This window comes from Brassica napus, chromosome C7, assembly GCF_020379485.1.
Source record: "Brassica napus cultivar Da-Ae chromosome C7, Da-Ae, whole genome shotgun sequence".
Taxonomy (NCBI): domain Eukaryota; kingdom Viridiplantae; phylum Streptophyta; class Magnoliopsida; order Brassicales; family Brassicaceae; genus Brassica; species Brassica napus.
Window position 1 is genome coordinate 40,015,697 of NC_063450.1, and position 119,164 is coordinate 40,134,860.

Consider the following 119,164-nt stretch of genomic DNA (forward strand, 5'->3'; position numbering starts at 1 on the left):
TGTAGAGTTTGGGTTTATGGTTTAAGATTTAGGGTTTAGATTTTAGGATTGGGGTTTATGGTTTAGTGTTTTGGATTTAGGGTTTATGGTTTTAGAGTTTAGGCTTTTAGAATTTAAAATTTTGCAGATAGCGCTAATTAATGTCGGTGCTGTTTTTTTTTCAGCTATTTAATTTTTTATTTTTATTGCCTTTTTAAACTATTCATACATGACATTTTGGTTGGTTATGAAGAATGTGGTTAACTATTTAGTAATTAAATAGGGGTGAACCTAAGTATTGTTCTTTTCATTAGACAATAAACTTACAATATTTAGTAATTAAATAGGGAGAAGCTACAAAACAAAATAGTAATATATGATTTATTCTTGGGTTCACTCCTTAGGGTGAACCTCTAGGTTCACCAACCAATAGGATTACGTTATTTCAAATTTGATATCTTTTATAAAAGGAAACAAAATATTTTAAAGTTATATTATGTTTTTAAAATAAAAAGATAATGAAATAAAAAATAAAAAATAGTTGTAATTACAAAAAAAATATTTTAACGTCGTCAGAAAAAACTAAACCCTAAATTCTAATCCCTAAACCCTAAATCCGAAACCCTAAACCCTTGGATAAGTCATAAACTCTAAATCAAAAACACTAAACACTAAAACACTCAAGGGTTTAGGATTTTAGTGTTTAGTGTTTTTGATTTAGAGTTTATGACTTATCCAAGGGTTTAGAGTTTACCCGAGGGTTTAAGGTTTCGGATTTAGGGTTTAGGGATTAGGATTTAGTGTTTAGTGTTTTGTTGAAGATGTTAAAAATATTTTTTTTAAAATTTTTTTTTTGTAACTACTATTATTTTTTATCTTTTTATTTTAAAAACATAATATAACTTGACAATATTTTGTTTTCTTTTTTAAAAGATATCGAATTTGAAATAATGAAATCCTATTGGTTGATGAACCCAAAAAGAACTCATAATATATAGGGAAATCATTGTAAGAGTGAAATGGTTTGACAATCATATTTATGTGTAAATATATGTAAATGAAAATCAGGATAATATTTACAAAACTTCGAAATACATACATATTTCTTTTGTAATTTTGCTCCTTAATATTTTATGTATTTACTATTTTGTAGTTACATACATTCCATTTTATTATATATTTTTACTAGGGGTGTCAATATGGGTAAACCAACCCAACCCAATCCAAACCCAAATGGATTGAGCAGTTTATGGATCATGAGTTAATCCAACCCATTAACTAAATGGATTGGGTTAAATCATAACCCATTTAAATTAATGAGTTAGTGGTTTTATTGGGTTGACCCATTAACAATAGTATTAATAAACATAATTTACAAATATTTACTATGTCACAATAAGATTACCATCAACTTACTAACATTTAATAATTAAAAATGCTAATCAAAAATTAGCAAATTATAAAATTTTCTTTTCTCAAGTTATATAATATAACTCGTCAAAATATTTGAAATAACAGAAAATCAAATGTCTAGCAAGAAAAACAAGATTGCCTCTCTAGTCTTCACCATTACACATTAGCAAGAACTCTCGTCGTTTGATAATAGAACACAAACAAAAGTCTCTAATTCCAATCGAGCCACTTCATCGCTTCCTTCACTTCTCTAATGCCCATTGTTTTCACCTGAAACACAAAATCAATCATTTGAGTGCAAACTCATATCTTAAAATCTCTTAGAAGAAATACAACATTCAAAGAACCAATTTAGAGATAAAGAATATTCTGCTTGATGAAACACTCACTGTAACAATCACTGGCTACACTATTCCTTTACCATCCAAGGTGTAAAACACTTTACATAACAAGAACCCAAAAAGAAACTCGTTTCAAAAAGGGATTTTCACAAGTGGTTTTCTTGTTGAATTATATTGAGGACACAATAGCCGGACACAATAGCCATTACCAAAGAAAGAATCATAGTATCGCAATAAAACCAACGAGAATGACACATTCAAGACTCATGCATATCAAATTTCTCAGAAATAAGCAGAGTCAAAGAAAATAGTCAATATTTACTTTGAGAATAATCAAAGAACTTACTCCTTTGGTGGACATGTGATCATGTCTTCCACATCATTTGGACTCGGTCTAATAACAACCGTCTCACCTTCAACAAAGACAACAGATGGAGAAGAACATAAACTGTTATTCCATGAACTCCCAATAGAGAAAAAGCATTTTCCAATAAGAAAATATCAAACCAGAACCTATATCATACGCATGATCAAAGAAACCATCTTAAGCCATGAGAGTCGAAACTCAAGTACAATCCATAAGATAGAAACCCTCTTGACTAATGAGTTTGTCGATAGATTCAAACCCATAAAAATTCACTTCAGTTAATCCCAAATCATCAAAATCAGTGACCCATAAAGCCAAATTGAAGAAAAATAGAGTTCGACTCACAAAGAAGATGAGTTGCTGTGTTGTGATTGATAACCCAAAATCAATGACCCAAAAGGTGTGAATCGATGTCGTGATCGATGATGAAGGTCTAGCGAGATCGAAAAAGAGAGATCAAGTTTCGTGAGATAAGAAAAAAGGGAGAGAAAGACGAAGAGAAACAACGTGTGTGAAAAAATTGGTTTGGATTGGATAACCCATAAACCCATTTTGATCTAAACCAATATTAATCCAACTCACTAAACCCACTAACCCATAAAAACCATTAATCCATTAAGATCCAAATTATTAACTCATTAGAACCATGGGTTGGTTTGGTTTGGATCAATCCATTAAACACAACCCATTTTGACACCCCTAATTTTCACGATTCCATCGTTGCATAATAATAATAGCAAACAGCGACGATAAGATATTGAAGATTGAAGATGCATGGTGTCTGATGCTTGGGAACGGAGCATGTTCTCAAATCTTGGTCGTTTTTCAATAATTATAGCTCTCACCTCTTTCGAGATATTCTTCCCGCTAAATACAGTCTTGTTACAAAGTATAAATCTTCTTTTCAAACAATAAAATTTGAACTTCAAATTACGCTGGAATTGTAGTTATATTAGTTTTAAACTAAACTAGATCTTAACTCATGCGACCGCACGGGTATTTAATTTTACATTTTATTTTTTGTTTGTACATAATTTTATATTTGTAAATGTAGTTGTATAAAATCGAGTAATTTTTATGCGTTTTAACGTAAAATGTATTACCAATATTGAGTATAAATCCAACATTTATATAATTAGATCCATGTCAAATATATATAGCGAACAAATTTTTAAATTGAAAATAATGGAAAATAGACAATTTTGAGTTAGTATGCTATTTTTAAATGGTACATTAGTATAACATTTGTAAGAAAATAAAATGATTGTTAAATTTCTATCAAATTTGGAACGTATAAAAACTAAGATTTAAATCTGTAAGAAAATAAAATGAAAATGAAAATGTTATGTAATTGATAAAAATTTATAAATAAGCTTAAGTTTGTATTAAAGGTGATATTGGTTAGCGAGAATATATGAAATAGTTTGATAGTAGATATTTATGATCTAAATTTCGTATGAAAGTGTCAATTATGGATATATTTTCTACGTTAATGTTTTAAAAAATTTAAGTTGTTTGATCCGAAAGTCAAGGGGAAAGTAAAGGGAAATGAATAATTGTGGTAACTAATTATGTGATTCAGTAACAAATAAGAAAATTATTGTTTTTGTGTGTTTTAGTTTCCAAATCTTATTGTTATAATAAATATTCCTCATTAATTATACAAATTTATATAGAAATATAATAGGATCTAATATCGCAATTAAGTAAGTGTCATTTTTTGGTTAGATTTTATACATTAATTTTTGAAATTTAAACATGACTGATCCTTAAGTTAACATTATGATTTTGGAAAAATCGTGTATACTGATTATCATTAAATTTTATAGTTGTTAATATTATATATATATAATATATATATATATATATATATATATATGATACATGGATTTGTATTGTTTGTATGAATTAATACAAAACTAAAAGTATAAATATTGTAGATTTGATGTATATTTGAGATTTTGTTTATTTATAAAGGATAGAAAATCGATTTGTATAAGCTAAGAGGTGAGAAATGGAACCTTACGTGATTCATTAAGATGTGTGTATTAATTGAGGAATTGAGGAATAATAGGTATTGATTGTTGAATATAATAATGGAGCCGTGGAATTTTAATGTTGTAAAGTTTTTTTAATTAAAAATAGATTAATTTAACAAATGCATTAATTAAACCGTAAAAGACAAAATATCCTAAAATATAGGTTTAGTTAATATCTTAGTGGCATGGAAGTGTAAATAACTTGCAAAACTAAGGGGTAATTTAAATTTGTATTCCTCTTTTAATATATTAGAAGGCTGCTGAAGAATAATGAAGGCTTTTGTCATTTTAATTCAAACCAGAAATATTTATTAAAAATAACAATATGATCTCAATTTTTTCTAGTATTTATAATATCGTTTTCAATCTATAATGATTTAAAATATTTCATAAAATTAATATAAATTCATATAAAATAGTTTTTATTATAACTACCCGTCCGTAGGGCGGGCCAGCCCTAGTTTCTCATATTTAAATGTTCTTTTAGTTTGGAAAATCATTATAAAAATTATAAGGAGTCCTTATAATTTCCAGTATATAAATATAGTACATAAAATCTCTAAAACAAAACATATTCCTTAAAAGAAGTCCTAACAAAACATCTACATTATTAAAAGAGAAGTACCCATTTGAAAATGTTCTTATTTCATTAATTAAACTCTCTTTTTTTTTCCTTGTTTTTTTCAGTTGCATTTATGAAATATCCTAAAACGAATAAAACTGCATAATTTATTACTTGTTTTTTTTCAGTTACCTTAATGAAATATCCTTAAATAAATTTGGACATAATGTCATTTAATCAACCAAAAAAACTCATGAGTTATCGTTACGTGCATAATTTTAATAATTGAGATTTTTAAAAACATGCATCATTAAAATGTTATCTAAAACATGCAACACTAATACATAACATGCATCAATAAAACTAGAATTTGACTCACACAATTGTACGTATATTATTTTCAGTTGATTAAATTTAAAAATAATTATTTATTCAAAAAATATTTAAGAATGACTATGTTTTTAAAAATTATATGATATTATTTGCTCATAACTCATTTGTCATTTGATAAATTGTTAGCAAGAAAATTTAAGCCTAATATAACTCAGTTGTCATTTGCTAAATTTATGGTTTTTATTAATATTTTTTATTATTTAATTATAATATTTTCATTTTATATTTGAAAGATAAATGAATTTTCTTTCAAACAATATTTTTTTAAATGTATTTTTAAAAAAAAAATCAAAAAATTGTTATTAATTGAATATTTATTTTTGACATAATTTGAGTTTTCGTTTACATCAAAACTTATCATATTTTAGGATAATTTTAATTTAAAATGTAATTTTCAAATTTTTCAAACAAATTCTAAAAATATTTTTTAAATATTTTGTTATAATTGTTAAAACAATATTGAGTTGCATTTCAAATAAAAAGGTAAAGATATTAAAAATATTCTAATTAAAATATGTAAAATTTAATATAGTTTTAAGGAAATAGTCAAAATAAAAAAAAATTACACATAAAATAATCATGATTTTTGTTAACTGGGCGGATCATTATTTATACGATATCGCACACGAAAGAAAAATTTCTGTTTTTAAAATTATCTAATTAATTCTATACTCATTTTTTTTATTTTTTATATGATATCACACAATTCGTAAAAAAATAGATAGTTTAAGATGCAAAAAAAAATATTTACTTAATGAATATAATATGAACGAATATTACAAATACATCATTTAATAAAATAAATAATTAAAAACTGAAAATTCATTAAAAGAGAAGTACCCATTTGAAAATGTTCTTACTTCATTAATTAAACTCCTTTTTTTTGTGTTTTTCAGTTGCATTTATGAAATATCATAAAACGAATAAAACTGCCTAATTTATTACTTGTCTTTTCAGTTACATTAATGAAATATGCTTAAATGAATTTAAACTTCCTATTTTATTGTTTGTCTTTTTCAGTTACCTTAATGAAATATCCTTAAATAAATTTGGACGTAATGTCATTTAATCAACCAAAAAAACTCATGAGTTATCCTTACGTGCATAATTTTAATAATTGAGATTTTTAAAAACATGCATCATTAAAATGTTACCTAAAACATCCAACACTAATATATAACATGCATCAATAAAACTAAAATTTGACTCACATAATTGTACTAATATTATTTTCAGTTGATTAAATTTAAAAATAATTATTTATTCAAAAAATATTTAAGAATGACTATGTTTTTAAAAATTATATGATATTATTCTCTCATAACTCATTTGTCATTTGATAAATTGTTAGCATAATATAACTTAGTTGTCATTTGCTAAATTTATGGTTTTTATTTATATTTTTTATTATTTAATTATAATATTTTCATTTTATATTTGAAAGATAAATGAATTTTCTTTCAAACAATATTTTTTGAAATGTATTTTTTAAAAAATAATCAATTAAAATTGTTATTATCATTGAATATCATTATTTTTGACATAATTTGAGTTTTCGTTTACATCAAAACTTATCATATTTTAGGATAATTTTAATTTAAAATGTAATTTTCATATTTTTCAAACAAATTCTAAAAATATTTTTAAAATATTTTGTTATAATTGTTAATAAAATATTGAGTTGCATTTCAAATAAAAAGGTAAAGATATTAAAAATATTCTAATTAAAATATGTAAAATTTAATATAGTTTTAAGGAAATGGTCAAAATAAAAAAAAATTACACATAAAATAATCATGATTTTTGTTAACTGGGCGGATCATTATTTATATGATATCGCACACGAAAGAAAAATTTATGTTTTTAAAATTATCTAATTAACTCTATACTCATTTTTTATATTTTTTATATGATATCACACCATTCGTAAAAAAATAGATAGTTTAAGATGCAAAAAAAAATATTTACTTAATGAATATAATATAAACGAATATTACAAATACATCATTTAATAAAATAAATAATTAAAAACTGAAAATTCATATCCGCGCGGATCAGGGTCTAGTATTCCTTAAAAGAAGTCCTTATAATTTCCAGTTTCCAGTTTTGAACTACGATACTATTTTTATTAGACTAGGTTAAATTTAAAAGAGCTAGTTAAGTAGGTTTTATTATATGGCGTTTGGAAGATGCATGCATCCATTATAGACCAACGGCCTAACCATGTGTTTTGGTATTGAAATTATAACATAGCAATGGGAGTTGTCTTCCTCCGGGATTCTCTCTACTTTGGCAGGTGAATAAAACTCACAGTTTGTACATCAAAATATAGTCTAGTAGGTTTGCAATATTGGTGAGGGCATGGTCTTGATAGCGTAATTTACATAGTAACTAGTCATGAATCCATGATTAGTTTGAGCTTGATCTTAAACCTAGTGGTTATAAGAAGTATAAAAATAATAGTTCCAAATCATATCACCCCGCCCAATCGCTAAAGGTTCATTCATTCATTTTCTTTGGCTCTTTTGTTTCCATTTATTGGCTTGAATGTTGTTGATCTCAGTTTAATCAGGGCAAGTGTAATAACGACCGGGTTTTACACGGTGATGTGGGGCAAAGCCAAGGAAGTGTCCATGGTCGAAGATGACAAGAACAACAAGGCGGATCCGATCGAAACTGGCACTGATTGTCCATCATCAGGTCCAGAAAAGGCTCCATTCTTGGAAAGTTACAAGAATGATGAGCATGTCTAAACTATCATCAATCAGTCAAGATAGCTCTATAATATATGTCTGAAAATTTCATATGTGAATGTCTTTTAAATTTATTAGACGAGACAAATGTGATCTTTAATTTTAGAAATTAAGTTTCTTCTAATCACAATTTTATAGATCTGAAGTATGTATCTTAACTTAATTAAGCTGCACAATAATGATTATGACATCCATGATAATTGGAACTTAGTCAAATCCCATAAACTTGAAGGTCTTATTTTCCTAATAAAATAGTTTTAAGTTTGAGAAGTACAAGATAATAACATTGGTCAAACACCTCACAAACAGAGTTTCAGATTCAGACAGATCTTCAAAGTACCAAAAGGAAGAGAATCATACAAAGATGGCTGGGAGATTCTGTCAGAGAGACGGCTGGATCATGACGGCGATGGTGGCGGTTGTGGTCTCCGACGTCGGAATGAATACTCTGTTCAAAGCGGCGAGCTCAAAGGGAATGAGCTCATACGTCTTCCTCGTATATTCTTATGGAATCGGAGCTCTTCTTCTCCTTCCTTCTCCTTTCCTCGCCCACAGGTCAAGATCTCTACCACCTTTAAAGTTCTCAGTACTCTGTAAAATGGGACTTCTTGGTCTACTTGGGTAAGAACTCTTCTTCTATGCCTTCATCTTCATTTCTCGATCAAGATTTTGTGTGTTTTTATTACTAATTGAAGATGATGATTGGTGACGTCACTCTTCTTTGGAATGAGAGAAGATGTGTGTATTTGATGTTAGGTTACACAGGAATCAAATATAGCTCTCCTACTTTGGCTTCAGCTATGAGTAATCTTACTCCTGCTTTCACCTTCATCTTCGCTCTTCTCTTCGGGTACTTTATCTTTCTGCAAACCCTAATAGTACCAAATTCGATTTTGACTATTTTCAGTTCTTATCCGGCTATCTAATCTACTTAACCGAATCCAATTAACTTACCAGACCAGCCTACATAATGCATACAAAATTCGGATTCAGGTAGGTTTAAGATTCGGTTAGGCATATTGGTTCAACACGTTCTTTATTTAGTGGGCTCAGAACATCTCCAAACAAAAATTTCGTTTTAGAGCTGGCAAAACTCTAAATTTGGAGTTTCAAACGGTTTTTTTCCAAAATCAAAACTTCAAAATTATTTGTATTTTACACTATAGTTATTATAATTGTAATGTGTACATATATAAAAATATTAAAGTAATATTAATTAATAAAATATTACACTAAATATATAAAATTATAAGTAGAAATAAACAGTTAAATATTAAACTACAAGAAAAATACCACATTATTCCCTAAAATTATTTCGTAATGCTACATCTTCGGTTACATAAAAATTTGTTTGGACAGTATTTTAGAGATTTTGAAGATTCTGGAGAAATTTTACTAGACTATTAGTGTTGTTGTAATATTTCAATTTGTGTAATAATTATTTGTTCATATATTATTTAAAAAAGTTTTTATAGTTAAATTTTTTTTGTAATATTCTTGTTGTCTAATTCTAGTTTTAAAATATTATAAATTTTATTTTAAAATTTTTATTTAATTTTACATGTAAAATTTGAATTTATAAAAATAAATTTAAAACATTTATGATATATATATATATGGTAATTTTAAGGATTAAAACTATAAATGAGAAAATACTTAAGAAGATGTGTAGTTAGTTATTAGGATCAAAATGCATATAAAATTTGAAGTTTTGAGTGGTGAAACTTCAACTCCTCAAAACTCTAAATTTGAAGTTTTGAAGTTTTTTCCGGAGAGAGAAAAAACTCTATATTTCAAGTCATAGAGTTTCTTTTGGAGATGCACTTAGTAAAATTCGGTTCATCGTTATATTAAGTTATTAAAACATTCAAAATGTAAATGTATTTTCTCTTAATAAACAGTATATATAACTATGATTAAATATATGACTATATATAACTATGATTAAATATATGACTATATATAACTTTGTATTTCTTCATCTTTTCAATGAAAGTGTTAAAAAAACAATGATTAAATCTATTTTAATATATATATACAAGCAGTACCGGCCGATGGCATGTCTACAAGGTGCTTTGGCACATGGTCCAAATTTTCTAAAAGATATTTAGTTTGAGTTTAAGGTATTTATTTATATCTTGGTTTAGTTATATTTTTTAATACGTTTTGTAACATTGTTATTCGCAGTAAAAAATCTTTGGATGACTTTTTTTTTGTTTGTATTATAAGAATGGAGAAGGTATCTATAAAGAAAAATAGCAGCTTCGCCAAAGTGGTGGGCACACTAGTTTCTATAGTAGGTGCACTTGTAGTCACTCTCTACCATGGCCCAATCATCTTCGCCGCATCTCAGCCGTCCGTTTATCTTCCTCAGCCTCTCTCGCCGCCTCCATCCCCACCGTCAAATTCTAATTGGGTCACCGGCGGATGTCTCCTAGCCCTTGAATACACTCTCATCGCCATCTCGTACATCATACAGGTGCATATAGAATAAACATCTATTATATTATAACTTAAGCTAACGTTAACTTTTTCATTACATTTTTGGTGGTTGTAGACACATATTATGAGGGAATATCCATCGGAGTTTGCCTTGGCACTTTCCCACAATATTTGCGTTTCAGTCTCTTGTGCGTCTGTTAGTCTTTTCGTAGAGAAAAACAATCCAAGCGCGTGGATTATGAGATCGAGTATAATGTTGATATGCATCGTTGCAACGGTCAGAACACGTTTCCATAGTTTTAATCGATTCGCAAAATTAAATGTTTACTAATTAGCTTATAAGCTTTTGATTTCTTGAAATGTTATATTTAGGGGATGGTAAACTCTACGGGCTATGTTGTGGAGTCGTGGACGGTGCGACATAAGGGACCATTGTTCCTAGCAATGTTCAGGCCGTTAGCTATATTAACAGCGGTTGTATTAGGCGCGATTTTTCTAGGCGACTCCCTCTATCTGGGAAGGTGAAATTTTTTGAAAAGATGGATGATCTAATTAGTATTATTTTATCTCCTATATTCACTTTCAGTTCTTAAAATTGTGTGTTGGCAGTGTGATTGGTGGAACATTGATATCGATAGGTTTTTACACTGTTATGTGGGGAAAAGCAAAGGAAGAGAAGTCCGATATCGATACCCATCATGCTGCTTCATCGTCACATTCCAAGAGAGTTCCACTTTTGATGAATTACGCGGCTGAGAAGCAAGTGTAGTAACATCTCTTGTTTGTTCAGCAACAGTTTCATTTTCAGGGTTTCGGGTGTCTATAATTCATGTATTCAGATGGTCCTGAGTCCGGAACAATCTACTGGCGGAACCAGGACCAACTGTAAAGCAATTAGGATCATGGGGTTGGTTTATATATATAAAACGCAAGCGACATTAAGTAGAATTGCAAGTATCTAATTGTTTTTAGTTCAACCAGTAGAAATGTCTCTAGATTTCAAAGGAAACTACGTTGGTTTTTTCATCATACTGTACAACACTTGAAAACAGAAAAGGAAAAACAGAATTTCAGGATGCGCAAGTGACTAGGGCCAATGAATCAATTATCTAATAAATACTTGCGCTTAACTCTCACGCTTCGACTCAAGTTATTCGCATGCGTTTGTATTAAAATTAGGATAACATTCATATAAATTGTGGCTATGATCCATAGTGTTAAGAAATCGGTAGGCGCTAAGTGGGCGATGACTCAACGCCTAGCAACTAGAACGACTAAGCGGAAGCCTATATTATTAGCTAGACGGCTTATGCATTTATAAATTATAATAATATATTAAATATATGTGATATTTTATATTAAATATCATTAATTCACAATTGATAAAATTTATATTGCATTATCTTCATAAGATTCTACATTATAATATATTATTTATTATAATTTATGAATAATAAACTATATACTATTTATTATTATAATATTGTAATTGATTTGGTGGTTTATAAGGCCTATCGCCTAAGCGCCGTCTAGAAAGATTTTCTTAAACACTATTATTTCCCTTACAATGATCGATTCATAATACCTTCTGGTATGGACAATTTTTGAAGTGGGATCATTACAAGAAAAAGGATCATTACAAAACCAAAACGTTGTTTTTACCTAATATGCGTGTAGAAAAACAAGAATATTATCTTCTTCTTTTTTTTTGAGGGAAAACTAAGAAAAAAGACCCGTCTGATATTGTTCAAAACGACGATCGGAGCCTTATATGTACTTTGATAGGGAAAATGACCTATTCACCTATGAACTAATTGTTCCCGACTTTTTTACACACGAACTTTTAAACTATGCAAAAAACCACATGAAAATACGAAAATGGCTTATTCCCCTATGAACTAGTTTTTTCTGGCTTTTCCACATACAAACTTTTAAATCATGCCAAAAAACATGAACAACTCTATTTTTAGAATTACATAAACAAACTATCTATTTTAAACTAATTCTCCTAAAATTGTAACGGTGTAATTTAAACGTTAACTTGGTTTATGACATGTGGAAAACCGGTTTAATTTGGGTTGATAAAAAAATACTATGAAATTTTTTACTCTTCATCATCAGTTGGGGGATACTGCGCCGATTTTATAGTTCTTTGTGGCAATACATGGAGATTGTTAGCTAGTAGTTGCTGTTTTTCTTTCTTTATGCATCATGTAAAACGTTTTATTCTTCTGCAGAATAATAAATTTTATCTCGAATTGATGACGAATAGTAAAACTATTTCCGAAAAAGAAGAACAGTTGACAAAAAAAAAAGAAGAAGGATAAAACTACATAGTATTTATCAATCCAAATTAAACCGCCTCTCCACCTGTCGCAAACCTAGTTAACATTTAAATAACACTATTTCCGGTTTTAGGGGAATTAGTTTAAAAATAGTTTATGTATGTTATTCAACAAATAGAGTTGTTCATATGTTTTTTGGCATGATTTAAAAGTTCGTGTGTGAAAAACCAGGAAAAAACTAATTCATATGGGAATAAACCACTTTTCCGTTGTTCATGTGGTTTTTTGCATGGTTTAAAAATTCGTGTGTGAATAAGCCGGGAACAATTAGTTTATAGAGGAATAGACCATTTTCCCTACTTTGATAAGTCTGAAAATCTTTGGGTTGTTTTAGTGACACTGCTTTTGATTTTAGAAGTTCTTCACTGCAACTACTTCGGTTTGCCCATAAACATCAGCTTTATTTCTCAAATTGTATACAAATATTCAAAAGCAACTTATAGTGAATTAGTTTATGTGAGATTTTTTCATGTTTTAAGAAGCCAACTAAATAAAAACGGACAATGCTATTTTGTTGAAATTTTCACAACAATTATATTTAAATTTAAAATGTACAATGCAATCTTGTAGGTTTGGGAGATGAGTTTTTCTTCAACTTACCTTGAATATGGAATAAATGTTTTAGACTCCCGTATTCGTTGTCCTTCCAAATACACACTTCAGGAAATAATATTTAATGTCAACAAACCGACGCCCTGGACCACCAAACTTTATTTCATTTTCTTATTCATGGCATATAAAGAAAAAAAACAACAAAGGGATAATAAATGACAGACTCCCATTCAACAAGACCAACATTTCCAACAATGGCGGGAGCCGTAAGTCTCTGGCGGAGAGAGGCAACGTTCTTGACGGCAATGCTTGCGTCCGAAACCGGTATTGTTGGACTGAATATACTGTTCAAAGCAGCGACTTCAAAGGGGCTCAACTCTTACTCTTTCCTCGGCTATTCTTATCTTCTTGCTTCTCTTCTCCTTTCTCCTTCTCATCTCTTCTCCAACAGGTTTCTAATCACTTTAAATCTTTTGACCATTGGTAACCATTTAATATTGAATGTTTTTTAAAACAGGTCAAGATCACTTCCTCCACTAAGTTTCTCAATACTCAGTAAGATAGGACTTCTTGGACTAGTAGGGTAAATCCAACTATACAATTATTCTTCTGATTTTGAATGTATAACTATCTTCCACTTCTAATATAAAGGTTTGTTTTGCTTATCTTGACTGTTTGTTAAAAGTAATAATACCCAAACAAAAAAAGAACAGATCAACGTATGTGATCACAAGCTACATAGGCGTTAAATACAGCAACCCAACCCTAGCTTCCGCTATTAGCAACATCACTCCTGCTGTTACCTTCATCCTCGCCGTTATCTTCAGGTTATTTTTTTCCACTAATCATTGAGTTTAGCAGTCGATTTCTGGTTATTTTTTATATAAAAAGTACACATCTTTCATCAGTCTTGTTAATGAGTCCAAGTTGGTTTAGGTTCTTAAAGTCAGATCGTGCTGGTTAGCTTACTTCAGTATTAATATACTTCCCTAACCAAGTTTTCCAAGTTAGTTAATTCCTTGTGCCAACTATCAAGCTAACCCCTACCACTATCTCAGCTACAAATGTAAAATCTATTTCTATTTCGTTACTATTGTATTATGCATTTTGTTTATTGATGATTAAATTATTTTTAGTCAGGCACTAGTTTTTGGTCAACGAACTTTTGTAAAATTTTAACAGAGAATGCGTATTATTTGGGTGTGTTAAAGGAATAATTAGTGTATAAGTATATTCTTTCGGTAAATGATAAGATAATTTTATATATCACTGTCTCACGCACAATTACAATCACAGTTTGTGAATAACACACTACTAAGGCTGGTACCTAATGAGACTGCTGTTTTTGCATTATTTGACAAGATGCATATTTATCAGTCTATTTGGCTGCCAGATTTTTCTTTTTGTCTTTTTTTTTTTGCATTTTGACAAAAAAATGCTATATGGTTTCAAATTTATTGGAATAAAACGTAACATAGTCATTTTTAATTTGTGAAAAAGAATGGAGAAAGTAAGACTCAAAGAAAGGAGCAGTGTAGCTAAAGTGATGGGGACAATATTATCATTAGTAGGCGCACTTGTGGTGGTTCTCTATCACGGCCCACGCCTCTTCATTGTATCATCAGCGCCTAATCTAAACTTCCACCAGCTTTCTCCATCACTATCATCTTCAAACTCTGATTGGATCATTGGTGGATGTCTTCTCACCATTAGAGACATCTTCGTTTCTGTTTCTTTCGTACTACAGGTAGGTATCATTTTCGATTCTCATACATAATAGTTTTTTTTTGGGTTTCTGGTCAATCATGACCGGTCCAATGGAAATAGTGGTCTGAATCAAGAAAACAATTTATGACACTTTTCATTGTTAGTTCTAAAAAATCTCTAAAATTTCTAAACAACCACTCAGTTTTGAAATACAAAAATTAGATAGTCATCAATTATATAACAACTAGTATAAAAATTGTGGCCTTCCAGGAAAAAACATGGTGGTCCTAATCTTTTGATTTGTCCGCTTGTGTTCTGGACCCGGCATGTGAGTAAATATTCGTCTAGATGGTTTTGGTGTAAAAATTTAATTATACTGATTTACAACTTTATGTGCAAATTATAAGAAAAAGAGGAAAATTTTGTATACTAGTCTTGATTACCGGTAACTCCTTAACAAGAAATGCATACTTAAACATATCTAGTCATTTGCCCAAAAAAAAACATATATAGTCAAGAGAACTATGAAACCTATATCAACTAATTAATGATCGGTTTCTCCTTTGAAAAATAAGTTGATATCTTATTTGTACACTGATTTTGGGCAGGCACATATAATGTCTGAATATCCAGCAGCATTTACAGTATCATTTTTCTATACTCTGTTCGTTTCAATCATCACCTCCTTGACTGGACTCGTAGTCGAGAGGAACAATCCAAGCGTTTGGATCATTCGATTTGATATTACTTTGATATGCATTCTAGCTATGGTACGTACGTTCTATATTGAGTTTTAAAAGTTAAAACCAAACTTCCTCCGTTTTGATCTTAAAATTGAGTTTGTAAAACATGTCAGGGAATATTCACTCCAGTATACTACGTGATTCGTTCATGGACAGTGCGTTACAAAGGACCTCTTTACTTGGCCATATTTAAGCCATTGTCGATTTTAATAGCGGTGATTATGAGCGCCACTTTTCTCGGAGATTCTCTATATCTCGGATGGTTTATGCACAAATAGTATCAATTCACTTATTTGTAATTTAAAAGTCTAATCGTTTCTATTTTTTCGCTTATGTGTGCAGTTTGATCGGAGGAGTTTTGATAACGATAGGGTTTTACGCTGTGATGTGGGGGAAAGCAAACGAAGAGAAGACTCGGTTATTGTTACTTGCAGAAAAAGAGAATAGCCATCTTCTGTTGAACCACAACGACGACCAAATTTAATTTAGAACCAAAGAGAAATAAACTACATACTTTTGAATGTGTTAATTCGTAGTATTATTTATTGCTTTATTGGATCTGGACATTATATTAGTATATTACTTGTATATACTAATATTGTTAAAATTAGTAAAAATATTGTTCTACAGCAAACTTCTTAAAATGTGGTGTTTAGCTGTTGTCGAGTAGTGGACGGTTTCACATAGATAGCTATTAAAATTAGTAGAAGTTACATACGCAATAACTGATGGTCGAATAACAAAAAGTGAAAAGACATTTCACAGTGCAAATAACTATTTGTAAAGAAGAGCCTAGCCAAAGCTCAGTTCTAACAAGATGAAGTCAACGCAAGGTCATGTGTTTAGGGCTGATATCGTCTCATATGTTTTTTTTAATATAGATAGAGTTTTATTTTGTGAGAATGTAATTTTTGGCTGCTTCTTTGAGCAGCAAAAGAAGAGAAGACTCAACTAATGTTGTCTCTTTCAGAGGAAGCTCATTTTCTAATAAAAACAAAGACGACGACCAAATTTAAGTTTCAAAGAAATTTGGCTGCAAGTAGGAGAATTTAATTATTTATATTATTCTAAAGTTATGTGTTTGTTGATTGTGTATATATTGATCTAAACTATAAAGAGATCTACATCGAATACACTAATTTGGTAACAACATAATTTACAAGTAACTTGTATATGAATGTGTATTTGTAATGTCTTGGCCGCAACTATCCGTGAGCATCCACGTTTTCTTTCGGCATGTGGATTCCATTCTCGTCCCACACGTATTCTGGAAGGCTCCGAATATGTTTTTTTTCTTCTGAAAAAAGGTTTTCTATTAAAATGCAAGTAACCATTACAACCATGACAAAATGGCTCCAAATATGTTACGAACACAGATCTTAACATTAAGATGAAGATGAATATGAGAACATGACTTTTCAATGCCATTAGCAAACAATCTTGCAACTCCACCAACAAAAAATAAAGGAACTAATGTTTCACACGCGCACATAAAACGGACATGAGCCATTTTAGTTATTAATTAAATAAACTTATAGTGACAATGCATGAAAGTGTGTTTTAGTTTTGTATCGTGTCTTGAAATGTTTATGATGTTATGTTGGAGTTGTATTGTGTGATGTGGCTGTTTCTAAGCGTGCTTTGATATTATTATTTTTTTTTTTGAATAAATATTAAATTTTATTTATCCAAAACTTTTGTACATCAGATGTCTAAACACTGTGATTGAAATAAAAACAAAGGCATTATTCTACTATTTAATACTCAAACTCTCGATCCAAACCATATACTCATCCCTTTATCCATCTTCTGATCTCCTTGCCTCCTAATAGTAGAAAACCTATTTCTCACAATTTTGTCAATATTCTTCAAAACCAGCATGTATGGGAGCTCCTTGTCACCATGTTTCCTGCGATTTCTTTCTCTCCATATCGCATGACCAGCTGCTTGAAAAATGTACCTTAACAAAAACCTCTTGTTTCTGTCCAATCTATGATCCAACATAAGCACATTTATCTCCTCCCAATCTTCTGTGTATTTAGACTGAAGCAAACCTCTTGTCAAACTTTGCCAAATCCTACTCGAGTAAGAGCATAGATAAAACAAATGATTCCTCGACTCCATTTGTTGCTTGCAAAGAACACACAGAGGATCAATATTTGGGTTCCATTTCAAAATTCGATCACATGTGGACAACCTATCTCTCATTGCTGTCCATGTGTGAAATGAATATTTAGGTGTGGCATGCTTAAACCATACCCCTTTGCTCCAAACTTGATCCGCATACACTTTCCTTATCTCCAGCCAAGTATTTTTTGATGAAAAGGTTGGTTTGTATTTCCCATTCTTACTCCTCCAAAGGCCAATATCTTCTATTTGATGGTTCTCATGCTTCAACTTCTCTATCTCATCCTCCACTTTATTAAATATCTCAATGCGGTGTTGTCTTCTTCTATGCCTATGCATAGCTTCTGTAACTGTTGAATTCGCTGGAACTCCCATCTCTATGAATCCCCTTGTGCCTAGCAGATCCAATAATCGCCCCTTTGAACACCACAAATCATACCAAAAGGAAGTAAACTCTCCATTCTTAACCTCAACACAATGAAACCTTTTTTGCAACCTCTCTCATTTTGAGGATTTTCTTCCACATCCAAGATTCCATTATTGTGTTATCCCTTAAAGCCCAAAGAGACCCTTTGCGCATCAGATAGCTTTGAATCCATTGCACCCAAAGCGTGGTCTGCCCTGATAGAATTCTCCAGACTAACTTGAGACAGGATACATCATTCACTTCAGTTAACGGTCTTAATCCCAATCCTCCTTCTGACTTCATCTTACAAACCTCAGACCACCCCACTTTAGACTTGTTTGTTTTCATTTCAGGACCAGACCAAAGGAAGGCTGCACACATTTTTTCTACCTCACGAAGGCATTTCTTTGGCATTCTAAACGCTGCTAGCCAGAAGTTTGTCAAACTCATAATCACCGAGTTGATTAGTTGCAAACGGCCTGCAAACGATAAAAATCGCCCATTCCAGTTACACATCTTTATCCTGACACTCTCCAACAAAGGCATGTAATCTGAAACCATCATTTTCCTGGTAAGAAGAGGCAAGCCTAGGTATCTTACTGGGAGCTGTCCAACTGCAAAAGGAAAATTCGCAAGAATGGCTTGTTGAGTCTCCTGTGAGATGCCAGCCATGTATAGTGTTGATTTCTCTAGGCTGATTTTTAAACCCGAAAGTCTGGCAAATTCCTCAAACACCAGAAGTGTACTTTCCACCGACCTCTTCTGCCCATCTGAGAATACCATTATATCATCTGCAAAGCAGAGATGCGTCAAGGACACATTCTTACATCTTGGATGATAACCGATCCTTCTTTCGGAAGATGATTTGTCCAACAACTTGGATAGTACATTCATACATATCACGAATAGAGAAGGCGACAGAGCACAACCCTGCCTCAAACCTCGAGTACTGTTGAAGTAACCAGCCAGTTCCCCATTCACCTGTATAGAGAAAGAAGCTGTCGACACACAGAGTCTGATCCAATGTATATATTTTGCAGGGAAACCAAAAGCTTCCAGGGTTGTTAGGAGAAAAGGCCACTGCACAGAATCGAAGGCCTTGGAGATATCAATCTTCATTGCACTTCTGGATGATATCTCAGATTTGTGATAATCTTTGACTAACTCAGTAGCTAACAGAAGGTTTTCCATCAGCAACCTATCTTTAACAAATGCAGACTGGTTATTTGATATAAACTGTGGCAGAATTCCCTTGAGGCGATTTGCAAGCAGTTTAGATATCACTTTGTAAAGTACAATACAGCATGAGATTGGCCTATAATCTTTCATCTCCTTAGCATTCTCCTTCTTAGGTATAAGTGTTAGGATAGTGGAGTTGATACCTTTCGGGAGAAAACTTTTAAGAAAGAATGATTGCACAGCAACGACTACATCTTCTCCAATGATAGGCCAAGCCGCTTTAAAAAACTCTGGTGTGTAGCCATCTGGTCCAGGCGATTTGTTCGATGGCATTTTAAACACCACTGCTTTAATCTCTTCTGCTGTGACCTCACTGATCAGTCACTCTTGGTCTCCTTCAGTACAACGAAACTGTAGCAAACTCTGTAGGTATTCAACTGAAAGAGCCTCATAATCCACAGGTTTATGGGTTAAGAAATCAGTAAAAAACCTCTCTGCTTCTTTCTTTATATCATCTTCAGTCGTGGCTATACTTCCATTCGGACATATCACCTCTCTGATTGCATTTCTTACTTCTCTTATCTTAGCCGCATTGTGGAAATGTCTATTATTTCCATCCCCCACTTCCAACCAATGTAGCTTAGATGTTTGTTTATAGAACTCTTCTTCTAAGTCAGCAAGCTTTTGCCATCTCTCCAACACTTCACTCTCCTCTTTGATAGCCTCAGAAGATGGACACATTAAGGTTTCTGTATGCTTCTCACACAAATGCTTATATGCCTCCTTTGTTTTTTTTGGTAACTGCCTCAGCTTCTCTTTACTTAGAATTCTCAAAGTCGGCTTAAGACCCTTTAATTTTTTTCCCAACCGATACATAGCCGAAGTTGAATGGAATAATTTCTCTGTTTCCCTCCAATACCTCTCCACTGTTGGTTGGAAATCTTCCATTGTTGCTATGGCATTCGTGAACTTAAAAGGTTTTCGCTTCTTCTGTACTTCCATTTCTAGATGAAACCTACATCTGAGATGATCAGAACACCCTTCTGATTCAAATACACTATAGGCATTTCGCAGCCCATGCAGAGCAGCATCATTCATCAACATTCTGTCTAACTTTTTGCATATTAGCCCCTCATCCCTTTTATTGCACCAAGTATAAGTAGGACCATGAAAACTCATATCGGTGAGAGTGCAATAACTTACGGTGTCCTGAAATTCTCTCATTCCTGCGGTGATGATTGGATTATTATCATACCCTGAATGCTCATTTCCTTGTAAAATCTCATTAAAATCACCAAAAATTAGCCATTGTTTACCTCTAAACATTGCTGAGTCTTTGTGATTCCTCAAATCTTCCCATAACGTTCTTCTCTCCTCCTTAGTGTTCAGTGCATATATAAAAGAACACAGTACTTCCTCTACTCTCCCCTCCAACTTAACTGAACATGTAATCATTTGGCTACTTTTAAAGACTGGAGTCATCCTCACTGACGGCCCCCAAAGCACCCATATTCTTCCAAGATGATTGTACTCGTAATTAGCCATAAATGACCAGTTTTGAAACGCTGAATTTAAAATCTTTCCTGCTTTACCTTTTTTTACTCTTGTTTCTATAAGACTTCCAAACTGCAATGACTGACTTCTCAACCACTCACGGACTACTGAATGTTTAGTTGGTTTATTAAAGCCGCGGGTGTTCCAGAAGAACCCTGTCATTGTGCTTTGCGATATTTCTTCTTTTTATTCTGATCACCAGGGCCATCACCCCTAGCTCTCTGAACAGTCACACTTGAAGAACCCTAAGGAACGAACACTCAACCGTATCTGATGATATGAACTCGATCTGAAGAGATAGAGAACTGATGGATTGTTTAGTGACACAAAGGGATGCGGAAGTCCCAATGATACTACTAGAACTCTCAATGGCCGCTTGATTTGACACACAAGTCCGGCTCAAAGAAAGGGGATTCACTTGGAGATAGCCTCACCAAGAGAACAAGAATGTTCTAATCAAAGAACAAAGAAAGAACACTCAAAAATGAATAATGAAAATCGATTATTTCATCTCAAAGATGTGTTCTCGTACTTATACAACTTGTAGTCAAAGATAATAAGTAGAATGTATGAAAAAGAGACATAGAAAATAGATAGAAGACCAGATCTAGTCAAAGCACAGAAAATAATGTTGACTGGTCGATTTGAACTCTTCGGCTACTCTTGTCCAGGTTCGGTGTAACTGATAGCACGTCCCGCGGTGAGAAGAAGTACACGGCCGGTTCGTTCTTCATGTACGGACGGGTGACTTTCATGGACTGTTCCGGGCCAAAAGGTGGCTAAGTCTTCGGACAACCTCAAGAGTCTTGCCTTAGAGAGATTTGGCTGATCAAAGTTCATGAACTGATCGAAGTGTCGGATCAGTTCATCAGAACGATCGCCAGTTCGGCCAAGACGGCTTAAGAGAGAGAGACCATGGTCGGATTTGGATTCCACTCGAACAACTTCACTTCTGGCTTGACCAATGGACTTAGCATGACGAACAGGACAAGAAAGGCGAACTTCAGTGCGGTTGATTTGACCATCTGGTTGTGGGTTATGCTGAAGCTCCAATCCGGACGAGTGCGGGTCAAGACGATACACGGCCCGAGCGGTATGTTCGGCCCGATCGATGGATTGAACCTCAGTTGCATTGTTCCGGACGTTCTGATCCTCGTTCTGATTTGATTCCGTGGACTGATCCTCGGACTGGGGCACATCAACACTCAAGAATTTGTGCTTACTTTTCGAACCCCTCGGCAAATATTGTCTTGTGTTTATTATATCTTCTTCATTCTTATACATTGATTCCTTCATTTCCAAATCCTTGTCATCTTTCATATCTTCATCTTCTACTTTATTTTCTTCCTCCGTATCATCTTTAGTCTCAGGTATTTCACCTTCTTCCTCGTCCGTACTTAGAACCGAGAACCTCGATTTAGATAGTATAGATACTTGTTCAAATTCTAGTTGTTTGCTCTTTATTGGTGTGCGACTCACTTTCCCTGGAGAGATTTCCATCCAAACTTTTTCCTTATCAATCCCTGCTGTCTTTGTATTATCTTTCCCACAACTTCCTTTCTCCCTTTCAACTGAGCCAGCCAACTTGTCAACCTGCTTTCCTGCAACTCCAATAACCTTTTCTTTTTCTGATCCCATGACTGAATCCACAGCACCAGCCACTAGACCAACTTCAGAACCAGATACCGAACCCACAACTGAGTCTGCCACTAAACCATCCACCTCACCATTAACTAGACCAACCACTGACCCAAATACTGAACCAGCCACTGAATCTGCCACATAACCATCCACTGAGCTTACCACTGAACCCACTACCAAACCATCCACTGGAACATCTCTTCCCTCTGAACTGACCGTTTTGACAACTTCCACTGAGCCTTTAACTGAATCAATACCTCTGCTAGTTTTCACCAACTCTTCTTCTTCCATAGTCTCATCAGCTATCTTCTTTCCTCTACACACTCTTGCTAAATGACCCCATTTCCCACAATATGTGCATTTATTTGGGAGCCACGGGTATGAATACTCCACCAGAGTGTCCTTCCCTTGAAAATTGAAGTTCATCGATTTAGGCACCTCCTTGGATAAATCCACCTTCACAAATATTTTTGCCACTTTCAGATTCTCGCACTGCTCTGTCTCTGGATGTAGCCGAACTGGTATTCCCACTGGACTTGATACAAAACTGAGACCCTTCCACGAATACATCTCCATTGGCACATTCTTCAGATGGACCCATAGCGGAATAGAGTGTGTTTCTTGTTTGATATCCTCTGTCAACGGTGACCACTTCGCCATGACTACCGGTATCTCTACAATATTCCACATCGCCCTTCTCAAGATTCTGTTTCGAATAATAGGATTGCTCACCTTGAACTTCATAGTTGTTGAATTAATAACATGAACATCAATCATCTGCGACTTGTCGCTCAATGCCCATATTTTGTTGACTATCGCGTGAACTTTCGCGATGTGTGAAGCCTTATCTAGAAATCTCCCAATGATAAAATCTTCCCATAGAGGAGAGGCATCCGTGAATACTTCCTCCGGTACAATCACAGATCCGATCCCATCCATCATCTGAATCTCTATATCGTACTTCTTTAAGACCTTCTTCCCTTGAACATTAACCCACGATCGCGGTTTCAATCGTTCCAAACCTCCTTGATCCCTCTCTTCGCGATCCTCCATGTTTGACCCCTTGTTACCTCGATCATCCTCCGGAAGATCTCGATCCCCCATCGGAGACCTTGATCTAGAACCAGCAGAGATCTCCGTGAAGTTACCCTCGAAACCTAAGTCGCCTTCAAAATCGCCCAAATAGTGTCACTTCGAAATGGTGCGTTTCAACTAAAAGTTACTTGTATTGTGTGGAAGTTACTATTTTGCTGGTTTCGTTTGTTGTGTTTTGTTCAAGTAAGTTATTGAGTTTTGCGTACTACTGGAGAGCTTTTACATATAGGGATTGGGAGCTTACCTGATCTGGCTATATGTGTCAGGCAATAAACAAAAGACCCTTTATTGGTTAATATAATTGCTTCCGAAACTTTTGTTGTTTGCAGGTCAAAGACCTATAAATAAGGCATCAAACACAGGGAACAAGAACAAAGAGAGATTGCTTAGTTACATAACCCATCATTTGTTCTTGGTTACTATCACAAGAACAAATATGATCAGAATCAACATGATAGTCTCATCACTACAAGAAAACATATAATTAACTCATCATTACTACATGTTCCGGTCAACAATTGGAAAGATCATAGATTATTGCTAGTTGAATTTCCTTTCATTTCTTGATTAAATTATTATTTTTGTTTGCTAAACAATATATGTTAAAAACATGTAACTATAAGAAAATATATATGTAAAAACATGTAATTGTAAGAGCATCATTAACCCAAAAACTCAATTTGAATTTCTTAATGATTTTTAAGTATTAAATATTACTTAAGAGACCTAGTCAAGAGACACCAACATTTTTTTGCTTCAATAAGAGTCTCTTATTTAGGAATTCTTAAAAAAAATGTTTTATGTAACAAAAGAACAAAAAAATGTTTGGTGTAAGAGATCAAACCATTGGCTAGATCGATAGACTCGACATGTTCCTGCAACTCATCCAACATTCCTGTCCAAATAAATTATTCAAAAATGGATCAGACCACTGCTTTTGGATAATGGAATAATCAGACGTTGGAACAGACTAAAAGAACCTTCAAGATCGCTTGTTGTGACTCCTTGAGAATCCAAGAGGTGTTCAGGCATTTTCATGATTTGAGATATTTGTTTCATACGAGAAATTGAATCGATCGTATGTCCTTGCATTGCTTCCATGAACCATTGTCGATCTTCCTCACTAACAATAACAAATAATCATAGCAAACAAGTACACATCTGATTCAAAGATTAAGCATCTAAATGCTATTCATTAACAGAAAACAGAGCATTTCAATCATATAATTACCCATAGTAAGAAGCTTTGATCAGAGATAACAAGCTTTGATCTTAATTACAGTGAAAACAGAGCTCACGGACCTAAAAGGGCGGGAAGGGGAAGCACCATCGGAATGAGGCATCCTTTTCAGGCACCTTCTCGGCTTCTCTCTCTCTCTCTCTGGAATTTTGTTTTGCAAAACAAAGCTTGTTCCTGTTGGATAGAAGCAGTATTAGACATTATACTTAGAGATTGTACATAGGAAAAGAAGTTAAAACGGTAGAAATCCAAAACTATAACAATTAGTAGAGAATATATATCTTGAACTAATCTCAATGATTAGAGAGAAGGTTCTTTCTCACATCTCAACTCCGGTTCAAAGCAAGACCCCTGAGAAACTAATAACATCAATGGAGGCATTTCTGGAGAATAATATTATCTATTTACACATGGCCAAAGGCAGCTTTTCTATTCAATCTAACTTAGACAAAACCTTCTTAAACCCAGAAAAAACATCTAACAGTTCTATTGCCAAACAGACAGAGTCTATGTAAGAGGTAGGCCATTACAAAGACATAAACTGCAACCACTCAAAGCTGATTTCCCCAAGAAATAATATGAAAAATCAAAACTTTATCGATCAAAAAGAAAACTAAAAGAAAACTCAAATTCTTTGTTTTTCCCCAACCAATCCCAATACTTTCAATCTATTCCGTCTTCAAATACAACTGGATCAAATCAAATTATATGAACCAATAATAATAATAATAAAAACATGTGAGACACAAGCATATCATAGAACAAATGCAACTTTGGAAAAAAGTCACAAGCTTTATAACAATATCAATACCTCAAATCCGAGATCAATTGTTGAGGGAGAGAGAGCAGAACGAAGAGAGAGAAAGTAAAACAGAGCTCACGGACCTCAAAGGGCGGGAAGGGGGAAGCACCATCGGAAGAGCCCGACCGGAGCCACCAAGGGAGACAGACTTTGTCATCGTCGTTGCACGTCGAGGAGAGGATTCGAGAGAGAAGCCGAGAAGGTCGAAACACCAAACCTCTCCTCCACCCACTCATGTTTCGACAGCTGTCCCATAAGAGATGTCCCTTGCGGAGCCTGATTAAGATACGTGTCTTCCATGTTTTCTATTTTTCATTTTCCTTTTAATCAGAATTAGCCTAAGAGACATGCATAAGATACTGCGTTAACGTGCTCTAAAAAAATACATGAGCATGTATTTGAGTACTGTTGGTAGAAGTAACATGGTCCACTAGTCAAAGTTTAAAGAAATTTTTACAATATAGAGACATTTTCTCACATTCAAATTAACCTACAAGACATTTATCACTTGAGACACACTTTCTTTTGTCAAAAAGAATCTTATGACCCTAAAATAAAGAGAATCTCTCTCCTCTTCTTATTTCATTTTATTATTTTTCTTATTCTACTTAATGTTTTTATTTACTTTATCTCAGTTCTAAAATATATTAAACAAAAATAATTGTCATAATAAACTATATATAAAATTCTCAATCTTTTAAGATCAATTTTCATATATTTATTATATATATATGAATGTGTAAACAAAACTAAATGTGGACGTGGACACTAAAGCGCGGATAACAGAATTATAAATTAGTTGTAGAGATGGACATCTGAACAAAATTATAAACTAGTTGTGGACATGGACAATATTCTTTCGATTTCATCAATAAGCTCGGGATCTAAATTAAACTCTAATCAAATTTACATCAATCCACATCATAACAAAGCGCAAATTCCTTAGATCGGAAATCTCTGACATGCAAGATCCATTACTCTCAGAAGGTAAACGCTTCTTCGATTTTTCTCTCCGCTCATACTCACAATATCATCTCTTTCTCATCTTGATTGAAGTTTAATTGCATATAATTTATCAAAGAAGCCAAGTGCTTGTGTTGGAGATAAAAGAGTTTGTGTCCAAGTTTATGGTATAATTTTAGTAACATGAGTCCATGTCCACGTATTGTTGTATAGTTTTATGGAATCAAAACAAAGAGTTTGTCCACGTTATCTACTATAAACACATTAACATCACATGTCCACACATTACTCATCACTCATCCACAAATCACCTGTCCACAAATGACCCAACCACACATCACTCGTCTACAAATCACTCGTCCACAAATCAGTCATCCACAAGTGTTGTTTCCATTGAGGGCAAAATTGTCCACAATCTGTCGCTGACTCACAACAAAGTGTGTCACATGTAAGAAGAGTCTCTAGGTGTAATAGAAAGTCAAAAAGTGTCCCTTAATGTAATCAACTCAAGTTTAAAAGCTTAATGTAATCAACTCAAGTTTAAAAGCTTTTCCGATAGATTTGGAGTTTAATTTCTAGATGATACAATTTCTTAAAGATTATAAGATACAATTTATATGAGATTTCAAAGTAACGCAGGCAGAACTTTGTTTTGGTCGTATCTTGAAGGAAATCACGTTTATCGAAAATGTCACATACGCAAAACTGTTCACAAACATTATGTATACAGTGTAGAAAGAGTTGATTACACTAAGATTGTTATAAATCATATTGTGGATGTCCATAACCGGCGGTCCGGTCCATGACCGGCCCAATACCTAGAGGGAGAGAGGCGGCCATAGGAGAGAGAGAGAGAGGCGGCTTAGACTTAGAGAGAAGGGGAAACCCTAGTTTTCTTTTCTTTGTATTTGTACACTTTCCATATTTATGTCTTTCCCTTTATCTTTTTGTAATTCTCATATATAAGGGCACCATATGTTATGATTAATGATAAGAACTTACAGATTCTAATCCTTAAGGTTACAACATGTTATCAGCACGATAGCCTCTAGCCCTAAGCCCCACGAAATATTTTTCAAATCAGCCGAAAATCATCAAACCCTAAACGAAAAGGAATCTGCCTCGGAACTTCAAAGAGACCGTTCTCCCAAACCGTGAGGACCCAGAAAACGATCAAGATATCAAATCGAAGCTCTTGCCGAAACGAATCAGTTAGTGCAAACAGCTTGTCGATCTGACCACCGAAGCGCCCTCACGTACAGATACAGTGCCTGCCGATTTGCTTTGGAAACCAAATCCGATTCCAACAAAGATTTTCTAACCGAACTCAACTCCTGTGCAAGTCTAATATCAACAAGGAGTTCAGGCTGAGAGGAGTTGCTGCCCGTGTGATCTAACTCTCTTTTCCATTCAGATCAAAAGGAGTTCATAGCTCGTTCGCGACAGACGATCAAGGCGTTCCCAATTAGACGTTCGCGACCCGATAGAAGCGACTCGATCCATTCCAGCTCGCGTCTCCGATCAGCCTCAATCCGTTCGTGCTTCCGTTCGCGACAACATCAACTCGCGACTCGATCAGCACGTTGGACAGCTCGCGTTCCGTTCCCGATCAGCTCGCGGTTCATCTCATTGGTGGTTCAGTTCAACAATCATCTAAGGTTAAAGGTAATTCAAAACCTAAGAACCTATAATCGAATTTGGATTGTTTGATAAAGAATGAAACACTAAAATCCTAATCTTTATGAATCAAAAACATAGGGTAATAGATCAAAACCCTAATGAGTAAATCGAAGCTCAAAAGTTCGATACCCCAAACCCTAAATCGAGATTGATCTATTAATCTATTAAAATCGAAATCCTTAATGGTTTTGAATCTCAAATCAAACTCCTTTGATTTAAGATCAAAATCAAAACCCTAAACCCTAATTTGAAAATCATTTTGATTGTTTGAATTTGAATCTGAATTGATTGTTTTGATCACCTAGAACTGTTGCTAAGATTGTTTAATCTCGAATTTGATATTGAATTGATTGAAACCTTATTTTGATAGTTTTAATTAAAATCACTTGATCATATCATATCTTGGTCGTGCGGCTTGTTGCATCATTCATACATAAACTGATCACATTGATTGATTGCAATTACACTTAGAACTTTATGCTAGGGTGGTATTGAATTGAAATCAAATAGTCGTATGATTGATCTTTGACTTGGCCGTGTGATTGATGTTTGTGCATTGCCATATTGATTGCATCATATGAACTGATAGAAACCATCTATGCTAGGATTGTAATTACACAATGAACTGAATGCATTAAAACGAATTGTTTGAATCCTTGGCGGTGCGGCTTGTTTCCTGTTTTGGCCGTGAGGCTTGTTTCTTGGTCGTAAGGCTTATTGCTTTGTTTGAACATTGAAATTAATCCTAAAGATCTAAAATTATCAATCTATGACTTCAGATGTCGAAAATCAAAAACTTAGATTTTGCTGCCCTAAATCTCTCTGGAGATAATTACCTTCAATGGTCGCTTGATGCTAAGATCATCCTTAAATCCAAGGGACTCGGTGAGTGTATTACCAAGGAAAATAATGCCAATGAGAAAGATCGATACAGAGCCATCTTGATCATCCGCCATCATCTAATTGAGAGTCTCAAAGATCAGTATATGACCATTGAGAATCCTTTATATCTTTGGAATGAATTGAAATCGAGATATGATCACCAGAGAACGGTGATCTTACCAAAGGCTCGGTTTGATTGGAAGAATCTCAGAATCCAGGACTTTAAGTCTGTGGACGAGTATAACTCGACACTGTTTAAGATTGTTTCAAAATTGAAACTGTGTGGTGAAAGTATTATGGATCAGGATATGCTTGAGAAAACCTTTTCCACTTTCCAGACAAGCAATGTGCTGTTACAACAACAGTACCGTGAGAAAGGTTTCACGACCTAAGCTAATCTTATTTCTTGTCTCGTGCTCGCTGAGCAGAACAATGAATTATTGATGAGAAACAGTGAAATGAGACCTCCTGGCTCAGCCCCACCACCTGAAGCACACGCCACCGAGGAAAACAAAGAATCCCATCACGTCCAAGGAAACGGCCATCATGGCCGTGGTCGAGGAAATAGGAACGGACATGGCCGTGGTCGAAGCTCCTTTGGCCGCGGGTGAGGGAATCAACATGGTCGAGACCATGGTCGTGACCGTGGCTCATTTGGACGAGGTCATGGTCGCGGCCGTGACTCTTTATTTAAACCTCAACACTCGACCACTTCAAGCAAATCAATGTGCCATAGATGTGGTATGGGCAATCATTGGGCTAAGACTTGTAGGACTCCCAAGCATCTAATTGATCTCTATCAAGAGAGTTTGAAAGGGAAGAATCATAAAGCCCATATGACTTATCAAGATGATGAAAATGATTTCAATCATGATAAAGACGATCTTATGGATTATGAAACTTCAGATTGTCTAAAAGACTGAAAAATGATTTCGACATTTGTAATATAAATTATGTGTTCTTTGCTTTGGTGTTTTTTCATTTCTATGTTGTCATTTCTTTGAACTTGTTTAAAACTTAAAATCTGATCATAAAATTACTCCTTGGCCGAAATCTATAAGAATCCTAGAACCATTCGGATTTGGCCTGGCCGAAACTTATGTTTGGCCTAATGAACAATGTAAAGCTTGACCAAATGTAAAGCTTGGCCTAGCTTAAATCTTGATCAAATGCAAAGTTTGAATTCTCTTGGCCAACCTTAAATGACCTTGACCGAAGGCAAAAGCTTGGTCAAAGACAAACATTAACCGTTTTCCTTGGCCACAAAGGTGAAACCTTGGCCAAATAGGAAATCCTTTGGCCAAATTGAAATTTCTATTGGCCAAATATGAAATCTAGTCAAACTAATAAAATCATTTTGGCCGAATTTAAAACCCTATTAATCTATTCAGACTTAATTTATTTCTGGCTATTTGTTGCACACCTTGATTTATTTAATGCATGATGTTTTCAAAATTACTGTCTAAGGGAAAAAAAATTGATATTAAATTACCAAAGTTTGGGATTCAATACGAGAAAAATGAACATTAAGTGTTATTATCTCGAGGGGGAGAATCAGATAATCCCAAAATCCCTAAATAAGTTAAGCATCCACGACAACAATAGCCCAAATAGAACTCGGCCAAAATCAAATCTGAAAAATGAAATTGCACACCATAAAAATTATATGGAGATTAATGATTGGCAAACCGGTATGCCATTTCGGTTAAGTATGCGACATTCTATTGAATGGTTTAAGATATGATGCCCCTTTGAATAAGGGAATTGATAATAAGAGTATTCACCATGATATTTCAAAAATAAGCAAGGAATTTCGTGGGCTTGATCACCCACAGATGGACTGATCATATATGACGACATATGGTTGTACATATCCTTGTCAAAATCTGCAATAAGTTTGCAAGAGTAATTGGTGATACCGGTGGATTTATGAATCCTTATAAGTTGCAGCAAAATTTGTTCGCATAATGCGAAAGAACAAATAGAGACTTTCCCATAAATTTGATAAAGGGTCATGAATTAATGTTCCCATATAGAGAACTTAAATAAGTTGCTCCACCACAAAGTTATAAGATTGGATCTGAAATTGAATTAAGTGTATACGTTGGATATAAATCTCCATAAGAATACATAAGGCCACGGGTGATATGATTAAGGCTAAGCCATGGATTAGATAAACATAAGGCCACGGGTGATATGATTAAGGCTAAGCCATGGATTAGATAAATCTGTATATCCAACATCAGGGAGACAAATAATAAGCTGGTAAACGATTTCGAGAATGAATAATGATCCTCAAATATGAATATAGAATAAGAGTCCAAATAATGAATTATTCTCAGAACTTGAACAAGTCAATTGCCAGACATGTTTGATGACCCAAACTGAAATATACCAGCGGGTTATGCTCTAATAAAATTGATATTGGACTTAGTTAAGATAAGACGGTTTCATATATGTATTACTCGAAAATAAGAAGAGCATAAAATTGAAATGGCAGATCTGAAATTAAGGTTGTCCAAAGGAAACCTTAGACAAGACCATGAACAAAGATCACGTACCTAAAAATAATATGATCTAAATTCATTATGTCATGTCTAGATTATAAATGGAACCGGTAAAATAATATCGACGTCGATGATGATATAATATTTGAATACAAAAGCGCTTGACAAAAGCAAGGATCATGAAACCAACGTCTATCATAGAGTGCACTCAGAGAAATTGATTAAGCAAATTGATAATGCTATAAGACGTGGTATATGAAATCTCTTAAGAGAAGAGATGTAGTCAAACTAGTTGGACATAAATAAGTTTTTGGTGAGAATACATAATAAGAATGGCGAAATTGCATAAGGTTCCCACAAAGACCTGAAATCAATTATAAAGGAGACATACTCCTTTGTGGTGGATGCAACGACATTCTGATTCCTTATAAGTCTGGCAAATAAAATACATACCTATACGGTCCACTGGATAACAAAATTTATGTAAAAGTTCCAGAGGGTATCGAACTACCGAACATCAAGTTCTCGAGAACAATATTGAATATCCTAGGAACCTCTGGAGAAATTTCCCAAAGATAGAACACATCAAGAAAGAATTCGAATTCAACATGAAAGGTTTTGGGAAAACAAGATTATATATTGGATTATACATTGAGCACCTTGAAAAGAAAATCCTTATGCATCAGATGACATACATAACGTGCTCAAGAAGTTTGATATGGACTAAGTTTATGAATTGAAAAGTCCCATATTTATAAGGTCCCTCAATTTAAAAAAAAAAAAGATAATTTCGGCCCTAATGAAGAAAATGAGGAGATCATTGGTCCCGAAATGCCATGTCTAAGTGCCATAAAGTTTTGACGGATTTGGCGATCCATACAAGGCTAGATAAATAATTTGTCGTAATCTATTAGCTAGATGTAGCTCATGATCGACCCAAAGGCACTGGAACGAGATTAAACATGTTCTTCGTTACCTGTAAGGAACGAAAGACTTGAGTCTATTTTATACTAACCATAACAAAGATGGTTTAGTTGGCTTTGCTGATGCATGTTATTTATCAGATCCACACAATGCTCGATCACAGACAGGCTATGTCCTTACACATGGAGGTACGGCCATATCATGGCGTTCCATGAATCAGACGATCGCGGCCACATATTCGAACCATTCGGAAATATTGGCCATACATGAGGCCAGCCGCGAGTGTGTCTGGTTGAGGTCGATGACCCAACATGTCCGATCAAATTGTGGGATGACCGAGTGCGAGAAGCCGACATGTTCACCAAATCACTTCATACCTGCACGTTCAGGAAGTTCACGCATCAGATTGTGATGCGTAGACTGAAAGATCTTCAGTGATGTTCAGAACAGGGGGAGTATACGTGTTTTACTCTTTTTCCTTCACCATAGTTTTGTCCTACTGGGTTTTCCTGGTAAGGTTTTAATGAGGCAACATCTAAAGCGTATTACCATCCCTGTATGGTTATGACATCAAGGTGGGAGTGTTATAAATCATATTGTGGATGTCCATAACCGGCCCGGTCCATGACCGGCCCAATACCTAGAGAGAGAGAGGCGGCTGCAGGAGAGAGAGAGAGAGAGAGAGGCGGCTTAGACTTAGAGAGAAGGAGAAACCCTAATTTCTTTTTCCTTGTATTTGTACACTTTCCATATTTATGTCTTTCCTTTTATCTCTTTGTAATTCCCATATATAAGGGTACCATATGTTATGATTAATGATAAGAACTTACAGATTATAATCCTTAAGTTTACAACAAAGAGACACTTTTTGACTTTCTATTACATCTAGAGACACTTTTTACATGTGACACAATTTGTTGTGGAGAGCAACAGATTGTGGACAATTTTGCCCTTAATGGAAATGACACTTGTGGATGGGTGATTTGTGGACGAATGATGCGTAGTTGGGTGATTTGTGGATGTGTGATGTGTGGATGAGTGATGTTAATGTGTTTATAATAGATAACGTGGACAAACTCTCTGTTTTGATTCCATAAAACTATACAACAATACGTGGACATGGATTCATGTTACTAAAATTATACCGTAAAACGTGGACAAGGACTCTATTATATTCAATACAAACATTTGGCTTCTTCAGCTCAATTGATAAATTATCTGCAATTAAACTTCAATCAAAATGAGAAAGAAATGATATTGTGAGTATGAGCGGAGAGAAAAATCGAAGAAGCGTTTACCTTTTGTCGGAGAGTAATAGATCTTGCATGTTATAGATTTCTGATCTAAGGAATTTGCGCTTTGTCATGATGTGGAAGAATGTAATTTTGATTAGAGTTTAATTTAGATTCTGAGCTGATGAATGGAATTGAAAGAATATTGTTCATATCCACAACTAGTTTATAATTATGTTAAGATGTTCATGTCCACAATTAATTTATAATTCTGTTATCCACGTTTTGGTGTCCACGTCCATATTTTGTTTACACATTAATGTATATAATATATATGAACATGGATCTTAAAAAATAGAGAATTTTATATATAGTTTATTATGACAATTAAATGAAATAATAAGAGAATAGAGATTCTCTTTAGTTTAAGGTTATACGAGTATTTTTGACAAAAAAAAGGTATGTCTCAAAGTGATAAGTGTATTTTAGTGTAATTTGAATGTGAGAAATTGTATGTAGAAAAAAGTATTTTGAGTACAGTTTAGATATTGTTATTTACTCCTCGAATATTTATTTTGTTTTACATTAGATCTCTAACTAATTTCTGAATAATTCAGGTACTCATGACCTTCCTTCCTTCCCCTTTGAGAAAACAATCTTCTTCCTCATTCGATCCAGACCAATTAAAAGCTTTCCCCTTTCCCCCTTCGTCTTCTCGCTGTCAAGCTTCCACCTTTCTCCACCACTCTCACTCTCCCAAATCTCAATCGCTCTCTCTCCGATCAAAAACCCTCTCTCAGATCTAATGTCAGAAGGGTACGCGATCGAGCTCTACTTCGACCCAGCGCTGGAGAACCAAGTCCTCAAAGCCTGGAACGTCTTCGCCCGCCGCCAAATCAGCACCAAGCTCATCACCACCGAGTCCCGCCCCCACCTCACCCTCCTCTCCACCTCCTTCCTCGACTCCTCCAAGCTCGAGCCCATCCTCAAAGCCTTCGCGTCCAAGCAAGAGCCTCTCCCTCTCTCCTTCTCCTCCATCGGGAGCTTCTCCGGCGACAACAACGCCCTCTTCCTCTCCCCCACGCCCTCCCTCTCCCTCCTCCAGCTCCAGGCTCAGCTAATCGACGCTGTGAGGAAAGAAGGTTTCGAGATCGGCGAGGAGTATCGTCAGGACTCGTGGGTCCCGTTCTGTCCCGTGGCGGTCGATGTGCCTCGGGCTCGTATGGCTGAGGCTTTCTCGGTGTTGAGGGACTTGAAGATGCCCGTGAGTGGGTATGCGATGGATGTTGGGGTCGTTGAGTTCTCTCCTGTTCGTGAAGTCTTCTCTTTTGCTCTTGGTAACAACTTGGAGTAGTCTTGATTGTTCTCAGTTTGTGTCTTAATGTTGGTTTTTTTAGCTTATTGGGTTTATGTAATTTGATGGAACAGTACAGAAAGCTATGTACTTTGCTTAAGAACTTAGCTGTTTTGTGTCTGTTTCAGTATTGTGTTGGATCAGGTTTTATATAAAAGATTTGATCTTTCTTGTTCTGCAGAGCTTCTCCATATGCTTGAAATGTTCTCTGCAGATTAGAGTTAAAACTCGGATTATTTATTAATCTGAGCGAGCGATTATGCTTTTGTGTTTGTTGCACCAATATGGTTTGCTCGAAGCTGTTTCTCTGTTCCATGTCTTGCAGGATTCAACTGCTTATCAGCGTGAATCATTACTTTATGCAGAAGATCTGGGGCAAGTATGTATATGAGGTAAATGAAAGTGATGGGTGTTGTATTGAGGCAATGTTCAATAACTTGCTAAGTGGTGGTGGTTGGAGGCCTTATAGAAGTTTATTGTTTAAACGGTAGACCAATTTTTCGAATGTCTAGACCGATTTCAAGAAAAAACACATGTCTACAAAAATTGTTTAGATTCGATTTGCCGACTAGGCAGATCTTTAGAATACTGGTATTGAGTATTGTATAAACTCTATGTAACAACAGAGATATCTAAAAGCAGAAGCAAAAAAAAAAAAAAAAAATCTGATGGTACTTATTCATAAGGAAATGTGAAAGAATGTTTTAACTTTTTGTTTGTTTATCCATGAATGATCATCTTAACTGTCTAAGTATCGCCATTAGAAAGTCGTTCCACGCATCAATAGGCCCAGGCAAGCACCAGTGGACGCAATCATTGTAACCTTTCATCCATTTGTTACCCCAGTGACTATTCGGATGGCCGTCTGGTCTCATCAGCATAACCCTAGTCACATCCAAAACACCAAACTTCTTCTTCCCCTTGTGGTCGCCTTTCGTTATAACTTCAAGCTGTTCAATCTGAGATGTCCTGATCTTCATCTCGTTGCTCTGCAGATCTATCTGGTTAACACCAAAAGGGCTCGTCCTCCTGCACGATCCTCCTGTATCCCAAGTACCATTCTCGAAATGGGCAGGTGAAATGGTCCTCATGATGGTTTCTAAATCACTCTTGCAGTTCTGGCACTCGTTGATGTGCTTAAAGACCGATGAGTAAACAAGCTTAAACCCTTGGTCAGGACTAAGCTGTGTCATGTTTGGTTCGTTACAGTAGATGCAACCTAGGGTTTCATCTCCTCGGTGTATGAATATTGGTCTGAAGAACCAGTGAGCAGCCGAGACAATAGCAATGTCTGTATTTGGCAGACCCTTGAACCATCCTTCATCCATCTTGCTAATATCTATATCAAACAATCCAGTTCCGGTCTTGTTACCGTCTACTCTCTCATGTTCCTCCACAAGAAACTTAGTCCAAGAGGTAGAGAGTGTGAAATCATGGTTAGGAAAGTACCATATCCTGTTTTTGTCTTCTCCATCTTTGTAGATATCCTTAGGGGTTTCTTCCTGCGCAAGTAAACACTATTATTCAATTTTCTTGTAAACAAAGCAAGATACATCTCCTTAGAAAAAGATTTAAAGTTCACCATTGACAACAAGCAAAGAAGAGATTCCATGTGGTTTCTTGCTACAGAATCACCAATAAAACTCATCTTCTTGCCTCTAACCATATTGAGAAACTCCTTGGGATTAAACCTAGGAAGGTCGCAGCCATCAGGTTTCCATCTCCAAAACAAGAAATCTCTGTCTAATCTCCCATGTTTAATGCAGTTCTTGGAGTCAGGAAGCGTAGAACAGCTTGAGTTTGTGTACAGAGATCCTCTTTTGTCTGGAACCCAATGTCCCTTGAACAAATCACATTTAGGATCTAACCAAACCACAACAACAACAAAAGATAACACAAATCAATAAAATTTTAAATTAAAAAAAAAACAAATCTACAAAATTCTGAGACTTTATCAAAAGAACAAACAAAAAGTGAATCATTACAAAGCTGAGAGGTTTCAGACAAAAGCAAAACACATGAACTAGTTCAACATAAAATCATACACGTTTGTAAGGGTACAAATAATCTACAATCCTCATATTAATCAACATAAAACCATATATATACGTATATATATACTATATACAAGATTTTTGTTTGAAAATGTTTTATATTCTCATTGTTATACCTTACCGATTTGAGGGTGCAGGGTGAGAAAGTTTTGATCCGAGATGAAAGGATTCTGATGGAAGACAAAGAAGCCTGTGAAGAAGATAGTTATACAAAGAGAAGACAAGACGAATGGTGATAATCTTGCCATGTTTGTTACAATCCATCTCTCTGTTTTGTCTGAACTTTCTCGGAAAATGGATGATGATTTCATCGTTGCATGTCGATCATCCCAAGAATCATACCCACGCATATGTAAATCTATTTATATACACGAACACACGAAGAGATTATTCCTTTATTCTGTGTTTTCTTGAACTTTAGTTTTTGGTTGTAAAAATGAAAATTTTAGAAAGATGAAAGGAAGGAGAAAAAAAGGTTAATAATGGTGATTTATGGATGAATTTGTGTGACTACTTTTTTTAAAGATTATTTTCTTTTTATATAGTTTTGACTGCTTTTTCAATGATGATGTAACTGCAGCCGTCAGATGAAGAGACGTGGCCTTCGACGAGGTGGTGTTGGTTTGCATGTGGATTTTTTTATATACGTTAAAGCATATTTCACGGCGTAATCTCTTGTTTCCTCTTTGTAGAAAATCTGTTGCCACTTTTTGTATAATTCTTTACTTATTTTGTAACGCGTATCATTCTTCTCCTTTTTGGCCATATCCCAACTTTTTGATTGATATAAAATAGATTTCTGAATTTTAAGAACAAATTTTCAACACAAATGTTATCATTAGTACTCGGCAGAAATTTATAAAATACTGAGAGGTGGATTTCGCAAAAAAACAAAAAAAAAAAACTCTTTTCATTTAATAAAAATAGTATATGTACAGTTGAAATGATCAGCTTTCACTTACCATTGATAAATTTCTTTTGATCAAACATATAAAAATAACAAACACAATAGAAAAAAGTTTGTAGGAAATGCTCAAAATTATATTTTAATTAATTTAATATAGCTATTGTTGGTTGTAAGTCTTTCATGAATGACAAATTCTTGCCATGTAAAATACTTATGAATAACTGAACTTAGCAAAAGTGAAATTCTAGAAAATCTAAAGTAACATTGAAAAGTTGAAATAGTTATACAATCAATAAAACATTTGATTTAATATATTCAAGTTAAGAAACTTGGATTTTCAATATCCTGGACAATATTTTGCATATCAGCATCGAAATCTAAAATTTAAATTCACCATTTAAAATTTGACGTATAATCTAGCTAATATTACCATCTTATATATTATAAAGAAGAGTTCTTTCACTCCTCCATGGCGCCACATGTGCGTCCACGTCAGAAATTCGTTGCATGAGAAGACAACACGTGTCCAGTCGGTTCATTCACATCTTTCGTCAATGGATTCCGACATGGTGGAGATCGCTCCTCCTGCGTTTGCTTGGTGTTCGACAATTCTATAAGTCCACAAAGGTTGAATCTTTGTATCCTTTTGTGTAGTAAATAAACCGAAAACTAATATATAAACTGAACCAAACCAAATTAAATATGGTTCCAATGTGGTAGTTGATTTTTATAAAACCGAAATACAGAAAAACAAAAAATAAAATCGAACCAAATCAGGATTGAACATGTCTAATTGTTGTGATTTTTAAAATTATGAGAGCTTTCATTGATTCGGAACAACATACACAATTTGGCTTCGATTGTAGCTGCCAAAAGTTGTGGTTGGAAACAAATCGCTTATATGGCTACCAATTAGTAAGATGACTATGGTAGAATTGGTTATTAAGAACGGTTAGAGAATGTGGAAGAAATAAGCATTTGGTTCTGATTTTAGACTGTATATTCATGAAGAGAGTACATGAGATAACTGTGTTTCAAAAAAAAAAAGAGTACATGAGAACTAATTTACATTAGTATAAAAACAAATTCTATGACGAAAGGCTTTTAGATGATAGTATACAAATTGTTAGTTCGAGATAAGAGCCGATGATGGGAATCTCAATAATTTTGAAGGATAATTCATCTAACAAATGCAGCGATACGTATACATTTTAGATTAAAAAAAAAACTATTTTCGTTTTTAAAAGTTATTTTGGTTATAATACAAAATTTTTTTTAAAAAAAATTAAATGTGTCGTATCCATAATTCCATATCATGTTTGCTAACTGCAATACTGTTCTTCGATGTATACGTTATGCATATCACATTGATAAGAAGAAAGTTGTACAATGGAACGAAACTCTATAAACTAATAATGTTGAGATTTTAAAATTTTATTAATTTATAAAAATATTAATTTACAAAAAATTTCTTATTTAGATTTTTTATTTTAATATATATTTATTATAAGATAAGAAAAATATTTGATTTTACTATATAGACATTCATTGTTATTTTTCAAAATTTAACATTTATATTAATTTTATTATATTATATTATTTGGTCTGAATAATATATATTGCATAGAATTTAAATGTTGTTTTAGATATAATATTACTAAATCTCATCAAAAAAATATTAAGTGTTAAGAAAAAATAAAAAATAATTTTATTGTGAATATAAAACAAACAGTATAATAATAAACTCTTACTTATATAAAATATGAATACATATAAATTATTAATTTATAATTATAATGGGACCATATACTTACATAGAATTTTCTAAAAAAATATTATCTTATTATTTTATCGATTTATATCAAATTTTTAATCTGTCCAAGTTAGGACCGACGAAATTTATTGATTTATAGAGATTATTAATTTATCGAGTATTAATTTATAGAGGTTCTACTGTATTTTGAATCAGGTTCGCACATGACAAGCTCAAATTCACAAATCTAATCAAATGCTAGGTATTCAACTTTGGATCGTCATTCGTCAAGAACTTTCATCATCTCTCTCATAATTTATACATGAATGTTTAAGCAACTCTAGCCTTTTAGGTAGAGTTTTATTCCAAATTATGTTCATTAAAGAGATCATCAAAACTGTTAGTACAAGTAAAGATTGAATTTTAGAAGCCGAAGAAAAACAATTCCTGGAAGTGATTATGTATCAGTCGTGAAATATTACATGACTTAGTAGAAGAAATGCTACAGAAAAAGAAACTGTATACTTGACTTGAAGACTGGAGTTGGAGGCCTAAAGATAGATTAGAATTGGAGGTTAAGCAAGGAAAGATTTACATCGTAGAGGACAAAATCACTGAGAAATAATTTGTAGAAATTTTGAAAATATTCCATAAGAAAGATATGAGAATATTTCTTTTTTTGAGAAATTGGATAGGGGAACCATGAAATCCACTAGTATAAGTAGGTAATGAGGTGCTTTATATTTGGCACCACCTTAAAAGATCAAGCATAAGAATTTTAGGGTTCAATATATGTGAACACAAAACATAAGGCTAAGGGACTATGAGGAGTTCTTGGGTTATGTATACATCCTTGAACGTGTTTGGATAGTGTTTTTGTTTAAGTGATACTTGTAAGTACAATTGAAAATGGAACTATCAATAAACTTTTTCTTTGTAAGAGAAAACTTCTTCGTTATATGTTGTAGTACTTTATGTCATATATATAATACATAGTACCACAATTTACTCCATCAGACCATCATTGCACTTTAATAATCTTGTATTGTAACCAAGTCCATGTAGATTGTAGACAACTTTTTTTTTTTTTATGAACCACTTGGTTGCAATTGAAACAGAGTTACTTGATAAGGACTTTATTTAAATCATAATTCAAATCAATGTAGTATTTAAGAGTCAATCCAATTCTAAGTGGTTTCAATACAAAGAGAATACATGTTCATATTTAAGCTAAGTGCATTCAATGTAATGAAGTGATTAGATTTAACTAACAAGACTCTAAGACAATAAATTAACAAACTTTCAAGCAATAGGATAAAGGAGGAATCATTGGTTTAGAAATTTGATTTCAAATGACTAAGATCCAATCTAAAATGGCAAAGTATCAATCAACATATTTCTTTAAGTCTAGACAACAATCCTAAACAAGTTCTTTGTCAAGATAAATGTTTATTTACTCTTATTGATTAAACATCAAATGCCTTTGGTTTATGTCAATCAAGCAATCATTAAGAACATGTCATTTAACTATCTAGGCTTCCCTAGCATCAAATCTCTTTGGTAGGGTAAGCAAAGAGCAAGTTGAGTTGGCTCAGACATTTCATCGAACACCTTCCGGATAATGAAATGTCTAGAGTTCTAATCTAAAGATGTCAAATCTAGATTAGCATTAAGATCACTTAATCAAGCAAAAAAACATATTATTCTAACTCTAAACACTCTAGATCATCACTTAATCATCCTAACCCATGAATCCAAAGATGACTACTCACTCATATTATCATGGTAGACACTAAATCATTAGTTGATCTAAGTCTAAACATGATTAATGATGAAAGCAATCAAGTAAACACAAAAGATAATGACCAAGATTAGATCTTTCACCCCAAAAGTGGTTTTTGATTAGATAGAAAACAAGATAAGTCCAAATTTTGGTCTAAAAAATATTTATAGAAGCCTAAAAAACGAGCTGGACCAATCCAACAAACCTAGGTTGGCCCATAAAAACTTAGGTCTTTTCGTCTGTAGTGACCTGATAAAGTCGCTACAGGTGGTCCCTATGCTCATAGCGACTTGTCTTGCCCGCTAGGACACTTGGGTGCTTCAGAAGTCTTGATCCCATAGCGACCATTTAATGTCGCTATGGGTGGCCGCTGTAGAAGGCGCTCCAATAGCGACTCATGAAGGCTGCTACGTAATGCCGCTATGGTACTTGGCCGTTTCAGGCTTCCGTCTCGTAGCGACTACACCATGCCGCTACGCCTGGGCGCTGTGATTCGCGCTTCATATATAGCGACCACCTGAAGTCACTACGGTCTGGCCTCTATGATACTTAGCCCAAAAATCTGTCTACGCCTCATTTTGACTCCAAAGTTTTCCAATCACCTCCAAATCTACTAAATAGCTTCTCCAACACCTGATGTATGTGGACTAATGCATGATAATTCAATCTAGACATACCTAAATACTAGTCTAAATGATTAATATACATACCAAATGATTGCTTAGAACTATGAAAAATAGAAGATATCATTACTCCTCAAAGGGAGCGTTTACAGAAGAAAGCAAACCTGACTTAGTTACAAAATCAGGGAGCGTTTACAAAAGAAAGAAAACCTGACTTAGTTACAAAATCAGCGGTTACATTGCCCAAACGAGGGATAAAAGAGAATGAGATAATTTCGAACCTACAGCTCCAGTGGCGAATTCAAGAAATTTTTTATGAGGGGTCAATTATTATATAATAAAAGTGTCAGTAGGGGAATTTGAAACCGGATCTGTTGGTTTTGAAACCGGATCTGTTGGTTCACAGATAATCTTTTCAACCAAATGGCCACTCTCGTCTAAGATGTAAAGCTAACAAATTTTATTTATAACATATTTGTGGTGTTAAGTGACACCATAATCCTCAACGTTCAGTCAAACAATAAGCTATGAAGTTCAGCTGTTGACAAAGAGAAGTTGAGGGTTTAACAATAGATTTTGAATCAGAGAAAAGTATCAGTTGAGAGAAATCGTTAGTGACTGCAGACAATTCTTGTTGTGTGTTTGTAAGCATAAAAATATAAAAATGAACTCAATCAGTTTTTTCCTTTCTTGTATATTTCCTTTTCATAAAATCTGCGAATGAATAGTCATTAGTTACGTACAAACCATAAGACAATCCTTAAAAATACCAAAACACAATACTAAACTCTTTGATCAATTAGTACAGGTTCAAGGGGTTGGATGTTTTATTCTTGTTGAGAAGGATATATTTTTCTAAAGAAAATTAATTTAACATAGTTTGAACTTCGTCCTACAGAGATATACGGATCTTTTGAGTCCAAAATTTTATAGTCATTTAAAAAGAATAGTATAAATTATGAGAATATATTTTGGTTCTTCTTATACTCTACTGATGGAGGGGGAGGGGGATCCAGTGGCAATTCCCACTTATTCTTGGAGATCAGGACCCATTAACAGTAAGTATTGATTTTACACCACCTTGAACCACTCTTAATTTGGATGGACTGATGAGACAGACAAACGTTTATAAGGTTTGCCTCATAATTCAACTACTTCTGAGCTTAAATATACGTATTCTGCAACAATCTATTTTGAACTATTGATCAGCTATTGGTTTCAATTCAGTGGCAATTCCCACTCATTCTTGGAGATCAGGACCCATTAACAGTAAGTATTGATTTTACACCACCTTGAACCACTCTTAATTTGGATGGACTGATGAGACAGACAAACGTTTATAAGGTTTGCCTCATAATTCAACTACTTCTGAGCTTAAATATACGTATTCTGCAACAATCTATTTTGAACTATTGATCAGCTATTGGTTTCAATTCAGTAATTTACCGAGTCCATTTTTTATCAAAAAAAAAAAAAAATTTACCGAGTCCATTCTCTAATTAGTCGGACGGTACAAACTTTTAATACCAATAAAAAGGAAGCTTACATACACTCTGCATATATATCATCTACAAAGAAGCTCACATTCTCTTATTTTTTGTAATTGAATATTTGACCTTTTTCCTTTTGAACATAATAACTTTGGAGGTCCTATATTTTAATTAGGACATGGTTATATTAATGTGACAATGTCATTGGGAACAATATAACAACTTAGCAGGTTGCGAGTTATGGTTGCAATACAAAAAAACTGCCACGTTCGCTATTTGTTTGTGTTGTGGTATTGTTTCTAACTACTTGAAAATTACGTCGTGGAAAATCTTAGAATTCCTTTGACATATCCCATATGAATATATATATATGCCCTTTTAAAAAAATTAAGTTTTACCAATGATCAGAAGTTAAAAATTATTTGCTAGTAGATGATCGTTAATACACTAACCCTTCTTTAATTTAACAAGGAATTTACTGAACAAATATATATAATTGATAAAGTAGGTGATTATATTGCAAATTTAACCATAAATGCAGATCCAATTATTATGATATATATGGGTTCGTAGCTAAATTATGAGAACCCTGGAGATTTTATTATGAAATCTCAGGTCCAATTATCAGAATCAAAGAAAGAAAATAACTCAATTAATAAATGATTTGAAATCTATTTTAATGTATGCACATTATTATACAATCATGGCCAGAGAGGTCACGCCACATGTGTATAGTACAATTTCACATGTGACAATGCCAATTGAAATTTACATAAACTTAAAACATTAGCTTAAGAGTTGAAGACATGTCCCATGTTCACTTTGGCTTATCTCTTCAATATCTCCTTGATTTTGATTTTGCAATTGCTTGGTTGCTAGGAGACACTCGCAGACAGCCACATGAACTCCCAATGACCCATATGTTCCTTTAGGGTCCAGATAAAGATTAGGAGTAATAAAAACCCACATTCCTCTTTCTACATGTACAAGTCAATTCTGTTTGTGCTGGTTTTATTTACTTTGTAAGTGTGACAAAAATAACCACAAGAGACTGTGTTAACGCCTACAAAGATAAAACAAGAAACGAGTTTATATATAATATATCCATAGGAGACTATTTAAACGTTCATCGAGTTATTTGCGTGTTTTTCTAAAAAAATATATCACGCAAAAGATTAGTTTTCTCAACATATCAATTATATATATACAAGTTTTGAAGATTTATTTAGCGTGTGGGGGGGTATATTCTTGATTTACTTCAACTCTCAATGAATACTAAAAGGGACATACTGGCTCCGAGTTCATTTGACTACTTTGTTCGAAAACTTTTATTGATATCAATAAGTTTCGTACGTTTTCAGGAAATTGAGATCTGGTGATGCCTGAGAGTCCAGGGATAGAGATCATTATATGTTTTGAGACTTTCCATATATATACGAAAACAAATAGCTAAAAGACTTATTTGATTCCGAAGCAGTTAAAATATTGTCTGATTGATGAAATTGACCAATAAAGATAAATAAGATTCTCTTTCTTACGATGGGAACTAAGAAGATCGTCCTGAAAACGGATGCGACGGGAAGAAGTGGCATTTGTAAGTGTTGCTGACTTCAGTAAATAAAAAACAGAACCACACCGATTGCATCTGAAAAATCTTAGAAGCGTCGTGCATTATTGATAAATATAAAATTATACTAAACGAGATACATACCAAAACATGAATATATGATTGAGAATAGAAGATACAAAACTAGGCCTTCTCATGTGGTAGACCTTACTTCAGTGAGACTGTGTTTAGGAGAAAGCATGTACCTCTATTAATGACACATATATTAGTATATATTGCAAATGGTTTTTCCTAAAGTATAACACATAACACATACAATATAAACAATTGTTTTCTGGCCACGCAATTAAACCTAATAAATGCTAAGTGGGAGGAATCCCCATCAGCAAGAAAACTCATTATTATTGAAAATTAAAATTTTCATAAGATATGTTTGCCAAAAACAGATACGAAGGACTACGTCCAGTAATGCTAAATTTGTTAGTGTAGCCAAATGAAATGCGTGCTATATAGCAAAGTAATAGAAGTGTGAAGTATTACCATTTACCAGCTCATGCGCGCTTTAGACCAACTGCTAATTAAATCTGGTCAATTTATAACTATCATCATAAGCATGTCATAATAAAATAATATCAAGCGTATGTAAACGCAAGTGGTAAAGACGTGTGGTTTATAACTTGTATAGCTGTATTGCAGTGTGTAATAGTAGTACTATATTCTTATCCTAAGTCAAACTCGTTTTCAATATTTATCCACCGATTTTGTTATGTTTTTATTTATCGTGATGTGTGATATCAATATAATAATATAACAAGTTATGTTCGTAAAATAGAAACTTCCAATGCCTTTCTCTCCACCAGTTACGGTTGCTGTCTTTTTCTTAGTTACTACTATACTTTAAATTACCTCCTTTTGAGAAATGGTTTACTCTTTTTGGATAAAATAACTATACTATACTATACAATAGAATAATATAGGGGATTCGTGAAATAAAAATTACGAGGGAAAAACATTATCCCAATCAATGGGCTACAATAAGCGGATACATTTAACACTGTGAACCAGAATAATTATTATATTGTCCAAAAGAAGTTAGAAGACAGTGAAGGGACAACAGAGCTCAGCTCTCTATAAGTGTACTTTGAATCAAAAGTAATTTACAGAAGTTGATCAACTTACATTTTAATATATTTAATCTGGTCTTCGCTGGATCAAGTTGTCATCTTCCAATTCCTTACCAATCTTTCAAATTTTATTAGGGATATTCTTGGAATCATCTTATTTTCCCTTTTTCAGAATTGGCTTCCTATTAAAAAAATCATCATATTTTCCCTGAGTTTCATTCATACTTCTTCTTAATATGCATAACATGCTTCTTCTTAATATGCATAACATGCATGTGTCCACACGGTTTTATGATTCGTATCCTCAAAAGTATTTTTTAAATTACTCAAAGAACCAAAAAAAAAGTATATTCTAAATTATGGCAAAATAGATCTAAACTTTCCTAAAATAATAAGTAGACGCGTCTCTGCTTTTCAAATTAGCCTTTATGTTTTGAATAGAATGGGAATGTAGAGTTTCAAATTTTCAATGGTAACCTAAAATTGACCTAGATAAAATAATCATCATAATGACAAACTTTATCAAATTATCGAGCAGAAGTAATAAACTCGATGAATTCTGTGTAAGAGAACATTTTAACGGTTAAAATTTAGGTTTTAAAGCTTAAATTTTAATTTTTAGACAAGATATTTTCATGGTCTATATTTTTAAAAAAGAGTCTAGTTTTTTATCTTAAATTTGATACTACTTTTCAAATTAATGGCTAAAAATTGCATTTTTATTTGTTGAAGCTAGAAATAATAAGAAACTAGGATAAGACATGCGTTTTGCGCAGTGTGAGTTTATTTGTATATATTATCGATAGTTTCTTTTATGTATTTGATCATTTTATTTATATATAAAAAATATTTTTTGTTGTTATTATATAATTTCTTTCCGATGGATCGGATCAATTTTTATTAAAAATAATGGAACAAAACTATAATTAATACATCATGGGTTGATCGGATTGAACATTAAACAAATTATGACATAAAAACCTTATTTTTTCCATCGAACACATTCTTAAAAAAAGTGAACAGTATTGTTTTCACAGTTGAATTATTTTGAATTTTATCTTTCATATGGTTTTCAAATCAACCATCGAATTGATACATGTCATTTCAATGTTTTTAGTCGTATACTTAAGGAAAACTTACATTTTTGTAATTTAAAGTCGTTTTAAAAAATTCAAAATATAACATATAAGAAAAAATCTAACATATAAGAAAAATATAACATATAAGGTGTCCTCATTTTTGTATTTTAAAGTCGTTTTTTTAAAAAATATAACATATAAGGTTTCCTCATTTTTGTAATTTAAAGTCATTTTAAAAAATTCAAAATATAACATATAATAAAAAATCTAATTTTTGTATTATATGGTTAATGTGATTGTTTATTTTTTTAATAATATAAAATTAACCAAAATGAAGAAGGATGCAAAAATTGTTATCAAATCTTTATTACTCATAATCATTAATTGCCATATATGTGTAAATCATATTAGGTAATTTCATAGCTTTTATTTAGGGAAAGAATATACACTTCTTATATTTTAGGTTAATATAATGTTCTCTAGTGGACATTAAACAAATTATGACATAAAAACCTTATTTTTCCCTCGAACACATTCTTGAAAAAGTGAACAATATTGTTTTCACAGTTGAATTATTTTGACTTTTATCTTACATATGGTTTTGAAAACTTTCAAATCAACCATCGAACTGATACATGTCATTTTAATGTTTTTAGTCGTATACTTAAGGAAAACTTACATTTTTGTAATTTAAATTCGTTTTAAAAAATTCAAAATATAACATTTAAGAAAAAATATAACATATAAGAAAAATATAACATATAAGGTGTCCTCATTTTTGTATTTTAGAGTCGTTTTAAAAAAAATATAACATATCAGGTTTCCTCATTTTTGTAATTTAAAGTCATTTAAAAAAATTCAAAATATAACATATAAGAAAAAAACTAATTTTTTTATTATATGGTTAATGTGATTGTTTATTTTTTTAATAATATAAATTTAAACAAAAATGAAGAAGGATGCAAAAATTGTTATCATATCTTTATTATTCATAATCATTAATTGCAATATATATGTAAATCATATTAGTAATTCCGTAGCTTTTATTTAAGGAAAGAATACACACTTCATATATTTTAGGTTAATATAATGTTCTCTAGTGTTATATAATTATGGAATAATGTGACACCGTTAGATTAAACTATACTTTATATTAGATGCTATAGAATTTTTTGAAATGAAATTTAGAAGGTATTTAGAGTGTCACCTAGGATTTGAGTTTTTTTTAATGAATACAAAATTAAGATTCTAATTTTTCAAATGCTTCTCGATTAATATATAGGAGATAAGACGTTGTCCAGGAAAAAAAGAACCAGTAGTAATAATAAGAATTGGACTTTTCACACAAAGAAAACAAAGTAATACGACCTGCCGTCAAAAAAAAAAAGAAGCAAACGTTTCCTATAAAAAATGGGGGTAAAGAGAGGAAAATGCGAAGAAAGGAGGACTCTCTTGTTCTTCTTCTCTCCTCTTTATTACAAGTTGTTCACTTCATCACATGCTCCTCGTCTCTCTCTCTCAACTAATTCACAAGTTTCAGTTACGCAGCTGCTCAGAGTCTGATCTCATCTCTGTTTTGTCTGTTAAAACAAAAGATCCAGTTTTCATGGAAAATTAAATGAAACAGTGACGTCTCAGAATCATTTCTTCTTCTTTGTTCCCCTACTCTGTTTTTTTCCCTCTTTTAAACTCTCATTCATGGCTCCAAACTCAGTGGCAGTGACAATGGAGAAGCCAGACAACTTCTCTCTATTAGAGATCAACGGCTCAGATCCATCCTCATTCCCTGACAACAAACGCAAATCCATCAGCCCAAAGCAATTCTCATGGTTCATCCTCCTCAAAGCTCACAGACTCGTCTCTTCTCTCTCGTGGCTCTTCGCCTCGGTCAAAAAGCGTCTCGCTTTCTCCTCCAAAGCCATAAACGAAGAAGAAGATCCAAAAAGCAGAGGAAAACAAATGTACAGATTCATCAAAGCCTGTCTTGTCATCTCCATAGTCGCCTTGTTAATAGAAATCGTCGCTTATTACAAGAACTGGAATCTAGATCTCGTGAACCGACCGTCCTGGGAGGTTCGTGGGCTTGTCGAGTGGTCTTACGTGGCTTGGCTCTCGTTTCGATCCGATTACATCGCTCCTATTGTCATCACTCTCTCCAAGTTCTGCACTGTCCTCTTCTTGATCCAGTCTCTTGATCGGTTGGTCCTCTGTCTCGGTTGCTTCTGGATCAAGTTCAAGAAGATCGAACCTAAGCTCAAAGACGATGAGCTCGATCTAGAAGACGCATCAAACTTCCCAATGGTCCTTATTCAGATCCCAATGTGCAATGAAAGAGAGGTAAACTATAAACATACTCTGTTTTTTGCTCTGTTTTACTCTGTTTTTGCTCTGTTTTTACTCTGTTTTGTGTTCTGTTCTGTAACTGTTGTGTTATGTTCTTTGTAGGTGTATGAACAATCAATAGGAGCAGCATCACAGCTTGATTGGCCGAAGGATAGGATCTTGATTCAAGTTCTTGACGATTCAGACGATCCAAACTTACAGCTTCTGATCAAGGAAGAAGTAGCTGCTTGGGCAGAGAAAGGAGTGAACATTATCTACAGGCATAGGTTGATCAGAACTGGTTACAAAGCTGGGAATCTAAAGTCTGCAATGACATGTGATTACGTTAAAGATTACGAGTTCGTTACTATTTTCGACGCAGACTTTACGCCAAGTCCTGATTTCCTCAAGAAGACTATTCCTCATTTCAAGGTAAACCAATCAATCACACTCAATCTATTCTAACTACAAAAGGAAATTTTTTGTTTGAAGTTTCGTAATTTACGATGATGTTTGAAGAAAATTTAGTGAAAAGATTTTACTGTTTTTACAATGTGTTTTTAATGGGAATATAATTTTCCAATTATACTCATCACCGACAGTTGTCTCAAATTTTTTATTCTATTTTTTTCGGTGGGTCATGTTGAGAGTAGCCGACAAATATAATAGTATAAAGTTGTAGGAAAAGTTGTATGTTATGTTATGTATGAAATCAAAGTAACCGACAAAACTAATTTACAAAAATCAACACGTCGTTGGATGATTTTCACATCATGATTCTACAGAATTAGACTAGTTGAACCTAATCTTGACTCAGTATATTTTGTAGTAAAATAATATTTTAATGAAGTAACCGACAAAACTAATTTACAAAAATCAACACGTCGTTGGATGATTTTCACATCATGATTCTACAGAATTAGACTAGTTGAACCTAATCTTGACTCAGTATATTTTGTAGTAAAATAATATTTTAATCATCATTTTTGTAAGCTGTAAACAGAGTCAAGATTAGGTTTATATGATAAAGTACTATTTTGAAAACGGTTCGTATTTTATATTTTAAATAAAAAAATAAATATTTTAGTTTGCAAAACTGGAGTTTATTACTTAAAAACATATATTAATTGTGTTTAGCATATGAAAATGAAACAATCATCAAGAAGCTAAAAAGAGTGTGTTGTGTTGTTCAGGGGAATCCAGAGCTAGGATTAGTCCAAGCAAGGTGGTCCTTTGTGAACAAAGACGAGAATCTCCTGACAAGGCTGCAAAACATAAACCTATGTTTCCACTTCGAAGTAGAACAGCAAGTGAACGGAGTGTTTCTCAACTTCTTTGGTTTCAACGGAACCGCAGGAGTCTGGAGGATCAAAGCATTGGAAGAATCAGGAGGGTGGCTCGAGAGAACAACGGTTGAAGACATGGATATCGCGGTTAGAGCGCATCTCAACGGTTGGAAATTCATTTACCTCAATGACGTTGAAGTCACTTGCGAGTTGCCTGAGTCTTATGAAGCTTACAAGAAGCAGCAACATCGTTGGCATTCCGGTCCTATGCAACTTTTCCGGTTATGCCTTCCTTCAATCATCAAATCAAAGGTAAATAAAACTAAAATTCAACTTCTAGTTATAACTAAATGTTTAAGACTTGAAACAATTACTAAATAATACATCTTTTTTTAATCGATTTGGAAACCGAATTATATATACTAATATTTTAGAGTCATAGGCGAATGTTTCATCTCGCTATGTTTAGAACCGGCTATGAACATGAATAAGACTGAATTGTTTGATTTTCCGGTTTTTGATTTTGCAGATATCAGTAGGGAAGAAGGCAAATTTGATCTTCCTCTTCTTTCTTCTAAGGAAGCTTATTCTACCCTTTTACTCATTCACACTCTTCTGCATCATACTTCCATTAACAATGTTCATACCTGAAGCCGAGCTTCCTTTGTGGATCATTTGTTACGTTCCCATCTTCATTTCACTTCTCAACATTCTTCCCTCACCCAAATCTTTCCCTTTCTTGATCCCTTACCTCCTTTTCGAAAACACAATGTCCATAACCAAGTTCAACGCCATGATCTCCGGGTTGTTCCAGCTTGGATCGGCTTACGAGTGGGTTGTGACCAAAAAGACTGGGAGATCATCTGAATCCGACTTGCTAGCGTTTGCCGAAAAGGAAGAGAAGTTGCATAGGAGAAACTCGGAGTCAGGTTTGGAGCTTCTGAGCAAACTCAAGGAGCAAGAGATGAATCTTGCGGTACAAGAAACCCCGAAGAAGAGCATTGGAGGGCTAGTGAGGCCGAGTAACAAGATCAAGAAGAGGAACATGGTGTTTAAGAAAGAGCTAGGGCTTGCGTTCTTGCTTCTAACCGCAGCTGCAAGGAGCTTTCTGTCAGCGCATGGTCTTCACTTCTACTTCTTGCTGTTTCAGGGACTGTCTTTCTTGGTTGTAGGGTTGGATTTGATCGGAGAACAGATCAACTAGACACACACAACATAAAGACAGAGAAGAAGGGAGATAAACCCGTTTATATTCGTCTATTTTTTTGTTTGTTTTTTAAATTCTTTTCCCTTTCTTACATGCGGGTTTTATACATAATTTTCAAAAAACTTATAATGTCCAGTTTCAGATAAATGAGTGAAACGATTAATTTGTTATATAATATTGGCCTAAGGGTTAACAATCATATGGCTCTTAGGTGTTATGTACAAAGAGTGGTTTAAGATTCTGCTATCGATCAGACTGAGATGGGGTTTGCTAAACATATTTACCATAATCGTTTTGGAAATTTATTCACTAATGATGCTTAAGTTTTCCTAGGAAAGTCTTGCTAAACCTATTGGTTTAACATACATGAAGAAGCTTCAGAACAAATGAAATTAAAGCAATCAAAGGTAGTATAATACTTTAATTTTTTTGGTGTGAAATTAAAGCAATCAAAGTAGTATAATACTTTAATTTTTCTGGTTATCTTAGTATTAATTATAATTTATTTACCTAAATAAGATAGGAAAAATGTAATATTAGTTTATTTTCTTTTAAGGATTTCTTTTGCTTTTTATGGATTCAAAAGAAAATAGGCCCCAAACGGGCCTAGAAACATCTAAACCGCGTTCTATCTAATTATTAAAACTTTCCCACTCGAAAAAAAAAAATCTAAATAAGGAAAAAAACAAGAATTGTCAAACAGAGGAAGAAACCAACTTGGAGAACGCTGGCTTTGCCTTCAAGTCAGACCCAGCTTCTCTATATATATATCTTTCTCTACATTCATACGGTTCTCAGAATAAAAAACTAACCAATTTCGAAGGACAAGAATAATAATAAGAAGAAGAAGAAAAGCTATGGCAGGAGGAGGAGGAGGAACAGAAGCGTTTCCTGATCTTGGAGAGCATTGCCAAAACCCTGACTGCAAACTCCTCGACTTTCTCCCTTTCACTTGTGACGGCTGCAAATTGGTATACTTTCCCCGAAAGTTCCACCTTTCTCTTTTTCTTTTCCTGCAAGAATCTTTCAATTAATGTTTTTAAAATGAAAATTTATAGGTGTTCTGTTTGGAGCATAGATCATACAAGTCCCACGATTGTCCAAACTCGGACCACGGAAGCAGAACAGTTTCCATCTGCGAAACATGTTCTATAGCAATCGAAACAACTGGTTTTGACCAAGAAGGGATCAAGTCTTTGCTTGAGAAACACGAAAGATCTGGAGATTGCGATCCGAGTAAGAAGAAGAAACCCATTTGTCCTGTGAAGCGTTGCAAAGAGGTTCTGACATTTGCGAACAACATTACTTGCAAAGATTGTGGAGTTAAGTTTTGTCTGAAACACCGGTTTCCGACCGATCATGTCTGTAACAAGAAGACGGTTGCTAACTCAGGAACAAGGTCGAGGTGGAATGAGAAGTTTATGGAAACTTTGAGTTTGAGGAGTGAGAAAGGATGTGGAAGAGGAACAACTTCTGTTTCATCAAGTTCTTCTCCATCGATTAGATCCTTTTAGTTTTTTTTTCTTTCATTGCAACAGTTTGCATCAACAAATTAAATGTTTCTCATGTATGATTAATTCTTTGTTGTTTTCAAGAGCATTTTAATGTGTGGTATTTTCTTAAAACCGATGTATGTTACAATATGCAAAGCGAGTTTATGTGCCTATCCCTCAGTTTGATGTAAAGTCTCTCTTTCTCTCACACACATATTAGCTGTGATTTCTTTTATTTCTTCTGAGGTAATAGAGTGCATTACATCAAATGATTAATGTTTGTGTTTAGTATATAACAAGAAGATATGTTTAGAAGCCTTTGCTAGCGAAATCATTGTCAGGAGTTGAGAAAAGCATGCAGTGGCACTCTTTTTCGTATGAACAAAAAAAGAGTCAAATTTTAGCTGCAAGGGCAGAAAATTTAAGAACCATTCGTCTAATTGTTTTTGTTTTGGTAAAGCAAGAGGTGTCTGGGCCTTTGGTCCAAATAGTTCCCCTAGACCCGATACCATTTCGCGCTAATACCGATGACATGACGTAAAGCATCCCTCCCAACAGATTTGTCTAATTGTTTACATATACAAGTTATCTACTCAAGCAAACACTAGAAGAACATTAGGCTAGATTTCTTCCTCTATAGAACAGAACAAACATTGTGGAGCAACAAAGGTAAAAGGCAGAGTAAATATCAGGAATATTCCAAAACTCCTTGTCCAACCCCAGCAGATTTACCATCATAGTGTCATAAAAAACAAGATAAGGATCAGACTTTTTTTAAATACACAAGAGATGAAAATGCTCTTTTAAGAAATATCAGAATTACACCTGCAAGGGCAACAGTGGTGCACCATATGAATCTATATGCTCAGCCAATCCTCCATTTGATAAAAAAAAATAAAACTAGTCATGACTTTTATTAAAATGTAAAAGGTGAAAAAACAGAGCCCACAATGTTTAAGAAACAGAGTTCCAGCAAACCTCTACATGGTAAAATAGAGACACATGCAAATAAATATAACATCCTACAGAAATGAATGCCCTTCATATGTTTGTTCAACTCATTGTTATTTCTCAGTTTCCATTTGTTTCATTACTATGTAGTGCCAAATAGTAAGGATACTATGAGAAAAGAATGGCACATAAAACAAGAGACTTCTTGAACAAAATCAAAGCACTGATAGAGCAACAGAATAGGTAAATCCTCAATGTATTTCAGTTTTATTTACATCAGAAAAAGATCAAAACTTTGTACCAACAAAAAAAAATGTAGAATGAATCAAAGAATATCTAAGTCTTGACTGTATTGAAGATACTGTCTCTGTGACTTGTGAAGATCATAAGGAGCCCATAAATAATCAACAGGACACGCCTTACCATCATCAAGCCTCACCCACGGCTTCCCTTTCCCACTCCAATGTATCAAACTCACCGGACCAGGATGCAAAGATCTACAACTACTCACCACATTGTCTCCACCTAGACCGTGCTGGTTCCACTGGTGATCAATAGCCTCAATCTCCCCGGCAAACACCAGAAGAAACGGCGGCAACGAACCCAGCTCGTAAATCCTCTCCTCTCTCTGAATCCTCATCCAGCTTTCGATCTTCCTCGTGTAGTCTCCTTCTCTCCATCTCTCTAAATCGATCACCATCACTCCCGTGTTGAAGTAGCAAGGCGTCTTGGAGTCAAAGACGGTCGAGAGTTTTGGATTTGACCAGAAACGATCTGAGAAGTAATTGGTGAAGTTAGCGTGGCAGTACTCTGGTGCGCCGATGGTTCTCGACCCGGTTAAAGAAACCTTCCACAGTTTCTTGATATCGTCGACCACGATCACATCTGAGTCGAGGTAAATCACGCGACGAACACATGACGAGAGAATCTCGGACAAGTAGCTTCTTGCGTAGTTCAAGGGACTATCGAGAGCTTGTCTTATCGAAGAAGAGATGAGGTTCTTGACGATGGTTTCGTCGAAGGTGTAGACTTTGAAACTCAGAGAAGGGAAAACAGAGGAGAGAGTCTTCGCGAGGGAACCGTGGTGGAGACCCGAAGCGATGAAGTGGAAGAAGGTGTTTTGAGGGCAAGAGGTGTGTTTGAGGATTGAGTGGACTGCAGATAACGTGCCACGCAAGTAAGCTGGATCAAGGGTCATGGCTATGTGAATAGCCGAAGGGTCGCAAGCTAACAAGAGTTTGTTGTGGGGTAAAACAGAGCATTGCGGTCCGTTTTGGTATCCTGGAGCCTCCATGAAATCTGAAGACGCGTCGTCGAATGAAGATTTATCGTCTGGAAACAATCGGATTGATCTGACGGTTAAGAAGGTTGCAGAGATTATTGTGAAGATTATTAGTAGTCTTGAAATAGACATCATCGGAGAGAAGTGGTCGGTTTGAAGATCTCAAAGCAGAGGTCTTTTAAGGTTTTAGTTTTGAGATTCTGGAGTTTATGGAGGAGAGAAAGAGAGAAGGGTCGAGGAAGAAGACGAAGACAAGAACTGAAACGCGGTTTTGTAAGGAAAGGAAACACGGTCAAATTAAGTTCGTTTGAAACTCGTTTCTTATTGTCTCTTTTTTTTTTTTTTATAATCTTTCTAGAACATTTCTTTTGAGAAACGGCAAAAGTACAAAGTTATAAGTTCAAATTTATGTTGATATATACATTCAATGATACGTGAATATTGTTCAATGCATATGTCAAACATTAAGGATACATTGATGACCAAGATAACATTGAATTTGCATCCATTTATTTCATTACCAGATTACATATGCACACCATCTGGTTAGGAATATCGACTGCTATAAAAATGGTATACTTATTGGCAAAGTCTAGCCGTTTCGGTATATGGTCATCTCTCTTCTAATTTGCAAATGCTGTTGGAAATAATATATGGTAAACCAGTTTTTAATCTTGAATTTGAACTTAACTTCTTAAGTGTTCAGATTGGTTCAGAGTTTTAACCATTTTTTTGGTTTACAACAATAAATGCTGAGAGAATGGTTTAACTAACCTATCTTAGTCAATATTGACATAATTGTTTTGATAAATACTAGTATCAAGACTAATTAATTAATAATTAAATGAATACGGATGTAAATGTAGACATAACACGCATAGACATAAATGTTTGATATATAAGGAAAGCATGCTAGGTTGTAGGAATCCAACATATCATGATTATTGGGGTTCTCATGGTTGAGTTCTTACCTGAATATAAGAATCCGTTTCTTAATTTTTAACTAAAAAAGCTAAGAACCGGTTCTTAAATAAGAGTTTTAAGAGCCAGTTCTTAATTTTTTTAGTTAAAAATTAAGAGACGGATTCTTATATTCCGTTAATAATGTAATTCCAAGAACCCCTGTAATCATGCTCAAGAGTATGGGTTGATAATAGGTCCAACGCATGGATCCATGTGTTTTTCTACTTATTTCGATATGCATATATATTAATGTTTTCAATAATACCATATAATTATTGACTGACGGACAAAATATAACAATATATTTAACTGGTCGGCGCACATTCATTGGATGCAATGCTCTTTGAATATAATAATTCTATTAACTAAATGCTTGTATTTAACTAAAGCATGCGAGTGTACCTCGTTTGGATGGATTTCATTTGCAGGTTTTCACCCTTTTCTATGACTAGAATTTGTTGTTTCCTTCAGTAGCATAATGCTTATTCTCTGTTATTAACAATGATATACTAATCGTAGCATCATACCAAATAATTATAATCGTTTCAAATTCTACGACTATATATACGCACATCTTATATTATGTTAAGTGGAAATATTCACTCCTAAGTTATACGTGACACATTAGCTTCTTAACATATTAGCTCGTAGCTTACAAGTGGATAGATCTCTAACTAAAATAGTACGATATGTTATCTGAAAAATGTACGTGGTTGATAAGCCAAGGTGATATGATATCACATCTACACTATCTTGCCTCATTCTGCACTTGAACGCCAGTCACTCTTGCATTTGTCAAATAAGTATCCTTTTAGATGATATATACGCTTGAGGTAAGTCTTCGAAAAGCTCCATGTGGACTACGTACACACGCCCACGTATAGTAAAATGAACGGGAAAATGGTTGATAATGTGTATTTACCATGTTTTATCAATAACATATATACACACGTATTCTTATAAAACTCGTTTTCCAAATTTGTTGTTCTATTAACATGCTAGAACATTACCTATAAGAGCTAAAAGATGAAACACCTCTTCGTCTCGAAATTTTTGCCATTTTGGGTATCAATTATTATTCCATAATCTAGTAGTATGTGGAGACTAGTTGTAGATTAAAAAATCAAATAAAACTAATTTGATTTAAAAAAAAAAAATCAAAGACATTTTATAGTGCAGAGTTGTTGTTCCAACATCTTGATACACGGAAATTTATACAATTATTTTGTGTTTACCAAAAGCAGCCATTACCCGTTCACTTGGTTTTATGTAAATCATGCAACTGCTTTCTTAATAAAATTGATTTTAGATCACATTTGTGTTTGCAGTTGTTCATTATAATTAATTTGACAAAAAAGGAAAAAAAAGGGGTGTAATGTTTGAATACAGCTGTATGTGCGGCTATGGGCTGGCAAAATCATTATTCTTTGTCATGAATATACATTTTACTTTGGAATTATGCTTACCTAATTACAAAGTTTCTAACGTTCCCAATTCTAGCTACTTCTTATTTAAAAGAAACTCAATCAAAACAAACTTTTGGTGCGTCTGCTACGAGTTGCATTCAATAGTATCAAAGCTCGTGAAAAGTGAAATCTATATCATTAATAAAACTAGATTATTCCTTATAAATTATACTCCTCCTTCTGTTCCTGAAAGTAAGATTTTCTAGAGTATGCACGCTTATTAAGAATTTAATAAATGTTTATAATTTAATTTATTTTTTACTTTATTATACACTTTCCAATAACTTTCCACCAATGAAATTTAATCAATTCAAATATTTTCAATTAATGTTCCTCAAAAGTATAAAAAAGTACCTTAATAATATAGAAAATCTATCTTTGTGGAACAAGAAAAAAACCTAAAACATCTTACTTTCGGGAACTGAGGTAGTAATTAGCTTTGAAGAATGGGGAGTCAATGAACTCATCGTGGACGATTCATGGAAATGACAAGTTGGTGGTGATTAGTTGATAAAAATTACTATCTATAGCAGTTCTCTTAAGTTGTTGTTATCTACAAATTGAATCAAACCTAAGTGAAAACATAGATTTGCTTTATCTCCATACCTGTTTGTAATATGTATCAATGTGCTCTCCTGCATGTTGGATAAGGCAGTGGAAAGGAAGCAAATCGACTACCATCATAGATGCAAGAACATTCTTCTATCGCACCTAGCTATGCTTTGCAGATGACTTACTGGTTTTCACTAATGGAACAAAGAGATCGATAGAAAGGATTCTCAGGATATTCAAGGAGTTTGAAAGTTGTTCCGGTCTTAAGATGAGCTTGGAAAAGTCCACTTTATACTCTACGGGCATAAATGAGAATGGTAAAGAAGATATACTTACAACATTTCCATTCTCAACAGGCAGCCTACCGGTAAGATACTTGGGATTGCCTCTTCTCACCAAGCGTATGACAGTCAATGACTATATGCCACTGGTTGAAAAAATAAGGAAGAAAATGAGTTCATGGATAGGGAGACTTCTCTCACATGCAAGACGTTTGCAACTCATAAAATCTGTCATAACAAGCTTAGCTAACTTCTGGATGGCAACATTCAGGCTCCCTGGAAGCTTTTTAAAAGAGATTGAAAAGCTATGTTCTGCGTTTCTCTGGTCTGGTCCCGACCTTAAAACAACTAAAGCAAAAGTCAGCTGGAAGGATATCTGTCTCCCAAAAGAAGAGGTGGCTTGGGGCTCCAACCTGTAAAAGAACTGAACAAAGTTTATGAATTGAAGCTTATATGGAGGTTAACAGCAGAGACGTCATTGTGGGTTCGCTGGGTTCAATGCTACTTGATTCGAAAAAGCTCATTCTGGTCAATTAAAGAAAGTACTAGCTCAAGATCATGGGTATGGAGAAAATTACTAAAGCTCAAAGATCTTGCAAAGCAGTTTTTAAGGAAAGAAGTGAGAAATGGTGAATGTACATCCTTTTGGTATGACAGATGGTCCAGATTTGACATTCTTTAAGAGATGCTTGGAGAAAGAGGTCCACTCAATTTAGGGGTACCGGATCATTACTCTGTTGCTGAGCCGAGGAGGCGAAGGAGAAGAAATCACAGAGTGGACATTCTGAATCAGATAGAAGAAGAGATAAGCAAGCTTGATAATTATCGTGATGAAGATATTGTACTATGGAAGCATGCTGAAGGTAAATTCATGAACAATCAAGCAAAACTTGGGATCAGATACGTGTTATGAGGCAAGTCTGTGTATGGCACAAAGGAGACTGATTTTCTCAATCTACTCCTAAGTATGCTTTCATCATGTGGATAACTCTAAAAGGAATGCTGCAGACGACAAACAAAATGCAGCAGTGAAACAATTCAATTAATACAACATGCGTTCTATGCAATGATGCACAAGAGTCTTGACTCAAAGATGATTTGGAGAAACCTTGTGGAGGGACTTATGGGTGATGAATTCACTGTGGATTGGAGTGAGCTGATAGCTATAGTCTCGAAGTCATGGTTAACACCTATTAAGACTTTCATCCTCATATATACATTGCAAACCACACTGTATACAATCTGGTGAGAGAGGAATGCTCGCATACATGGAGAGAAGCCTAGAAATATGAAGAGTTTGACAAAGATTGTGGACAAGAATGTGAGATTGAAGCTTCTATCACTAAAGGGATGGGGGAATCATTATGAAGAAGGTCTGATAACATGGTTTGGTGCACAACAAAACACATAAGCAAAAACAGGTTGTTTTATGGAGTATTTTCCTTAATTTCGTAGAGAATCAAAGAAGCACTTGATGTATTACTATTTTTGTTTGAATAAATTTTACATTCATTCAAAAAAAAAACATAGATTTGCTCTAGTATTGGAACCTTTGTAGCCTTCTTTTCAACATAAGCGTTTTAATATATCTATATGTAAATGGTTACAAATAACGAAATAGCCTTATATAACATGTTCAATTTCATGAGAAAAAGATGGGTTTGCCCCCTTAGCTCAAAGAGTTTTATTTGTTTCCAAATCAGCGTTATTCAACAAGTTGTTCTCTGGAGACTGACCAATGAGAAGTAAACACCTGTGGATCCTTTTGCCAACAAGGATGAATGGGTCCCACGCTCCACGAGCTTTCCTTTATCCAAAACAGCGATTGCGTCGCAGTTCTGAATCGTGCTCAGCCTATGCGCGATCACAACGCTCGTCCTTCCCACCATCACGCGCTCCAGCGCGTCTTGCACAACACGCTCCGACTGGCTATCCAAAGCGCTTGTCGCTTCGTCGAGGAGCAACACTGACGGGTTCTTCAAAACCGCTCGAGCGATGGCGATCCTCTGTTTTTGACCACCGGATAACTGTACACCTCTGTCTCCGCAGTACGTATCGTAGCCGTCCGTTAAAGACGTGATGAAATCGTGAGCGTTCGCTGCACTCGCAGCCTCGATGATCTCTGATTCGTCGATTTTATCCGACGCTCTTCCGTATACGATGTTCTCTCGGATCGTTCCCGCGAACAACGTTGGCTCTTGGCTAACCAAAGCTATGTGTTGTCGGAGCGATCTCAGATTGTACGATCTTAAATCTCGACCGTCGATTTTCACAACGCCTTTAACCGGGTCGTAAAACCGTTCGATTAAACCGATTACCGTGGATTTACCCGACCCGCTTGGACCAACAATAGCAGTAGACTTCGCTGCGTCGATATCGATAGAAAAGTCAGTAAATATCATCACATCCGGTCTAGTTGGGTATGAGAAGTCCACATTAAGAAACTCAACCCGACCGGTTAGTCTTTCCAGTTCATATCCTTCTGGATCCTCCGGATCAATCGAAGTGTACCGATCCAACACAGCGAAAACCGAACCGACCGCGTCAGAACCTTTGGCTAGATCCGTTGTCATGCTACCGGCATCGGCAATAACCCGACCGGTACTAACCAAGATCATAAACGTTTCGAACAAAGCTTTAGCTGTTATGTACCCATCTTCGATCAGTCTACCACCGTACCAGAAGTCCAAAGCCCACGTGCATGTAGTTAGGCTCTGCGACATGGCGAGTCCGATCCCTGCGAACCATGACTGACGTATGCTTTCTCGCCGCGGGTTTTCTTGAGCCTTTTCTAGCATTTTCATGATACGTTCTTGTGACGAAAAGGCTGTGATGGTTCGTACGTTGGAAACAGCCTCAGCAGCTAGTTTGCTACTCTCGTCCTGAGCCTTGATTGCCTTTTTCGACATATTCTTGAGTAGAACACGGCGAGTGTAGAAGCATACAATAATCAGTGGTTGCACCGCGATCATCACTAGGGCTAACCTCCACGCGATGACCAAACCCATAGTGCATGCTATGGTTACAGCCGATATTGTTTGTACCAATAGTGCCATACGATCACCTACCAACGATCTCACCTATCATAAACCAAACAAGATATTAGAGAAATCAATAAACGTTATATTTAAAAGTTTGAATAATAAGATTCATGAACGTACCACATTAGCATCAAGAAACGTTATATGACATTGATGGTTAAAAGTTTAAATAATAATATTCATGTGCTTACCACATTGGCATCTTTTGCGAGTCTAGAACAAATGGAACCGCTCGAGTTCTCATCTTGGTCGAACCAACCGACTTCAAAGGTTAGCACCTTGGAGAGCATCCGTTCGCGGATGCGCTTAGTCAAGTATTCACCCATGTATGCGAAGTTGTAGTGTTGGCTGATATTGATCAAGAAAGAAACCACGGCTAAGCCGACAAAAGATAATGCGTAGATCCTCGTTTTCTCTTTAATCTCATCGTGGCTCGTCAAGAAGTAAACCGATACCATCGACCCCAAAGAAAATGCGTAAACCGGTTGTATGGCACCAAACAAAGTTGCACTTATGCAACCGTATAACGCTTGTTTCCATTCCGGTAAATTCATTGCCAAGAGTCTCTTGAACGATGGTAAAGGTGGCTTCTCAACTTTAGCAAGATTCTTGACAATACTTGAACCTGTAACCGAGTTAGTGGAGCTTGACCGACTAAGCGTAGAGACTCTTGAACAACTTCTCAAATCTTTAGTAGGATCCAAGGTTGGACCCGTTTGCACATTGACGCTCATGTTCACACTTGAGTCTTCTTTTTCAATCTGTTGTAAGCGGACTAGTGAAGCGTATTGACCATCTATGTTCTCCATTAGCTTATCGTGTGAGCCAGTCTCAACAACATGGCCGTTTCGGACCACGGAGATAACATCAGCGTTACGAATGGTAGAGAGACGGTGAGCAATAAGGATAGTTGTACGGCCGATTGATGCATTCTCTAGGGCTTCCTGGACTACTCTTTCGGATTCAGAGTCCAATGCACTTGTTGCCTCGTCTAGAAGGAGAATTGTTGGTGACTTGATTATTGCACGTGCAATTGCGATCCTCTGCTTCTGTCCTCCTGACATTTGCACTCCTCTCTCTCCAACCTGTTTTTCATAAAAGCTCAATCAGTCTCCAGATAACACTACAAAAATGCATGTATTTTTCGTTTATTTTTCGTTTCAGAATATAAACTATGTTCACATTTCTATACAACACTTATTTTTTATTGAATACTGGGTTACTAAATAATTTTTGAAGGTTTTTCTATAATTGATTAAATTACATTTATTTTGTATGTTAAGTATATTATTCAAAGTAATGTTTTTTTATCTCCGTACTCTTAACTAAACCAATCTATATTATGTAACATAGCTAGAAACTAACCTGAGTTTCATAGCCATTAGGTAACTGAGAAATGAAAGTATGAGCATTAGAGGCCTTGGCAGCTTCCACAACATCATCCATTGTTGCATCTTCTTTACCAAACAAGATGTTCTCCTTTATGGATGTGGCGAAAAGGGCAGGCTCTTGGCTAACTAAACCCATTTGAGACCTTAGCCACTTCACTTGCAGCTTATCAATGGATACACCATCTATGAGAATCTCTCCTGCAACCGGGTCATAAAACCTCTGCAAAAGCGATATCACAGTTGATTTTCCGGACCCGCTTCCTCCCACCAGAGCCACGGTTTTCCCGGAGGGAACTCTCAGACAAAAATCTTCAAAGATGGATGTTTCTGGTCTTGATGGATATACAAACTTCACATGCTTAAACTCAACTTCTCCTCTGACTTTCTCTAGTTTTTGCCCTTCCGGATTGTTTGAATCAATCTTGGGAACTCTGTTAATTACTTCCATGATTCGCTCGCCAACTGAAGCCGCCTCGAAGAAGTACTTGAGATTAGACAAACCACCACCAAGTGATCTGAAACAATAACAACGAACAAGATCATGATACGATTTCACGAAGATCGACATGTATTCTCTTTTAATATTTTGTTACAAGAAAACCACTTATAAATATTAATCTTACTACTCTACGGAAAGACTCACCAAAACATTGATTTATATTAAGTTCAAAAAAAAAAAAAAAAAAAACATTGGTTTATATGTAAACACGTTGAATTAAACTAAATTCCCATACATACATAATATTAATGCATAAGAAAAGTATGAATTTATATATATATATATTATATATATCATAAAGTTATTATATAAACATGTTTAAAAGAAACTATATATAGTACAAAACTATTCAAAATATGTTTCAGTTATCAAAACGAATAATATAATCATTCAAATTTGTAACAATAAATTTTAGCATACTTAGTTGCAAGCATTACAATATAGATTGAATAATTTCTAAAAAAATAGATTAAAATATTTGAAAGAGCCAATTGGTTACGTAACTGGCTGATGCTATACTAATACGTACGCAATGGATTCTATCACAGATAAAAAGCTGTGAGTGATTTTGATGGTTTAATTGTTGAAACCGTTTTGCATATCTCATTGTATCATACTATCATGCATATTTATTTATTGTACGTTAATATGTACTTACACGCCACCGATGGCAACAGCGGCGGCTACTGCAAATACGGTACCACCTTGAGCACCATGGTACATGACCATCCGGCTTCCATACCAAGACATGAACCCCCACATGGCGAAAGTGATTCCATTGCTTCCAATGGTGATTCCTTTGGCAAGCCCTTGTCTAATCCCTAGCTTTACCGAGCCTTGAAGCGCGGCTGAAAAATTTGATATCGTTTTCCTTTCCCCGGAAAACGCATAGACGGTTCGCACAGAAGAGATGGCCTGCTCAGCTACAAAACCAGCCTCATTGTACTCTTCACGTATCTTGCTAGATATGCTTATAAGGGCTCGCCCGTACATAAGTCCCGGGATCACTAAGAGGACAATAAAGGGTAAGCCAACTATGGCGAGTCTCCATAACAAAATAAAGCCAACTATGTAGCTTCCGACGAACATTGATGCGCTCATCAAGAAATTCGGTAACTGTACCAAACCGAACCGGTTTAGAAAAAGGAAGAAAAATGATTAGTATGAAAGATAGAAATGGTGAGACCTTTTCACTAAGCACGTCTTGGATGACGAAGCTGTCACTAGAGACACTTGTGATAACATCAGAAGTGCTTGTGACATGAAGATCAAAGTACCCCACATCTTGTCTTAACACTGCTCTTAGATATTTTTCTCTCATTCTCGCTGTTTGCCGCTCCCCTGTTCGTGTCCAACAATATCCTTCTGTTTATTTATAATATAAATATTAATTAGTTAATCTGATTGTGGTTAATTACTAGTATATAGTAAAGGAAGGTAAACATTATTAATATTTTACCAAGGAAACAGACAACCCAAGATCCACAAGCCACATAGAGCAAAGCTACAGCGTTCTGTTGATTTAAAAAAAAAAAGAATAAACATTAGTCTTCTTTCCTTATACGGACATACAATAAATCTAGAAGTGCATGCGTCATAAACTAAAGTCAAAACCGTAAACTGTTAAAAATGACCTAATAAAAATGTCAACGGATTCTGGACAATCAAGCATCCACAAAAAAGCTTGTGATCAAAAGGTCTAATTAGAAAACCAAGTGATTATACACAGGAGATGAGAGGTAGAAAGAATTGAGAGAACCTTGGATATACTTTGCATGAAGGTTTCAGTGTTGAAAGAGGAGCCACCAAGGTTGTTCATGAGCTTGCTGGTGATCAGAAGAACAAGAGGAGTTGTGAAGCCATCACCGACGGCTCCAATTAACCCTAATCCCATCAGTACCCAATCCACACCGTCAGCGTGCATGAATATCGATCTTATGCTTCTAAAACTCTTCATCGTCTTCTTCCCAGTCTCTTTGCCCTCTACTTCACCCATTTTTTCTTTTGTTCCAAAGAGAGAGGGAGAGAAAGAGAGGCCAAAACGATCGTGCAGTAATATTAAAAGCAGATGCCTTTACTTTCCTGTTTTGCTTTTTTTTTCTCTCTCTTTGTCTGTGATTCTTTTTTTTCTAAGTTTCATTAACATTTCATTGATCCGATGAGGGAGTCGAAGGACATTTATAGAAGCCGAGAGAGAGAAAAGCCAACTTCGGCTGTGTGAATTTAAAATATAGTATCAAATCATGTTTAAAGTTTATCTCAAAACATTACTCCCTCCGACTTTTAAAAAATGATGTTTTGATGTTTTTACACATATTAAGAAAACACATTAATTATACAATATTTTTTGAAACTATCAAATTTTAATATTTTTTAATCAATAGTCTTTCAATAAATTTAATTAATTTTATTAAAATTTATAATTTTTATATAAAAACATTAAAAAAATTTATTTTTGTGAAACAATTTTTTTTTTTTAACTTCTATCTTAATGAAACACTAGATTCTGACCTGCACGTGTGTGCGGGTGTTTTTTAATTTTTATATAGTTCATAATTATTCTTCTATGTTTGATCATATATATTTTTTACGTGTTTGATCGTATATATTTTTCTTACGACTAACCAATATAGACCCATTATGTATAATATGATTTTATATTTTATATGCAATAATTTTATTAATTGTTTTAAACAGTCGAATTATTTTATTCAATTGTATATACATATATATACACATAAATATAGACGTGTATATATATATATATATATATCACGATGGTTTAGCAATGAAACATAGATATATAACAATAAAGGTGAATTAACTAAAAGAAATAATTTGTTTGTTTATATATATTTTTTATAATATTTCTTTATTTATTAGTAGCAACATTTGTAGTTCTTAGTAAGATATATAAATAGGTATAATGATATCTATACTATTAAAGCAGGATTCTATTGTCCTTTTTACCTTAACATGTCATTTCTTTACTAACATTGCATGTTTCATTAAGGGCAATCAAATGATATTAATAACACATCTATATTGAGTCATTTTTTTCGGATCCAGCCCACTGTCCACATCAGATCTCCTTTGGGCAATTTGGGCCGATTAAGAAATCAGATCCAATTCTCACATTTTTTTTTCCTTTGGGCCATTGAGTCCAAGTTCAAATAATTTTTTTTCAACCATTCTAAATTATTTTTTTTCTTTTCTTAATATAATTTAAGCATTCATAAAAAAAATGTTTTTTTTCATTAAAAAGTATAAATCTTTATATAATTTTTTATTAAAAATATTAATTTTTTTATTAAAAATATTAACCACATAATAAAATTAATTTATTAGAGTTATACCAACTTAATTCATTAAATAAATAAAGTTTAATTTTTTAAACATAAATAGTCATTTAAAATGAAACACGATAAAGAAAGATAAAAAGTTTACGTCTTTTATAAAATAAAACACAAATATATGAAATATGACATTTACTAAATATTTGTCAATTGAAAAAAAAATAAATAAATAAAGCGCGGGTCAAAATTTAGTTTTTATTATAAACTTATACACATTTCTTACCAAAAACTGATTTGGTTAGTTGCAATTATATTTTTAGATTTGTAACATTAAAAAGACTTATGTTGGGTTTGTGGTATGATAGAAGGAATATTCTATATATTGATGGCTCGTGCGAAGATTTAAAAAAAAAAAAATCTAAAACTGAAAATTATTGAAAACGTGTTTTGCAAGAACTTGGAAGGAATATACCTGTTAAGCTTAGATATTAAGATTTGTCACAATAATGACCTTAGATTATGATGTGGTTTAAAGCATATAATAATTGTTATGTCAGTCTCCTTATCACAATACCAGCCGAATAAATAGGTACATCGTAAAAGGAATGGAATATTTTTGAAATATTAATCATTTATTTTCTATCTATGAGACTTTTATCGTAAATGTCCACTGAGTTGGGCATGGTAATAAACATGAAAAAACCTGGGAATTGTTTAGTAAATAAGTACTTTTTAATGTCAATGGCAGAAGATGTAATTATAATTGTGAAGTAAGGGTTAATTCTCAAATGTACTTCAATTTTAATATTAATAGATTATAAGTGGAGGTTCACGGCGTGAGAAGAGAGGCTTGCATGTGTCAGTGGTGATTCTAGGAGATGGAGGCTATCACAGATCCGTCGTCGCCGGTTTGTTTTCCGGGAGGTGGAGGCTTCTTCAGCTTCGCCGTCGCCGGTTCTAGTTCCCGGGAAGGGGAGGCTTTCTCTGCTCCATCTTCGCCGGTTTTGGCTCCGGAGGGTAGGGGCTCACATAGCTCTACGCTGACGGTTTAGGTCCCCGTTCTCTTTTGGGGTTTTTTCTTTGTCTTTACTAGTATGGATTGGGTGGAATTTGCGGTGTGGTTCTTGTCGTTAGGGTGGTTGTTCGGATTTGAAGGGATGAGCGATCGGTAGACAATGAAGCTCTCCATCGATGGCGACGACGACAAGAGAAGGAAAGCATAGTTCTTGAGTCTCGGGCTTGATATGCCCAGTAGGTGGCGTGGATGTTTGGGATGAGCTCTCGGTTAGTCCGATGACGCTCTCCGTGACAAGCGCGACGGAGGAGAGTCATTCGACGGTAACAGCCGGGATGAGTCGTCTCGTGATTGGGTTAAGCCGACCCGGGTTCTTGGGTTTGTGGGCCTGTCGGGGTTGGGTTTGTGGGCCTGTGGGCCAGTGGGCCAGTTTGTTTAGGGTTTAGCCGGTTTTGATAATTGGGCCGTGGGCCTTTTATCTTGTAATTTCTTGAGCTTAGCCCATTGTCTATTTTAATGAAATATTGACGGAAAAAAAAAAGATAGGAAGTATATAACATGCCAGATAACATGTATTTTCGTAATTTGCACTAATATCACTGTTCCATCCTGTCTTCATCAATTTTACGACATTTTTCTCCCAACAACATTGTTTTAGACACATGACCTTTTTATCAAGAGTGAATGAAACAGTCAAATAAGATCCAGACTCAAATATAAATTAAAAATATATATGCGCTATATAAAAATGGGAATATATAATTTTAAAAAACTATATGTTTACTAAAATGTTGAATATAGTTCACCAATAATTTGAGACCTCTGTGTATATAGGCTAAATTATTGTTCCCTAAATTCATAATTGTAACTGGACATGAACATCAAAGAATCTAATGTATAATTTCATTATTTTGAAATCTATATAATTTTATTATCGCTTGCCACACATTTCCAAAATCTCAGGGCCGACCCTGACCGAAGGCGGTATATTTTTAGTAATCAATGATAGTAAATGCATGTAATTGAATTCGTCTTCTTGGGACATTAAAACCTGCGAGCAATTCCCTATGTGAGTCATGTGCTCGCCTAGCAGTCTTGCCTTGCATGCAGCCTTTTGCTCAAAACAACTCTAACTCTGTATGTTTATTTATTGCTACTATTTTGACATCATTTATACATTTATATACTTATCGTATGGTAACAAGAAGTATAAGTGATGTAAAAAACAAGAAGTATAAGATTATTCTCCATATTTCGAGTTACGGTGTAATTGTATAATACTAGTATTTAAAGTGTCCATATAATAGTTACTGCGTTTGTTACGACTGGAATACAACAATATTAAACGTACGTTTTTTGCAGGCGTAGCCGCGTATGCAATCGTATGCAATCGGATATCCATACGACTTCAGTCTGGTTTTTGTGGAAATATTTTGGGTTTTAAATATGTTTTTAGAATTTATTTGTACTTTTAAAATTAGGTTAGGTTTCCAGTAGCATTCAATTTGGACCAGTATAAATAATTTTAGGAGCATATTTATGTTTCCAGGATTAGGGTTGGTATCAAACAATTTTGGTTTAATATGGTTTGTTTTAGTTATGAGTAATTTGTCCCGCCCTAGTTAATTTGCCTAGTTAATTTGATTTTGCTACTTCGAGTATAACTTTTGTCAATAAATGGAAAAATTTGGTATGTGTTATAAACCATATGATGGATGTCTATAACCGGTCCGGTCCATAAGCCGGCCCAATACCTAGAGAGAGAGAGAGAGAGGCGGCCGCAACAAGAGGAGAGAGAGAGAGAGACGGCTAGGAGAGACAACAAACCCTAGTTTCCTTTTACTTGTATTTGTATACTTTCCATATTTGTATCTTTCCATTTATCTCTTTGTAATTCTCATATATAAGGGCACCTTATGTTATGAATAATAATAAGAACTTACAGATTCTAAATCCTTAAGTTTACAACACGTTATCAGCACAAAACTCTAAACACCCTGAACCAAAACCAAAATCGCAAAACCCTAAACCTAGCCGCGACCCGACGAACCCTAATCATCCGATCGCGTCTCTTGTTCCAGCTCACGTCCCCGATCAGCTCCAGACCACGGCGTTCCTGATCCTAGACGAACTCAGCCTCAGCTACCATCCAGGACAGCTCGCGTTCCCGGACAGCAAGCGTTCCGTTCGCAGACGATCAAGCCGTTCGCGATCCGACAGCAAACAGCTCGCGTCCCCGATCAGCCGCTCGCGACCTCAGCCTCAATCCGTTCTCAATCAGCTCGCGTCAGGGCCAGCTCGCGTCCAGTCCAGCTCGAGGTTCATTCTTTGGTGGTCCGGTTTCAACAATCAACTAAGCTAAAAGGTAATTCGAAATCTAAGAACATGTGAATCGAATTTGGATTGTTTGATAAAGAATGAAACCATAAAACCTAATCTTTATGATAAAAGCCATAGGGTAATAGATCAAACCCTAATGAGTAAATCGAAGCTCTAAAGTTTACCCTAAACCCTAAATCATGTTCCTACATGATTAAAACCCCAAATCGGATTTTGCAAGTTAAAATCCGATAAACCCTAACCCTATATCTATAAACCCTAAATAATATAAGTATCAGAATTAATTATACTATAATTATCAAATCACATATTAAAACCCTAATCGAATATTTTTGAAATCAAAACTGTTTTCGGTTTTGAAAAACAGTTTTGATCATTGAGGTTTTAAATCTGATGCTATGTTGCTAGAATTGTTTGACAGTTAAGTTGCTAGATTTATTATTCTCATCCTGCTAGTTTAATAATTATGATCTGTTTAAGTCTTGATTAAATCCGACCTGCTTGTTTTTATTAATGCTTTGATCACAGTTAGGATTGATAGATTTATTTTCTCATCCTGCTTGGTTAATTGTTCATCTGATTTAAAATTGATTAAACCGACCAGCCTGTTAAAGCATTGATTGAATCCGATAGGTTGCTAGCTTGCTTTGCTTATATAATCTGAAAGGTTGATAGATTCATGATAAAATCTAATGTCTTGAGGTTTAAGATTGTATGCTAGGTTCGATTTTATTGATTGATCTGATTAGAAATCATGAAACCCTAATTCTAGTCATAACCTTAATCCTCATACTTGAAACCCTAAATTCATTATGCTTATGAGTTCTATTAAATTGATTGATCTGATTATATGTTTTTGAGGTTTAATAAATTTGGATACTAGATATATTATTTACACACGATTTATGCTAAACACCAATCAGCCTTGAAACTGATTCCTTGAAATTCATGCTTGAAATCTATATTCTAGTATTGTTAAAATCAGCCCTGAAACTAATTGAGTAATTAATTGAATCCGTTTTTGCTAGTCTTAATAAACCATAATATTATGAGCACATAGAAATAGTATTGCTGAAACTTGCTAGAAATTGACTGACTGATTAAATGCTTTTAAGATTGATAGTTTCATTGTCCTCACAAGATTGAAATCCGAATTGATTGTTTTTAAGAATAAGGCCGCATGAAAAATTCTACCTAAATATTGAGTGATATATGATTTGAGATGTCGAAAATCAACCTGGATTTTGCTGCCCTAAATCTCTCTGGAGATAATTATTTACAGTGGGCATTGGATACAAAGATTATTCTAAAGTTAAAAAGACTTGGTGAATGTATCATAGAAGGCAATAATGCAAATGAGAAAGATTGATACAAGGCAATATTAATTATTCGCCATCATCTTATTGAGAGTCTCAAAGATCAGTATTTGACAATTGAGAATCCTCTAGACCTTTGGACAGAATTCAAATCGAGATATGATCACCAAAGAAAGGTGTTATTACCAAAAGCTATGGAGGAATCTCAGAATCCAGGACTACAATCCGTGGATGAGTCTATTGCTAGCTAAGCCTCCAATACTGATGAGAAACAATGAATTGAGACCTCATGGATCAACCTCATTACCTGAAGCCAATAAGGCCGCAAAGGAAAAGAAAGAATCCAAAGAATCTAACCACGTCCAGGATGATAGACCACACGGTCATGGCCGTGGAGGGTAGAAAGGACGTGGTCATGGCCACTATTATACATTTGGCCGTGGGAACCACTATGGCAAAGACCATGGTATATCTTTTAAACCACAAAGCTCGACCAAATCAGTGTGCCATAGATGTGGAATGGGGAACCATTGGGCTAAGATATGTAGGACTCCCAAACATCTTTGTGACCTCTATCAAGAGAGTCTGAAAGGGAAGAATCCTGAAGCCCACTTGGTATATAAAGATGGTAAAGATGATTTTGATCATGAAAGAGATGATCCTACGGAATATGAAATTTCTGATTGCCTAAAAGAATAATGTTGATTTCGACTTTTGTGTTTGTTTTGCTTTTATACTTGCTTTGTTTTATCACTTTGAATTTATTTTATTGCTTTGTTTGCTCTGAACTTAATAAAAGGAATGAATGATTTTTTTCAAATATATAAGTTTATAAGAAATATAGTTGCGGGTATAGCCATTCTCATGATAAGCTACGACCATACTAAAGAAATTTAATGATTTATATTCACTCATAGAAGCCCATTGAGTTTAAAAGATATAAGAGTGGTTTCCATATTGAAACATTGCGCAAAGGAAATAAAAAGTTCCATTTAGATATATAAAATTCGCCCAAGACCATAGAAAAATGGTCGAAACTATACATGCATTCTCTACTGGTCTTTACTATGCCAAGATCAGGATGATAGAGGCTAAATGCCTGCGAAAGGTATTCACTTTATGGAATAACCGGATTGGCCATCCTGGTTCAAACATGATGCGAAATTGATATACAAATGGGCACACATTGAAAGAAAGAAAGAGTTATCCCAAAAAATCTCACATGTGTAGCATGTACACAAGAGAAACTCATTGATAGGCCATCACCAGTCAAAGAGACTAAGTAAATAATAAACTGGTGAATACATGTCTCAAGCGTTTAAATGATTATGGTATGTCCATGGGGGTAAGTGTGGACAATTCCGTGATACATGTTCATACCAAGTACGGCTTGGCCGAAATCTTTTATTAAACGCATACAGCTGATTGCTAGACCATTACTTATGAGGTCAAAACTCCCAGTCACAGCTTGGGCCACACAAAATTTACATGCATCTAAGTTAATACGCATCAGGCCATTTAGTGAGCATATATATTCCCCATCGATTAGATAACGGGTCAAGAGCCAGACATATCCCATTGTAAGACATTTGGATGTGCCGTCTATATACAAATTACTCCACCACAGAGAACTAAGATAGGACCTCAAAGGAGGATGGGGATATATGTTGGATATGATTCTCCCACGATTATTAAGTACCTTGAGCCAAATATGGGTGATCAATTTGAGGCCATGTACACGGATTAGGGGGGAGAAAGTAATAAGCTGGTAAAAGAGTAAAAGAAATTACATGGAATCATACATCCTTATATTGGCAAGATCCTCAGACTCAAGAATGAGATTTAGAAGTCCAAAAGATTATACAAAAGCTAGCTTAAACAATTGTCAGATTCCGTTACTGACCCGAATAGAATGACTAAGTCATATATACCAGCTGTAAATGCACCAAATTCGAATTGATGTTCAAGAATGACACAATCAAGTTGCTATTGAGTCTAAGGCACGTTTGAAACGTGGTAGACCAATAAAGTTCCAAAGATAAGATCCCTCGGATATTAAAGAAAGGTGCTAATGAATCCGTGGACGAGGGAATCCTAGACATGGTCGATCCTAAAATGGACAAACTTAAAAGCCACGGCCGTGGATGAGGAAACCATAAACATGGTTGTACCTAAGGTGCCTAACAATGAGGCTTGGGACGCCAAGCTTCAGGGTACTGAAGGTCATAATGAAACCTCAATAAGTTATGTCATGTCCAGGGCACAAATGGAACAAGAGAAAGAAAGTCGACATTGATGATATATTTGCATGCAGTTTAGCACTTGAGATTATTAAATGAATGAGGATCATGAACCCACGTCCATACATGAGTGCACTCAACAAATCAGATTAGATCAAATGGAAAGGGGGCGTGGAGTTAAGTTCATTAAGAAAAGAGAGGTTTTGGTCCCATAGTTCGGACACCTCTAGATGTGAAACCAGTTGGACAAAAATGAGTCTTTGTGAATGAAATGATACATGGCGAGATAGCAAGATATAAGGCACGACCATATGCACAAGGATTCCACAAAGACCAGGAATCAATTATGAAGAGACATACTCCCCTGTGGTGGATGCAACAAACATTTAGATTCCTAACAAGTCTGGCCATAAAAGAAGAAAAATAGACTTGCGGTTAAAGGATGTAGAAACCGCCTACTTGTATGGTCCACTGGATAATGAGATATATATAAAAGTCCAAGAGTGTATTGAGTTGTCAAATGCAACAGGTTCTCGAGAACTAAAGTATACAAGTATATGTTAATGATCTAAAATATCCTAGGAACCTCTGGAGAGACTTTCAAACGATTATCTAAAGAAAGAGATTGAAATGAAAATTTGGGACAAACAAAGTTTTGTTTAGGATTACAAATTGAACATCTTAAAAGATGGAATCTTTGTGCATCAAAGGACTTATAGAAAGGTATTCAAACGGTTTTAACATGGACCAAAGCTCGCCCATTGAGTTGTCCCATAAGGTCCCTTGGTCCGGACACAAACCCATTGTAAGTCCCAAGAAGGACATGGTCGTGAGTACCCCTGACTTGGACACAGATCCTTTGGTCCCAAGAAGGACAAGAAATATGTCCTTGGTCCGGTAAAGTCCCTTACCCAAGTGCCATTGGCGCCTTGATGTAATAGGCAAGCCATACTAGGCCGGACATGTGTTCTTGCCGTGAATCTCTTATATATGTTTAGCTCATGTTCGACCATGAGGCACTGGAAATAAAGACATACACGTCACTTACCTTAAGTACTATTGGCGCCTTGCCTTGATGTATTTTTCATGTCATACACATCCGGAAATGAGTATTGATGTAAACCTATTGTCTAGGTTTAGGTCATGTCCGAACATAAGGGACTGGGACATGATAAAATATATCCTATGTTACCTACAAGGAACTAAGAATTTGAGATTACATTATACTAACCAAAACCCAAAGAAGGGTTAATATGTTTTGATTGATACATGTTATCTCTCGGATCCACAATGATAGATCCCATGCAAGTTATGTCTATGCAACGCGGTAGCACTACTTTACCTTGGTATTGAGACCATTAGTCATTGGCGTCCATGAAGCTCAACCATCAGGTTGGGATGCGCCAACTTGAAGGACATATACGGAGGTACACATCACGGGGAGTAATACGTGTTGTAGTCTTTTTCCTTCATCATGGTTTTGTCCCACTGGGTTTTCCTGATAAAGTTTTAATGAGGCAACATCCAAAGCGTATTACAAACTCTGAATGGTTATGACATCCAAGGGGGAATGTTATAAACCATATGATGAATGTCCATAACCGATCCGGTCCTTAAGCCGGCCCAATACCTAGATAGAGAGAGAGAGGCGGCCGCAGCAAGAGGAGAGAGAGAGAGAGGCGGCTAGGAGAGACATCAAACCCTAGTTTTCTTTTACTTGTATTTGTATACTTTCCATATTGTATCTTTCCATATATCTCTTTGTAATTCCCATATATAAGGGCACCTTATGTTATGAATAATAATAAGAACTTATAGATTCTAAATCCTTAATGTACGTGCGGATATCATGGTATTATTTTTTACACAATCAGGACATGATATGGTAGTTATAGTTCGATCAAGATTAATGTGCATTACTATTTACTACATATGTACCTATTATATTTTATCAATATCTATTTATATTATTAAAACAAAAGTTATGTCTTTTTCACGTGTAATATTTTGAAATGGATTATCCTCTATATGTTTATCAAATTTTATATAATTTAGGAGAAATTACCACAAATACCACATTCATAGTACAACTTTTCATGTTTACACTAAATCACTTTTACCCTCACTTTCAATAAAGGGTAAAAGACATTTATACCCAAGGGTTAATTAATCTAGACTTAGGATTTAGAGTTGAAGTGTGAGGTATTGTTTTTGGAATGTGAAATTTATGATTCTAATAAAAACTTAAAAAATATAAAAAATATAAAAAAATAGTTTTAAACATAATTTTTGATTTTCAAAAAGAAATTTTGAAAAACAAAAAAAAATTAGAAAAAAAAATTATAAAAAAGTTCGAATTTGAAAAAATATAATATGAAAACATAAAAAAAAATTAATTTGTTTTATTTATTATTTATTTATTATATATATAGAGCAAGTGTATAAGAATCTTTTACCACTTAATGAAAAAATATTTTTAAAAATATCTCTTTAGTGGTTGTAAAAATAGATAATGGTACCATGAAAGTGGTAAACATGAAATTTGCCCCATAATTTAATCATCATATATTTTAATATCTTTATCTTTTATTTAAAATACAAATAAATATTGTTTTAAAAAAATTATTTTCAGAATCATTTTAAATTTTATTTCCAAAAATTAGTTAATTTCAATTTTAACTATCATAAAATATAAATAGAATTCCCAATTAAATTTATTTTTGTTCTATAAACAAAAATTAAAATCGTATAAAATATTTTTAATTATATTTTGATGATAATAAAAATTTAAATGAATCAATTTTCAGAAATAAATTTTATAAAGATATTAAAAAGATTTGGTTAGAAAGAAATATTCATTTCTATTTCAAATAAAATAAAATATTTTTTTTATCCAACTTTGTGTATTTCAAACAATTTTTACTACAAAATTATTTTGCATGTACAATATACTATAGTTTCCATTTTAAAAATATGTTTTTTTGCTTTTAACAATATTTCAAAATGTTTATTTTCTATTATGTAGGTCCGATTTAATATGACTTCCATATACATTTCAAATTTAGAAATAAAATTAAAAATTTTGTAGAATAGTATTGTTACATAATAATGTTCTAAAAATAAATTTTGTTACAAAATGTATAGTAATAACAATATAAGCCATCATAAAGTTATATAATACATATAAATAATTTAGTGATAAAATTTGTTATATAAACTAAAATATCTAGTTGTTTTCTTATGATACATTAGTTTCCAGGATAATAATTTTTTTTTGTATTTTTCCTTTGGTTATATACATAAGTTTAGTTTTAAGAAAATATATAATAATTTTCAAGAAATGTATAATTTTATTAATAAAAGTTTTAATAATTTTTTAAAGCATAAAATACATATATTAAATATTTTAGATATGAAAAACTATATACAAATTTGAAAGTTAATTTATAAATAAAAATATATAATAATAAAATGTTACTGTGAATACTATTTTTTAATTTAATGTTTTACTATTTATATTTTCATTTTTCGCTAAAATTGATGTAACAGTGAAAAAAACTTCTTCATTTTTTACTTCTCTCAAAATGGTATACTATCTATATTATTAAAACTAAAGTATTTGTTGGTACTGTTTAAAAACATGAATAACTTTATAAATGAGAATTGTTTGGAAACATGGTTATCAGTACAAAAAGATATAGTATTCTTTTAGTAATTTTATTAATATAATTATATTAATTGTCTTTCTATATTTCATTCAATTTAATAATTTTATTAATTATATTACCTTAACAACACATCACACCATTAATGAACATTGATTATCCACTTAGGTACATATTGTTCTTTTTGGGTATCGTTTTTTATAAATGAGACCCCGCTTGAATATTATAAATTTGTGTGGATTTTGAGCTAGGTTCTTCTGGGTCTGGATGAGTTCAGTTCTGACGTATAAAAACTTAAAAATATCTAAATAACAAATGTATCTGAAACATATTCAGATATTTGTACCAAAAATAACCATACACTACAAGAAAACATAATCTTAACAAGGGCGGTTTTCCTCGTTAGTTCGTCGTAAAAGAGGCTTTACGACGAATTAGCGAGGAAGCGCATTTGCTCGTTACTCATCTGTCGTAACACATATTTCCTCGCTAATTCGTCGTAACTTAGCGAGGAATATATTTCGTCGTAAAGACGAAGTAGAGCTTTTCGTCGTAAAGACGAAGTAGAGCTTTTCGTCGTAAAGACGAAGTAGAGCTTTTCGTCGTAAAGACCACGTCAATATTCCCCGTAAGGACGTCGCTATATTTCCTCGTAAATACCTCAAAACGAGTTCCTCGTAATCTACACGTAAATACCTTGAAAGCGTTTCCTCGCAAAATACACGTAACAACCACGAAAGGATTTCCTCGTACAATACTCGTTTATCTTTCCTCGTTATTTTCTCGTAAATGTTTCCTCGTAAAATACTCGTTTACTATTTCTCGTCATTTCCTCGTAAGGTTTCCACGTAAAGAGGTCGTACATTAGCTACGAATTTACTTCGTTTTTATTATTTAACAGAATTTAAAAATATAATTAAAAAATAATTAAAATTATTTAATTTAATAATAAATTAAAATTTAAAATAAAAATAAATCAATATGAAAATATTTTATATATAAATAAGTTTTGAATTTATATAATACAACAACCGAAAAAAAAAACTAAGGGTCGTTCATAGCCTGGTAGAATTCATCACTCCTCCTCGTAACATCCGCCTCGTTATGTACGTCGGATGACTCGCCTTGAATGGGATGTTGTTGTCGCATGTTCCTCAACATGGACTCCCATTCCGGATTTGTGGCCGCAATAACGTCCAAGAAGCCCTCGACTCCACCATACGAGATTTTGTCGCGGTCAACTCGTTACGCAGCTGAGCGGACTCTCTACGCAGCTCAGTGACTTCATCATCCCGTCGCTGACCATAAGACGATGTCGCTCTCGGAACATCGTTGTCGGAACCAATCCCCAACGTCCGTCCCTTTTTTTTAGGGGCAACCTTAAAAACAAAAAATAAATATTGTAAGTAAAAATTTAAAGTTATACTAAATGAATAATAAAAAATTAAATTTTTTGAAAATTTACCTCCTCGTAAATCTTATCCACATCAAGTGTGGATAAGGTGACGGGTAATCCGTCGGTAGACAGCTGGGTCAGCTGAGTCTTGCGGTCTTCAACCCGAGCAACTACGTCGTTGTAGATTTGCTCGGACTTGCCATCTACAAATACGCCTGCCTTGTTCTTGTGGGTCCTCTCGTAAAGTTCCATAAGAGACGGGAGATGTCCCGTCTCTTTAGCCTAAAAAACATTTAAGAAAGTTAGAATAAAATATATATATTAAAAAAATTATTTAATAAAATATTTAATTACCATTTCCAAACGGACACCGGCGTGGGGTTTTTGGCTCGTAGTGTGAAGCATCGGCCCGTTTCCGTGCTCATCGACCGTGTTACGGGAGTTAGAGCAAGCCTAGGCGATTGTAATTGAATCAGGAAGGCGCCAATAACGGATGAGGCCATCCCACACATCCGTGGTGAGCTCAGCGGGTTTGCCACGCTCATACCCCTTCACGATCCAGTCACCCTTCCAGTTGGAGACCGTGATCCCCAAGGCCCAATTATATTTTTGCTATTGGAAAAAATAAATTAACAATTAGTATTTTAGAAAGTATATATATAAATCATGAAAAAATTAAAGTATATATAATTAATTAATAGAAACTTACAGCGTTAATTTTGAACCACGTCTTTCTGACGTAGTGAGGCGTCTTACTCCTGTTTGGATGTGGCATGAAGAAGTAACCCTTGATCGTGTCGGTTACGTCCGATGCAAGACATCCGTCAACCCCCCACCTGGAAAATACAAATTTGAAATATAAATTATTTTTTAATGTTATAAAAAAAATTTAAACGAATTAAAAAAAAATTAATGCAACATACCACAAAGTTCCGTCCGGTCGGTCTGGGTCGATGACTGGTAAACCTTCTCTCCCTGGCAGACTGAGAATGTCCTCTACAGTGTACTGCGAGTAAGGAGCACTCGGAGGCACCATCAAATCAGGATGAATATCGGCGGCCATCGGAGGTTCCATCGGAGGAGGCACAGGAGGAGGCATCGTCGGATGAGCCATCGAGGAAGGCACATGAGGAGCCGATGGTGCACTAGAAGAAGTAGACCCAGAGACTCTCTGAGTGTACTGAGTCTCGGGGACAGTCTCCTGACCCGAAGAACCGGGAGCGGAAGAAGAGGCCGGGTCTAAACGACTACCCAGCTCACCGAAGATCTCTCTGTAATGGGCAGTAAGTCTTCCTTTTCGAACCTGGGAAAAAAAATTAAATTTTTTAAATTAACATCAACAATATATTTCCCAACATTATCCACCTAATCAACACTAAATAACATAAAATACGCAAACCTATCTAAATTCCCTATACTAACCACCTAATCTATCTTAAACTAACCAAATTAGAGAGTAATCAGAGAGGCTTACCATTGCTACGAAATGGAGAGGAAGTAGAGAGGAAGTAGAGCGGAAAGAAAGAGTTAGCGCTCGGGTGTATATATAAGATTACATATCGTCGCAAGTTCCTTGTAAGTTTACGACGAAATCGCGAGCAGTTACAAAGGCCCGTGTTTTTTTTTACGAGGAAATTGCGAGGAATCACAAAGGCTCGTGTTTTTTTATACGAGGTATTAACGACGATTTAGCTTACGAGGAATTAACGAGGCTTGCTTTCCTATAAATATACCCACAACTCTCATTCTCAAACCACACACAAACTCCCAAATCACACCTTATCTCAAATCACATTCCTCAGCAAAATCCTATTCAAATTATAAATATTTGAAAAAAATAGGAAAAGGAGAAGATATTAGAATTAATGTGGGCGAGACTTACGTATTATGATTGCTGGAAGTCTTACCACATGTTAATCTGGTATTTCTCTCCTTTTCTTTTTTTTCTAGTTTTTACACTACGAGATATTTACGACGATTTGTACTTACGTGGAATTAACGGGTTTTATGTTTAAATCCTTTTACGTGGTGTTTACGACGATTTCTGCTTACGTGGAATTAACGAGTGTTTTGTTTAAATCCTTTTACGTGGTATTTACGACGATTTCATCCTACGTGGTATTTACGACGATTTCATCATACGAGGACTTTACGACGATTTAAATCCCTAGAATCCGAAACCCGAAACCCGAAACCCTAAACCCCAAACCCCAAACCCGAAACCCGAAACCCCAAACCCGAAACCCGAAACCCGAAACCCCAAACCCAAACCCCAAACCCCTAAACCCCAACCCCCAAACCCGAAACCCGAAACCCGAAACCCCAAACCCCAAACCCGAAACCGAAACCCGAAACCCGAAACCCCAAATCCGAGACCCCATATTCCTTATTTTCTACTTCATATATTCCAAACCTCATCTTTATTTTTAAGTTTCGTCGTTATTTTTAACGAGTGTTATGTTTAAATCCCTAGAACCCGAAACCCGAAACCCGAAACCCGAAACCCGAAACCCGAAACCCGAAACCCGAAACCCAAAACCCGAAACCCCAAACCCCAAACCCGAAACCCCATATTCCTTATTTTTTACTTCATATATTCCAAACCCCATCTTTATTTTTAAGTTTCGTCGTTATTTTTAACGAGTGTTATGTTTAAATCCCTAGAACCCCAAACCCGAAACCCGAAACCCGAAACTCGAAACCCCAAACCCCAAACCCGAAACCCCAAACCCGAAACCCCATATTCCTTATTTTCTACTTCATATATTCCAAACCTCATCTTTATTTTTAAGTTTCGTCGTTATTTCGTCGTTGTCTTACGTGATATGTACGACGATTTCATCCTACGTGGTATTTATGACGATTTCACCCTACGTGGTATTTACGACGATTTCATCCTACGTGGTATTGACGACGATTTCATCCTACGTGGTATTTACGACGATTTCATTCTACGTGGAATTAACGAGTCCCGCGTTCTTTATTTTTGTATTTCGTCGTTATGTCCTCGTTGACCTACGAGGACTTTACGATGATTTGTGCTTACGTGGAATTAACGAGTGTTATGTTTAAATCCCTAGAATCCGAAACCCCAAACCCCAAACCCCATATTCCTTATTTTCTACTTCATATATTCCAAACCCCATCTTTATTTCCATTCCAAACCGCAATTCCCACATTTACTTATTCATAGAACAAACTCCCACATTACTTTATTCATAAAACAAACCCCACATTATCTTATTCATAAAACAAACTCCCTCATCTTATTCATAAAACAAATACATCAATCGGATACATCGACATTCTCGTCATCACTAGAAACATCATCATTTTCATTAAACTCGTCTTCAACAGCTTCGTCTGTGGCATCATCGGTAAGATCTTCGTACTCGTGATTATGCGGATCAATGAGAAGGATGTCATCAATTTCTTGTTCAGGTTCCTTGACTTCATTTATCTGTTCTTCTTGCAATGGTGGTTCTTCTCCACTGATGATTCGTCCTCGTGGTGTAACTTTGATCACTGCTAACCAATTTATACCTGAATCTCTCATCCGAGGGTATGGAAGGAAGCTAACTTGGTCTGCTTGTGATGCTAAGATGAAAGGCTCGAATTTGTTGTACCTTCGTCCACCGTTGACATCAACTACACCGAATTTGTTAGACCGAACACCTCTGTTGACGACGGGGTCGAACCATTCACATTTGAAGAGGACGCATTTCAGCTTCAGTATCCCTAGAAATTCGACTTCAATAATCTCCGTCAAGATCCCGTAGAAATCTGTTTCCCCTTTCACACATATTCCATAGTTACTGGTCGCCCGCTGTCTACCATAGTCATATGTATGAAAAGTATAGCCTCGTGTGAAATACATCTGTGATGTGGTGACCTTTACAAGTGGAGATTGAATTACTTCGTGTAACCACTTAGGATAATATGCATCGTCGTCGTCATAATCAACCTGCAAAAATAAAGAGAATGTTAATGAAATACAGATCATGTATGAAAAAAGAGTTTGAGTTAATACCTGATTCCGCAACCACTTAATGAAGTGTTGATCTTTCCTTTTGTCTACGTCACTTGTGAATATACCAAGAAATGTTTCTTCGACTTGAGAAACAAATAGGCTGTAAAATCACATTTTATAGGAATGAATCTCTCGCAATTATACAATTGATTATACTTATATGTGTTTCGAAGTGTCAATATATGTTACCTTTCAAAATAACGCATCAATGGATCTTCGCAATTGAGTAGAATATAGGTGTGTGCACTATGAGCGTCTTGTTCACTCGACCACCAAACCTCTTTAGACTTCCCACCGAGTCGCCCAATCTGGCTAAAGATGTCTGGAACACTAGCAACTGCATATGTTGGCGCAACACCACCATCATCATATCTTCTTGGAGCTCTTCTCCGGGTACGTACTTTTGACGCAAAGTAGTACGATGTGAAGTGAGAAACTTCTTCCGTCAAACTTCCAGCAATTATAGAACCTTCAACTTTGGCGAGGTTCTTTGCTTTTCCCTTCAAATATTTCATGGCTCGCTCATACTGATACATCCATCCGTAATGTACAGGTCCACGAAGCAATGCCTCATATGGGAGGTGGACAGCTAGATGCTCCATGACGTCAAAAAATCCGGGAGGAAATATCTTCTCCAAGTTGCACAATAAGATGGGAATGTTCTCCTGAAGCTGTTCCACAACTTCTTCTTTAAGAGTGCGTGTGCTCAGATCCCTGAAAAATGCTCCAATGCCTTTTATATTCAAAAAAAAATTAAACACATTGTTAGTCATATATTATTTTGTAAATTATTGTGATATAATACACTACGTACCTGCAAGTGCTTCATGTACGTTTGTTGGAAGTAGCTCCGCAAATGCAAAGGGCAGTAGTCGTTGCATAAAGACATGACAATCATGACTCTTCATCCCAGAGAACTTTTGACCCTTTTCAACACATCTAGAGAGATTCGAAACATACCCATCGGGGAACTTCACTTCTGATGCCACCCAGTTGAACAACACCGACTTTTTTTCTGAAGATAATCTGAATATCGGAACGGAAACTTGTCCATTGCTTTTAATATGTAACTCGCTTCTTGAGCAAATATCCGGCAAGTCCAACCTCGATTTTATGTTGTCTTTTGTCTTCCCTGGGACATTCAATATTGTATTCATGATGTTCTCAAAGAAATTCTTCTCTATATGCATCACATCGAGGTTGTGGCGCAGAAGAAGATCCTTCCAATATGGCAACTCCCAAAATATACTCTTCTTGTGCCAGTTGTGATGAACACCGTAGGAATCTGGCATATTACGAGGGACATGCCAATTACCACCCCTACGAACTGTTTCGTTAGCTCCGTAGTAGTCGATTTGCGCTTCAATTTGTTCTCCAGTTAGATTTGGAGGAGGAGTGTCTCTCACAACCCTTTTGTGTCTAAACAAATTCTTGTTTCTTCGGTAAGGATGGCCAATGGGAAGAAATCGACGGTGACAATCAAACCAACTTGTCTTCCTACCATTCTTCAGTTGAAACGCATATGTCGTTCCATTACAATATGGACAAGCTAATCTCTCTCATGTGTAGTCCATCCAGACAACATCCCATAGGCAGAAAAATCACTTATGGTCCACAAAAGCATCGCTCGCATCGTAAAATTCATCTTCGTTGAACAGTCATATGTTCTCACCCCTGTTGACCACAAATCCTTCAACTCTTATATCAGTGGTTGTAGGAAAACATCCAGGGACTTTTTTGGATGGTTCGGACCAGGTATTAATATGGTCAAGAATAGTAACTCCCGTTGCATGCACATCTCCGGTGGAAGGTTGTATGGAGTAAGAAAGACTGGCCACAATGAATATTGTCTCCCTGACATTCCGAACGGACTAAATCCATCTGTGCATAATCCGAGATACACATTCCGGATATTGCTAGCGAAATCCGGATGTACTTTGTTGAAATGTTTCCAGGCTCTTGCATCTGATGGATGAGTCATCTCACCATCCGTCTGAGTATGCTCGGCATGCCATCTCATCTTTCCAGCAGTCTGCTCTGATTGATACAATCTTTTCAATCTGTCTGTAATTGGTAGGTACCACATCCTTTGGTACGGTACCTTATTACGTCCCCGTCCTTGCGGCTTGAATCGTGGCTTCTTGCAGAATCGACATTTTTCTAGCTTCGATCATCTCCCCAATAGATCATGCAGTTGTCGATGCAAACATCTATCATCTCCGAAGGCAACCCAAGACTATAAACCAGTTTCTGAATCTCATAATAAGAATCAGCAGACACATTGTCTTCCGGCAAATACTCTTTAAACAAGTCCGCCCATTCGTTCATGCAACTTTCAGGTAGATTGTGATCAGTTTTAATATTCATCATTCTAGCAGCTAACGGCAATTTAGAGAGACCTTCTCTACAACCACTGTAAAGTGGTTGATTCGCCGCGTTTAACATTTCGTAAAACTTTTTTGCATCTATATTAGGTTCTTCATCTTCATCATGAGCTACGAATGCATCAGCTACCATATCATGAACCCTATCATAATCTACCATCTCCTCCTGATGGTAACTATGTTCATTATGCAAATGATGATCAACCGGTTCTTTTTCCTGAAAATTGCTATTACTACTACTAGCTTCGTTCTGATCATAATTAAAACCTTCTCCATGTTGAAACCAGATATAGTAATTTGGCGTGAAACCTCTATTTATTAAATGCTTCCAAACATTTTCACGGTTTGCCAGTTTTGAATTGTTGCATTTCCGACAAGGACAGAACATATTACCACTTTCTTGGGCGAGCGGTGTTGAATCTGGTTGATGCATAAATGTCTCCAGACCCGCAAGGTATTCTTTCGTCACTCTCCCATTAGCATCTCTATGCATATACATCTATTTCCGCAACTCGTAAATAGTCCCGGAGCTAGCCATTTTTTTTTCACGTTTTTTGTTGTTGGTGTGTTTAAAATGATGTTCAAACATCCATATTTATAGGAAATTTCGAATCTGGTAGTTGCAAGTTTCCTATGAATTTACGACGAAAATTAATTAGGTGGCCAAAAAAACGTGTAACACCTACAAAGTTGGTGGATTCAAAAATTTCCTCGCTAAATACACGTAAACTATTTCCTCGTAAATAACACGCAAAGTTTACGTCGTATTTACGAGGAAATAGTTTTTCCTCGTAAAATACTCGTAAAATTATATCCACATTACGACGAAACACTTTTGTCGTTACGTTACGAGGAAATAACGATGACTTTAGTTTTTCACTTAAATTCCTCGTAAACTCGACGTAAATTTACGAGGATTGTTTTTCCTCGTTAAATTTCGTCGTTAAGCATGTGTTTTCATGTAGTGATATTATTCAATTTGATATAGGTCTTTTGAATATAATTAATTATATTACGATCCACCTAAAATATATAACACTAATTATGAAAACAAATATAAATGTATAAAAGTATAAAACCAATACCCGCACACGTCAGTCTCTAGTTAGGCATTAAAGTTGAAGCGGAAGATACCGTCACAGTTTATTGGAATTCTACCATATATATCTATACTAGGATAAGACCTGCGCCTTGCGCAGGGTGAGTTTATTTGTATATATTATCGATAGTTTTTTTATATATGTGATCATTTTATTTATATATATAATTTTTTTTTTTGTTATTATATAATTTCTTTCCGATGTATCGGATCAATTTTTATTAAAAATAGTGGAACAAAACTATAATTAATACATCATGGGTTGATCGGATTGGACATTAAACAAATTATGACATAAAAACCTTATTTTTTCCATCGAACACATTCTTCAAAAAAGTGAACAGTATTGTTTTCACAGTTGAATTATTTTGACTTTTATCATCCATATGGTTTTGAAAGCTTTCAAATCAACCATCGAATTGATACATGTCATTTTAATGTTTTTAGTCGTATACTTAAGGAAAACTTACATATTTGTAATTTAAAGTCGTTTTAAAAAATTCAAAATATAACATCTAAGAAAAAATCTAACATATAAGAAAAATCTAACATATAAGGTGTCCTCATTTTTGTATTTTAAAGTCGTTTAAAAAAAATAACATATAAGGTTTCCTCATTTTTGTAATTGAAAGTCATTTTAAAAAATGCAAAATATTACATATAAGAAAAAATCTAATTTTTTATTATATGGTTAATGTAATTGTTTATCTTTTTAATAATATAAAATTAAACAAAATGAAGGAGGATGCAAAAATTGTTATCAAATCTTTATTATTCATAATCAATAATTGCCATATATATGTAAATCATATTAGGTAATTTTGTAGCTTTTATTTAGGGAACAAATACACACTTCTTATATTTTAAGTTAATATAATGTTCTCTAGTGGACATTAAACAAATTATGACATAAAAACATTATTTTTTTCCTCGACGCACAATTTTGAAAAAGTGAATAGTATTGTTTTCACAGTTGAATTATTTTGACTTTTAACTTACATATGGTTTTGAAAGCTTTCAAATCAACCATCGAACTGATACATGTCATTTTAATGTTTTTAGTCGTATACATAAGGAAAACTTACATTTTTGTAATTTAAAGTTGTTTTAAAAAATTCAAAATATAACATATAAGAAAAAAAATCTAACATATAAGGTGTCTTCATTTTTGTATTTTAAAGTCGTTTTAAAAAAAAATAACATATAAGGTTTCTTCATTTTTGTAATTTAAAGTCATTTTAAAAAATTCAAAATATAATATATAAGAAAAAATCTAATTTTTTATTATATGGTTAATGTGATTATTTATTTTTTTAATAATATAAAATTAAACAAAAATGAAGAAGAATGCAAAAATTGTTATCAAATCTTTATTATTCATAATCATTAGTTGTCATATATATGTAAATCATATTAGGTAATTCTGTAGCTTTTATTTAAGGAAAGAGTACACACTTCTTATATTTTAGGTTAATATAATGTCCTCTAGTGGACATTAAACAAAATATGACATAAAAACCTTATTTTTTCCAGCGAACACATTCTTGAAAAAAGTGAACAATATTGTTTTCACAGTTGAATTATTTTGAATTTTATCTTCCATATGGTTTTGAAAGCTTTCAAATCAACCATCGAATTGATTCATGTCATTTTAATGTTTTTAGTCGTATACTTAAGGAAAACTTACATTTTTGTAATTTAAAGTCGTTTTAAAAAAAATCAAAATATAACATATAAGAAAATTCTAACATATAAGAAAAATATAACATATAAGGTGTCCTTATTTTTGTATTTTAAAGTCGTTTAAAAAAATATATAACATATAAAGGTTTCCTCATTTTTGTAATTTAAAGTCATTTTAAAAAATTCAAAAAATAACATATAAGAAAAAATCTATTTTTTTATTATATGGTTAATGTGATTGTTTAAGTTTTTTTAATAATATAAATTTAAACAAAAATGAAGAAGGATGCAAAAATTGTTATCAAATCTTTATTATTCATAATCATTAATTCTCGTATATATGTAAATCATATTAGGTTATTCCGTAGCTTTTATTTAAGGAAAGAATACACACTTCATATATTTTAGGTTAATATAATGTTTTCTAGTGTTATATAATTATGGAATAATGTGACACCATTAGATTAAACTATACTTTATATTAGATGCTCTAGAATTCTTTGAAATGGAATTTAGAAGACATTTAGAGTGCCACCTAGGATTTGAAGTTTTTTTAAATTAATACAAAATTAAGGTTCTAATTTTTCAAATGCTTCTAAATTAATATATAGGGGATATATGTAATAATTTTGGCATGGCACAGTTATTCGGAATTGAAGAATTAAACAGAACTTTGGTTTGGATTCTATCAAATATCCGAACATATCCTAAATCTATAGAACCAAAGAACCAGAACTTAACCGAAATGAAACCAAAACCGAATTAGAATTGAATCAATAAACCGAATAAATATCCAAACTTCTATAATATAATTTATATACTTATAGATATTAAATATATTTAGTTTTAAGATAATCAAATTATTTAAAATACTAGTTATAAACCAAAATATCCAAAATAAATTATTAGAATATTTTTATCCAAAATATATAAAATATCCGAATTATCCAAAATTTATCCAAAACCAGAAAATCTGATGTTTAATTCGTAAACTTAATTTTCTGACTTTTTAATCCGAATTAATCAAAAAACTGATACCAAACCGAAACCGAATAGGATCCGAAACTACATGGGATATTAGCTGGTTCCTAACTTTGTTATCCGAATCGAAAAAACCGAACCGCAATAGAACCAAAATTTCTAAATACTAGAATGGATCCTAAACCTCTAAAACGGAACCACGAAAAACCCAAAAAACCAAAAAACCGAACCTGAATCAGAACTGAGAACTGAAATAAGTTTTAAAAAAAACTTAAGTAGAAAATACAAAACTCTCTTTAAATTAATACTTTGTTCATTCAATAAATATTTTAAAATAGTAAAATAATATAGATTTGATCGCATGCATATATAGATTTGGAAGTCCCATTGGTCCAGTGGTTTGACCAAGGGTTCATTAATACTTCCACACCAAGAGGTCTGAGTTTCAATTCCCGGAAAAAGCAGAATTATGTGAATTAAGAGAGAAAAAACTTACAAGAGATCTGCAGCATGGCACATGGAGTACCGTCAAGCGTGGATCCCATAGAGCGGCTCAGGTGATGCAGTCATTCGTGAATTCTCATACGGCAAGTAGAATTATCGACTGTAGAATATTCTATGATATTTCTCATAGTTGTAATATCATAATTATCCGGAGTTATTCGAATATTTGGACTGCGCCTCCAAACACTTATTTATTTATTATACCTCCATCACGACTTGAAGTATACATCACCAATTTATCATCAAATAATTGATATGTCGTTCGCGTTTGGTAGTATGGGAGTTGACAACTTAGTATCTCAATGTATAAGCTCGCAAATAATCTAGATTCGTTCTCTGTTAAACAACCAAGTTATGCCATGGATCACTATGTCTATCGGCTTTGATTCATGTTAACATGATAGATCGATCAAAACTCACTCATCCATCAAGTTAATTGGTATAATAGATCTAGATCACCAATCTAAATAAAAAACGGTGTGCCTAATTCTGAATTAACACGTATAATATATTAAACACTCATTATTGTGGCAAATGCTACCGTCCCCGTGGGTGATTTCCAGGGTTTATACGTATGTGGTGACGTTTTCTTTTTCTTTTTCGCTTATATTATGTAAACGTTGACTTCTATTTAATTTTATATTGGAATTCTTACAACATCATTCTTTGTTATTTTTTTTTTATTTATTTATTTTTTATCATTCTTTGTTATTACTAATTCAATGATTACACTTAAAACTTTTTTTTAACTTCAGAAACAGAATATTGGTTAGATAATTTTCCTGGTAAAAAAAAAGGTTATATAATTACAAGATCGGTGTAAGATATTATTTAGATTTTCTACACAGAAGTAGATCACTGAATAGCTTTTAAGTTTAGTAACTTTTATTTACTTTCATTTGTATGTTAGTCACGGTTTTCTTATATCACTTTAAATTCGTATGTATTAGTTAATTTAAATTAAAAACTTTCGTACATTATAGAATAAAATAAATGTAATATTAGGTATTAACTATTAAGGTAGATAAAAAAAGTGCAATCAGTGAAAGAGGCCTAAAACAAAGGAGGGACCGAGAGAGCGTAGAAATTTATAGAAAATAGCATGCGACTCGAACTGATCATATGAAAATAAAACTCACAAACTTAACCACTAACTCAAAACTAGATAAAACCATCTGAGCAGCATATTAAGTAACGTATATCGTTAGGGCACCAGCTAGCTTCTGTAAGCTAATTATGCTATTGAATATGCACAATAATACATCGTTGGTAGAGTCTTATTACACTAAATCATACTATAGACTAGTGAAGATATATTAAGATATCATGAAATTATGTTTTATAAATTAACTTTTCAATAGGTTTGAACATCTATTCACAAAAATACCATATGAAATAATTGTTTAAAAGTCATTGAAATGATTTTTTGTTCATTTGATTAAATCTTACCAAGTACAATCATTAATGCTAAATCCGAGAACACGGTTGTGTGAATGGAAATAAAAATAGATAGAGGCAAATATGTGGAACCCAATAGTGTAATTATAGGTTATATTTAGTGACGACATATAACTATCATATGAAAGAATCGCACTATCTATTTCTTGGTCCCTAATAGCTCAACAAATAACTAGTTTAGCTATCAAAGAACTTGCTGGTTCCATTGTGCTATTTGAAAACGTATACTCACTTTAAGTGAGGTATAGTTCAAGTATTAGAATATATACAACAATATAAATATAGATAAAATTTAATTGTAACAAACTGCTTAAACTCAAGCCAAATGCGCAATATTCTCAATAGAGTTTCAGTTGGGTATTAAGATACAAATTCTCTAATTTGTTTGATTGTAGACTCAAGTCACTCAACACATAAGCATCAATATTATTACATATACTAACTATTGACCTTTTGGGTTATGGTCACCAAATTCTGCCGTTAACATGTTCAGAGATCGATCACAAGATAACTAATGAAGTGATTGAAAAAAAGGATTTTCTTAATTTCGCCAAAGTGTAATGATTTGAATATGGCGTCCAAAATCTAGTGGCACACAAAGAATGAAACTAGTGGGGGACACATTGTTCACCTTCTTTATGTTTCACTTCTTATTTCGATTTTACGCAAATTGAGCAACCAAGGAAATCTCATTTCTTTTGTCGATTGTAAGATTAAAAAACGCTAATCGCTCTCAAGTGATCCAACAGTGCCTGGCGTTTATATTGTCTAGATGACTCCTATAAACCTATAAAAGTTATAGATAAAATGATATTTCCAACGTTTTAATGATAGATTAAGTTTTTGAACGTTTTTGCATATACCACATTTTAGAAAACCTTTTCCTTTAAAGATTCCAAGTTGGCCACCCAATATGATAGTAAAAGCGACTTTACTATCATTTCCAACGTTAGTAGTGAACTAATTAACCAAGAAATGCATTATGATAGTGACATATATATAATCAGTGCTTCATGTCTACCGCCATGTTTATAACCCATGCTTTCCACTGCCAAGTGTGACTTCAACTAGATATTTATGGTTCGAGTTTAACAATTAATCAAAAGACAACTGTAACTTTATTTCCTTGTCGATGAACTTAAATTATTCCACTTCTTCAAGCTTTCAAAGCCAATGTCTCACTTTTCTTGTGAATCCCAAAACCCACTTGTGTACCATCCAAGCATTCAGCAACTTTACAATTTGCATGCCCTTCCAATTTCACTCTTGTATAACTTTCGGCTCCAAAGATCCTGTATTGTTATTAATAAAGCTTGAAATGTAATTCCAGAGCCGTTACGACATTAGCAAAATGATTTCTTTGGAGCATTTAGGCCTGGGCGTTTGGATCGGATTTTTCGGGTTTTCGCTCCTAGGTCCCATACTAAAATTTTATTAGAACGGGTCGGGTTCGGATAATAACACTTCAAGTTCGGTTCAAAATTGTATTGCGTCCTAAAACCCATAAAGTAATCATATATCGTACGGATTCGGGTTATATTGGTTCGGTTTGGATATAACCGAAGTAAAAAACAAATTTTTTGAAGCAAAACATAAAGAAAAACATCTAAATTAAATAATTTTTTTTCTATCACACATAAATTTAATATAAAATAACAATAAAATGTTAAATCAAGCATGAAAACAAACATCATTTGTAAAAAATATGTATTGCCTTATAGATAATAGACTTTTTATTTCAATGAGCAAATTATAAAATATTTATTAATAACTAATTGTGTACTTAAAGGATTTATTAAAATTTTAATATATACTATTATATATCATATTACCACAAATATTGAATTTAATAATTGAAATACTTATATATATTTCAAAATATTTATATAGACTATTAATTTCGGATTTTTTGGGTTACTCGTTCGGGTTCGGTTAATAACACTTCGGGTTCGGATATTTTTTGTACCACCCTACAAGATCCGTTCGGGTATTTTTACATTTCGGGTCGGATAACGGATCGGGTTTTTCAGTTCGGGTTCAGTTCGGATTTCGGGTTCCGGATTTTATGCCCAGGCCTAGGACCATTAATACAAGTGTTAATTATCTTGTCATTGACTTACTTGATCGGTACAACTTTGTGGGGACTTTGAGAATTCAACCATTCGCTTGAGTGTCATCAAGTGCAAATTGCATAACTTCTTGATTCCATTGATTTCAAGTATTTCCATCTAAAACTAATATATTTAGGCTTCTCCATATTCACCATATACAGTAGCCACATAGCCAATAAAAACGCATTAATTTAAACTAAATGCTAATTTAAGTTTCCGCCTTTGAATAATCAAAAGCTATATAAAATCTCATAGTTATGTAAATACATTTTTTGGAACACTATTATGTAAATACATTTAAACTTATATTTACTTATATAAACACAAGTATACATCTTTTCAAAAGAATTTAAAACATCAAACGACGTTACAGTTACAATGCTAAATAATACTGTTGAAGAGAAAAGGAAAAAAAAGGAAAGTGGAACTTGAAAGTGTGAGTGTGAGTATGAGTATGAGTGAGTGCTTATAATATATGTCATGTCATATCATGTCTTCAGTGTACGAAAACCAAACTCCACTTTACTCAGAACTATACATTCACTAAACAAGCTGAGCACAACATATCCAACAAATCATATGAGTTGCAGGTTTCCATAAGTGGCAAAAGGCTCATCAGCCATCAGTCATCACCCATTGCTTTTCATCTTGTCCTACTAGTAGTGATTATATATCACTCAACCAGCCCTACGAATTTGGGGACATTAGACTGTTTAGTAAAAATTTCAAAAGTTTAGGGGCCTAAATTTTTTGTTTACAAATTCAAGGACTTTTTTTACATGTAAATTTTTTTAAAAATTTTGGGAGTCCGAGACGAATATTTTATTAGGCTTGGTCCAGGACCGGCCATGACTCTTTCACGACCACTGAACCTCGCATCATCCTTCAAAGTGTACACCGATAATATATTATCACTATATACTGCTTTTTTTGTTAAGGGGTTAATATTTTCCATATATAAAAGCTCAATCTATTAATACTTGTTCGGAGTAATTAATACATACCTCTGCGGTATTAATTGATGCTTTTCATATATTTCAAAGTACTGTTTCTGAACTAATGATAGTAATTATTCAATTTTTTTAATGTATAGAAGTTCTGGATTCCAAGGTTTGTATACTCTATAAGGTGAGGCTCATACCATTTTAAATTAACTTTTTTTGGAAGAGCAGATCCTCCCAATAGAAACTGAACCTATGAGCTATGACCCCCTTTGGATTCCTACTAGGTAATTCCTGAGTTTTATCCACTAGTTAACTCATGTTTAGTTTCGATTATTCATATTGGATGATACATATATCTCTTTATATATGTATATGTTTTCTGATACATGTATCTCTCTCTATATATTTCTGATATGTACAAGTTTAATTCTACATAATAGACTTCTCTCCGCGAGTGATCACTACACTGCTTGACCGAATTTAAAATATTTTTCAACTAATGTAAGAAGTAATTGAATGGCATGTAACAAACTACCAAATTTATTACATCAAAAGACACTTTTTGTCTTTGGAAATATTACATCAAAAACACTTTTCGTCTTTGGAAATACACTAATAAACACATCTTGCTGGTCATACACTTGTTATGTGTTATTTCTCCATACTACCCTCCATCTCAACTCTTGTTACTTTATTCCCTATTACATAAACGTATCAGACATTAATTGAGATAATATAAAAAAACTTATTTTTTTTCTCTCTCTTCTTCTTATCTCTTCCTTCTTCTTCTCGAGAGATAGACAGATGTTTCCTCTGACTTTTCTGTGAAACTTTTTTCCATTTATTATTTAATTGCCCCAGAAAATCAGAAAGCTTAATAGATTTGAGCTGACTTTTACTTTCCTTAAATTTTTAATTTTTTTAGCTGTCATCTTGTTTGACAAGTATCCCCAATTCTAGTAATGGCTAGAAGAGATTTGATTAAAGATTTGATGGTTTTGTTAAGCGATCTTTTTTTTTGTTTCTGAAACATCTTTTTTTTCTTAATTGTGTTGGTCATGGATTTATTGTGGACGGAAACATCATGGATGAGAGCTTCTTGGACGGATGCATTATGAGTGAAGCATCGTAGATGGTTATGTCGAGAGGAGGAGATGGTGGTAGATATAGTGGAGGTAGAAGACGTGAGAGTGAGGGATACAGAGGTTGAGGTGGTGGTGGTTATGGATACATAAGTTGTGGATACGGAGGTGGCGGCCATGGTGGCGGTGGATACTAGAGTGGAAGTTGTGGTGATTATCATATTGAGGTCGATACAGTGGTGGTGGTGGTTAGCCGAGAGGAGGAGAAAGTGGAACTTATGAGGATGGAGGATGTGAAGCAGAATTTATGGTAGAAAAAAAAAAGAGAAAACTAATAAAAATAATAAAGTCTCGTCCTTTTCTAACCACAAATAAGTGATTTGTTTTAAGTCATGTGAATAGGAAATATGACAAAAGAACACCTCGGTTACATGAATTGTGTCTAGCAAGCATGTGCCTAATTGTGTAATGAAAAAGACAAAAATGTGTGTACTTACTCATTTTTTCTGGTCGAAGTCCAAATTCAGACTTGTTGTGTAGCTGTGATTTTGTTTTACAGGTAGCTCGAACTTCAAGAAAAGTGTTTTAGATATATGTATTTGTTGTGATTCTTTTTGTTTGTATATGTTGTGATTTTTGAGTTCAAACTTCAGCCAAAGTACTTGCACTAACCACTATCAAAATACTCATCCTTGATGAGACAATCGATCGAACACTTTGAAAACAAGAAATAGATAAACACAATAATAATAACTTTGTCCAACTAATGAAACATAGTAATTACTTCAAGGTGTATTCCATTATACTTGACTATATAGTCAAATTCGTAATTAAATCTTAGCTTGGAAAAAAAACACTCAAATATTGTGGATTCAACGTGGCTCCTACGAAGATTATATCTGTTCACAGATTCTTCTCCAAGAACAGCGCCATGGTGTATTTGGTTGTTAGACCCTTTTTGGGATAGCTCTACATATGTATTTTGGTAACGGAATATATTGAATGATAGATAGTGTGGCACATACAGTAAATCGAACAGTTTCGTAGTCCCACATTCATATTACATGATATTTCTGAAACAGCAATATTATATTAGTCCTGACTCCTGAACTCTCTTTTACGTAAGGTAAACAAGCTTTTTTTTTATTTGGACTATTTGTGTTTGTTTATTTCGCGGGTTTGATCTCATATGAGTTAATAATTTATAACAATTGGTCTATACGGACCATACCTAGCTCACAGAAAAGTTGGCATCATCCAGCTGTAACCTGACTTTTCTCATTCTCATTTTTCGGAAATTCAGACGACTCTGCAACTCTTTTTTTTTTTAACTCTTCTTTCTTTGTAGTTAAGTCATTATTATTCCATTAAATTCTCTTTTTAACTCTTTTGACCCGGTAAGATGTTTACGTTCCGTCTCCCTATGTTTTCTCCTTATATAAATTTCTTTTCTGTATCATCGCTTCACGTACATTCTACAGAGTACAGACGTTCATACAACCACATCAGGCGATGACGATGAAATCGAAAAAATCCACCACAACAATGGACTCGGTCTCAAGAGCGCATCAGCTTCTGAAGAAAGGTTTTAATTGGTGGCAGGTGTGTATGTTCATTTACTCAAAAAGATTCCTCATTTCAAATCATATCCATATCTTTTTTTGCTGTTGGTTTTTGAATTCTGTTTGTTTTTTGGGCAGTAATGAAACTGAAATGTGAAACGTTGCCGCCGAAAAGATACAAGATCTGACGTAGGAGCTTAACCAGCAAGATATTAGCGAACTAGACGCCCTTGGGCTTGAACAAAACAAAACAAATAAATCTTTGTGAGTTCTTAAATTTTGGTATTTTCCTCTTGCAGCTACAATTAACTTCTCCATCAGTCTCTTTCAGGGCGTCTAACCCATCTCCTGCAGCTGCATAGGTAGTCTCGCATGTGCACCTTCCTATGTCTACGAAGACAACGCTGGGAGGAAGGAATCTAAGACAGACGCTTTGATGCAGATCCATACTATGTATGTTCCCAAAGCTGCACTTTGTCCTATTACGGCCAACATCATACCACAGAGGAGAAACTGGTGTTGCTTTACATTCTCTCTGCTTATATTCTTGAATAATTAATAGGAGAAACTGGATATTTTATGTGTTATTGTTCTATGTTATCAGAAAATATAGAAGTGTAGTGGTAAGAAGAACATGATCTGCTTATGTGTTGTTCTTCTTATTCAATGTAGTTTAACGAATTTTGGAATGTTTGATCTTGTCATCCAGTTTCTTATATGCAACTTGAAAGGAGCATTCACTAAATAGCTGCCACCTCGGATCAGGTCAAGTTTTTGCTTTTAATCTGTCTTTTAACCACTCTTCTCCTGGTGAAAATTGTATATGAATGTAGTTTTACAACAACACTCAATACCCTTGTCAATTTGTTGTCCTTAAAGCTTGATCAACTATCTCAAATGATTTAAGAAAACTTCGTCAAACTCTAATGCGGAACTGCATCAGTGCTGATCAAAAGTTTGCTGAAGAGGCAATGAAGCAGAATAATTGTTTCCTATTTCTGAGATTTATTGCCTTGAATCTCTACCTTAATAGCTCTTCGTAAGTTTGTTATCTAATTAACTTCTAAATTAGACTCCATATGACTTCATTTAGTTATATAAGATTTTAATTGATTGATTATATCAATTTTTGAAATTTTCTTTTGATTATTAGATTCTTTCTATGTTCTTATTGAAATTTGATCCATCACAAAAATCTAAATAATAGTAAAAAGGTACATTTTGCATACACCACATAGAGTCTAATAACAAAGTTATGTATTATTCATTTTGTCTACGTTTAATTCTCTCTAACAAAAGAATAGTTTTCGCTTAATTTATGTCTTAGGTGAGGTGATCTATGGAGAAGTGATAAATCCAATGGAAGCTCATAGTTCTTGGAACTTTGGAAGAACAAAAAGGAATCTCATTCCTTGGAGATTCCTTGGAAACGTACTGGTTTGATGAAAAACAGCTGGTGTTTAATCAAGTGAGTTCTGTTGTGGTGAAGGCAATCAAATCCTTGACACTGGTTTTGGTCATCTCTACAGTGATATAATCTCAATCGATACTATCAACCACCATTTCAAATGTTCAGACGCGACCATTGCCACTGCTCCAACGACCATGTGAAGTTAGTTCAAATAACAGCCATTGTTAACCCAATACTTACGGAGTTGTTCATGTTTGGCAGCTACCAACAGCTTATTAGTATATATTTACTTGCACTATGACTTTTTCTAAAAAACAATTGATATGGTTGTTGTCGTTATTTTCGTTATCGTCATTATATGAAGATATGGGTTTTACCTTTTACTTAATCACGCTAGCTATTTGAGAATTTCTTCTCTACTTGAACCATATGAAATATTAAACCAGGAAAATCACAATGTCAGATTATAAGCCTCCCCTTTATTAAAAGTCACCGTGACAATGTTAATTGCTGTAATTTCTTCAACCTCTGTACCGTAGGTTCTTCAACAATGTTAGTATGGTGTCTTCTTTGGTATTTGCGCTTCATTTCGAATTTTTTGATACTTCTTAGTCTACAAGATATTTGCTTATCACCAATATTAATTGTTTTATTGGGTGTTCACTTGGTTGTAAGCAAATGTAGAACAGTTCTTGACTTGATAAAGAAGTGAAGAATGAGCCTTCTGATCACATCACCTTAACTTTTCGTAAATTAGTCAAACCGTAACCCACTAGAATGCTACTTACATTTAGAGATTCTAATCAAAGTTTTGATGAATGATTTAGCGAGAACATAAATTACGACTTATGTTTGCTATATCCACAAGTTGTGGAAGTAATGCATGATTCATTTTAAAGGGCAGACATGTTTTTCAAAAATAATTAAACAATTCCTCAACCCATTACCAGCGAAAGCAAAGCAAAATATGACTTTTAGGATGCAACTAAGGAAATGTAAGCGCGGAGGCACAAAAAAATAATATATTATTATCAACAACACACATATGATATAACATTATGCAACTGTCACATATACGAATTATCATAGTCTATATCGACAGAAATGTTGATGGCTCTAACTTTTAAGAAAAAAAAATTCATAACTAAAACTAAAACACGAATATAAACATATGGTGCAAACATACCAACCTTGGTTTCTGGTTTCACTAGAGATGAGACTCTGCAACCAGACCGAACCACCAAAAGAGATGTAGGAGTAAGTGTGGTTTTACGATTAAATTTTTTTATATTTGTTATTTTAATTTAAAGTAAAATTTCAAAACAATTTATAAAATTAAAATATAAAAATAGTTTTAGTATAAACTTACCCGCCCGTAGGGCTGGCTAACTACTAGTTTATACTATTCTCAAGAGTTTTATATTGTGAGTTTTGTATAATTATCTAAAATTTCACTACAAAATTATTAATTTGCGTTTAATTTGTCCGTCAGAATTCAGAAAGAATATATAAACAAAACTAGAATAAATTGTGGATGTGCATGTGTGAATCATGTACATGTAGCACTTGAGCCAGCTATAATGCTAGACCCCTAATTAAAAATATCGCCAAAATAATTGGGCCTAGTAGTTTGGGCTCAATATACATGGGCCAAAGATTATCTGATTATTCCGCCTCCCACTGACACAAACGTTTTCAAAACGGAAAGGAAGTGAGATATTTTCCAGCGGCGAAGAAACCATGGCGGGAATCGATACGCAGAAGCAGCTTCTCTCTCTGATCCGCGACTTCACCTCTGAAAGATCTCGTGGAGGTAAGATCATCTTCATGCTTTCTCTAGCTTTTGTTTTCCTGGAAAAGGTCTCGAGATTTGGCAGAGAAAGACAACGGCGAAGAATCGGAAGAAATTTTGAAAAAATTATGAGCTGATCTGCGTTCTGATTGAAATGTTGGTGAAATATAGGGTTTGGGTATGATTTTCATATGATAGTTTCTGTAATTAGAAGAAATTATGGTTCTGATTGTTGGTGATTTTCTCGTAAAGAGCAAAGAGTGGTTGGATTGAAGAAGCGGATCGAGTCTCTGCAATCGGAAGTTGAAGCGGCGAACGAAGAAGTTGAACATGCGAAAAGAATCAAAGAAGTGGCGGAAGAGGAGCTCAACGGCTACGAAGTTGAATCGTCTTTGAACGATGCTACGATTCAATCCCTAGAGGTTCTATTTTGTGCTTAGTTCAGCTCGATTAACATGTTAACAGGATGTGTTTCTTATCGTTAGTGTACCTTTTTTTCATAGGCAAGGATTGCTCTTCTTCAGGATGAAGTTTCAACTGTAGGCAATGAAGTGGATGCTCTCAAGGTTTTGCTTATATGATCTTTTGTTGAAGATTTAGAGCATTTGGTTTGATTATTGTCTCTGTTTGACATTCTGGATTTTTTTTTTGTGGATGGCGAAACAAAGAACAAGGAAGGATTACTTAGGTGATCTCATCTTTCTAACATCTTAATTAGTTGCATGAAGTTAATTTTTTTGTGTTAGTAATTGCTTATTACTTTCCTTGTTATGCAGAGATCAATTTATAAGCCAAATGGTTGAGCTGAACAAGGAAATAAGGTTGTTTTCTATTCTATTACTTTTTCCCTTTATTCTGATGGTACACATCTAAAATTGTTGGCTTGGTAATAGGGTGTTCCAGAGAAAGGTAGCCTCCAGTGTGGGGAATGATGATAGTAAGTAGCCTTTGTTTGCAGTTTACTCTTCTTGTTAAAGTTCTCACTGACAATGGCTTGTGGATATGTTTCCGTAATAGCAGATGTGGAAGTGTTTGAGGATGGTCATGGAGCTGATTCACAAGCTATCAAGGATATGCTATCTGATGTAAATTCTCAACTGGCAAAAGAGGAGGAAGGATACTTAGCAGAGCAGTACATAAAAGAACAGGTAGTGGTTTAGTCTTTGTGTCAGTCTCTTACTTGAAAGTTACATCGCTGCTCTAATACCGTTTGTTAGCTTATCCATTCCCCGTTTTAACTTGTTTTTAAACATTTTACGACGTGAACAAACTCGGTTGAAAACTCTCTTTTTCTATCTGTAGCTGCAGAAAGAGCTTGATGAATATGAGAAGAAGATGTCACTCATGGAGGCCATAACAGACAAAACTAACTCAGTGCATGCTCTCGCTGAATATCCTTATTCTCGGTAGTTAGTGAAGCATGGTTTATAACCTGGACCAACTACTTCTGTTTCTATTGAGACAGTCTACTACTTTGCATCAGCCATTCTTTTGCTAGAATTTCTAAGACCAAGCGATAGCTTTTAGTTTTATTCCCATTTGCCATTCATTCAGAAGAATAGTTTCCTTGACGTACAACACACAGAGTTCTGAGCTGGAACACACATTGGCATCGCTGGGGGAGGAGCTGCAGAAGAGGTGCCGGTGCCAACATTGCCAGGCAGAAAATTTGGAAGTCTTGAGCTTACTTCTCCAAGGAGACCAAGTATGTTGACTCTTACAAACTATTTACCTCTTTTTAAAAAACAAATTTCACGAATCGCTATCAAGATACTGTAAATAAAAGCTTTTATATTCGTGTTTATGGTTTGTGGGATTATATGGAGCATTGACATACGGTCTGTGACATATCTAAGTTCAAATATTCTTTATTTACTATCTGTTAGTCTAACCATATAACAGAAACCAATAAACGTTTTCCAGAATCTCAAAGTTAAGACAAGTAGAAGGCATCAATCACATATAGACCTACCTGCTTTCTGTTAGACAGGCTGAAGCAGCCGTTATCTAGTTAAGACTTTTGTAGTCTACTGAGCATCCAACTTTATCGATGATACTCTATAAACCCCTTAGTCAGGAAAATGCATCATCATATATAGGTTCTGCCTCTTTTTAGTTGGAATTCTCATCCTGAAAAAATGTGTGTTTAGCTTGTTTGGCTAGCTAGGAATTGTACAAATGTGAAGAGATTGGTGGTGATGAGGAAACCATCTCTTATTTAGCTGTGTAGTGTTTGTTAACATGACTAGATTATGCTGTCAAATTTTCTTGTGAGAGTGAGTAATAAATGTAGACTGAGTTTATAGTTTCTTATACATAATCTTACATTTTTCTGCAATTTTTCATGTTTACAATATTGATTTTTGGCAGGATATGGTGTCTTAATTAAAACGATTTACCTGTGGGTTGCTTGAGGGAGGATTGATTTACTCTGGTTCCAAAATGGTAAGACGTCTACTTTCACCTCTGAGGATATAAGTAACAACTTACTATAGAAATTTTACTAAATGCTTGATGATGAAGCAAACACTAGTCGTCTAGTGTCTTCAACACTTATTACGTTTTTCAGTTTTAATATCTCGAAATCTTGATACCGAACCATGGTTTTCTTTACATTAACAGCTAAAAAATTTCATAAGTGAATGCAAGACTTAGAAGAAAAAACTAAGTATACATCTTTGTGGTTTCCCTGCTCTTCATCTTCATCTTCTTTCTTTTACTTTATCTTCTTTCTGTTTTGGAGAAAAAGCAAAACGGCATCTTTGACAGTCAACAGAGATTTCTTTGGAGACTGACCAATGAGAAGTAAGCTCCTGTAGGACCCTTTGCCAACAAGGACGAGTGGTCTCCACATTCAACTACTTTTCCTTTGTCCAAAACCGCGATCGTGTCGCAGTTCTGGATCGTGCTAAGCCTATGCGAGATCACGACGCTCGTCCTCCCGACCATCACTCGCTCGAGTGCGTCCTGGACCATTCGCTCAGACTGGCTGTCCAAAGCGCTCGTGGCTTCATCCAGGAGCAGCACGGACGGGTTCTTCAAAACCGCACGAGCTATAGCAATCCTCTGTTTTTGCCCACCCGATAGCTGTACTCCTCTGTCTCCGCAGTTCGTGTCGTAGCCGTTCGATAGTGATGTGATGAATTCGTGGGCGTTTGCTGCCTTTGCCGCCTCGATGATCTCCGACTCGTCGATGTTTTCAGATGCTCCTCCGTACAGTATGTTCTCTCGGATAGTCCCGGCGAATAAAGCTGGCTCTTGGCTAACCAAAGCTATGTGTTGACGAAGCGACCTCAAATGATAAGACTTCAGATCACGGCCATCGATTCTCACAGAACCCTTTAGCGGGTCGTAGAACCGCTCGATCAAGCTTATTATTGTCGACTTACCTGACCCACTTGGACCTACAATAGCTGTCGACTTTCCTTCCTCTATCTCAATGGAAAAGTCCTTTAATATAACCACATTTGGTCGGGTGGGGTAAGCGAAGTCAACATTGACAAACCTGATTAGTCCCTTTATCTTTTCCGGAAGATAGCCATTTGGGTCCTCCGGCTCAATGGTTGTACATCGATCTAACACTGCAAACACAGACCCAACTGCATCCGAGCCCTTGGCTAGATCAGTAGTCATGGTCCCAGCGTCTGCAATAGCCCGGCCCGTACTCACAAAGATCAGAAACATCTCAAAGAATGCTTTTGCCTCTATTTTTCCATCTGCTATTAGTCTTCCACCATACCAGTAATTCAAAACCCCAGTGCACGTTAAAAGGCTTCGTGAAGTCCCCAACACAATCCCTGCTAACCACGATTGGCGAACGCTTTCTTTCCGTGGACCGTCTTGGACCCTTTCGAGTAACTTCAAGATCCGCTCTTGTGACGAGAAAGCTATGATGGTACGGATACTGGAGACAGCTTCCGCTGCAAGTTTGCTACTCTCATCTTGAGCTTTAATTGCTCTTTTGGACATGCTTTTGAGCAGAATGCATTGTGTGTAGAAGCATGCAACAACCACTGGCTGCGTCACAATCATCACAATGGCTAATCGCCAAGCGATTACCAAACCAAGTGTGCAAGCTAGGGTCACTCCTGATATGGTTTGTACCAACAATGATACCCGTTCACCAATTAAAGATCTCACCTATGGTATCAAAACACTAGAAAATCAAGAACTGTTCAAAGAAAAAGTTGTTCACTTTAAGTTCATATTAACAAGGCGAAGACATACCAAGTTAGCTTCTTTGGCAAGTCTTGAGCAAACTGCACCACTCGAGTTCTCGTTTTCATCGAACCAATTGACTTCAAAGGTTAATATCTTTGAGAGCATCTTGTCTCGTATACGTTTTGTTAGGTATTCGCCCATGTAAGCAAAACTATAATGTTGAACGATATTAGTCAAGAAAACAAACAGTGCTAGACCAACAAAACCCAACACGTAGATCCTTGTTTTCTCCCTGATCTCCTCATGACTCGTTAAGAAATACAGTGACACCATCGATCCTGAAACATATGCATTTATTGGTTGTACGGCCCCATATAAAGCTGCACTTAAGCAACCATATATTGCATGTTTCCACTCTGGTCTATTCATTCCCATCAATCTCTTAAACGATGGCACAAGTGTCTGGTTATCCTTATGTATCGAACCAGAAAGATTCAAATCAATTGTTGAATTCGTTACCAAGTTAGACCCGCTATCGACAAAAGAGAGTTTTGAACTATACTTCAAATCTTTGCTCAAAATCGATAATTGACCACCTTGGACCCTTACGCTGATGTTAACATCAGATTCTTCATTCTCCATCTGTTGCAAGCGAACTAGAGAAGTATAGTGACCATCCAAATTCTCCATGAGCTCTTCATGTGATCCAGTTTCTACTATGCGACCATTATGGACTACACAAATAACATCAGCATTACGAATAGTAGAGAGGCGGTGGGCAATAACAATAGTTGTACGAGCAAGAGAGGCCTTGTCCAAGGCTTCTTGGACTACTCTTTCTGATTCCGAGTCCAATGCACTTGTTGCCTCGTCTAAAAGGAGAATTTTTGGTGATTTAATTATGGTACGTGCTATTGCGATCCTCTGCTTCTGACCACCTGACATTTGCACTCCTCTTTCTCCAACCTGTTTTGTTTTTTAAAAAAAAAAAAAACAATATACGTCTTGATCCAACTTAAAAAAAAAACATAAGAAGTTTGTACTTAAAACTGGAATCTAACCTGAGTTTTGTAACCATGAGGGAACTGAGAGATGAAAGTATGAGCATTTGAGGCCTTTGCAGCTTCCACTACTTCATCCATGGACGCATCTTCTTTTCCAAACAATATGTTTTCCTTTATCGATGTGGCAAATAGCACTGGCTCTTGGCTAACTAGACCCATTTGCGACCTTAACCACTTCACCTGCAGCTTATTAATGGGCACATCATCTATGAGAACCTCTCCTGCGACCGGGTCATAGAACCTCTGCAAAAGCGATATCACAGTTGATTTTCCCGACCCGCTTCCACCAACCAGGGCCACAGTTTTTCCGGATGGAATTCTCAAACATAAATCGTCAAGGATTAGGGTTTCAGGTCTCGACGGGTACATGAATTTTACATGGTTAAATTGAACTTGTCCTTTAATATTCTCTAGAATTTGACCTTCCATGTTGTTTGAATCAATATCGGGAACTCTTTTCACCACTTTGGTGACCCTTTCCCCTGCTACAACCGCGTCTGAAAAATATTTGAGATTCAACAAGCCTTGACCAAGTGATCTGAAAGATGTAAGATACCAATTACCAAAACTACAATATGGTTTATTTTATGTGTAGAACAGCTACGAGTCTTGACCCTAGTTACTTACGTGCCGCCAAAGGTAATGCACGTGATGACTGCAAAGATAGTACCGCCTTTAGCGCCGTGGTACATAACCATCCGACTTCCATACCAAGTCATGAAGCCCCAAATGGCGTAGATGATACCGTTGCTCCCAAGGGAGATTCCTTTAACTAGCCCTTGTCTCAGCCCTAGTTTCACCGAGCCTTCAAGTGCAGCTGAGAATTTAGCTATCAACTTAGTCTCACTGCCAAATGCGTAGACGGTTCGCACCAAAGAGATGGCTTGCTCGGCAATAGAACCAGCTTCGTTGTACTCTTCCCGTATCTTCCTCGATATGCCAATGAGGGTTCGTCCGTACATGAGTCCAGGGATCAAGATGATAACAATGAAAGGGAAGCCTACAATTGTGAGTCTCCACAGCATGATGAAACCCACTATGTAGCTTGCGAAAAACGCAGATGCATTCATCAAAAAGTTGGGTAGCTGCTTAAAATTAAAACCATAAAAAAAAAAAAAAAAAAACGGTTTAAAAACAAAGAAACATGTTTAGAATGAAAATATATAGAGAGAAAGTTGAGACCTTTTCACTGAGGACGTCTTGGACGATGAGGCTGTCACTAGAAACACTGGTGATAACATCAGAAGTGCTGGTGACATGAAGATCAAAGTAAGCCACATCTTGTCTTAAGACTGCTTTCAAATATCTCTCTCTCATTCTTGCTGCTTGTCTCTCCCCTGTTCTTGTCCAGCAATATCCTTCTGTTTATATAGAAATGCCCAAAATAATATTTTGAATTTGATATTTTTTCTTTATAGATTAAAAGAAATGGAAAGAAACACGGTCTAAAAGACTTACCAAGGAAACATATCACCCAAGATGCAGCAGCCACATAAAGCAAAACTAAAGCATTCTGTTAATTACCCCATGTACAAAAAGAAGCAAGATACGTGAGACTTTTTTCTTAACGAAAATAATAATTATATATTCTCAACGGAAGTGTTACGCATGATTCAAATACGAATAGAGCTCAATTCTTATAAAATTGCATACGAATATATTTTTACACACGTATATATAGCAGCATTCCTTCATAAGGTGAGAGAACTAGTAACACGCAATATTTGGTCTACTTTGTCATGTCTAGTTGCAGAGAAAACCAGAAAACAAAGAGAGAAAAAAAAGAACCTTGGAGATAGCTTTCATGAAGGTTCTATCACTGGAAGAACCACCTAAGTCATTTAGTATTAAGCCGATGATAAGTAAATAAATAGGAGTTATGAAGCCATCAGCTACGGCTCCGATTAATCCTAATCCCATCAACATCCAATCCACACCATCCGCGTGCATGAAAATTGATCTTATGCTTGCCCAACTCGTCATTTTCGTCTTCTTCCTTATCCTCTTCCTTCTCTTCTAAACTGCTCGAGAGAAAAGACCTAAACGACACCTGAAACCTTAAGGAAACTATAGCTCACAGCCTTTTTTAGGCGCCTGTTCTTGTGTAGTGTTGTGGTTAACTTCTTCCTGGTCGTTTTATATCAGCATTTGAGATACAGAAAGATACTGTTGGCCTATTAATTAACACATACACGAAAATTTGATTCTTATCAAATGTGTTTACTAAATCATTTCTACGCGTTATTTTTATTTTTAAAACTTCAAAAATATTCATTATATCCATATTCAGACTCGTAGAATCACAGAAATGATTTTTAAAACATCATTCACTAGTTCATGTCTCCCACCTCGGACTTGCGAATTCTAGCCAGGTTTTGGAAAAACAGAAGAGATATTTTGCAAAATACATTATAAACTCTTTAAATTAATACTCTATAAATTAATATACACTAAAAATCTCTATAAAATAATATAATTTTATAGTCTCAAATTGAGTTTTTGATTCAATTAGTATATCGATAAATTAATATCTCTATAAATTAATAAAACATTTATAGTTTTGGTGTAGTCCCAACATTATTAATTTATAAAGGTTTCACTGTACATATTTAAGTTTTGAAATTTGGAGAATACAATTGTAACATTCCGAGTTGTGATATTTGAAAAGACTTAAAAGGATTAATTTGGTGGTTACCTATGTCACCAAAGTTGATTTACTTTTTTCGTCACACATTTTTTTAGATCTCCAGAATTAAGCGTGTTTCGGCTGGAGTAGTGAACGGATGAGTGACATATCGGAAAGTGATTCGCGATACCGTGCGAGTGAGGCCAAAGTACAGAGAAAGGTCGGGTGATGATTGCATGGTGCGCGTCCGGCCGCCGGAGGTCTCCTCCTTCTCTCCTCTGTTTTCCCCTCGGCTTTCGCCTTGTTCCTGTCTCTGGTCAGTCGGGTGCGTCTTCGTCCTTAAGCAACCGTGCGCAAGACTTGGATTGTTTGGAGCTGTATCGCGGTGGCGTGTAGGGGCTCTGATAGGCGGAGTAGGCTTTTTATGGCTGAGAGAGAGCATTGTGTTTCCCTTTTAGATTCTCTCTCACGACCTCCTTGCTCGTGGTGATGTGCTGGTTACGTTCTCTGGTGGTGCTGCGAAGTCTCTGCTCGTGTGTTGTGGAGCTTCTGTAGCTATGTCTGGTGGGGCGTGTGACTTCATCAATTGGAATCGGGAACCTTACGGGTCGTCAGTGAGCTTCGGTGGTGGTTTACTTCAAAGGCGAGTCGGGGTCGGGTATGCAGGCGGAGTTGATGGTACCTGACCGTTCACTACAAGAAAACACATGCTTAGCGAGGAAATTTAACGAGGAAAAACAATCCTCGTAAATTTACGTAGATTTTACGAGGAACTTAAATGGAAAACTAAAGTCATCGTTATTTCCTCGTAACGTAACGACAAAAGTGTTTCGTCGTAAAGTGGATGTAATTTAACGAGTATTTTACGAGGAAAAACTATTTCCTCGTAAATACGACGTAAACTTTGCGTGTTATTTACGAGGAAATAGTTTACGTGTATTTAGCGAGGAAATTTTGAATCCACCAACTTTGTAGGTGTTACACGTTTTTTTTTGCCACCTAATTAATTTTCGTCGTAAATTCATAGGAAAATTACAATTACCAGATTCGAAATTTCCTATAAATATGGATGTTTGAACATCATTTTAAACACACCAACAACAAAAAACGTGAAAGAAAAAAAAATGGCTGGCTCCGGGACTATTTACGAGTTGCGGAAGTGGATGTATATGCATTGAGATGCTAACGGGAGAGTGACGAAAGAATACCTTGCGGGTCTGGAGAAATTTATGCATCAAGCAGATTCAACACCGCTCGCCCAAGAAAGTGGTAAGATGTTCTGTCCTTGTCGGAAATGCAACAATTCGAAACTGGCAAACCGTGAAAATGTTTGGAAGCATTTAATAAATAGAGGTTTCACGCCAAATTACTATATCTGGTTTCAACATGGAGAAGGTTTTAATTATGATCAGAATGAAGCTAGTAGTAGTAATAGCAATTTTCAGGAAAAAGAACCGGTTGATCATCATTTGCATAATGAACATAGTTACCATCAGGAGGAGATGGTAGATTATGATAGGGTTCATGATATGGTAGCTGATGCATTCGTAGCTCATGATGAAGATGAAGAACCTAATATAGATGCAAAAAAGTTTTACGAAATGTTAAACGCGGCGAATCAACCACTTTACAGTGGTTGTAGAGAAGGTCTCTCTAAATTGTCGTTAGCTGCTAGAATGATGAATATTAAAACTGATCACAATCTACCTGAAAGTTGCATGAACGAATGGGCGGACTTGTTTAAAGAGTATTTGCCGGAAGACAATGTGTCTGCTGATTCTTATTATGAGATTCAGAAACTGGTTTATAGTCTTGGGTTGCCTTCGGAGATGATAGATGTTTGCATCGACAACTGCATGATCTATTGGGGAGATGATGAGAAGCTAGAAGAATGTCGATTCTGCAAGAAGCCACGATTCAAGCCGCAAGGACGGGGACGTAATAGGGTACCGTACCAAAGGATGTGGTACCTACCAATTACAGACAGATTGAAAAGATTGTATCAATCAGAGCAGACTGCTGGAAAGATGAGATGGCATGCCGAGCATACTCAGACGGATGGTGAGATGACTCATCCATCAGATGCAAGAGCCTGGAAACATTTCAACAAAGTACATCCGGATTTCGCTAGCAATATCCAGAATGTGTATCTCGGACTATGCACAGATGGATGTAGTCCGTTCGGAATGTCAGGGAGACAATATTCATTGTGGCCAGTCTTTCTTACTCCATACAACCTGCCACCGGAGATGTGCATGCAACGGGAGTTGCTATTCTTGACCATTTAATACCTGGTCCGAACCATCCAAAAAGGTCCCTGGATGTTTTCCTACAACCACTGATAAAAGAGTTGAAGGATTTGTGGTCAACAGGGGTGAGGACGTATGACTGTTCAACGAAGACAAATTTTACGATGCGAGCGATGCTTTTTTGGACCATAAGTGATTTTCCTGCCTATGGGATGTTGTCTGGATGGACTACACATGGGAGATTAGCTTGTCCATATTGTAATGGAACGACATATGCGTTTCAACTGAAGAATGGTAGGAAGACAAGTTGGTTTGATTGTCACCGTCGATTTCTTCCCATTGGCCATCCTTACCGAAGAAACAAGAATTTGTTTAGGCACAAAAGGGTTGTGAGAGACACTCCTCCTCCATATCTAACTGGAGAACAAATTGAAGCGCAAATCGACTACTACGGAGCTAACGAAACAGTTCGTTGGGGTGGTAATTGGCATGTCCCTCGTAATATGCCTGATTCTTACGGTGTTCATCACAACTGGCACAAGAAGAGTATATTTTGGGAGTTGCCATATTGGAAGGATCTTCTTCTGCGCCACAACCTCGATGTGATGCATATAGAGAAGAATTTCTTTGAGAACATCATGAATACAATATTGAATGTCCCAGGGAAGACAAAAGACAACATAAAATCGAGGTTGGACTTGCCGGATATTTGCTCAAGAAGCGAGTTACATATTAAAAGCAATGGACAAGTTCCCGTTCCGATATTCAGATTATCTTCAGAAAAAAAGTCGGTGTTGTTCAACTGGGTGGCATCAGAAGTGAAGTTCCCTGATGGGTATGTTTCGAATCTCTCTAGATGTGTTGAAAAGGGTCAAAAGTTCTCCGGGATGAAGAGTCATGATTGTCATGTCTTTATGCAACGACTACTGCCCTTTGCATTTGCGGAGCTACTTCCAACAAACGTACATGAAGCACTTGCAGGTACGTAGTGTATTATATCACAATAATTTACAAAATAATATATGACTAACAATGTGTTTAATTTTTTTTGAATATAAAAGGCATTGGAGCATTTTTCAGGGATCTGAGCACACGCACTCTTAAAGAAGAAGTTGTGGAACAGCTTCAGGAGAACATTCCCATCTTATTGTGCAACTTGGAGAAGATATTTCCTCCCGGATTTTTTGACGTCATGGAGCATCTAGCTGTCCACCTCCCATATGAGGCATTGCTTCGTGGACCTGTACATTACGGATGGATGTATCAGTATGAGCGAGCCATGAAATATTTGAAGGGAAAAGCAAAGAACCTCGCCAAAGTTGAAGGTTCTATAATTGCTGGAAGTTTGACGGAAGAAGTTTCTCACTTCACATCGTACTACTTTGCGTCAAAAGTACGTACCCGGAGAAGAGCTCCAAGAAGATATGATGATGGTGGTGTTGCGCCAACATATGCAGTTGCTGGTGTTCCAGACATCTTTAGCCAGATTGGGCGACTCGGTGGGAAGTCTAAAGAGGTTTGGTGGTCGAGTGAACAAGACGCTCATAGTGCACACACCTATATTCTACTCAATTGCGAAGATCCATTGATGCGTTATTTTGAAAGGTAACATATATTGACACTTCGAAACACATATAAGTATAATTAATTATATAATTGCGAGAGATTCATTCCTATAAAATGTGATTTTACAGCCTATTTGTTTCTCAAGTCGAAGAAACATTTCTGGTATATCCACAAGTGACGTAGACAAAAGGAAAGATCAACACTTCATTAAGTGGTTGCGGAATCAGGTATTAACTCAAACTCTTTTTTCATACATGATCTGTATTTCATTAACATTTTCTTTATTTTTGCAGGTTGATTATGACGACGATGCAAATTATCCTAAGTGGTTACACGAAGTAATTCAATCTCCACTTGTAAAGGTCACCACATCACAGATGTATTTCACACGAGGCTATACTTTTCATACATATGAGTATGGTAGACAGCGGGCGACCAGTAACTATGGAATATGTGTGAAAGGGGAAACAGATTTCTACGGGATCTTGACGGAGATTATTGAAGTCGAATTTCCAGGGATACTGAAGCTGAAATGCGTCCTCTTCAAATGTGAATGGTTCGACCCCGTCGTCAACAGAGGTGTTCGGTCTAACAAATTCGGTGTAGTTGATGTCAACGGTGGACGAAGGTACAACAAATTCGAGCCTTTCATCTTAGCTTCACAAGCAGACCAAGTTAGCTTCCTTCCATACCCTCGGATGAGAGATTCAAGTATAAATTGATTAGCAGTGATCAAAGTTACACCTCGAGGACGAATCATCAGGAATTGTGGTTTGGAATAGAAATAAAGATGGGGTTTGGAATAGAAATAAAGATGGGGTTTGGAATATATGAAGTAGAAAATAAGGAATATGAGATTTGGGGTTTGGGTTTTCGGATTCTAGGGATTTAAACATAACACTCGTTAATTCCACGTAAGACAACGAGGAAATAACGACGAAATATTAAAATAAAGAACGCAGGCTCGTTAATTCCACGTAAGCACAAATCGTCTTAAAGACCACGTATAAGAAATCGTCGTAAATTCCACGTGGCAGAAATCGTCGTAAATACCTCGTAAGCCAACGAGGAAATAATGACGAAATTTAAAAATAAAGATGAAGTTTGGAATATATGAAAATAAGGAATATGGAGTTTGGGGTTTGGGATATGGGGTTTGGGGTTTGGGGTTTGGGGTTTCGGGTTTGGGGTTTAGAGGTTTCGGGGTTTGAGGTTTGGGGTTTGGGGTTTCAGGTTTGGGGTTTGGGGTTTGGGGTTTGGGTTTGGGGTTTGGGGTTTGGGGTTTGGGGTTTGGAGGTTTCGGGGTTTGAGGTTTGGGGTTTGGGGTTTCAGGTTTGGGGTTTGGGGTTTGGGGTTTGGAGGTTTCGGATTTTAGGGATTTAAACATAATACTCGTTAATTCCACGTTAGCAGAAATCGTCGTAAACACCACGTAAAAGGATTTAAACAAAACACTCGTTAATTCCACGTAAGCAGAAATCGTCATAAAGACCACGTTAGATGAAATCGTCGTAAATACCACGTAAAAGGATTTAAACATAACACTCGTTAATTCCACGTAAGCAGAAATCGTCGTAAATACCTCGTAGTGTAAAAACTAGAAAAAAAGAGAAAAGGATAAAAATACCAGATTAACATGTGGCAAGACTTCCAGGAATTATAATACGTAAGTCTCGCCCACATGAATTCTAATATCTTATCATTTTCCTATTTTTTTCAAATATTTATAATTTGAATAGGATTTTACTGAGGAATGTGATTTCGGATATGGTGTGATTTGGGAGTTTGTGTGTGGTTTGAGAATGAGAGTTGTGGGTATATTTATAGGAAAGCAAGGCTCGTTAATTCCACGTAAGCAAAATCGTCGTTAATACCTCGTATATAAAAACACGGGCCTTTGTGATTCCTCGTAATTTCCTCGTATTGAAAAACACGGGCTTTTGTAACTGCTCGCTATTTCGTCGTAACCTTACGACGAATTTTCGACGATATGTAATCTTATATATACCTCCGAGCGCTCACTCTTTCTTTCCTCTCTACTTACTCTCCACCTCCTCTCCATTTCGTAGCAATGGTAAGTCTCTCTAATTCCTCTCTAATTTGGTTAGTTTAGGATAGATTAGGTGGTTAGTATAGGGAATTTAGATAGGTTTACGGATTTTATGTTATTTAGTGTTCATTAGGTGGATAATGTTGGGAAATTACTGTTGATGTTAATTTTAAAAATTTAATTTTTTTCTCAGGTTCGAAAAGGAAGACTTACTGCCCATTATAGAGAGATCTTCGGTGAGCCGGGTAGTCGTTTAGACCCGGCCTCTTCTTCAGCCCCCGGTTCTTCGAGTCAGGAGACTGTCCCCAAGACTCAATACACTCAGAGAGTCTCTGGGTCTACTTCTTCTAGTGCACCATCGGCTCCTCATGTGCCTTCCCCGATGGCTCATCCGACAATGCCTCCTCTTGTGCCTTCTCCGATGGCACCTCTGATGGCCGCCGATATTCATCCCGATTTGATGGTGCCTCCGAGTGCTCCTTACTCGCAGTACACTGTAGAGGACATTCTCCGTCTGCCAGGCAGAGAAGGTTTACCAGTCATCGACCCCGACCGACCGGACGGAACTTTGTGGTATGTTGCATTAATTTTTTTTTTTAATTCGTTTAAAATTCTTTTATAACATTAAAAAATAATTTATATTTTAAATTTGTATTTTCCAGGTGGGGGGTTGACGGATGTCTTGCATCGGACGTAACCGACACGATCAAAGGTTACTTCTCCATGGCACATCCGAACTGGAGTAAGACGCCTCACTACGTCAGAAAGACGTGGTTCAAAATTTACGCTGTAAGTTTCTATTAATTAATTATATATACTTTAATTTTTTCATGATTTATATATATACTTTCTAAAAAACTAATTGTTAATTTATTTTTTCCAACAGCAAAAATATAATTGGGCCTTGGGGATCACTGAGAGGGTGAGGAAGAAGTTTAACGCGAAGGCGAAAGTTCGCTTGTTGGACACGGTCTCCAACTGGAAGGGTGACTGGATCGTGAAGGGGTATGAGCGTGGCAAACCCGCTGAGCTCACCACGGATGTGTGGGATGGCCTCATCCGTTATTGGCGCCTTCCTGATTCCATTAGAATCGCCCAGGCTTGCTCTAACTCCCGTAACACAGTCGATGAGCACGGAAACGGGCCGATGCTTCGCACTACGGGCCAAAAACCCCACGCCGGTGTCCGTTTGGAAATGGTAATTAAATATTTTATTAAATAAATTTTTTAATATATATATTTTTATTCTAACTTTCTTAAATGTTTTTTAGGCCAAAGAGACGGGACATCTCCCGTCTCTTATGGAACTTTACGAGAGGACCCAAAAGAACAAGGCGGACGTATTTGTAGATGGCAAATCCGAGCAAATCTACAACGACGTGGTTGCTCGGGTTGAAGACCGCCAGACTCAGCTGACCCAGCAGTCTACCGACGGATTACCCGTCACCTTATCCACACTTGAAGTGGATAAGATTTAAGAGGAGGTAAATTTTCAAAAAATTTAATTTTTTATTATTCATTTAATATAACTTTAAATTTTTACTAACAATATTTATTTTTTGTTTTTAAGGTTGTCCCTAAAAAAAGGGACGGACGTTGGGGATTGGTTCCGTCAACGATGTTCAGAGAGCAACATCGTCTTATGGTCAGCGACGGGATGATGAAGTCACTGAGCTGCGTAGAGAGTCCGCTCAGCTGCGTAACGAGTTGGCCGCGACAAAATCTCGTATGGGTGGAGTCGAGGGCTTCTTGGACGTTATAGCGGCCACAAATCCGGAATAGGAGTCCATGTTGAGGAACATGCGACAACAACATCCCATTCAAGGTGAGTCATCCGACGTACATAACGAGGCGGATGTTACGAGGAGGAGTGATGAATTCTACCAGGCGATGAATGACCCTTAGTTTTTTTTTTCGGTTGTTGTATTATATAAATTCAAAACTTATTTATATATAAAATATTTTCATATTGATTTATTTTTATTTTAAATTTTAATTTTATTAATAAATTAAATAATTTTAATTATTTTTTAATTATATTTTTAAATTTTGTAAAATAATAAAAACGAAGTAAATTCGAAGCTAATTTACGACCTATTTACGTGAAAACCTTACGAGGAAATGACGAGAAATAATAAACGAGTATTTTACGAGAAAACATTTACGAAGAAATAACGAGGAAAGATAAACGAGTATTTTACGAGGAAACACTTTCAAGATATTTACGTGTAGTTTACGAGGAACTTGTTTCGAGGTATTTACGAGGAAATATAGCGACCTCCTTACGTGGAATATTGACGTGGTCTTTACGACGAAATGATCTACTTCGTCTTTACGACGAAATATATTCCTCGCTACGTTACGACGAATTAGCGAGGAAATATGTGTTACGACAGATGAGTAACGAGCAAACGTGGTTCCTCGCTAATTCGTCGTAAAACCTCTTTTACGACGAACTCACGAGGAAAACCGCCCTCGTTAAGATTGTGTTTTCTTGTAGTGGTTCCCGTTCGTGTAGGCGTGCTGGTTGGAGTCCTACACAGTCGTCTATGGCTGTTTCAAGCTCTTTTTGGTGCTCCTCTTGCCTTTCCAGCATCATTTTCATGTCACCATTTCGAGCCTTCCGATTGGTTTGCGGCCGCATCTTGTCTGGAAACTTGGCTCTTAGGTTTCATATTGGTTCAGTGTAGACACAGGTGAACATTTAGCGAGGCACTTTCACCGTTTCTTCAGTTCTCGAAGGCGGCAAGAGGCATTCCGGTTTTGTCTTGCTGGGGCGGTGTCTCTCTTGTGCTCAGCTTCCATCCCAGTACTGGTGAAGGGTCATTTGATTCAACATTGGTAGTGTAGCTGGCTGATTTGTGCAGGTCGTTCGAGCCCTCTCGGTTTGGTGTGTGGCATGGAGGTCAGGCATTTTTGTGTACAGGCTCGATGGTGGCAGTACCAAGCTTATGCTTGATTGGGAGTCGGCGTTGCGTACTTGACGGGCTTTGGTGGTGCTTCATGGCTTATGGTAAGTATCCAGAACTCTCCCCTATTAGTCGTCTCTTGCATCATGGATAGATATGGTTATAAGTACGGTGGATTTCATCCTGAGCCAGCTACTTCAGAGATGACGCGAAAAGTCTCGGCATCCGAGGCAATAAGGAGAATCTCATCTTCGAGCTATTCTCGTCGATGGCAGAGAACGGTATCTTCGAAGACGGGCTAGCGGAATGTGTCGGGTTTAGTGGGCAGGCGAAGCTAGCTTTGTATTATTAAATTGACTTTGGAAATTTTGTTCAAAACCTGTTTGTAACCGGATCTAAAAATCCATGTTTCTACGGTATGAATTTATAATATATATAATTTAAAATAAAATAAAATAAAATAAAATACTGTTGGCCCATTAATTAACACATACACGAAAATTTGATTCTTATCAAATGTGTTTATTAAATCGCTTCTACGCGTTATTTTTATTTTTAAAACTTCAAAAAATTTCATTATATCTATATTCAGACTCGTAGAATCACAGAAATGATTTTGGAAAAATTATTCACTAGTTCAGGTCTCCCACCTCGGACTTGCGAATTCTAGCCAGGTTTTGGAAAAACAAAAGGGATATTTTGCAATAAACCTATTTAAGTTTTGAAATTTGGAGAATACAATTGTAACATCTCGAGTTATGATATATGAAAAGGCTTAAACGGATTGATTTGGCGGCTATCTATGTTATCAAAGTTGACTTATTTTTTCCGTTACACATCTGTTTAGAACTCCAAAGTTAAGCGTGCTTGGGCTGGAGTAGTGAAAGGATGGGTGACCTATCGGAAGTGATTCACGATACCGTGCAAGTAATGTCAAAGTACGGGGAAAGGTCAGGTGGTGGTTGCAGGGTTAGTAAACAAGACTTTCAGGCTTTAGAAAAATTAATGGACCAACCGCTGGAACATGATAGAGCTCACCCGGGCCGAGTGAGCGGGCGTGGGTGGCCCATTAGCCATGGATAGGTTGGAGCATTACAAGTGGTATCATAGTTGGTTAGCCATCTCAGTTCTGACCGGAAAGGCGTTTTGAGACCTGTCATGGGACGCAACGAGGACGTTGCGTTCTTTGAGATGGAGTGAATTGTAACATCCCGAGTTGTGAAATATGGAAAGTCTTAAGAGGATTGATTTAGCTACCTATGTCACCAAAGTTAACTTACTTTTTCTGTCACATATCCGTTTAGAACTCCAGAGTTAAGCGTGTTTGGGCTAGAGTAGTGAAAAGATGGTGACCTATCGGAAAGTGATTCGCGATACCGTGCGAGTGAGGTCAAGTACGGAGAAAGGTCGGGTGGTGATTGCATGGTTAGTAAATAAGACTTTCAGGATTTAAAAAAAATAACGGATCGAATGCTGGAACGGGATGGAGCCCATCCGGACCGAGTGAGCGAGCGTGCGTGGCCCATTAGCTGGTGGGCGGATCGGGGCATACTACAATGTCTTTAAATAAATTTGAGAACTATCCTTGTTTTTATGTGATAAGACCATTTTGACTTAGAACTAATGAATATAAATAAATTCAGAAAGCATTAATATTCTTATTAATTTATTTGAGATAAAAATAATAATTATTAAACATACTTAAATTTATAACGAGAAAATGTGTAATTAAATACCAAACTATCACAAATTCTCCAAAACAAATACAAACTTTTCATTAACCCAAATAAATCACAAACTTATAATTATTGAGCCATAAGTACAAGTTTTCTCAATTTAATTTATCATCTAACCTCCGTTTGATATTAACGGTTAATGATGTGGTGTCGTTTTA

The 119,164-nt window shown here is 35.0% G+C and overlaps 11 protein-coding genes and 3 long non-coding RNA genes across 38 annotated transcripts; 7 read left to right on the forward strand and 7 right to left on the reverse strand.

Moving 5' to 3' along the window:
• Window positions 1-1,444: 1,444 nt before the first annotated feature.
• Window positions 1,445-3,025, reverse strand: LOC125589764. Its single transcript, XR_007325915.1, has 3 exons — window positions 2,446-3,025; window positions 2,080-2,146; window positions 1,445-1,662 (listed from the first exon to the last, which is right to left on the reverse strand). It is a non-coding gene; the product is annotated as an uncharacterized LOC125589764 (long non-coding RNA).
• Window positions 3,026-8,075: 5,050 nt separating this feature from the next.
• On the forward strand, window positions 8,076-11,318 carry LOC111207828 (WAT1-related protein At5g40210). Of its 2 annotated transcripts, XM_048762138.1 has the most exons (6): window positions 8,076-8,468; window positions 8,584-8,697; window positions 10,077-10,326; window positions 10,405-10,566; window positions 10,662-10,810; window positions 10,899-11,318. In XM_048762138.1, exons 1-6 carry the CDS (start codon window positions 8,212-8,214, stop codon window positions 11,056-11,058), a joined length of 1,092 nt encoding a protein of 363 aa, XP_048618095.1. In that variant the 5' UTR covers window positions 8,076-8,211; the 3' UTR covers window positions 11,059-11,318. The 2 variants fall into 2 exon arrangements, with proteins under 2 accessions (XP_048618095.1, XP_048618096.1); XM_048762139.1 differs by lacking the exon at window positions 8,584-8,697.
• Window positions 11,319-13,385: 2,067 nt separating this feature from the next.
• On the forward strand, window positions 13,386-16,280 carry LOC106415515 (WAT1-related protein At3g28100-like). 6 transcript variants are annotated; one of them, XM_048762141.1, is made up of 7 exons: window positions 13,392-13,637; window positions 13,704-13,741; window positions 13,872-14,013; window positions 14,687-14,933; window positions 15,502-15,663; window positions 15,750-15,851; window positions 15,979-16,280. In XM_048762141.1, exons 1-7 carry the CDS (start codon window positions 13,402-13,404, stop codon window positions 16,081-16,083), a joined length of 1,032 nt encoding a protein of 343 aa, XP_048618098.1. In that variant the 5' UTR covers window positions 13,392-13,401; the 3' UTR covers window positions 16,084-16,280. The 6 variants fall into 6 exon arrangements, with proteins under 6 accessions (XP_022561939.2, XP_048618098.1, XP_013711708.3 ...); XM_013856254.3 differs by having other exon boundaries at window positions 13,393-13,637; window positions 13,704-13,769; window positions 13,900-14,013; window positions 15,750-15,898; XM_048762140.1 differs by having other exon boundaries at window positions 13,393-13,637; window positions 15,750-15,898.
• Window positions 16,281-16,682: 402 nt separating this feature from the next.
• On the reverse strand, window positions 16,683-26,246 carry LOC125575159. 10 transcript variants are annotated; one of them, XR_007325918.1, is made up of 6 exons: window positions 25,764-26,225; window positions 24,870-25,052; window positions 24,619-24,761; window positions 24,483-24,533; window positions 23,883-23,976; window positions 16,683-16,933 (listed from the first exon to the last, which is right to left on the reverse strand). XR_007325918.1 is itself a non-coding variant. In XM_048762147.1 (5 exons), the coding sequence occupies exon 5, from the start codon at window positions 23,645-23,647 to the stop codon at window positions 21,560-21,562; it is 2,088 nt and encodes a 695-aa protein (XP_048618104.1). In that variant the 5' UTR covers window positions 23,648-23,976; window positions 24,483-24,533; window positions 24,619-24,761; window positions 24,870-25,052; window positions 25,690-26,243; the 3' UTR covers window positions 17,290-21,559. The 10 variants fall into 10 exon arrangements, 5 of the variants coding, with proteins under 5 accessions (XP_048618104.1, XP_048618101.1, XP_048618103.1 ...); XR_007325916.1 differs by having other exon boundaries at window positions 25,690-26,222; XR_007325919.1 differs by having other exon boundaries at window positions 24,941-25,052; window positions 25,764-26,217.
• An 8,195-nt stretch (window positions 26,247-34,441) lies between these two features.
• On the forward strand, window positions 34,442-35,771 carry LOC111208228. Of its 2 annotated transcripts, XM_022707138.2 has the most exons (2): window positions 34,469-35,205; window positions 35,548-35,771. In XM_022707138.2, exons 1-2 carry the CDS (start codon window positions 34,674-34,676, stop codon window positions 35,568-35,570), a joined length of 555 nt encoding a protein of 184 aa, XP_022562859.2. In that variant the 5' UTR covers window positions 34,469-34,673; the 3' UTR covers window positions 35,571-35,771. The 2 variants fall into 2 exon arrangements, with proteins under 2 accessions (XP_022562861.2, XP_022562859.2); XM_022707140.2 differs by lacking the exon at window positions 35,548-35,771 and having other exon boundaries at window positions 34,442-35,398.
• Window positions 35,772-35,915: 144 nt separating this feature from the next.
• On the reverse strand, window positions 35,916-37,849 carry LOC111208226 (xyloglucan O-acetyltransferase 2-like). Its single transcript, XM_022707136.2, has 3 exons — window positions 37,398-37,849; window positions 36,805-37,085; window positions 35,916-36,724 (listed from the first exon to the last, which is right to left on the reverse strand). Exons 1-3 carry the CDS (start codon window positions 37,624-37,626, stop codon window positions 35,957-35,959), a joined length of 1,278 nt encoding a protein of 425 aa, XP_022562857.2. The 5' UTR covers window positions 37,627-37,849; the 3' UTR covers window positions 35,916-35,956.
• A 6,817-nt stretch (window positions 37,850-44,666) lies between these two features.
• LOC125589765 lies at window positions 44,667-47,410 on the reverse strand. The gene is made up of 2 exons (XR_007325921.1): window positions 45,371-47,410; window positions 44,667-44,895 (listed from the first exon to the last, which is right to left on the reverse strand). It is a non-coding gene; the product is annotated as an uncharacterized LOC125589765 (long non-coding RNA).
• Window positions 47,411-49,027: 1,617 nt separating this feature from the next.
• On the forward strand, window positions 49,028-52,589 carry LOC111207839 (xyloglucan glycosyltransferase 4). Its single transcript, XM_022706237.2, has 4 exons — window positions 49,028-49,939; window positions 50,048-50,356; window positions 51,118-51,522; window positions 51,740-52,589. Exons 1-4 carry the CDS (start codon window positions 49,301-49,303, stop codon window positions 52,412-52,414), a joined length of 2,028 nt encoding a protein of 675 aa, XP_022561958.1. The 5' UTR covers window positions 49,028-49,300; the 3' UTR covers window positions 52,415-52,589.
• A 605-nt stretch (window positions 52,590-53,194) lies between these two features.
• On the forward strand, window positions 53,195-54,090 carry LOC106415025 (zinc finger AN1 domain-containing stress-associated protein 12). Its single transcript, XM_013855624.3, has 2 exons — window positions 53,195-53,388; window positions 53,476-54,090. The coding sequence occupies exons 1-2, from the start codon at window positions 53,275-53,277 to the stop codon at window positions 53,929-53,931; spliced, it is 570 nt and encodes a 189-aa protein (XP_013711078.2). The 5' UTR covers window positions 53,195-53,274; the 3' UTR covers window positions 53,932-54,090.
• A 995-nt stretch (window positions 54,091-55,085) lies between these two features.
• Window positions 55,086-56,432, reverse strand: LOC106415023 (probable galacturonosyltransferase-like 10). The gene has a single exon (XM_013855623.3). The coding sequence runs from the start codon at window positions 56,276-56,278 to the stop codon at window positions 55,187-55,189; it is 1,092 nt and encodes a 363-aa protein (XP_013711077.2). The 5' UTR covers window positions 56,279-56,432; the 3' UTR covers window positions 55,086-55,186.
• Window positions 56,433-60,965: 4,533 nt separating this feature from the next.
• LOC106415477 (ABC transporter B family member 15) lies at window positions 60,966-66,510 on the reverse strand. Its single transcript, XM_013856204.3, has 7 exons — window positions 66,096-66,510; window positions 65,796-65,850; window positions 65,523-65,701; window positions 64,995-65,452; window positions 63,812-64,352; window positions 62,638-63,531; window positions 60,966-62,485 (listed from the first exon to the last, which is right to left on the reverse strand). The coding sequence occupies exons 1-7, from the start codon at window positions 66,330-66,332 to the stop codon at window positions 61,115-61,117; spliced, it is 3,735 nt and encodes a 1,244-aa protein (XP_013711658.2). The 5' UTR covers window positions 66,333-66,510; the 3' UTR covers window positions 60,966-61,114.
• A 30,744-nt stretch (window positions 66,511-97,254) lies between these two features.
• Window positions 97,255-99,241, forward strand: LOC106430484. Of its 6 annotated transcripts, none has more exons than XR_007325925.1 (4): window positions 97,255-97,277; window positions 97,362-97,482; window positions 97,581-97,706; window positions 97,764-99,241. It is a non-coding gene; the product is annotated as an uncharacterized LOC106430484 (long non-coding RNA). The 6 variants fall into 6 exon arrangements; XR_007325924.1 differs by having other exon boundaries at window positions 97,259-97,482; window positions 97,764-98,481; window positions 98,770-99,241; XR_001286003.3 differs by having other exon boundaries at window positions 97,259-97,482; window positions 97,764-97,958; window positions 98,152-99,241.
• A 1,295-nt stretch (window positions 99,242-100,536) lies between these two features.
• LOC106430470 (cTAGE family member 8) lies at window positions 100,537-103,243 on the forward strand. 4 transcript variants are annotated; one of them, XM_013871259.3, is made up of 10 exons: window positions 100,537-100,666; window positions 100,898-101,067; window positions 101,149-101,211; window positions 101,314-101,333; window positions 101,422-101,466; window positions 101,539-101,582; window positions 101,663-101,793; window positions 101,948-102,036; window positions 102,227-102,350; window positions 103,016-103,243. In XM_013871259.3, the coding sequence occupies exons 1-10, from the start codon at window positions 100,594-100,596 to the stop codon at window positions 103,028-103,030; spliced, it is 774 nt and encodes a 257-aa protein (XP_013726713.1). In that variant the 5' UTR covers window positions 100,537-100,593; the 3' UTR covers window positions 103,031-103,243. The 4 variants fall into 4 exon arrangements, with proteins under 4 accessions (XP_013726713.1, XP_013726714.1, XP_048618107.1 ...); XM_013871260.3 differs by having other exon boundaries at window positions 100,559-100,666; window positions 101,666-101,793; XM_048762150.1 differs by lacking the exon at window positions 103,016-103,243 and having other exon boundaries at window positions 100,559-100,666; window positions 101,666-101,793; window positions 102,229-102,355.
• On the reverse strand, window positions 103,213-107,871 carry LOC106430469 (ABC transporter B family member 22-like). Its single transcript, XM_048762151.1, has 7 exons — window positions 107,659-107,871; window positions 107,329-107,383; window positions 107,053-107,231; window positions 106,498-106,955; window positions 105,868-106,408; window positions 104,873-105,772; window positions 103,213-104,785 (listed from the first exon to the last, which is right to left on the reverse strand). Exons 1-7 carry the CDS (start codon window positions 107,851-107,853, stop codon window positions 103,415-103,417), a joined length of 3,699 nt encoding a protein of 1,232 aa, XP_048618108.1. The 5' UTR covers window positions 107,854-107,871; the 3' UTR covers window positions 103,213-103,414.
• Between the last annotated feature and the right edge of the window lie 11,293 nt (window positions 107,872-119,164).

Bases quoted from the DNA above. Each gene is read 5' to 3' on its own strand.
- LOC111207828 (XM_048762138.1), top strand. From the start codon at position 8,212: ATGGCTGGGAGATTCTGTCAGAGAGACGGCTGGATCATGACGGCGATG. The intron at 8,469-8,583 runs GTAAGAACTCTT...GAATGAGAGAAG, and splicing joins GGACTTCTTGGTCTACTTGG to ATGTGTGTATTTGATGTTAG. The intron at 8,698-10,076 runs GTACTTTATCTT...TTGTATTATAAG, and splicing joins ATCTTCGCTCTTCTCTTCGG to AATGGAGAAGGTATCTATAA.
- LOC106415515 (XM_013856254.3), top strand. From the start codon at position 13,402: ATGACAGACTCCCATTCAACAAGACCAACATTTCCAACAATGGCGGGA. The intron at 14,014-14,686 runs GTTATTTTTTTC...TTTGTGAAAAAG, and splicing joins ATCCTCGCCGTTATCTTCAG to AATGGAGAAAGTAAGACTCA. The intron at 14,934-15,501 runs GTAGGTATCATT...GATTTTGGGCAG, and splicing joins CTGTTTCTTTCGTACTACAG to GCACATATAATGTCTGAATA.
- LOC125575159 (XM_048762146.1), bottom strand. From the start codon at position 23,647: ATGGGGGATCGAGATCTTCCGGAGGATGATCGAGGTAACAAGGGGTCA.
- LOC111208228 (XM_022707138.2), top strand. From the start codon at position 34,674: ATGTCAGAAGGGTACGCGATCGAGCTCTACTTCGACCCAGCGCTGGAG. The intron at 35,206-35,547 runs GTAACAACTTGG...CATGTCTTGCAG, and splicing joins AGTCTTCTCTTTTGCTCTTG to GATTCAACTGCTTATCAGCG.
- LOC111208226 (XM_022707136.2), bottom strand. From the start codon at position 37,626: ATGCGTGGGTATGATTCTTGGGATGATCGACATGCAACGATGAAATCA. The intron at 37,086-37,397 runs GTAAGGTATAAC...TGGTTTGGTTAG, and splicing joins CACCCTGCACCCTCAAATCG to ATCCTAAATGTGATTTGTTC. The intron at 36,725-36,804 runs GTGAACTTTAAA...TTACTTGCGCAG, and splicing joins TTCTTTGCTTGTTGTCAATG to GAAGAAACCCCTAAGGATAT.
- LOC111207839 (XM_022706237.2), top strand. From the start codon at position 49,301: ATGGCTCCAAACTCAGTGGCAGTGACAATGGAGAAGCCAGACAACTTC. The intron at 49,940-50,047 runs GTAAACTATAAA...TGTTCTTTGTAG, and splicing joins CAATGTGCAATGAAAGAGAG to GTGTATGAACAATCAATAGG. The intron at 51,523-51,739 runs GTAAATAAAACT...TTGATTTTGCAG, and splicing joins CTTCAATCATCAAATCAAAG to ATATCAGTAGGGAAGAAGGC.
- LOC106415025 (XM_013855624.3), top strand. From the start codon at position 53,275: ATGGCAGGAGGAGGAGGAGGAACAGAAGCGTTTCCTGATCTTGGAGAG. The intron at 53,389-53,475 runs GTATACTTTCCC...GAAAATTTATAG, and splicing joins CTTGTGACGGCTGCAAATTG to GTGTTCTGTTTGGAGCATAG.
- LOC106415023 (XM_013855623.3), bottom strand. From the start codon at position 56,278: ATGATGTCTATTTCAAGACTACTAATAATCTTCACAATAATCTCTGCA.
- LOC106415477 (XM_013856204.3), bottom strand. From the start codon at position 66,332: ATGGGTGAAGTAGAGGGCAAAGAGACTGGGAAGAAGACGATGAAGAGT. The intron at 65,851-66,095 runs GTTCTCTCAATT...TTAAATCAACAG, and splicing joins TCATGCAAAGTATATCCAAG to AACGCTGTAGCTTTGCTCTA. The intron at 63,532-63,811 runs GTTAGTTTCTAG...TATGAAAAACAG, and splicing joins CTAATGGCTATGAAACTCAG to GTTGGAGAGAGAGGAGTGCA.
- LOC106430470 (XM_013871259.3), top strand. From the start codon at position 100,594: ATGGCGGGAATCGATACGCAGAAGCAGCTTCTCTCTCTGATCCGCGAC. The intron at 101,068-101,148 runs GTTCTATTTTGT...TTTTTTTCATAG, and splicing joins CTACGATTCAATCCCTAGAG to GCAAGGATTGCTCTTCTTCA. The intron at 102,037-102,226 runs ATATCCTTATTC...GACGTACAACAC, and splicing joins TCAGTGCATGCTCTCGCTGA to ACAGAGTTCTGAGCTGGAAC.
- LOC106430469 (XM_048762151.1), bottom strand. From the start codon at position 107,853: ATGACGAGTTGGGCAAGCATAAGATCAATTTTCATGCACGCGGATGGT. The intron at 105,773-105,867 runs GTTAGATTCCAG...AAAACAAAACAG, and splicing joins CTCATGGTTACAAAACTCAG to GTTGGAGAAAGAGGAGTGCA. The intron at 104,786-104,872 runs GTATGTCTTCGC...TTGATACCATAG, and splicing joins TTGCCAAAGAAGCTAACTTG to GTGAGATCTTTAATTGGTGA.